The sequence below is a fragment of the Ascaphus truei genome, chromosome 15 (assembly GCF_040206685.1).
Source record: "Ascaphus truei isolate aAscTru1 chromosome 15, aAscTru1.hap1, whole genome shotgun sequence".
Lineage (NCBI taxonomy): Eukaryota > Metazoa > Chordata > Amphibia > Anura > Ascaphidae > Ascaphus > Ascaphus truei.
Genome location: NC_134497.1, coordinates 21,858,054 through 22,002,232, shown reverse-complemented (window position 1 = coordinate 22,002,232; position 144,179 = coordinate 21,858,054). Strand labels below are relative to the sequence as shown.

The 144,179-nt window shown below is 48.4% G+C and overlaps 1 protein-coding gene across 6 annotated transcripts; it reads right to left on the bottom strand.

Annotated features, from left to right (window-relative positions):
- Window positions 1-75,109: 75,109 nt before the first annotated feature.
- On the bottom strand, window positions 75,110-143,095 carry RALGAPB (Ral GTPase activating protein non-catalytic subunit beta). Of its 6 annotated transcripts, none has more exons than XM_075571923.1 (32): window positions 142,929-143,095; window positions 139,030-139,241; window positions 136,949-137,151; window positions 124,120-124,331; window positions 122,551-122,737; window positions 121,645-121,776; window positions 120,078-120,256; window positions 117,263-117,310; window positions 113,803-113,951; window positions 112,688-112,904; window positions 109,030-109,065; window positions 104,148-104,349; window positions 102,560-102,727; window positions 101,342-101,456; window positions 100,001-100,148; window positions 99,105-99,169; window positions 96,209-96,335; window positions 91,252-91,385; window positions 90,479-90,661; window positions 89,104-89,255; window positions 87,056-87,243; window positions 85,877-85,983; window positions 84,628-84,780; window positions 83,108-83,317; window positions 82,329-82,487; window positions 81,922-82,087; window positions 81,529-81,651; window positions 81,245-81,378; window positions 79,303-79,407; window positions 78,043-78,125; window positions 77,659-77,807; window positions 75,110-77,176 (listed from the first exon to the last, which is right to left on the bottom strand). In XM_075571923.1, the coding sequence occupies exons 2-32, from the start codon at window positions 139,213-139,215 to the stop codon at window positions 76,983-76,985; spliced, it is 4,614 nt and encodes a 1,537-aa protein (XP_075428038.1). In that variant the 5' UTR covers window positions 139,216-139,241; window positions 142,929-143,095; the 3' UTR covers window positions 75,110-76,982. The 6 variants fall into 6 exon arrangements, with proteins under 6 accessions (XP_075428038.1, XP_075428039.1, XP_075428040.1 ...); XM_075571924.1 differs by having other exon boundaries at window positions 91,252-91,373; XM_075571925.1 differs by lacking the exon at window positions 109,030-109,065.
- Window positions 143,096-144,179: the final 1,084 nt, after the last annotated feature.

The window sequence follows — 144,179 nt, the reverse complement described above, 5'->3', positions numbered from 1 at the left end:
GGGGGGCAGTTTGTTTCCAATTTTTGGCAATTGTACACCTTGTAGCGTTTAAAATTTGGGATATCACTTTAGCTTTTTTTTTGAGTGATTGGCCATTGGTTTTCCTGACAATATATATACTGGGTCGTGTGGAACAGTGATTTCCAAAATCTTGTGTATTAAGGCGAACACTTCCGACCATGTTTGTTGAATTTTGGGACATGACCAAAATATATGTAATACATTCCCCACTTCACCACAACCGCGCCAACACAGAGAAGAAACAACTGGGAGAAAAGAGTGTATCCTGGCAGGAGTCATGTACCATCTGAATATTAACTGATAAATGTTCTCCTTAATCACGACGCATGATGAGTTTTTGGAGGCGGCTTCCCAGATATCTTTCCAGATATCGAGATCTATACTGACTTTAAGATCCTTTTCCCAGGATACCATATAGTTATCGGGGGTTTGGTTGCTCTTGATAGAGGATAAACTCTGATATATTCTGGAGATAATGCCCTTTGTGTGGGGCTGGTGTAGACACCAGTCCTCATACAAAGTTTAAGCATGGGGTTGACTTGGTTTGTAGACTGATTGGATATAGTTCCTAACCTGGAGAGATCTGAAGAATTCAGAGGAGGGGATATCATGGTTTGTTTGTAACGAAGCGAATAGGGGGACTTTCCCGTGAGTGAGAATATCCTTAACTCTTGTGAGTCCTTTTTGAACCCAGGTATGGGAGTGCGGGTTTCCTGTGTAAAAAGGAAGGGAGGGGTCCGAGAATAGGGGTTGCATGAGGGAAGGGGTACCGGTTAGTTGGAACCTGGATTTGAGGGAATCCCAGAGATTACAGGCAAAGGATATCACCGGGTTCTGGTAAATCTCGGTTGGTCTAGACTTTTTATTGAGCCAGAGAAGATTCTTTATTTTACATGGGGAACAAATCAAATATTCTATCTCAACCCACCTCCTCTCGGTTGGGTTTGAATGCCAGCTAATGAGTTGCTCTAGCTGTGCGGATCTATAGTAGTTTTGTAAGGTCGGGAGAGCTAAGCCTCCTTCTGATTTGGATTTATAGAGAATATCTTTACGCACTCTGGGTCGCCTATTTTGCCAGACAAACTTCAACATTTTCTTCTGAATATTATTCAGATCTTTCTGACAGATTTTAACCGGGAGAGTTTGGAAGAGATAGAGGAGTCTAGGTAGAATATTCATTTTAATAGTGGCTATCCTCCCAAACCAGGATATTATATACGGATTCCAAGTGGTTAAATCCTTGGCTATTTGGTCGAAGAAGGGTTTAAAATTTGTGCTGTATAAAGTTGAATAATCTTTTGTTAATTGAACCCCTAGATATTTAATGTGGTTCGGATTCCATTTAAAATCGAAATTTAGCTGTAGCAATTTTACCATATCTTTGGGGAGGTTTTGACTGAGGGCCATAGATTTGAATTGATTAATTTTATAGCCTGAAAGGGAACCAAATTCCGATAGAACGTGAAAAATGTTAGGGGGGAGGTGAGAGGTTTTGAGAGCGTCAATCGTATATCATTCGCAAAAAGAGCTATTTTGAATTCTTCCTGGCCAACAGAAATACCCTCAATATTGGGATTCATCCTTATCCGGCATGCTAATGGTTTTATGGCCAAGGCAAACAACAAAGGTGACAGCTGACATCCTTGTCTAGTTCCATTTAATATTTAAAAGTGAACAGATTTTTGTTTGTTAAGTACATAGTTTTTTCTATTATAAACAGGGACCCGAGACCCTGGCAGATATATATTATTTACATATTTTTGCATTTCTTGGGTGGTGGAAACGTATAGATATGATTGCAATTGAGTAAGGGGTTAATATTAACTCATTGAAAGTACCTTGCAGAGGATAAAGGAAGAGTTGGCTAGAGTAGCCGTGTGTATTAACCCTGGTTACATATCTAAGTCACGTGCCCAGTTGTGTGCTGTTCATGACAGGTGGTATATTGGGATGGATATTCCATCTCATATATCTCAGATATTGTCCATTTGAGGGACCTTTCCAGAGTTGACAAATGGGGGCGCCTGCGAGCTGTGTATTAACCCTTGTCCCGTATGCAGGTCACATGCTCACAGGTGTGCCATACTTGACATAGGAGTTCAGCCGCAGTCCACGCTGCTCACCCCCTTTGTTTGGACACGGCCCTTTCCGACACTCGGGCACTAGGGGATCGACCTGTCACTGATAATAGAACGGGTGGAGTCCTTCTCTTCCGCTCCACGTCTTGTAAGCGCCTGCGGAGCGCAGAACACGACCTCCCCTACAAAAAAAGGAGCAAGTAGATAATGACGTAGGTGCCAGATTGTCCTTTCCTATTATATGATTCGGGATTTACGGTGTCTCTCTCTCTCTCGCCAGGGATTCTGGGTAATGACATGCAAATGAGCACTAAAACGAAATCGTTACATCCCATTTGTTGCACGGTGTCGACGTTGGAGGAATTTTTAATGAAGACAGCCAGATGTGTTTCCATTCTTCCATTCTTCCATCCAAACAACACTCTTGTAGTTTGTTGGTTGGGCCTCTGTATCAGCTCAAATTTTGCTGGGAGATTTATGGAAATGGGCCAGTGTATTTGTGTGAGATAACTTTTAGAGCTCAACAGGAATCCCCCTCTGCCGGGGAATCGCATGAGGCCTCTGCAGTGTCTCCTACCTTGTCTTCGGCGATGCGTCACCATGGCAACGTCGACGTCACGTGACCCTGCGCGAGCTGGATCTTAGCTAAGGGGGGGGGGGACGCGAGCACAGGGACTGGCAGGCAGGGGGGGGGGGGCGCAGCGCAGAAAGATTGTGCACTGCTGTGGTAGATCATATTCATTACTTCGGGTGATCGCTTGTTGTACGACTTGGATGTGATCCATTGTGTTGTATCCTCTGCGAAATCCCTCTTGTTCTCTAGGCTGGGCGAAGTCAGGGGTCTCATGCATCAGATTAGTGAGTATCTACGTAAAACTCTAGTAAGTGATTGGAAGTAGACTGGTTGGTCTGTAGTTCCTCTGGATGAGGGATAACTATGGCATTACGCCATTGCTCTGGAATTTTCCCTTTCTTCAAGCAGCCTGTGAATAGTTTTGCAAGGATTGTTTCTACTTCTCCCTTGGCTTCTTTCAAGATTTCAGTTCTAATTCCATCTTCCCTGGGAGCCTTCCCATTCTTCATGGATGTTATTGCTTTTGCCACTTCTTTTGGAAGGACGCTTGGTACACCATTGGTGGTTTCTTCTCGCTTGCCCTCTGCTGTGTTATCTGTGCTCTGGTAAGATTTAATGTAGAAGTCCTCGACTCTCTTTATGATAAGTGCACAGTCTTTTATTGTTGATCCATCGTCTTGTTTGAGTACAATGATTTGCTTCTTTCCAACCACACGTCTCTGCTTTGACTTCTTTAAGCTTTCGTTATCTCCGATGGTTTTCCCCCCCATATCACGGTTACATGTCCTCACATCTTCAGTTATACGTTTGCGGATCGCGTCGCACAGCTCTGCATATTCAGTTCATGTTCTTGCATCCTGAGATTGCTCACTTTCTTGTCGTGTCCTCACTAATTGTCTTGTCTCAGACACTTTCTTATCCTGTTTTTTGTTATGAAATACTCCAGGTTTTTTTTCTCGCCTTCAACTCCACACTTCAAAATTTCTTCATTATGGTTAGTTAACATGTCCCCACGCATTTTGAGTTCAAGCAATGTTTCAGCTCTAGTTGAAATTCTCTGCGGTTATTCTTGAGGTTCTTGATGTTGATTGCTTTTGGCTTTTTAATCAGTTTTCTTCTTTCCAACTTCGCTTTCAGGTGTAATCCGCAGAGAACCAATCGGTGATCAGTCCTTGTGTCAAATCGGTCAAAGACTGAGCCGTCTTCAATCACGTGTTACTTGTTAGTTGGGATATAGTCCACTTCATTGCTGACTCCATTGGATCCATTCTGTATATATATATATATATATATATATATATATATATATATATATATATATATATATCTTAAAAAAAACAGACAAAAAACAGGCGCATTCATAGCGTAATAAAGTTTAACAAAATTTATATGGAGTAGATGGTTTAAAAAACACACTCACAAACATAACGGGAATAAAAATTATATAAATTGTCTTAGTGCATATGTTATCTATCTCATAACCTGTCAGTGCGGTCTGCAATATGTGGGCCGTACGTCGAGAACCCTAAGAACTAGATTTCTCGAATATGGTCTTCAGTCACATTGCTTATCACGTCATTTTGACACTGTCCATAACAAAATCCTTGCTCCTTGTCCATCTTTGGAATCGAGTCCATCTCACCTTCCCTTTCGGAGGGTGACAGGTTCAAAAAATTATGTGTCAGAGAGACATACTGGCTATATGTACTTGGTACATTGTATCCGGATGGCCTCAATGACACTATCGATATTAGTTCAGTAGTTTAATGGTCTATTCTGTGCTTGCTGCTGGGTTGTGGGTCCTCACGGAGGTCTGGTTTGAACGATGTACTTCGTTCCCTTCGTGGTGACTTACGCTCACCATACTGGCTTGAATGGTCAATTTGATAGTTTTCCTCATACATTTATTTGATATAGTGTTATTGATTTATATACAATCATATTCAGTAATTGTATTAACATGTGGGTATATTTGCTTCGCTTGTGTGGCCACCACGGATCATGATACTTTCGTTCTTCTCTTTTCCAGTTATGGATTGGTTATATGTTCATGTTATATTTGCATGTACTTGTAATAACACCTACATTGGTCAATATTCATTCAATTCTGAATATACTTATGAATATATATATATATTCCCCCTCTCCCCCCCACCTCCCTTTCCCCTCTCCCTTCCCTCCCTCCTTTCCCTCTTTTTTCCCTTTCCCTCCCCCTTTATATATATAGTTATTATTACAATACTATGGATTGTCCATCCTCTGCTCCCTCTGAGTCCTTTGTTATAATTTTTGAGTACATTTTTTGAGTACATATATCATCTGTTCATATATGAATTTGTTTATTCATTAATATATCTGTTTTCATTTGTCTAGCCTATGTTTGTATTTGTTGTATTATGTACATATATTGTGTATTTTTATAATGTTTTGTATATATGTTTTTACGTTTGGTATTGTCATTCTTATTAGTATCTATCTAATGTTGATTCCTTATCATGATTAGATATATTTATATTTGATTGATGTTGTATATTAGGTCACTAAGTTGTTTTTTTTAATAATCTATGTATATTCCAGCTTGTATATTCCAGCAATTATAGGGGTTAATTTAACTCCCATTTATATATCTGGTATCCACTTTGTAATTAGTTCTTCTGTGTTCCGATTGGTTAAACTTATTATAAGAATATGCTTCACATCTATGTTGTTATCCCCTGACGAAGTCTTTAGAGATGAAACGCGTAGGGAGTGTTTTGCGGACGTGATATTGTCCATTTTTAGTACAGACTCACTATTTCATACACGGGACTCTATATATTGGGTAATTTATACCTATCTCAGCCAGTCATTTGTTATCCTTGCGGGGGCTGCTACTACCTATCTGGTGAATCCTGTGACGTCATTGAGTTCTCGCGGGATTTGGATCGGAGACTCACTGCAGTGACGAGGGATCTGGATTAGGGCGGCGCTCCTTACCTCCTCCGGTACACGGAGTACACTGTGGAAGTTGCTGTATTCCCTTCATACCGGACGATCTCACTGGAGTAACCTGGTTCCTGCTATCTGGCTGGCGATTGAGTATTACTCATAACTGCTTTTATTCCCGTTATGTTTGTGAGTGTGTTTTTTAAACCATCTACTCCATATAAATTTTGTTAAACTTTATTACGCTAGGAGTGCGCCTGTTTTTCGTCTGTTTTTTTTTAGATATCTTCAAGGAAGTGGTGTTCCCCACATTCAGGCTGCAAAGACTCTATTGGATTACATGTGGAGCTACATTTGGATTTGGATTTAATCTGGACATTATTTTTTCTATTTGTTTATTATTTTTACACACATATATTTTTTACACCTTTTTATTATATTGTTGTTTTTACACATTGTATATTTTTGTGTATCAGTCCTATACAACATAGTTGTCATCATTGTTTGCCTTTTACATGTTTAGTGGGTTTGGGTGGCGCCATATTCCTGATTGGTTGGCTCGTGTTGGCGCTGCTAGGATATTTTCTGGGGGCCCGCACCAAGATCTATCCGAGCTTGCAAAGCGCAGCCGCCTTTTCCTGCATGGAGCAAGTAAGGTAAGTACTGCTCCATGCCTCCCCTTTACCTCCCATGCCTCCATGCCCCGATTGCCCCCTCCTTGCTCCGTTGGCCCCCCGTGTGTGTGTGTCCGTGTGTGAGTGAGAGTGTCTGTGTGTGAGTGTTGTGTGAGAGTGTCTGTGTGTGTGAGAGTGTGTGAGTGTGTGTGTGTGTGTTTGTGAGAGTGTGTGTGAGAGTGAGTGTGTGTGAGAGTCTGTGTGTGAGAGTCTGTGTGTGTGTGTGTGTGTGTGTGTGTGTGTGAGTGAGAGTGTGTGAGTGAGAGTGTGTGTGAGTGTGTGATTGAGAGTGTCTGTGTGAGAGTGTCTTTGTGTCCGTGTGTGTGTGAGTGTGTGTGTGTGAGAGCGAGTGTGTGTAAGAGTGAGTGAGTGTGTGTGAGTGTGTCCTACCTTCCCAGCATTCCACCCTGTCCACTATGGGCTGTCTGGAGCAGGTTCCTCCTGTGCTGGCGCCCGGTACAGCAGGCTGCAGCCCCCCCACGTGCCTAATGAAGTAGATCATCCAACACCCCACCCCCCCTCTGTGCCCTGTTACCGGCAAACATGGGTACAGGCTGCAGGCCCCCCATCCCCCCCACTTGCAATGCCCGAGGCATCAGGCCCCGGCCCTACCTTCCCGGTTCCTCCTCTGCTGCCGCCCGGTACAGCAGGCTGCAGGCCCACACGTGCCTTCCCTCCCCCTCCAAATCCTCCCGTCCGGGCCCTAACAAAGTTGATTATCCAACTCCCCCCCGCCCCCCAGGCCCATACTGAATCCCCCCCCCCCCAGGCCTTTTGTCACATTGGATGTAGCATTGGGTATCTTTGTCTTTTGTTGAAAATATTCAAATAAACAGATTGCATTGTAATGTTTTTTTCCGTATGTAGCCCCGGTTCCCCTTGGGCTCCTATGGCCCCCATTACCTCCGTGGCGGTTGCGGGTGCCGCCGGAGGGTAGGACGTAGGTCCGGCGGGTGCCAGGAGGGTGCAGGGGCGGCTGGCGAGGCGAGCCGGTCGCCGGTAGGTTGCGGCGCACTCGGCTAGCGGGGGCCGTCATTTTGGAAATTGCGGCACGCAGGCGCGAAGCGGGAGCATGCGCAGTAGCCCTGGCAGTGCGGTGGCCATTACAGAAGATCGCGCAGGCGCAGAGTATGCGCGCGAACCCTGACCTATCACAGGAGGCTCTTGGCAGGGACTACGGGTCCCATGAGCCTCAGGAACACACCACCTGACACCAGGGAGCCAATAGGGGGATAGGATACTCTGGAGGAAGGAAGTAAGGGGGCTGACAGGGAAGCACATTGTTCAGTTTGAGCTGGGAGCTGGGTAAGGGAGGTTGTAGGTGCAGGGAGCAGTAGCCCCTGCACTAGGCCATTTCACCCCCAATAGGCCCCAGATATTTACTGCCATTACCCCAGCTTGTGGTTGCTTCAGGGACAGGCCCTAGGTAAGGAACCTGCCCCTTAGTTATTTGCCTCAGTTAAGGGACACTGCTCATCTGCTGCTCTGCCCTGATCATTGTGTCTGGGACCAGACTTCACTCAGGATAGAGACTATCTGCAAGGAGGATTACGCCACGCTGTGACTGCTGCCTGCGGACTGGGGATGGACCAGCCTCACGGTATAGACGGTACGGTGATATTATCCACGCCGGAATTCACCCCACGCGTAGGCGGACGACACGTTGGATCAGACGGATCCCCATCTGTTATTCTGCTGTGCCCGGGTGCAGGAGCCCCAGGCAGGTACCTTAGTCAGTGCAGTAACACTCCACGAGATAGCGCTATCTCCAACACTTTGGGTGGGCCCAGACATAAGGGAAAAGGACACCAGGGAATTGGTGCTCAGCTCCGGGAACACCCTGTTTCGAGGGATACTTGCCTCCGGACGGGGCGCCGTTATCTTTCTGCAGTTTAAAGCTCCCGCGTCATGTGGGCCAATAGGAAGCCGCGCCGGGTGATGTCGCGGTTCCTTGTAGGCCCGCAGAGCGCGGGAGGTCTGAAATGCCACCATAATGTCAACCCTGAGTGCGAACCGGAGCGACTACCGGCACCCTCCACAGAGGTAAGTATCTCTGGAAGCAGGGGGTCCCAGGAGCTGAATTTAATGGGTGTTTCAGCTCCGGAAACCACCTGCTTCAATCCGGTATAAAAAAATATGAAGAATAATATGACATGGATTGCTTCTTTAAGAGCCCCAAATTGGTTTTATATACACTGTACCATTATTGATTTGGTGTCACATTTATAATAAGCAATTTATTACTATGTATAATATGTAAGGACCCGCGCAACTGCTGATTACAGCCGAGCAGCGAAGCTTCCGCGTCCGAGCACACAGACGGAGTGAGCGGTTCCTGAGATTATCAGCCCCTTTGATGCAGCGATCTGAAAGCATTTTACTGATGTGCCTGTTATTTCTGCTACATTGTAAGTAGCCTCTGTTGCTTGCGCAATAATTTTATTCATAAACGTACTTCACCATATTGGTATCTTTTTCATTTATAGGTACATCTCGTTGTGGAATTCGAATATAGGACTTGTTCACGTATTTATCCTTCAGGTGTTGTATATGCATGCTTGGGGAGGTACCCGGGCGCTATCTCTGTGTGGCTTTAGTGGTAAATATAACACAATACTCACACGGGCCACTCTGATCTACAGAGCCTGAGGAAGTCCAGTACTTGGACGAAACGCGTTGCTCTTTACCTGGAACATTTTAAAGCACATTACAGAGGAGGCGGAGGTGTAGTTGCAGCTCTCCATCCGGACGCGGAAGAGAGAGACCCCCTACAACTATACACCACACTGTCTACCCCTTGCATTTACCTTCCACAGAATCGTTTGTATTCTGTGTTTGTTTTTTATTTTATTTTTCATGTTTTTTAATTAAAGTTAGTGTTTTTACCCTCTAGACATTAGTGTCTTTTATATGTTAACCCCATCTTCACCATCAGTTACAACTGGAACAGAAGAGCAAGATACCGCTAGGAGTGTGTACTCACACTGGCCCGTGTGAGTATTGTGTTATATTTACCACTAATACCCTTATACCCCACCCTTTCATCACCTGATATTGATTGGGCAACACCTATAAATGAACAAGATACCAAGATAGGATTACACTCACACTAGTCCGTGTGAGTGCTAGATTATAATATATAGCATACAATTTTTGGTGGTCCATAAAACACACCATCCCCCCCCTCATTGACGTGTATATAATTATATGTGTTAACCCTATCCTCCTTTCTATTTATACGAGAGGAAATCCCCCTGGAGTGGCACTGTGAACCAACGAAGTAAGTGGCCAATACATCAAGAAGAAGAACCCGCATCGCAAGAAGAAAAGCCTCATCAGAAGCACACGGGACTCCCAAAGAAACTCTGATGTGACTGGGCTTACACAAGGCCGTGTAAGTTTTATATACCTTATTTTATTTTATTTCACCTTCACACCAACACACTTAGGGCCTCATGCAGTAAGCCCCGATACAAAATTTTCGGCACGAATTGCGAAAATGTTTTTTTTGGGCGATTTGCCCTCGCAATATTCAGTAAGGGCCGAATCCTTCCGATCCCTGCTGAAGCACTGCGAAAGCAAAGCTGCCGATGAGCTGTGGCGATACAGCCTGGCTCCCGATAAGGCTCCCGATAAGCCTTTGGTGCCGATAGATGTTTGCAGCTGAGAGAGACAAGCCGCTCTCTCAGCGCAAACTTCGGCACCAAAAAAAGTATTTAAAAACAACTTTTATTCATAGTGTACATGTGCAGGGGGTCTTCGGAGCTGAACCGCGTTGGTTTGAGGTCCGGGGACCCCCTGCCCCCCGAGATACAGGCCCCTTTATGAGGTGCCGGTATCCCTCGGCGTTTCAAGGTCCCGATCACGTGACCGCGACCTGTAAACAAACCAGAGGGATACCGGCACCCCATAAAGGGGCCTGTATCTCGGGGGGCAGGGGGTCCCCGGACCTCAAACCAACGCTGTTCTGCTCCGGAGACCCTCTGCACATGTACAGTATAAATAAAACACACACACATCAATAAAGACTCGTTCCTTACCTTGGCGGCTATGTGCAACGGTAATGAAGCAGCATGAATGTCTTTTTAATTATACTGTACAGTGAGCAGGGGGTCCCCTGAGCTGAACCGCATTGCTTTGTGGAGCAGGGACCCCCTGTTTCCCGAGTTACAGGCCCCGGTATGTGTCATCGGGTGGCAGTGTCGCCGCCATGTTTATAGCGTCCCCGCAATAAACATGGCGTCCACACTGTAACCGATGGCCCAAACCGGGGCCTGTAACTCGGGAGGCAGGGGGTCTCTGAGACACAAATAAATGCGCTTCAGCTCAGGGGGCCTCCTGCTTCCACACAATATTATTAAAATACATTAATGCTGCTTCATTACCATAGTGGATAGCCGCTAAGGCAATGAAGGGGTTAACGCATAGTAGCATGTTTATTGGGGACAAATGCCCCCAATAAACATAGCAGCAATACACAACATACAGTATAGTAATGGGCAGAATGACTATTATCCACAAATGGATAATAGTGCAGTTGTCCATTTAAAATACATACACAACAATAAAGACTTTAAATACATATAGCACTCACCCATGTCCCACTGCCACGATGAAGGCCATCCTCATCTTCATCCTGGCCATGCCCCATCCGCTTCTGCAAAACAAACACAAGAATTACAACATCCAAATCAATGTCCCCTAACCCCTTAATCACCATAGCGGTTATTAACCGCTACAGTTATTAAGGGGTTAAGCCACCATCACCCACATACCCTCCCCCACAAAGCCCCCCAACCACCCTCACCCAATACCCACAGGGGAGTCCTACCAAATACCCTTGGGCCTAATACCCCCTCCCCCAGCACATACAGTACAATAATGTGCCAAATAACTATTATCCACATAGGGATAATACATTATTTGGCCATTATTAAACACATTCAATAACGTTAAAATGTAAAGAAAATTGTACTAACCTCATCAATAAGAAGTCTCCGTCGCCAGCATCATCCTTGGGGTCCGTTGCCAACATTAGAAATAGCCACAACATTTGAATATCATTAACATAACACTGAACCCCTTAATCACCTTATCGGGTACTAACCTGAAAGGTAATTAAGGGGTGAAGCCATCCTGCAATGCCTACAACAGTTATGCATAACATCCTCAGTGAAATAAAAACCAATTGCCTAACCAAATTCCATTTAATCATTCAATCTGTAGGCTCACATGCCTCATAAAACATTGCATTTACAGTGTATACATGTAGCATAACATGTAAACTGCATGTACACGCTGCAAATCAATGTTAACAATACAAAAATGCCACTCAAATCGCCATACATCACAAGAAGTATATTATTTAATCCAATAAACTCACCATCAATGAATTACCACACATCAATTACATCCCTAAACAATTAAAATACCATCCATACCAATTACACAATGAACTAAAGCTATCCTAACAGAGAACAACTTCAAAACATAGTCAAAAGTACACCAACAATTACAATATACTAAAGCAAGGCTTTCCATATCCTACTGTACGGCCTGGAAGCCCAAAACTTACATCTGTCTAAAAATAAAATACATTTAGCACACATCAATGCATAGCCACAATGATTAACAATACAGAATTAGAAGCTTTAACAACACTATCATTTCTTACCCTGTATATATATCTGTACACATACATACAGACATACATACAGTGGGAAGAAATGATATGCATTATAAAAAATGAAAACATGAAAAAGCAACACAAAAAACAGTTACATTAAGTACATTTCTTTATTTAACTTACCATTACTTGCCCCCACCGACTCCCGTTGATCAGCTTACTCACGAACCAATCCACGACACCATCCACGACACCATCCAGGAACAAATCCACGAACCAAACCAGGAACCAATCCAAGAACAAGTGCAGGAACCAATCCAAGAACAAGTGCAGGAACCAATCCAGGAAGCAAGCCACGAAGAAATCCACGAAACAATCCACGACACGATCCAGGAACAGGAACCCATAAAAGAAAAAAACATAACAAATTAAACATTAAAATAATAAAACATGACAATCAAGGGTTGTACTAGTTTTATTCTTAGTGAATCTGTATTAAAATACCTTGTTCCGGGGTCTTCTTGACGTCCGGTGCCACGCCCTGGTCTTCAATCTTCAGGAGGAGGTTCGTCCTCCTCGGCATCTGCCTTCAAAATGAGATGACATAGGCTTTTAAAGGCCTATGACGTCACATTTGTCGTCATATGGTTCCCACGGCCCTGATTGGGCCGTGAAAACCATGTGTTTTGGCCGATGTAAAAAAATTGATGACGTCACTTAAAGGCAATGCCAGCACAGCCAATCAGAATGGCTTTGCTGCTATTGCCTTTAAGAAAACGTCATGAAATGACACATGGCCGGACTCACATGGTAAGCCAGCCAATCAGAGCGTGGGAACTCCATCCCTACTCTGATTGGCTGGCTTACCATGTGAGTCCGGCCATGTGTCATTTCATGACGTTTTCTTAAAGGCAATAGCAGCAAAGCCATTCTGATTGGCTGTGCTGGCATTGCCTTTAAGTGACGTCATCAATTTTTTTACATCGGCCAAAACACATGGTTTTCACGGCCCAATCAGGGCCGTGGGAACCATATGACGACAAATGTGACGTCATAGGCCTTTAAAAGCCTATGTCGTCTCATTTTGAAGGCGGATGCCGAGGAGGACGGACCTCCTACTGAATATTGAAGACCAGGGCGTGGCACCGGACGTCAAGAAGACACCGGAACAAGGTATTTTAATACAGATTCACTAAGAATAAAACTAGTACAACCCTTGATTGTCATGTTTTATTATTTTAATGTTTAATTTGTTATGTTTTTTTCTTTTATGGGTTCCTGTTCCTGGATCGTGTCGTGGATTGTTTCGTGGATTTCTTCGTGGCTTGCTTCCTGGATTGGTTCCTGCACTTGTTCTTGGATTGGTTCCTGCACTTGTTCTTGGATTGGTTCCTGGTTTGGTTCGTGGATTTGTTCCTGGATGGTGTCGTGGATGGTGTCGTGGATTGGTTCGTGAGTAAGCTGATCAACGGGAGTCGGTGGGGGCAAGTAATGGTAAGTTAAATAAAGAAATGTACTTAATGTAACTGTTTTTTGTGTTGCTTTTTCATGTTTTCATTTTTTATAATGCATATCATTTCTTCCTACTGTATGTATGTCTGTATGTATGTGTACAGATATATATACAGGGTAAGAAATGATAGTGTTGTTAAAGCTTCTAATTCTGTATTGTTAATCATTGTGGCTATGCATTGATGTGTGCTAAATGTATTTTATTTTTAGACAGATGTAAGTTTTGGGCTTCCAGGCCGTACAGTAGGATATGGAAAGCCTTGCTTTAGTATATTGTAATTGTTGGTGTACTTTTGACTATGTTTTGAAGTTGTTCTCTGTTAGGATAGCTTTAGTTCATTGTGTAATTGGTATGGATGGTATTTTAATTGTTTAGGGATGTAATTGATGTGTAGTAATTCATTGATGGTGAGTTTATTGGATTAAATAATATACTTCTTGTGATGTATGGCGATTTGAGTGGCATTATTGTATTGTTAACATTGATTTGCAGCGTGTACATGCAGTTTACATGTTATGCTACATGTATACACTGTAAATGCAATGTTTTATGAGGCATGTGAGCCTACAGATTGAATGATTAAATGGAATTTGGTTAGGCAATTGGTTTTTATTTCACTGAGGATGTTATGCATAACTGTTGTAGGCATTGCAGGATGGCTTCACCCCTTAATTACCTTTCAGGTTAGTACCCGATAAGGTGATTAAGGGGTTCAGTGTTATGTTAATGATATTCAAATGTTGTGGCTATTTCTAATGTTGGCAACGGACCCCAAGGATGATGCTGGCGACGGAGACTTCTTATTGATGAGGTTAGTACAATTTTCTTTACATTTTAACGTTATTGAATGTGTTTAATAATGGCCAAATAATGTATTATCCCTATGTGGATAATAGTTATTTGGCACATTATTGTACTGTATGTGCTGGGGGAGGGGGTATTAGGCCCAAGGGTATTTGGTAGGACTCCCCTGTGGGTATTGGGTGAGGGTGGTTGGGGGGCTTTGTGGGGGAGGGTATGTGGGTGATGGTGGCTTAACCCCTTAATAACTGTAGCGGTTAATAACCGCTATGGTGATTAAGGGGTTAGGGGACATTAATTTGGATGTTGTAATTCTTGTGTTTGTTTTGCAGAAGCGGATGGGGCATGGCCAGGATGAAGATGAGGATGGCCTTCATCGTGGCAGTGGGACATGGGTGAGTGCTATATGTATTTAAAGTCTTTATTGTTGTGTATGTATTGTAAATGGACAACTGCACTATTATCCATTTGTGGACAATAGTCATTCTGCCCATTACTATACTGTATGTTAGGGGGGTATAGGTGTTGTTGGGTATATATATATATATATATATATATATATATATATATATATATATATATATATATATATATATATATATATATATATAATTATTTAATTATTTATTTAATTCGTTATTGTGGGGCTGGGGTGTGTTTTTTTATTATTGTGGGTAGTGGGGGTGTGTGAAGGGGGCATTAGCCCCAACGGTGGTTGTTTAGGGCTTGCGGGTGGGTAGCGGGAGGCCTTAACCCCTTCAGGACCGTAGCGGTATTAACCGCTACGGTCGTGAAGGGGTTAAGTGCCCCCGCATCCCCCCCGCAAGTCCTAAACTCACACCCAGGGCCAAATACCCCCCTCACCCATCCCCGCTACCCACAATAACGCTGGCACGGTGGGTTAACCCCTTCATTGCCTTAGCGGTTAGCCGCTAAGGTAATGAAGTGGCTTTTAAATGCCTTTTTCCTGCCTCGGATGCATGCCGGGGGCTCCGGTGCGGGTATCAGCTCCGGAGACCCCCGGCATCAATCACAGGCAGGAAAAAGGGCTGATTTTTCCTAAGTGTCGCCCTTGCCGATGCTTCTCCTTCAGCAAGTTGCCAACTTTAGTTGGCGGGCTGGATTGGCCATAAAATCTCCAATCTGGCCTGCCGATCAGCACCGAAAAGCTGATCGGGGCTTACTGAATTCAGGCGGGAAAAAAAAGTCCCGATAAGTGGCTTATCGGCAGCCGGGTGGCGAAAAATTTTTTTTCGGAAGAAAAGTTGCCGATAATTCCCACTTATCGGGGCTTACTGAATCAGGAGGGCAAAAAACGGCTATAAAATGCCGAAAAAGCCTTATCGGGGCTTACTGCATGAGGCCCATACACCCATGTGTGCCTATCCTTCCAATTAGATATTAGACACCTGAGCCACCACACCCGCTCAGGATATAACTGCTTCACCTTAAAGAGCAATTACCAGTTCTACAACACTGCCTGTTTCCAACCATTGTGCTCCCCCATCCTTGTTGTATATGCATGCACCTGTGTCTCTGATTTGTGCCTTTTGTGTTTTTTTGTAATATATATATATATATATATATAATGTACATACACACAGGATCCCCGTCACTTTAATTGCATGTTGCACAGTTACAGTATGTTATTTTGCTAATTATTCCTATTTGCACAAGGAGTGCCTGGTGTTTCTTTCTGTTCCTGCAGAAGGACAATTACCAGATAAGATCAGCAAATAAAACCCCCACGTTGTGAGCACATTCGCATGTCTCAGACAGGTCTGCAGCGCTGCCTCTCCCCATTATCGCTTAGCATACAGTGCCGCCACTGCAGCCAGGGATTCTGGGTAATGACATGCAAATGAGCACACAGTGTCACTTTTTTTTACTTCTTATCCATTTTAACATGGGACCCTTGTAAGGCGTATACCTGCCGCGTTACCCAGCTTCGCAGCACAGCCTGGGTTACAGAAGTGCAGAGCTAGTAACCCTACTCGCAGACAGCTATTTCGACCTTTTGCGTCTCATCAGTGTGCGGCGGGTTGTACTGGCTGTGCCACGTGAAGCTGGTGATTGGGTATAACAAGACACAAAATAAGTTACAATGAGTAAGAAAAAGTGACAAAAAAAACCCTCCCCCGTACAGTGCGGAGCAAAGACAACTGAGATCAGAATGACCCGGACCCAAAGGAAACAGAAACCGACTTTGTTTGTTGCTGGAAACGAACAAGTGAACATCTGACTTGAACCGTGATTGAATATTCCTAAGGCCTGGGATACGGTGCAGGGAGCGGCGCTGGGCAGCGCTGACATACTAAGGCCTGGGACATGGTGCAGGGAGCGGCGCTGGGCAGCGCTGACATACTAAGGCCTGGGACACGGTGCAGGGAGCGGCGCTGGGCAGCGCTGACATACTAAGGCCTGGGACACGGTGCAGGGAGCGGCGCTGGGCAGCGCTGACATACTAAGGCCTGGGACACGGTGCAGGGAGCGGCGCTGGGCAGCGCTGACATACTAAGGCCTGGGACACGGTGCAGGGAGCAGCGCTGGGCAGCGCTGACATACTAAGGCCCGGGACATGGTGCAGGGAGCGGCGCTGGGCTGCGCTGACATACTAAGGCCTGGGACGTGGTGCAGGGAGCGGCGCTGGGCAGCGCTGACATACTAAGGCCTGGGACGTGGTGCAGGGAGCGGCGCTGGGCAGCGCTGACATACTAAGGCCTGGGACGTGGTGCAGGGAGCGGCGCTGGGCAGCGCTGACATACTAAGGCCTGGGACGTGGTGCAGGGAGCGGCGCTGGGCAGCGCTGACATACTAAGGCCTGGGACGTGGTGCAGGGAGCGGCGCTGGGCAGCGCTGACATACTAAGGCCTGGGACATGGTGCAGGGAGCGGCGCTGGGCAGCGCTGACATACTAAGGCCTGGGACATGGTGCAGGGAGCGGCGCTGGGCAGCGCTGACATACTAAGGCCTGGGACATGGTGCAGGGAGCGGCGCTGGGCAGCGCTGACATGCTAAGGCCTGGGACATGGTGCAGGGAGCGGCGCTGGGCAGCGCTGACATACTAAGGCCTGGGACACGGTGCAGGGAGCGGCGCTGGGCAGCGCTGACATACTAAGGCCTGGGACACGGTGCAGGGAGAGGCGCTGGGCAGCGCTGACATACTAAGGCCTGGGACGTGGTGCAGTTAGCGGCGCTGGGCAGCGCTGACATACTAAGGCCTGGGACGTGGTGCAGGGAGCGGCGCTGGGCAGCGCTGACATACTAAGGCCTGGGACATGTGCAGGGAGCGGCGCTGGGCAGCGCTGACATACTAAGGCCTGGGACATGGTGCAGGGAGCGGCGCTGGGCAGCGCTGACATACTAAGGCCTGGGACACGGTGCAGGGAGCGGCGCTGGGCAGCGCTGACATACTAAGGCCTGGGACACGGTGCAGGGAGCGGCGCTGGGCAGCGCTGACATACTAAGGCCTGGGACACGGTGCAGGGAGCGGCGCTGGGCAGCGCTGACATACTAAGGCCTGGGACGTGGTGCAGGGAGCGGCGCTGGGCAGCGCTGACATGCTAAGGCCTGGGACATGGTGCAGGGAGCGGCGCTGGGCAGCGCTGACATGCTAAGGCCTGGGACACGGTGCAGGGAGCGGCGCTGGGCAGCGCTGACATGCTAAGGCCTGGGACACGGTGCAGGGAGCGGCGCTGGGCAGCGCTGACATACTAAGGCCTGGGACACGGTGCAGGGAGCGGTGCTGGGCAGCGCTGACATACTAAGGCCTGGGACATGGTGCAGGGAGCGGCGCTGGGCAGTGCTGACATACTAAGGCCTGGGACACGGTGCAGGGAGCGGCGCTGGGCAGCGCTGACATACTAAGGCCTGGGACACGGTGCAGGGAGCGGCGCTGACATACGAAGGCCTGGGACATGGTGCAGGGAGCGGCGCTGGGCAGCGCTGACATACTAAGGCCTGGGACACGGTGCAGGGAGCGGCGCTGGGCAGCGCTGACATGCTAAGGCCTGGGACACGGTGCAGGGAGCGGCGCTGGGCAGCGCTGACATGCTAAGGCCTGGGACATGGTGCAGGGAGCGGCGCTGGGCAGCGCTGACATACTAAGGCCTGGGACGTGGTGCAGGGAGCGGTGCTGGGCAGTGCTGACATACTAAGGCCTGGGATACGGTGCAGGGAGCGGCGCTGGGCAGCGCTGACATACTAAGGCCTGGGACATGGTGCAGGGAGCGGCGCTGGGCAGCGCTGACATACTAAGGCCTGGGACACGGTGCAGGGAGCGGCGCTGGGCAGCGCTGACATACTAAGGCCTGGGACACGGTGCAGGGAGCGGCGCTGGGCAGCGCTGACATACTAAGGCCTGGGACGTGGTGCAGGGAGCGGCGCTGGGCAGCACTGACATACTAAGGCCTGGGATACGGTGCAGGGAGCGGCGCTGGGCAGCGCTGACATACTAAGGCCTGGGACACGGTGCAGGGAGCGGCGCTGGGCAGCGCTGACATACTAAGGCCTGGGACACGGTGCAGGGAGCGGCGCTGGGCAGTGCTGACATACTAAGGCCTGGGACATGGTGCAGGGAGCGGTGCTGGGCAGCGCTGACATACTAAGGCCTGGGACATGGTGCAGGGAGCGGCGCTGGGCAGCGCTGACATACTAAGGCCTGGGACACGGTGCAGGGAGCGGCGCTGGGCAGCGCTGACATGCTAAGGCCTGGGACATGGTGCAGGGAGCGGCGCTGGGCAGCGCTGACATGCTAAGGCCTGGGACATGGTGCAGGGAGCGGCGCTGGGCAGCGCTGACATACTAAGGCCTGGGACACGGTGCAGGGAGCAGCGCTGGGCAGCGCTGACATACTAAGGCCTGGGACATGGTGCAGGGAGCGGTGCTGGGCAGCGCTGACATACTAAGGCCTGGGACGTGGTGCAGGGAGCGGTGCTGGGCAGCGCTGACATACTAAGGCCTGGGACGTGGTGCAGGGAGCGGCACTGGGCAGCGCTGACATACTAAGGCCTGGGACATGGTGCAGGGAGCGGCACTGGGCAGCGCTGACATACTAAGGCCTGGGACATGGTGCAGGGAGCGGCGCTGGGCAGCGCTGACATACTAAGGCCTGGGACATGGTGCAGGGAGCGGCGCTGGGCAGCGCTGACATACTAACGCCTGGGACATGGTGCAGGGAGAGGCGCGGGGCAGCGCTGAGATACTAAGGCCTGGGACATGGTGCAGGGAGCGGCGCTGGGCAGCGCTGACATACTAAGGCCTGGGACATGGTGCAGGGAGCGGCGCTGGGCAGCGCTGACATACTAGGGCCTGGGACATGGTGCAGGGAGCGGCGCTGGGCAGCGCTGACATACTAGGGCCTGGGACATGGTGCAGGGAGCGGCGCTGAGCAGCGCTGACATACTAGGGCCTGGGACATGGTGCAGGGAGCGGCGCTGGCCAGCGCTGACATACTAGGGCCTGGGACATGGTGCAGGGAGCGGCGCTGAGCAGCGCTGACATACTAAGGCCTGGGACGTGGTGCAGGGAGCGGCGCTGAGCAGCGCTGACATACTAGGGCCTGGGACATGGTGCAGGGAGCGGCGCTGGGCAGCGCTGACATACTAGGGCCTGGGACATGGTGCAGGGAGCGGCGCTGGGCAGCGCTGACTTACTAAGGCCTGGGACATGGTGCAGGGAGCGGCGCTGAGCAGCGCTGACATACTAAGGCCTGGGACACGGTGCAGGGAGAGGCGCTGGGCAGCGCTGACATACTAAGGCCTGGGACATGTGCAGGGAGCGGCGCTGGGCAGCGCTGACATACTAAGGCCTGGGACATGGTGCAGGGAGCGGCGCTGGGCAGCGCTGACATACTAAGGCCTGGGACACGGTGCAGGGAGCGGCGCTGGGCAGCGCTGACATACTAAGGCCTGGGACACGGTGCAGGGAGCGGCGCTGGGCAGCGCTGACATACTAAGGCCTGGGACACGGTGCAGGGAGCGGCGCTGGGCAGCGCTGACATACTAAGGCCTGGGACGTGGTGCAGGGAGCGGCGCTGGGCAGCGCTGACATGCTAAGGCCTGGGACATGGTGCAGGGAGCGGCGCTGGGCAGCGCTGACATACTAAGGCCTGGGACATGGTGCAGGGAGCGGCGCGGGCAGCGCTGACATACTAAGGCCTGGGACACGGTGCAGGGAGCGGCGCTGGGCAGCGCTGACATGCTAAGGCCTGGGACATGGTGCAGGGAGCGGCGCTGGGCAGCGCTGACATGCTAAGGCCTGGGACATGGTGCAGGGAGCGGCGCTGGGCAGCGCTGACATACTAAGGCCTGGGACATGGTGCAGAGAGCGGCGCTGGGCAGCGCTGACATACTAAGGCCTGGGACATGGTGCAGGGAGCGGCGCTGGGCAGCGCTGACATACTAAGGCCTGGGATATGGTGCAGGGACCGGCGCTGGGCAGCGCTGACATACTAAGGCCTGGGACACGGTGCAGGGAGCGGCGCTGGGCAGCGCTGACATACTAAGGCCTGGGACACGGTGCAGGGAGCGGCGCTGGGCAGCGCTGACATACTAAGGCCTGGGACATGGTGCAGGGAGCGGTGCTGGGCAGCGCTGACATACTAAGGCCTGGGAAATGGTGCAGGGAGCGGCGCTGGGCAGCGCTGACATACTAAGGCCTGGGACACGGTGCAGGGAGCGGCGCTGGGCAGCGCTGACATACTAAGGCCTGGGATATGGTGCAGGGAGCGGCGCTGGGCAGCGCTGACATACTAAGGCCTGGGACATGGTGCAGGGAGCGGCGCTGGGCAGCGCTGACATACTAAGGCCTGGGACATGGTGCAGGGAGCGGCGCTGGGCAGCGCTGACATACTAAGGCCTGGGACATGGTGCAGGGAGAGGCGCGGGGCAGCGCTGAGATACTAAGGCCTGGGACATGGTGCAGGGAGCGGCGCTGAGCAGCGCTGACATACTAAGGCCTGGGACACGGTGCAGGGAGAGGCGCTGGGCAGCGCTGACATACTAAGGCCTGGGACATGTGCAGGGAGCGGCGCTGGGCAGCGCTGACATACTAAGGCCTGGGACATGGTGCAGGGAGCGGCGCTGGGCAGCGCTGACATACTAAGGCCTGGGACATGGTGCAGGGAGCGGCGCTGGGCAGCGCTGACATACTAAGGCCTGGGACACGGTGCAGGGAGCGGCGCTGGGCAGCGCTGACATACTAAGGCCTGGGACACGGTGCAGGGAGCGGCGCTGGGCAGCGCTGACATACTAAGGCCTGGGACACGGTGCAGGGAGCGGCGCTGGGCAGCGCTGACATACTAAGGCCTGGGACGTGGTGCAGGGAGCGGCGCTGGGCAGCGCTGACATGCTAAGGCCTGGGACATGGTGCAGGGAGCGGCGCTGGGCAGCGCTGACATGCTAAGGCCTGGGACATGGTGCAGGGAGCGGCGCTGGGCAGCGCTGACATACTAAGGCCTGGGACATGGTGCAGGGAGCGGCGCTGGGCAGCGCTGACATACTAAGGCCTGGGACATGGTGCAGGGAGCGGCGCTGGGCAGCGCTGACATGCTAAGGCCTGGGACACGGTGCAGGGAGCGGCGCTGGGCAGCGCTGACATGCTAAGGCCTGGGACACGGTGCAGGGAGCGGCGCTGGGCAGCGCTGACATACTAAGGCCTGGGACACGGTGCAGGGAGCGGTGCTGGGCAGCGCTGACATACTAAGGCCTGGGACATGGTGCAGGGAGCGGCGCTGGGCAGTGCTGACATACTAAGGCCTGGGACACGGTGCAGGGAGCGGCGCTGGGCAGCGCTGACATACTAAGGCCTGGGACATGGTGCAGGGAGCGGTGCTGGGCAGCGCTGACATACTAAGGCCTGGGACACGGTGCAGGGAGCGGTGCTGGGCAGCGCTGACATACTAAGGCCTGGGACATGGTGCAGGGAGCGGCGCTGGGCAGCGCTGACATACTAAGGCCTGGGACACGGTGCAGGGAGCGGCGCTGGGCAGCGCTAACATACTAAGGCCTGGGACATGGTGCAGGGAGCGGCGCTGGGCAGCGCTGACATACTAAGGCCTGGGACATGGTGCAGGGAGCGGTGCTGGGCAGCGCTGACATACTAAGGCCTGGGACGTGGTGCAGGGAGCGGCGCTGGGCAGCGCTGACATACTAAGGCCTGGGACATGGTGCAGGGAGCGGCGCTGGGCAGCGCTGACATACTAAGGCCTGGGACACGGTGCAGGGAGCGGCGCTGGGCAGCGCTGACATACTAAGGCCTGGGACGTGGTGCAGGGAGCGGCGCTGGGCAGCACTGACATACTAAGGCCTGGGATACGGTGCAGGGAGCGGCGCTGGGCAGCGCTGACATACTAAGGCCTGGGACACGGTGCAGGGAGCGGCGCTGGGCAGCGCTGACATACTAAGGCCTGGGGCACGGTGTAGGGAGCGGCGCTGGGCAGCGCTGACATACTAAGGCCTGGGACACGGTGCAGGGAGCGGCGCTGGGCAGCGCTGACATACTAAGGCCTGGGACATGGTGCAGGGAGCGGTGCTGGGCAGCGCTGACATACTAAGGCCTGGGACATGGTGCAGGGAGCGGCGCTGGGCAGCGCTGACATACTAAGGCCTGGGACATGGTGCAGGGAGCGGCGCTGGGCAGCGCTGACATACTAAGGCCTGGGACATGGTGCAGGGAGCGGCGCTGGGCAGCGCTGACATACTAAGGCCTGGGACGTGGTGCAGGGAGCGGCCCTGGGCAGCGCTGACATACTAAGGCCTGGGACATGGTGCAGGGAGTGGCGCTGGGCAGCGCTGACATACTAAGGCCTGGGACATGGTGCAGGGAGCGGCGCTGGGCAGCGCTGACATACTAAGGCCTGGGACACGGTGCAGGGAGCTGCGCTGGGCAGCGCTGACATACTAAGGCCTGGGACACGGTGCAGGGAGCTGCGCTGGTTAGCGCTGACATACTAAGGCCTGGGACATGGTGCAGGGAGTGGCGCTGGGCAGCGTTGACATACTAAGGCCTGGGACACGGTGCAGGGAGCTGCGCTGGTTAGCGCTGACATACTAAGGCCTGGGACATGGTGCAGGGAGCAGCGCTGGGCAGCGCTGACATACTAAGGCCTGGGACATGGTGCAGGGAGTGGCGCTGGGCAGTGCTGACATACTAAGGCCTGGGACATGGTGCAGGGAGCGGCGCTGGGCAGCGCTGACATACTAAGGCCTGGGACACGGTGCAGGGAGCGGCGCTGGGCAGCGCTGACATACTAAGGCCTGGGACATGGTGCAGGGAGCGGCGCTGGGCAGCGCTGACATACTAAGGCCTGGGACACGGTGCAGGGAGCTGCGCTGGGCAGCGCTGACATACTAAGGCCTGGGACACGGTGCAGGGAGCTGCGCTGGTTAGCGCTGACATACTAAGGCCTGGGACATGGTGCAGGGAGTGGCGCTGGGCAGCGTTGACATACTAAGGCCTGGGACACGGTGCAGGGAGCTGCGCTGGTTAGCGCTGACATACTAAGGCCTGGGACATGGTGCAGGGAGCAGCGCTGGGCAGCGCTGACATACTAAGGCCTGGGACATGGTGCAGGGAGTGGCGCTGGGCAGTGCTGACATACTAAGGCCTGGGACATGGTGCAGGGAGCGGCGCTGGGCAGCGCTGACATACTAAGGCCTGGGACATGGTGCAGGGAGCTGCGCTGGGCAGCGCTAACATACTAAGGCCTGGGACGTGGTGCAGGGAGCGGCGCTGGCAGCGCTGACATACTAAGGCCTGGGACATGGTGCAGGGAGCGGCGCGGGGCAGCGCTGACATACTAAGGCCTGGGACACGGTGCAGGGAGCGGCGCTGGGCAGCGCTGACGCTCATGCTCTCCTGATCAAGCAGGAGATTTTTCTTGTCCCTGCATGAGCGTCAGCGAGCGCGCTTGTGTGCCGGGTGGGAGGCGGGCCTGGAGGCGGATTGGGAGGCGGGGCTAGCGCGCCACGTCACGGCGCCAACGTCACGGACTGCCATTGGCTTCTGGCAGTCACGTGACCGGCCCTGCGCTTGCATGAGAGGTAAAATTTTAACTTGCCTGTCTCCTGCATTTCCACACGCCTGCACACGCCTGCGGAAGCGCCGTCTAAAGCCGCGCTGATAGGGATAATGCTTCCCCTCAGTGCGGCTCAGGGCGGTCTCTTTGACCATGTCCGAGGCCTTAGGAAGCTGGTTAATCCTATATCCGCCAAAGCAGCCGGCCCGAACGGTCAAGCAAAATTCTCCCCCCCCCCCCTACCTTCCTCTCCCCCCCCTCCCCACCTTCCTCTCCCCGGTTGGCCGCTTGGTCTGGTATAGAATAAACCCTGAATTTGTTTAAAAAAACCCTATTATTTGCAGAATCGTATTATTTAAAGGCTGCTGCAAAGGTGAATGGCTATTTCGTGTTCGTCCTACATTGGAGGCTGTTTCCTGTGCCCTGTTCTGCTTTTCAGGCTGAATTTCAGAGTCTTGCCAACATTGCTCATATAGGAAGCATGCCAAACCCTGCATCTGTCTCTCTCACTCTCTCTCTCTCTCCTCTCTCTCTCTCCCTCTTCTCTCTCTCCTCTCTCTCTCTCTCTCTCTCTCTCTCTCTCTCTCTCTCTCTCTCTCTCTCTCTCTCTCTCTCTCTCTCTCTCTCTCTCTCTCTCTCTCTCTCTCTCTCTCTCTCTCTCTCTCTCTCTCTCTCTCTCTCTCTCTCTCTCTCTTCTCTTTCTCTCTCTTCTCTTTCTCTCTCTCCTCTCTCTCTCTCTCCCTCCCTCTGTCCTGGGATTTTAGGCACAGCTGAAGACCTGGTCATTAAAACCTCGCACTGCAGAGGAATCAATTGGCCTCGGCGGCCTGCCGGCAAATGCAGGAATCGGGAGCCCCCCCCCTCTCCCCCCCCGGAGCTAACCCCCGTGGCCTGGTTTTAGGACGTGGGTTGTGTTCTGTTGTATATAAGCAGCAAAGAGGTGGTGTAAAAAAAAAGAGGAATTGCAATGGTGGAAGGTTAAGATCATCGGACTTGTGTAGGACTAGAGGAGTTCAACGTGTACAGCCTGGTGGGAAGGAGAGAGAGGGGGATGTGAGAGAGGAAGGAGGGAGAGGGGGGTGAGAGGGGATGTGAGAGAGGAAGGTGGGAGAGGGGGGTGAGAGAGAAAGGAGGGAGGGGATGTGAGAGAGGAAGGTGGGAGAGGGGAGAGAGAGAGGAGGGAGAGGGGATGTGAGAGAGGAAGGTGGGAGAGGGGAGAGAGAGGAGGGAGAGGGATGTGAGGGAGGGGGAGGGGGATGCGAGAGAAAAGGAGGGAGAGGGGATGTGAGAGAGAAAGGAGTGAGAGGGGGATGTGAGAGAAAAGGATGGAGAGGAGCTGTGAGAGAAAAAGGAGGGAGAGGGGGATGTGAGAGAAAAGTAGGGAGAGGGTTTGTGAGTGAAAAAGGAGGGAGAGGGGTGGGTGAGAGGGAAAGGAGGGAGTAGGGGAGGTGAGAGAGAAAGGAGGGAGAGGGGGATGTGAGAGAGAAAGGAGGGATAGGGGAGGGTGAGAGGGAAAGGAGGGAGTAGGGGAGGTGAGAGTGAAAGGAGGGAGAGGGGGAAGAAAGGAGGGGGAGGGTGATGTGAGAGAAGGAGGGCAAAGTGAGGAGGAAGGAGGGATGGGGGGGGACAGAAGGTAGGGATAGGGAGATGTGAGCGAAAGGAGGGAGAAGGGGTGTGAGAGACAAAGGAGAGAGAGGGGGGTGTGAGAGAGTAAGGAGGGAGAGGGGGATGTGAGAGAAAAGGAGGGAGAGGAGGACACGAGAGAGAAAGAAGGGAGAGGGGGACGTGAGCGAGAGAGGAGGGAGAGGGTAATGTGAGAGAGAAATGAGGGAAAGGGGGAGTGAGGGAGAGGAGGGAGACTAGGGATGTGGGAGAGAAAGGAGTGAAGGGGATGGGACCAAAAAGTAGGAACCGAGGTACATGAGAGAGAAAGGAGGGAGAGGAGGATGTGAGAGGAAGGAAAGAGAGGAGGATGTGAGAGGAAGGAAAGAGAGAGGGTATGAGATAAAGGAGGTAGAGGGGGGTGAAAGTGAAAGGAGGGGGATGTGAGAGAGAAAGGAGTGAGAAGGGTGTGAGAGAGAAAGGAGGGAGAGGGGATGTGAGAGAGAAAGGAGGGAGAGGGGATGTGAGAGAGAAAGGAGGGAGAGGGGGATGTGAGAGAGAAAGGAGGGAGAGGTGGATGTGAGAGATAGGAGGGAGCAAGGAATATCAGACAGAAAGGAAGGAGAGGGGGTGTGAGAGAGAAAGGAGGGAGAGGGGGGATGTGATAGAAGAAGGATGGAGAGGGGCGTGGGAGAGAAAGGAGGGGGAGGGGGATGTGAGAGAGGAAGGAGGGAGAGGGGGATGTGAGAGATAAATGAGGGAGAGGGTGTGTGACAGAGAAAGGAGGGAGAGGGGGATTTGAGAGAGAAAGGAGGGAGAGGGGGATGTGAGAGAGAAAGGAGGGAGAGGGGGATGTGAGAGAGAAGGGAGGGAGAGGGGGATGTGAGAGAGAAAAGAGGGAGAGGGGGATGTGAGAGAGAAAGGATGGAGAGGGGGATGTGAGAGAGAAAGGAGGGAAAGGGGGATGTGGAAGAGAAAGGAGGGAGAGGGGGTGTAAAAGACAAAGGAGAAAGAGGGGATGTCAGAGAGAAGGGAGGAAGAGGGGAATGGGAGAGAGGGTGATGGAGATGTGAGAGAGAAAGGAGGGAGAGGGGTGTGAGAGATAATAAAATTACTAATGACCTCCATGCTGCCAAAGACAGAGGTCATTACACTCCGCTCATATTACTTGACCTCTCTGCAGCATTTGACACCCTGTGGACCACCCTCTTCTCCTTCACATTCTCCACACTCTTGGTATTCGGAACAAAGCTCTTTCCTGGATCTCATCCTACCTCTCCCATCGTACTTTCAGTGTCTCTTCTGCTAACACCTCCTTCTCCTCTATCGACCTCTCTGTGGGGGTACCCCGGGGCTCTGTCCTGGGACCTCTCCTCCTTTCTCTGTACACACTCTCTCTAGGTGACCTAATCACATTGCATGGATTAAAATATCTCCTCTATGCAGATGACACACATTTACTTTTCAACCCCCGTACTTACACCTGCTGTACAGACCAAAGTTTCTGAATGTCTCTCTGCGATATCATCATGGATGGTCCTAAACTTAAAATGTAAAAAACGGAGCTCTGCATACTTCCTCCCAAACCTGGCCCTACTACCTCCTTCCACATTACTGTTGGAAATACGATCATTCACCCAGTAGCACAAGCACGCTGCCTAGGGGTCACACTCGACTCCTCTCTCACATTCACCCCTCACATTCAACAAAACTATTCTGGAAGCCAGAGGGTCACGTGGTGATGACTTAGCTCAGATAGTGTCAACTCGCCCTCTTTTCCAAGCACGACAAGGTCTGTTTCTTTTCTTACTTTATTTTGGGGAAAGTAGGTAAATACAGTTGCTTGTGTAGAGGTGTAGGTCTAAATCTCTGTGTGTGCTCAGTAGTAAAGGGAGGTGAAAAGATAATTCTGCAGCACCTTACAGGGGTTACAGCCAGGTACTCACGAGTCCAGAGAAAATGGTGGAAAGGAAAAAGCAATGTCTGCTGGGTAGTAAGATAGTCTGGGGACAGACCATCTGTGGCCAGAGCAGAGGGGGAGAAAGCAGACTAGCCCATTAGAGAGAAAGGCTGGGGCTGCCATGGCAACTCACAGGAGTGTCTGGGGAAGCTACAATATGTAGCAATAATGTAGCATCTTTAATGCAGCAAGCTGCTGGAAGAGGGGAAATGGCACTGTGTTTGTGTGCAGAACCAAACACATACAGCTGGCACTAATAAGCTGACAAGCAGGGCTGCGAGGAAAAAGGGGGGGGGGTGAGACAGAAGTGTAGACAGGGGGTTACCTGTTCCATGACACTCCCCGTCTGGTATCTGTAGATACCACTATATAACATGCTATGTGGAACATATGTGCAATGCAAACATAACATAACAATGCAAAGGTCCATATTCTCGTAGCAAGGTGATACCGGCTGGTACCACTAGCGTCAAGGATCTTTGGCCAACCTTCCAGTAAGGGAAGCCCGGTGGTTGCACAGCTCTTGGTTAGCTTGATGCACCACAATGTCTCTCAAAAGTCTATGGCATTGGTAACCAGTTTTTCTCTATCACAGTCCGATTTGGGCATTAGGAGAACAGTCTCTGTAACAGGTCTCAAAAAGGTTTTAACGATCCCCTTCTGGGCCACTCGTACTTCCACTTTGCGAACCTTTTCGTCTTCGCTTGGGATAATTCTGATTATAAGTCCCATGGGCCATTCGTTTCTTGCCACCTGTTTATCTTTCAACAGAACCACATCTCCCACTTGGACATCCGGTCTTACCGCCTGCCATCCATGGCGCTCTTGGAGTGTCACCAGATACTCGCGTCTCCAGCGATCCCAAAATGTATTGGCCAAGCGCTGCACCCGTCTCCACTGCCGTCTGTACATATCCTTAGAGTGGAAGCCTTCGACTGGGGTGGGGACGTTCCCCACTTTCTGGGTCAGCAGCATTGCTGGTGTAAAAATGCTTGGCGATTCTGGATCTGTTGACACTGGGATTAAGGGCCTAGCATTGACTATTGCTGATATTTCGGCCAAGAATGTGGTTAACACTTCGTGAGTGAGTCGAGTCAGATCGGTTTTTAGCATTATAGAATCCAAGATACGCCGAACCACTCCGATCATGCTTTCCCATGCTCCGCCCATGTGAGAGGAGTGAGGAGGGTTGAATGTCCATGTGCACTCTTGGTCGCGCAGGTATCTTTGGATACTATTGTCTCTATTGTCCTTAGTGTTTATTTGTAATTCCTTACATGCTCCAACAAAATTGGTGCCACAATCGGAGCATATTTGTTTAACTGGTCCTCTGACTGCAAAGAACCTTCTGAGGGCATTTATGAAGCTTGAAGCATCCATAGATTCTATAACTTCGATGTGTATAGCTCGGGTACTCATGCAGGTGAAGAGTACCGCCCATCGTTTGCTGTTTGCTAGTCCGCCTCTAGTTCTACGTGAGATGACCATCCAGGGCCCAAATACATCGAGTCCTACATGGGTAAAGGGGGGTTCTGTATTAAGTCTGTCGATAGGTAGATCCGCCATCCTTTGGTCTTGGCTTTTGCCTCTCAACATTCGGCACCTAACACATTTGTGGAGATTACTGGCCACGCACCTTTTCATGCCAACGACCCAAATGCCCGCCGCCCTAATAGCGCCTTCGGTGAAGTGTCGTCCCTGATGCATGACTTGTTCGTGGTAGTAGCACACCAACAAAGTAGCGATGTGATGTCGGCCAGGGATGATAAGAGGATTGGTTTCCTCCCTGCTCAGTTGGGACTTGTTGAGGCGGCCTCCTACTCTCATGAGGCCGTCGTTGTCGATGAAGGGATTCAACTTCCAAAGTGGACTGTTTTTGTGAACACTCTTCTTTCCGCGAATGCAATTGATCTCTTCCGCATACGTTTCTCTCTGAACATGACTGAGAACACTTTCCTTAGCCCTTGTCATTTCCTCTACGGTGCGCAGCTCTTTGCAGATGTGCCAGCCGTGGCAACCGGTAGTTTTACCATCTGGTGTCTGGCGGAAGGAGGAGGCTATATGTCCGAGATGGGCTACTGCTCGCAGAAGGGCCGTCCACCTTGAGAAGCGTTGGAATCGATGTGATCCGATTGCGTTTTTGTGCGATACGTTGGTGAGTACCACGGATACTTGTGGGGGCCTTATCTCCGCATCCTTCTCGGGATCCACGAGTTCAAAGTCGCCAACTGGGGTTGGTGGCGTTTCCGCAGGCTGCGCAAGAAACGTTGGTCCTGTGAGCCACGACGTATTCTGCAGTTGAGATGCGGGTACTGATCTGGTGGCATGATCTGCGGGATTTTGATCTGTGGGCACGTGGTGCCATTGTTCTGGTTGGGTTGATTTCCTGATTCTTTCCACACGGTTAGCTACGTATACGTAGAATCTCCTCTTCTTGTTGTATATGTATCCCAGTACCACCTTGCTATCTGTATAGAGTTTGACGGCATCTGGTTTGCTGTCCATCTCGTTCTCAATAAGCTCCGCCAGTTCTACTGCTAACACGGCACCACACAGCTCGAGTCTGGGTATAGTATGGTCGGGTTGTGGCGCCAGCTTAGCTTTGCCGAGGATGAACCTGATGTGGTAACTTCCATCCACGTCCGTGGTTTTTAGGTAGGCCACCGCTGCTATAGCTTTGGTGGAGGCATCTGAGAACACGCAAAGCTCTTTGCTGTGTGCGGCGGTGAGAGATATAGGTGAATAGGGGCGTGGAATCTGAAGTTGCTCGAGGGCCTTCAAGGAGTGCTTCCACGTTTCCCACTCTTTCCGTTTTTCTGGAGGTAGTGGGGTGTCCCATTCCTGTTTTTCGAAGGACATTTCTCTGAGAAGCGACTTCCCTTGTATAGTAACAGGAGCCACGAATCCTAGCGGGTCGTAGAGACTGTTAACGGTGGACAGGACTCCGCGACGTGTGAAGGGTTTTTCTTCGATGGCTACCTGGAACGTGAAGGTGTCTGTTTTAAGATTCCAGCTTATCCCCAGGCTCCGCTGTATGGGAGGCGTATTGGTCCCCAGATCCAAATTCTTAAGATCGTTTGCTTGATCATCTGCGTGGAACGCCTTCATCACTGTGGCACTGTTGGAAGCTATTTTGTGCAACCTTAGGTTGGCCTTTGCTAACATCTTTTGGGTCCTCTTGAGTAGATCTATGGCTTCTTCTTCGGTGGGAACTGATTTTAACCTGTCGTCCACGTAGAAGTCTCTTTCGACGAAGCTCCTGGCGTCTCTCCCGAACTCTGCTTCTCCGTCTTCGGCCGTTCTTCTGAGGCCGTAGGCAGCCACCGCGGGTGATGGGCTGTTCCCGAAGACATGTACTTTCATGCGGTACTCTGATTTCATTATCTATGTCGTCATCTTGGAACCACAGGAATCTTAGGTAATTATGGTTGTCTTCTCGCACAAGGAAGCAGTGGAACATCTGTTGAATGTCTGCGGTTACGGTGATAGGTTCCTTGCGGAAACGGATCAGCACTCCCAGAAGACTGTTCGTCAGATCCGGCCCGGTGAGGAGAACATCGTTTAGGGAGACTCCCTGATGCTGAGCACTGGAGTCGAATACCACTCGAATTTGGCCAGGTTTCTGGGGGTGGTAGACGCCAAACGACGGGAGGTACCAGCATTCTTCGCCTTCTTTCAGCGGGGGCGCCGACTCTGCATGGCCACTGTGGAAGATTTTTTGTATGAAGGCCACGAAGTGTTCCTTGGTCTCCGGTTTCCTTTGTAGGTTACGGCGGAGTGAAGCGAGCCTAGACATGGCGTGGTCTCTGTTGTTTGGGAGGCGTCTTCTTGGCGAGCGGAAAGGTAGTGGGGCCACCCAACTGCCTAATTCGTCCTTGAAGAGCTCCTTATCCATCAACCTCAAGAATTCTTTGTCTTCCATTGATGGCGCCTGTTTGTCATCGTCTTTTGTGGTCTGGAACACTGTATCTCCTAGGCCATTGGGGTGTTTTCCTGCCACGGGCGCGTCTCCATAGTTCCTTTTGGTCTCGAGCTTCTCGTGGACCTGGAAGTGGTTCGGACAGGGTTTGAAGTGGGATGCGCGTCCGTTCTCCAACAAGTTTGTTCGTAGGGCGCCTACGTTGTCGGGTCCTCGTATTCTGTCTATGCATACTTCTCCCACTACCACCCATCCTAGATCGAGCCTTTGAGCGGTTGGGCCGTTGTGGTCCCCGTTTCACTGTTCGCGGATCTTGTGTGCTCTCATTATGTCCCTGCCAAGTAGCAGCATGATCTGGGCACCTTCGTCTAGTGGTGGGATACGATCGGCAATAGCTTTCAGATGGGGTTGGTGTCGCACCACGTCTGGTGTGGGGATCTCACTCCTATCTTCTGTCATGTGATTGCATCGATGAGTGTGGGAAGGGGCATGCTCACTTTGCCGTCTATCGAGCATATGATGTAGCCATTTACTCTTCTCCCTGTAGTCTCCATTCGCCCTGCGCACGTTCTGAGAGTGTAAGGAGAAGCACTGTCTTGAATATTGAACATGTCGAAGAATTCTGACCTGACCAGTGAACGGTTGCTCTGGTCGTCGATGATCGCGTACATCCTTCTAGCTCTTTGGGGTTGTCCCTCTGGGTGCACGGCTACAAGACATATTTTTGAGCAAGATCTGACGTCGTTCCCTTCTCCACATACTTCTGTGCATTTGGACGCTACTGATGTAGTGGGGGGGGTGTCGCCCACCTCTTCCTCCCCGCCCTGCATCGTTGGGGGGTTAGGGGCCTTGTCTGCTTTGGGCTTCATAGCTTCTGGGTGTAGAGCGGCTATGTGCCTGTCGCTATCGCACTCTGTGCATTTCATAGCTTCTTTGCAGTCCTTGAATAAATGAGTTGTGGAGGCACAACATTTGAAACAAGCGCCCCATTCCCTGAGTAAGTTCTTTCGCTCCTCTATGGGCTTCATTCTGAATCCGACACACTTGTTGAGCGGGTGCGGCCTTTTGTGAATAGGACATTCTTTGTTGAGGTCCCTTGCTCTCTTGCTCCTGTCGGCCGCCTGGCCGGGACTCGCGTGGGTCGTGGGGGGCATGTCCGTCCTGTGGACCGAGATGGGTGTTCTGGAGTCCTTGTACCTCGCTGTTGACCTTTCGTTCCTCGGGTGGCTGGCGCTGGATGTGGTTTGCGCCCCTAAGATGAAGCTGGGGTCGTTCCTTGTCTTTGCTGCTTCGCGAATGAAGCTCAAGAAAACTGAGAATGGGGGGTAGACGACCTGCTTCTCCCTTTTGTATTTGGAACCTTGTGAGATCCACCTTTCTTGGAGGTTGAAGGGTAGCTTCTCCAGGATGGGTCTCACTCCACGAGCTGAGTCTAGGACGTTGAGACCTATTAAGGAATGGTCTTTCCTTGCGAACTCCAGTTCTTGCAGCAGGTCTCCAAGATCTCGTAACTTCGAGTAGTCTTTAGTTGTGATCTTGGGGAAGCTTTCGACTCTTTTGAAGAGCGAATCCTCGACTGCTTCGGGGCTGCCGTAGGATTCTTCCAGCCTTTCCCACACTAGGTCCAGACCTACTTGGGGTTGATGCGCGTTCGCTGCCCGCAGTCTTTTTGCGTACTCTCTGGAATTGTTCTCCAGGAACTTGACTAACAGGTTGAGCTCTTCCCTTGCTGAGAAGTCCAAGCTGTTGATTGCGTCTTTGAACGTGAACTTCCACGTCCGGTAGTTCTCAGGGCGGTCGTCGAAGCAGATGAGCCCTGCTTGTACCAGGTCGCGCCGGATCATGTACTTGGCTATGTCTGTCAGACCTGAGGCATCGGCGTGTTTGTCCCGTTCTGAGGTAGTTGCTGGGACGGTCTGTGCGGTCGCCTCTTCCTTGGCGTGGACGTGTGATGGCTGCTGGCTAGTGTGAGGGGCTGTTTTCTCCCGCGTGGGTGTACCTGGATTGCGAGCCTGTTGTGGTGCATCCGTGTGTGCTCTGGCGTGTGGATCACTGTTGCGGCTGTGGCTATCTCAGGCAGCGTGGGCCATTGACGGAGCAGCGTCTTCTCCTCGTGGTCCTAGCGAGTCTTCGGTGTCTGTGGTGTCACTCCCTCCGTGTTGAGATGGTGCGCTGGTGTTTACACTGAAGAGGCTCCTTACGTAGTCTTCAGAGCGTTGGGCTGGATCCTCTGAGGCTATCCGTCTGTTCGGTAGCTCCCCGCCGTCCTGTCTCGCAGCTGCTTCTAGGACTTCGGCTTGGGCTATGCGGCGTCCTCTTCTTTGCTTAGAGCCTCTAGATCCGCGTCTAATTCGGCCTTTCTACGCGCATTGGCAGCGGCGGTGGTAGCAGCGGCGGCGGCAGTGGTAGCAGCGGCGGTAGCAGCGGCGGCGGCATTGGCAGCGGAGGCGGCGGCGGCGACCTGCTCCTCCTATTATATGCGCGCCTTTTCTGCCCTTACGGCTGCCTCTCTCCGACCATATTCGGCCCTGGCACGTGGGGCCTCTGCGGTGGCTCGCGCCTTGGTAGCGTTTGCGCTTGCGCTGGACGCGTTGGATTGTGCTGATCTTGCTGACCTTGATGAGTGCCTGGATGTGCTTGAGCGCTGTGATGCAGTTTCCAGCAAAAGGTCTTTCCTCTTATTCTCGGCTTCCGTGATAGAGGTTCGCACGCGGCTGTCACGTGTCAAGTCAATATTGAGCTGTAAGTCCCTTTCTTGCAGGCTTTCACCGGTGTTAGCCCTGGCCAGGTAAGTGACGTATACCTCTGACAGTCTATGGTAGCGTGCGTGATCTATCTTTAATTGAGTTATTGCCTGCTCGAGCTGTTGTACAGAATTGCCAGCGCCGGCGACATTGCATACCCCAAGTGCGGTTGTTTCCCAGGCCAACTCTAATTTGGCGCGGTGCGCTTCAATGTCGGTCTCATATTTTTCGCGGGCCTTTTGTGTCAGTGTGACTGTCCGTTTGGGCCTCGCGCCTGCCTGCGCCTGTTGCGGTTGTGCGGCGTTCTCTGTGTCTGAGTGATCGCTTTCCTGCGTGATGTCTGGTGAGGCTCTGAGTTCTGCCATGCTGTAGGTGTGTGTAGGCCTTTTGCCAGTGCGTGTGGCGTGCGGTCTTTTTACCTTGTCAGCGGTGGGCGTCTGTCTCAGATGATGCCGAGCGGTGTCCTGCAGCGTGGGGGTAGCTGTGCTCACAGGTGTCCGGTGGCGTGGCCCTTGTCCTGGCGGGTATCCGGTGGCGTGGCCCTTGATGGCGCTGGCCGTGGGGACGTGCGCAGGGGTAGGTGGGAAGGTGGCTCCTCACTATAGGGCTGTGCAGAGGGTGAACTCAGACAGAGAAAAAGGCAGTTAGGTTTTGTGTAAGAAGCACTGTTTGTTGCAAGGCTCCTGTGCAGTTTGAGCTGCTGCTTGTCTGTTAAGGCTGCAGGCTGCTGTGCAGTTTGAGCTACTAGGTGCTTCCTTTGTCTGCAGTAGAGGCTGCTCTGTATAGCTGTGTATGCTGCTTGCATGTACTGCTGTAGAGGTTGCTCTATATTGTCATGGAGTCTGGAGTAGCAGCTCCTGTAAGTGTCTGTAAGGCACACGGTATCTTTTCACTATTCTGGAAGCCAGAGGGTCACGTGGTGATGACTTAGCTCAGATAGTGTCAACTCGCCCTCTTTTCCAAGCACGACAAGGTCTGTTTCTTTTCTTACTTTATTTTGGGGAAAGTAAGTGAATACAGTTGCTTGTGTAGAGGTGTAGGTCTAAATATCTGTGTGTGCTCAGTAGTAAAGGGAGGTGAAAAGATAATTCTGCAGCACCTTACAGGGGTTACAGCCAGGTACAGTACTCACGAGTCCAGAGAAAATGGTGGAAAGGAAAAAGCAATGTCTGCTGGGTAGTAAGATAGTCTGGGGACAGACCATCTGTGGCCAGAGCAGAGGGGGAGAAAGCAGACTAGCCCATTAGAGAGAAAGGCTGGGGCTGCCATGGCAACTCACAGGAGTGTCTGGGGAAGCTACAATATGTAGCAATAATGTAGCATCTTTAATGCAGCAAGCTGCTGGAAGAGGGGAAATGGCACTGTGTTTGTGTGCAGAACCAAACACATACAGCTGGCACTAATAAGCTGACAAGCAGGGCTGCGAGGAAAAAGGGGGGGGGGTGAGACAGAAGTGTAGACAGGGGTATACCTGTTCCATGACAAAAACGTTTCTAAAACCTGTCGTTTTTCCCTCTTAATATTACAAGGATACGCCCTTTCCACTCTTGCTCGACTGATAAAACTCTGACTCAGGCCCTCATTCTCTCCCGTCTTGATTACTGTAACCTCCTGCTGACCGGTCTTCCTGCCTCTCACCTGTCTCCCCTACAATCTATCCTAAACGCTGCTGCCAGAATCACTCTACTCTTTCCTAAATCTGTCTCAGCGTCTCCCCTGCTGAAATCCCTCTCCTGACTTCCTATCAAATCCCGTATCTCACACTCAATTCTCCTCCTCACTTTTAAAACTCTACACTCTTCTGCCTCTCCTTACATCTCAGCCCTAATTTCTCGCTATGCACCATCCCGACTCTTGAGTTCTGCTCAAGGATGTCTTCTCTCTACCCCTTTTGTATCTAAAGCCCTCTCCCGCCTTAAACCTTTCTCACTGACTGCCCCACACCTCTGGAATGCCCTTCCCCTCAATACCCGACTAGCACCCTCTCTATCCACCTTTAAGACCCACCTTCTTAATGAAGCATATGAGTAGCACCGTGACTCATACTTTACACCTCATACATAAACCTTGGCCCCTTGCAGACGCACTTACCAGAATGCTCTCCTACTGTCCCTGTACGTTCTTTCTACCTACCGATTAGATTGTAAGCTCTTCAGAGCGGGGATTCATTTGCCTAAATGTTACTTTTATGTCTGAAGCACTTCTTAGCATTGTTTATTTGTATTATTTGTTATTTATATAATTGTCACGTGTGTTACTGCTGTGAAGCTCTATGTACATTAATGGCGCTATATAAATAAAGACATACAAACATACATACATAGAGGAAGGAGAGAGTAATATTAGAGAGAAAGGAGGGCGATGGGGATATTAGGGAGGGAAAGGAGACAGGGGGAAGGGGTAGGTGAGAGAGAAAGGAGAGAGAGGGTGTGTGAGAGAAAGGAGGGAGAGGGGAGGTTAGAGAGCAAGGAGGAAGAGGGGGATGTGCGAGAAAGGAAGGAGAGGTGGACGTGAGGGAGAAAGGAGGGAGAGGGAAACGTGAGAGAGAAAGGAGGGAAAGGGGGAGTGAGGGAGAGGAGGGAGACTAGGGATGTGGGTGGGAAAGGAGTGAGGAGGATGGGACAAAAATGGAAGGAGAGGGGGATGTTAGGGAGAATGGAGGGAGGGGGGTGTGAGAGATAAAGGAGGGAGAGGGGGATGTTAGGGAGAATGGAGGGAGAAGGGGTGTAAGAGAGAAAGGAGGGAGAGGGGGATGTCAGAGAGAAAGGAGGGAGGGGGGTGTAAGAGAGAAAGGAGGGAGAGGGGGTGTAAGAGGGAAAGGAGGGAGAGGGGGTGTAAGAGGGAAAGGAGGGAGAGGGGGTGTAAGAGGGAAAGGAGGGAGAGGGGGGTGTCAGAGAGAAAGGAGGGAGAGGGGGTGTAAGAGAGAATGGAGGGAGAGGGGTGTGTAAGAGAGAAAGGAGGGAGAGGGGGATGTCAGAGAGAAAGGAGGGAGAGGGGGATGTCAGAGATAAAGGAGGGAGAGGGGGCTGTTAGGGAGAATGGAGGGAGAGGGGGTGTAAGAGAGAAAGGAGGGAGAGGGGGGTGTAAGAGGGAAAGGAGGGAGAGGGGGATGTCAGAGAGAAAGGAGAGAGGGGGGTGTAAGAGGGAAAGGAGGGAGGGGGGTGTAAGAGAGAAAGGAGGGAGAGGGGGGTGTAAGAGGGAAAGGAGGGAGGGGGGTGTAAGAGGGAAAGGAGGGAGAGGGGGGTGTAAGAGGGAAAGGAGGGAGAGGGGGGTGTAAGAGGGAAAGGAGGGAGAGGGGGGTGTAAGAGGGAAAGGAGGGAGAGGGGGTGTAAGAGGGAAAGGAGGGAGAGGGGGGTGTAAGAGGGAAAGGAGGGAGGGGGGTGTAAGAGAGAAAGGAGGGAGAGGGGTGTGTAAGAGGGAAAGGAGGGAGAGGGGGGTGTAAGAGGGAAAGGAGGGGGATATGAGAGACTTTCAAATACGCTCAGGGTATTAATGAGCTGCAGGGTGGAAGGTTTTTTCTCCCACAGAAAGAGAAATTATAGAACAAAAGACCCTTCCCTGAAGCTGCAGAGTGGCAGGCTCAGGGAAAACGGGGCCAAGTCATTCTGCACTAAAAGGGTAGTGGGTCCATGGAACAGCCTCCCAGCAAAGGGGGAGTAGGTCAACACAGGAAAGGAACTCACAGAGAAGTGGGGATCCTACACAGCATATGGAGAGACGCCACCGGGGGTCTGAGATGTTACAGCTGGTATTAAAACAGACCGTGTGAGAGGGCCATGTGGTGACAATATCAACGTTTCAAAGTGCTGTAGTATCGTAGGGTTATACGCGTGGGCACTGAAAGGGTTAATTAAACCCTCACGGGCTTACAGACCGGGTGTATACAATATATTTATCCCGCTCCAAACCCGCATTTCTGTCCTATACACTCAGTGTTTTCCCCATGAAAACGGTCAGGGATCTGTTGGGGGGCAATAGGAGTTATAGGGAGCGGGTATATGGAGCGTGTATATGGAGCGTGTATATGGAGCAGGTATATGGAGCGGGTATATGGAGCAAGAGGAGGAGTTATAGGGAGGCGTCATGATAATATCATGAGATATTAAGTATTTTAATCAAATCTGGCACACAAGGGGTTAACGTTGATTACCCACACCAGGCCTGTGTTTTATAGGACTGATTACTAGAGATATGGACATCTGTTGTTTTTTTATGGGAATATTGAAATATGGCTTCCCTGGCACCAGAATAAACAAGACCATTTTAAATACACCTTGAAAGACTGCAAAGTATCAGGGGTCGTGGCTAAGAAGGCATTCCAAAAAGAGTGCATTTTTTAAATATGGATATATCCTGGCCTGAGGGCAATTTGCAAGAAAAACAAATTGATAATTATAACCATTGCTATTAGATGAATCAAATGATACAAAACGTTTCATGGATATGAGGTGCCAAAGACGGAAATTCGTTTCCCACGCAAAAATAGAGGTTATATGTAGGGTGACCAGATTTGTAACGGCAAACACCCGGACAGATGTCACGCATGCGTGATCGGCACGCGCATTCGGAGCTTGCCCGTCGCGCAAGCACATGAGTGACCGGCAAACGCCGATCGCGCATACGCGGCCAACTGGTTAAAAAAAAACGAGACAGCACCCCAAAAAGTCAATACAGGGCCCTAAAAACCGGGACTGTCCCAGCTAAACTGGGACATCTGGTCACCCTAGTTATATGGTTATATTTCCTATGCAAACATGAATATTAAGTACACAGACGCAACAGTCAAGATGGCGTGTGCCCAGGTATTATAGAAACAAAGATATGACGCCTGTTAGATATTGAGGTAAACTTTAAAGATTCAACAGCAAGGATTTTTTTTTTAAGTCTTAAATGTCAGCCAGAGCTGATTGACAACAGGGGTGGGCTTATGTTGTTCTCAATTGAGGGAATTTAATATATAATGCTCTACTTTTTAATTATGAGTTAGAATTCAACAGAGGTGTGTTTTGGGATCAGACACGTGAAGTGTCATCTTTCCTACGCTAGTGATCTCTCTGGGAAGAACCTATGACATATGGTAACGTACTGTATAGAGATGTCTCTTTTCTGTTTATCTATCTATCTATCTGTGTATCTGTCTATCTATCTACATACATACATAGTTATATGGGGTAATAGGAGGAGTTATAGGGAGAGGTTATATGGGGTAATAGGAGGAACTCTTTTTATTGAAAAAATTTCCAACATTACTGCTCATTATGTACAAACTTATATTATATCGATATTAACTCAGCATTTGTGCCAACCTTTCTCCTCAACAGCAACTTCACATTCCTTTTATAAACATTTTAATTGAAACTAAATAAAAGCCTTAACTATAACATTAATAGCTGCTACCTTTAAAGGATTAATTAATGAACAAACATTTTAAGCCACACCCCCCCCCCCCAAAAAAAATAAAATAAAGAAAAAACATACGGTATTACTTTTTCTTTTTCCCCACATTATCCCCCAATGACCCAAACCTCTTGACGGTCACTGAAGGTGGGATCATGTCTGAGTCAGTCTCTCTGGAAACATCCATATTATGTTCCTCTTCGGATAAGGGAAGTTCCTCTACATCGTTGGAGTCCTCAGCTCTTGACCCCCAATCCTTTCTGAGAGCAGAAAAACGGTTTTTCATAGCTACCTGAGGAACTTTACCAGCGGGACCTGCAGGACGTCAAAGAGTCCCTCCAAGTTTTTTTTACCATGCTCTTCTTCCTTTTCTTTTTTCCCTGTGCCCAAATCTGCTCACTTTCTTTTTCTTTATTATTATTTTCCCTCACTTGGGTTTCCATCAAAGTAGGATCATCTGATTCCCCAGATTGTTCCCCTGCTGGGAGTAGATTTGAGGAGATTCCTTCTAAGGGGTCTTCTGACATTTCCTGGGCCTTGTTTACACTCACAATAATTGTTTTTTCTGTAAGAGTATCTGGGCAAACTGCATCCACAGGTGGTCCAGGACAAGCTCCGTCCCCAGGAGGATCTAAGCAAGCACCATCCCTAGGCTGAACCAGACCAACCCCATCTGCAGGCGGATCCAGACATATTCTGTCTGCAACTTTCAGGGCTCGGTCGTAAAGTGCTTCATTGTCTTCGAAGTCCACTTCCTGCTCCCATACTTTTGAAATATTATGCCAGGCTTCTGCGCAATTCGTGTATGAATGTCCAAATTTATCGCATAAATTACATCTGATGTTTGTACAACTTGCCCTCTCGTGGCCCAAGGAGTGGCACAAGTTGCATTTTAGAACATCACAAGACATGCTTAAATGTCTGGCTGAACCACATCTATGGCACAAGGTTGGCTGCCCATAGTTAAAACAATTTCCTTTTTCTCTTCCTATGAAGAAGGAGTTGGGCAAATGCTTTGTAACATTGCCATGTCGCCAAAGTCTGACTTGCACCTTCCAACCTCCAACCCAAATTTCTTCAGAGTCCATAATTCTTGTAGGTGGAGCCAGTACTTCGCATTGTCTGCCAAGCCATATCAGAATATCTGATATTGGGACTGATTCGTGTCTGAAGAGAATTGTCACCGACTTTGTTTCCGGTTTGGACAGAGGAATAGCAGCAAAGGACTTCCATAATTCTGAATTTTTAAGACTCTCATATTTTGTCCAGAAATAGTCCAGAGCCTGAGGTCTCTTAAAGCTGACATCGTATTCGCATGAACCTGGAACATGGATAAGGGCATAAATGTCATCTGCACTGAAGCCCAAAGATTCTTTCAATAGATGTTTTTCTACAAAAATCCTATCAGGCTTCATTTCCTCTGCACCCTTATATCTCAACTTTACCATGTTCCTCCTTTTTAAAGGTTGTGCATTTCTGGTCACAGCGCTCACAAAGGATCTCCCACTCCAGGCTAAAGGGGGTGCTGTGTGAACTGGGGTTACCTTGATGCCATTACTTTGCTTTACCCCATCTTCTGATTGGGCCACTCTATCAGGAACTGTTTGGATAGGAGCAGCACTTTCAGTCTCTACAACCTTAACTTCACTCCCAGGCATTACAGGGTTAATGCTGTCTCCATTGCTGCTAATTACCACCTGCTGTTCTCCTCTCTCAGAGTTCTGAATCCCAGGACCAGCTAATAAGCATGGGTGTGGTTCTGTAAGTCCAGGTGAGCATGGGTTCTCTGGCTTACTGCTCTCAGGCACAAACTCTATTTGCAGCTGATCTCCTCTCAGAGTTTTTAGGTTCTTGCTTTGCTGCTCTCCAGATTTCTTTGTAATTTCTTTAACTTCTCCCAGCGTGGGAGTCTGAGATAACCCAACATCACAGGTGTCTGCTGCTTTCTTTGCATGCAATGGTCTTTTACTCAGATCTTCTGCTATTAACCCCTGGGATGCTGGAAGCTCTGGAACAGATCCTTGCTCACAGTCTGATACACCCTGAGGTGAGCCCCATTCCCTGAAGTCTTTGGACCCTATTACAGGGCTGTTACCTTCTCCTGTGGAAACCTTTAGCTTCCGGTCCTTTGCTTTCTTTTTTTTTGCAGCTTTACCCTTTGGGTTTTTTTTGGCAGTTGGTGGAATTAAACTGTCAGGATCTGAATCAGAATTTTCCTGGGATAAGTTCTCTGTTTTATCTTTAGACTTTGCAGACTTGTTCTGGGATCTAGTTTCTCTCCCACTTCTTGTAGGCGTCACCAAACTTATCTTTTCTTGAGAGCATTTAATGGGGTTTTGGCTACCGTTTCCACAATATGAATCTGCACCTTGTTCTGCACTTTGCTCTGCACCCTGCTCTGCACTTTGCTCTGCACCCTGGTCAGCATTTTGCTCTGCGCCCCGCTCTGCACCCTGCTTGGCACTTTGCTCTGCACCCTGTTCAGCACTGTGGGTTAGCATTTCAATAGTTTTTAAAAGGGAACGTTTCTGTCTGACTGGAACCCCTGTTATTTTAGCAATCTCAACCTCCAACCGGGTTAATTCAACATGCAGATGATTTATTTGCTTCTTGCGCATGTCTACCTCTCGACCACGACATCTCTTTAACTTAATATTTTCTATTTCCAATTCTTCTACCTTCCTGTTATACTTCTTCAATAAAGCTCGTTTCTCTTCTTTTTTAAGCAGATTCTGTTCTGCCCCTTCCTTTCTCTCCAAACTCTCCTGTAACTCGCATTCAGCCTCACCAAGGCCTACACCACTGCTGCAGCCTGCGGCCTCTCCTACTTCCATCTCCAACTCACAGCCACCAACCCCTGGGTCTAAGGCCATCCTGGCTCCCCTGCAGGAGCTCACCTGCAGCCCATCTTGGAGGAGTTATAGGGAGCGGTTATATGGGGTAATAGAAGGAGTTTTAGGGACAGGTTATATGGGGTAATAGGAGTTATAGGGAGGGGTTATATGGGGTAATAGGAGGAGTTATAGGGAGCAGTTATGAGGTAATAGGAGTAGTTATAGGGAGCGGTTATATGGGGTAATAGGAGTTATAGTGAGGAGTTATATGGGGTAATAGGATGAGTTATAGGGAGCGGTTATATGGGGTAATTGGAGGAGTTATAGGGAGCGGTTATATGGGGTAATAGGAGGAGTTATATGGAGCAGTTATATGGGGTAATTGGAGGAGTTATAGGGAGCGGTTATATGGGATAATTGGAGGAGTTATAGAGAGCGGCTATATGGGTTAATAGGAGGAGTTATAGGCAGAGGTTATATGGGGTAATAGGAAGGGTTATAAGGAGCAGTTATATGGGATAATAGGAGTTATAGGGAGGGGTTATATGGGGTAATAGGAGTTATAGGGAGCGGTTATATGGGGTAATAGGAGTTATAGGGAGCAGTTATGAGGTAATAGGAGTAGTTATAGGGAGCGGTTATATGGGGTAATAGGAGTTATAGTGAGGAGTTATATGGGGTAATAGGATGAGTTATAGGGAGCGGTTATATGGGGTAATTGGAGGAGTTATAGGGAGCGGTTATATGGGTAATAGGAGGAGTTATATGGGGTAATTGGAGGAGTTATAGGGAGCGGTTATATGGGATAATTGGAGGAGTTATAGAGAGCGGCTATATGGGTTAATAGGAGGAGTTATAGGCAGAGGTTATATGGGGTAATAGGAGGGATTATAAGGAGAAGTTATATGGGATAATAGGAGTTATAGAGAGTGGTTACATGGGGTAATAGGAGGAGTTATAGGGAGGGGTTATATGGGGTAATAGGAGGAGTTATAGAGACATGTTACATGGGGTAATATGAGGAGTTATAGGGAGGGATTATATGGGGTAATAGGAGGAGTTATAGAGACATGATACATGGGGTAATATGAGGAGTTATAGGGAGCAGTTATATGGGATTATAGGAGTTATAGGGAGCAATTTTATATGGGGCAATAAAATAAGTTTAACATTAGATTTTGCATGCTTTAGGGAGCACTAGATACATATTTCTTTTCATCCCTGGTATAAAAACAATCTCATAATAACCACAGCCACAAATTAATCAGCGAACCCTAATTGGGAGCAGCTTTTATATCATTCCGAGAACATGCATCACAGAGAAACAAAATCTGAATCAGCTTCCTAAATAAGCACATTAATTAATACAATCAGTGTCATAATATTTCTTTATTTGCATATTAACTTCATATAATAACAACTAGGCAAAGTTGCAGATCAGTTACACTATTTAATGCTCCCTGCGAAATCAATTATCTCCAAGTCTCGTTATGTCTTTGTAAATTAATTCACTTTATTTTGAAATCTAACAGCTTTGCAGTTGAGCGGGATAGCGGGAGCACGGGCATCGTGAGCGGAAAAAGACATGAAAACCTAATCAGATCATCTCTCATTAGCTAATAATGAATTAAATGGCCTCAAATATGAAGTACTTAGGAGCAGGAAATGTATTTAATCATTTAATTATGTCGCTGAAACAAGAGCTGATATTACAATTCTTTGATATTATAGACATTAAAGGCACAATGTAAAAAAATATCCTATGTGTGTGTGTTCAAACAACTCTGTTCTGTAGTATTAGATAATATTTACTAAAAAAATGTTTTTTATATTCAACTCAAAGCCATTTTTAATGAGTTTTAATGTATATACTGAGCATCCTTTGATTCCTATAGCAGGTTTAGCCCACCTCCTCAGATCTTTGTCACACTTTCCTGTGTGTGATCATTTGTTGCCAATGTTCCCAGCAGCTTGAGCTGCAAACTGTAACAATAAATAATGTGACCTTGGTAATATAATAATACATTGTAGCTGTTGAGTTACACGGACGGCAGGATTGATGGAAACGGAGAGGCGGTCATTTAGAGCAGGGGTGAGCAAACTTTTTATGCCGAGCCCCCCTTTTTATCCATGAAATTTCTCGGGCCCCCCTGCCTGATGTAATCAAAATCCCATGAAAAAAAAACCTTTATTAAACGGTATACAATGTAAATACAAATATGTCTAAGGCTGCGCATATAGTGCCCGCGACGTCACCCGTCGCCGCTAGCGAAAGTTGTATTTCGCTTTGCGGCGGCGGCGTGGGCGACCAGGCCATTGATTGGTTCAGGGGCTGTCACATGAGGCGACAGCCCCTTAAAAATCAAATATTGCCGGCTTCAAAAAATCACGTTGCCACGTCACGCTTACTATAAGCGCACGCGGCGGCGACAATGCATGTTTTCGGGCGACGTTGCGTCGCCGGCACTATAAGCGCAGCCTAAATACTTACATACTTCAACAGCTCGCTCTTGCAAAATTAGGCTGCGTCCACGCTGCCGCTGAGAGCGGTGACATCACCAACTCTCCAAGCATGAGCACAGGGTGTCCTGCATAATTTTGCAAGCACGAGCGGGGAAGTGTTTACACTTTTTTTTATTATTTCTGTACATTCATAGTATGATTGATATAGTGGCAGCCGACCCTCTCACATGCCAGCGGAGGAGAGCAGGACCACAGCGCTATTGTAGGCAGACACCAGAGGGAGGGGCGTTTGACATCACAGCGCTGGGGCGTGCTCCTCCGCGTACCTCCCAATCACGTGGCCCCACCTGCACTATTCTATTTGGCCGCCCGCGCGCGCACATCTTTTTCGCCTGCACAACCAGGTTTTGCTGCACGCGCCCCGCCTAAATAATCTTGCGCCTGGGGCGTCCCCCCCTCAGTTTGTGCAACGCTGCATTCAATCACAACACCCACAACCAACACACACACTCAATCACAACACACACACACACAACACACACTCAAATCACAACCAACACAGCACACACTCAATCACTACACACACACAGTCACAACCAACACTCACATAATCACCACCAACACACACAACACTCAATCACAACACACACACAGACAACCAACAGGCACAGCACACACACACAACAGTCCATATATATACACACAAAACACACACACACATACATACATATACACACACACAACACCCACTCAAATCACAACCAACACAGCACACACTCAATCACAACACACACACAGACAACCAACAGGCACACACACACGCAAACACACACACAACAGTCTATATATACACACAAACACACATATATATACACACACATACATACATATACACACACATACATACATATACACATACATATACACACAAACACATACACAACACCCACTCAAATCACAACCAACACAGCACACACTCAAACACTACACACACACAGTCACAACCAACACTCACATAATCACCACCAACACACACAACACTCAATCCCAACACCCACACACACAGACAACCAACAGGCACAGCGCACACACACACACACACACACACACACACACACACACACACACACACACACACACACACACACACACACACACACACACACACCAATCCATATATATATACACACAAACACACACACACACACACACACATATATATAGATAGATATACACACACACACACACACACACACACACATTCACATACTTTATATATACACACACACATACACATACATATATAGATACACACACACACACATATATACACACACACATACATATACACACACACACATATACATACAAAACACATACACACACATTTCTACATATACACACACATTTCTACATACACACACACACACACACACACACACACACACACACACACACACACACACACACACATATACACACACATACATATACACACACATTTCTACATATATACACACACACACACACACACACATACATACATACAAAACACACACACACACATATACACACACACACATATATACACACACATTTCTACATATACACACACACACACACACACACACACACACACACACACACACACACGGTGGGTGGAGGGAGTAACTAAACCTGCTCCGGTCCCCCCATGTGCTGCTGAAAACGGGCGGGTAAAAGACAGGAGGAGGAGAAGGGCTTGTCTGTGTGCAGGGAAGGCCCCGCAGTAAGGCCCCGCCCCCTCTGCAAGGCTCCGCCCCCTCTGCAAAACACAGCAGAGAACTGGAAGCAGCCTCTGCACGGAGCTTCTGCCCGCCCCCCAGGTTTCCCCGCACGCAGCCTGCGCCCCCCCTACATAATCTTGCGCCCCCCCAAGGGGGCGCGCCCCCCAGTTTGCGCACCACTGACATATGGCACACTACATATAAAGAGTCACTGATTGAGCTACCCGTGCTGAAGCAGGGATATCCTTAAAACCTGACCTGTTGGGGGGGGTCTTGAGCCCCACTAATCTACACTATTGTGTCTCTTAATTCCACCTTCCCTGTATCAGACCACACACCAGGAAGGTGCCACCGCTTGCACGCACCTTTTCTGTGTATTGAAGAACATGTGAGCAGACACAGCCTGATCCCATCCCCTATATGTTCCGTTATTGTGCTGTGGGGTTTTTTTAGTTTTTTTTCCCCCCTATTCCTACTGCTGTTCTACGCTCTCTGTATTTTTGGAGGACACTACACGTGCAAAGAACTCGGGAGACGGTTCTTTGCACTAGGGTTTGAGTGGAGTATTTTTTTTATTGCACTATTTTTAACACTATCGCCTACATGTGTGTTATTTAATTGTCATTTTTGGAGAAATTCACTAGTGATATAAGTGCACGGAATAGGTAAATATCTATACACATTGTATTGATATAATTGACAGTTTAGTTGTGTATAACGTTGCCACAGTATAAATAATTCACTATTATTTCACAGATATATACTGGGATCGCCGGCCAAGACTGTCTGGTTACAAATTCCGGGTGACAAACTAATGGGCGCCAATCACCCGGCTATAGATGTTCAAGAAATCGAGCAGGATAGCGCTCCAAACTGTTTTCTTTTCACCAATGTTTCGTTCCTTTCAAGATCACCTTAAGAAGGTCCTAGGGCCGAAACGTTGGCTTAGATAAGACACATCAGGCCTTCTCATCCCAGTTTGGAGCGTTACTTCTTGCAGTGTTAATACAGATACACGGGGACAATGAAAATAAAACTGTCTATGTCTATTGGCAAATGGAGTTGGAAGGTGGACTGGTGTCCATCATTGTGGTCATGACTGGGAAGGACTAGTATGGAGTGGGACTTCAGAGAAAACTGTGACTAGTGAGTAATCAATATCATCGTAGTCGTCGTCAATGCCAGTCTAAGCAGCTGTGTCAACATTACTAGCATCCCCCCTCTCTCCTCCGGGACGTATAGTGTTGTGGGGGACAAGCAGGTCATAAGGGTGGGACAGGTAGTCCAGAAAGAACTACCTGTGTCTGGTACATCTCACAGGGCCTTGGAGAGGTTAGCCATCCTTACTGAAGTAAGCAAACGGGTTGCTAGAGTGAGTGAGAGGGAAGATCCTGTACTGGCACAGCAGGAAACACACGTGTTAATTACTGTCAGGTTGATAAATAGTTTCCTGAGCACAGAGGAGAAGGAGGAGGACACTGAGGAGGAATATGTATCTGAGTCTGGCCAGGCCTCAACCTCTGGCCAACAGCAGAAGTGCTCAGACTCAGAGACATATTCTGCAGCAGAGTATTCAGGGACGGTGCTAAACTGTCTCTAGCTCGTATACTGCAAGACAATTACGATGTGGAGAGAGTGATATGGCTGAGGGAGGGATTGAGGCAGAGATGGGGGTAGATGTTAATGAGTGTGCTGTTGCTAGTGTATGTGTTGCACAAATTCCACAAGCAGGAGAGGGAAGCAATTCTTGTGGGAGTGGAGGAGGTGAGGAAGCAGCAGTGAAGAAGGTAGTGATGGCTTTACACTCTCCTGCCCCTCCTTACATCTCAGCCCTAATTTCTCACTATATACCTGCCCAACTCGTACAGTCTGCACAAGGATGTCTTCCATCTCCTCCTTTTGTATCTAAAGCCCTCTCCCACCTAAAACCTCTCACTCACTGCCCCACACCCGAAATATCCTTCCCCTCAATATCCGACTGGCACCCTCTCTCTCCAACTTTAACACCTATCTAAAAAAAAACACCTCTTTAACGAAGCATATGGGCGGCTCTGTAGCAGATACTATACATCTCATACATCGACCTTGGCCCCTTGCAGACGCACTTACCAGCATACCGTCCTCCTGTCTCTGTAAGTTCTCCCTACTTACCTCTTTGTTACTTTTATGTCTGAAGCGCTTATTCCCATTATGTGAATTTATACCTGTTACATTGTTAAGATGTCTTTTAAATGTCTTCAATGTGATTCAATTCAGTTGTAAAATACAAACGTATTTGTATCACACATAGTCAGCCGTCGCTGCCGCACACAGTGTTACACAACATGACACATGGAGTGACATGGAGTAACATTCAAAAAGATCAAGGACCTTTCACTGACTGCATCCAGCAGCCAACACCTAGATTCCACCCCCAACACCAGTGTCCAATGTCCACCCCCAACACCAGTGTCCAATGTCCACTCCCAACACCAGTGTCCAATGTCCACCCCCAACACCAGTGTCCAATGTCCACCCCCAACACCAGTGTCCAATGTCCACCCCCAACACCAGTGTCCAATGTCCACCCCCAACACCATCACCACCATCGTCATTGTTAATTAAGGGAGACAACGTTGTTATCAGAACGGCCAGCACTTAACCCGCCTCCACACCACAACCGCCAGCAGCACCACCCGAGAGTTGTACGAGTAAATGTATATGAACGTAGCCTACATCAGGGTTCTTCAGCTGGCGGCCAGCACAGACTTCTTTGGACTTCCTGCTAATCTCATACTTGTTACTTAGGCAGCTAAGTGCAGTTTTTAACACTGAAACTCACTGGTAAGTTAAGGTGATGTAAATAAGTAAGTAAGGCACTGGTGTTATAAATGCTTGAAATATAATCATTTTTTAAGTCTTCAATGTATCTAAAATGACAACAAGCTTGTGGCCCTTCTACTGTTTTCTCAGCTGGTCCCTTTGGAGAACTAGTTGACGATCCCCGAGTCTGACTTACATCTACACGCAGCATGTCAGAACCAGACTGACAGGCAAAGCTGAGCTAACCAGTGCCACCTGCACTAGTATCCACCCCAACCCTAAACACCACCACACCACCACACCACCACACCACCACCCGTAGTACCACCGGAGACTTGCGCGCAAACATATACTAAATGTGGCCAGCCACTAATATCATGGATCTCGCGCATGTCCAACATAAGGCGTATAATGTCACAATATGGCACCATGTGTCATTCACCCCACCAGTAACAAGCATGATAGAATACACTGCAGTGGTTCTCAGCTCCAGCCCTGAAGACCCCCCAACAGGTCAGGGTTTGACGATATCCCAGTGTAACAGGGACGCATCCCTGTTTAAGTAAAGATGCTTCTAGTGGTCTGAGAAATCCAGCAGAGAGCTGGTTAGTTGCAGCTAGTCAATTCACCAGCTCCTGGGTAATCAGAGGAGGGTAAAAAAAACCCTGCTGGGGACAACCCAGGAGAGACTCCTCATAGACACACCGTGCTGACAGAGGAGAGGAAGTCTTGAGCACAATCTGTGCTGATAACAAGACACCAGACCTGTTTTCCTGGACACAGAGGACCCAGGAACCTGCCAGAGGCTGACCCCTCAATAGACACCCACCTAGACTCCGAGACTGCCACAAAGAGCCTTGAGACTTTGGGGTGATAGTTGGGTAAGGGGCTTCCGCCCCAGCCCTGCAGATAGGGACTGGGGAAGTAGGTTAGCCCTTACACAGGGGTAGGTGTTTGCTTCTTTTGTATATAAGTTTTGCCTTAAACTGCTGTTTAAAGTGACAGGCTAAATAAAAGCCATGTTTAAGTTCCCCCAAATGGGTCTCCCTGAGTATACCTCTGCACAGGTCTCTTACACCCAGCTTCAGCACAGGTGGCCCAATCAGTGCTTTGATTGAGCAACGTGTGCTGAAGCTGGGATATCCTTAAAACCTGTTGGGGGGTCTTGAGGACTGGCATTGAGGACCCCGGATACACTGTATGTACATGACATGACGGGGACTAAGTGACAGTACAAACCTTAGAGCTGCAGCCGCGTGTTGTACCACTCACGAGAACCAGCAGGTTGCCCATTTCTATCACCTAAAGCAGGGGGGCGCAAACGTTTTTCCCTGCGCCCCCCTGCCAGCGATCCCTTCTCTCCCGCGCCACCCCCCTAACCCCCACTTACCCGCGCTCTGGCGTCATGACGTCACGTTGCCATAGCAACTAGCAACGTGACGTCACATGACCTCGCTGCATCATTTTGACGCCGCGTTGCCATGGCGACACAGGAAGGAAGCCGCCGGAGCCAAGGTAAGTAAGGTTTGCAGAGGCCCTGCAGCTCCCCCGGCACTTAATTTAAGTGCCTTCGGGAAGCGCGTAAGGCCTCTAAACCCGAGCCCCCCCGTCGGCAGTCTTGTGCCCCCCAGTTTGCGCACAGCTGACTTAAAGAATAGTGTCAGCTCAGCACACTGGCAGCACAAGCCATGCACCGGAGCAGCACAGGAGCACACTGATAGCACAAGCCATGCACAGGAGCACACTGGCAGCACAAGCCATGCTCAGGAGCACACGCCATGCACAAGGGTACACTGGCAGAGCAAGCCATGCACAGGAGCACACGCCATGCACAAGGGCACACTGGCAGCACAAACCATGCACAGGAGCACACGTCATGAACAAGGGTACACTGGCAGCACAAACCATGCACAGGAGCAGCACAGGAGCACACTGGCAGCACAAGCCAAGCACAGGAGTACACGCCATGCACAGGAGCACACTGGCAGCACAAGCCAAGCACAGGAGCTCACTGGCAGCACAAGCCATGCACATGAGCAGCACAGGAGCACACTGGCAGCACAAGCCAAGCACAGGAGTACACGCCATGCACAGGAGCACACTGGCAGCACAAGCCAAGCACAGGAGCACACTGGCAGCACAAGCCATGCACAGGAGCACACTGGCAGCACAAGCCATGCACAAGAGCACACTGGCAGCACAAGCCAAGCACAGGAGCACACTGGCAGCACAAGCCATGCACAGGAGCACACTGGCAGCACAAGCCATGCACAAGAGCACACTGGCAGCACAAGCCAAGCACAGGAGCACACTGGCAGCACAAGCCATGCACAGGAGCAGCACAGGAGGAGCACATTGGCAGCACAAGACTAATAATTATATTCTTATATGTCTTTCACTATTACAATCCTCATATGTTTCCTTTGTGGTATTGCATTTTATTGCATTTATGTTATATGTATTGTGTGTTAGATATGTAATTTGTTTCAGCCCTTCCATTTTATTTTTTCAGTCAGTCATTCATTCGTTATATCTTTAGCTATTCTATTGTATTGTATGTCTTTATTTATATAGCGCCATTAGTGTACATAGCGTTTCACAGTAGTAATACATGTGGTAATCAAATAAATAACAGATAATATGAATAACAGATCATGGGAATAAGTGCTTTAGACATAAAAGTAACATTTCGGAAGAGGAGTCCCTGCCCCGAGGAGCTTACAGTCTAATCGGTAGGTAGTGAGAACGTACAGAGACAGTAGGAGGGAGTTCTGGTAAGTGCGTCTGCAGGGGGCCAAGCTTTATGTATCATGTGTTCAGAATATCCACAGTGCTATTCGTATGCTTCTTTAAGCAAGTGTGTCTTAAGGTGGGTCTTAAAGGTGGATAGAGAGGGTGCTAGTCGGGTACTGAGGGGAAGGGCATTCCAGAGGTGTGGGGCAGTCAGTGAGAAAGGTTTAAGGCGGGAGAGGGCTTTATTTAATTAATTCAGTTTCCAGGTATTTATGTTCACTGCCAGATTTTTCAATTTTTTATAATTGTTATTGATTAGCCTTGCTTAGAATTCATTGGGCGAACACTCACGATTTTAAACCTATTATATGACAGAAACGGGTTGCCAGGCAACCCTGAGGACTTAAATACACAGCTAAATCCCATCCAATGAGCATCCCTTTGAGAAAGTCACTTGTATGTGGCGAAACGCGTCAGGGAGCGTCACTGCGTCACTACGTTATCAAGCATGCGCACGACGAGGCCGCATCGAGCGCAGAATACAACTGCGGCCAGCTACTTTAGGAGACAGTCTCTGGGACTCCAAATTGACTGTTTTTGATTGTTTTAAGGTGCCTCTGGATCCCTGCATCAGCCGCCTCCCTTCTACAGCACTGAGGGTGTATCGAATTGTGGATTTGGGACGCAGAGTGACCAGATTGGCGGTGATATTATTCACAAATTGCCTGATTTTAAATCTACCCTTGTGAGTGATATTCCTCCCCCTCCCCTTTTCCACAATCCAATCGGAAGGCAGGATTCAAAGACGCAGCGAGGGATTGGTTGAACAGCGAGCCCAGAAAAAAGCACTTAACAACTCACCGGGTAAGTACAAAAATAAAAAAAGTTTATTAAAAAAACAAAGAACATACTGTGGCCTAAAAAAGGGGATTGTTAGCGTGAAACGCGTGGGAGGAGAATCCCCTTTTTTTGCCCACAGTATGTTCTTTGTTTTTCCGTATGTAGTTTAATAAACTTTTTTTTTATTTTTGTACTTACCTGGTGAGTTGTTAAGTGCTTTTTTCAGGACTCGCTGTTCAACCAATCCCTCGCTGCCTCTGCGAATCCTGCCCCCCGATTGGCGTGACGCGCAGCAGCTGTGCCGGCTCTGTTACACGGGACTCGCATTGCCAGGTTACAGGGAGACGGCGCTCTGCGCGGAGCAGCCACGCTCTACACCGTGACTTCCGGAGAGACGCAGGAGGAACTTCTATATGGAACGGGGCTCCAGAGGTAATTCATTTCTCCTCTGCAGTGCATATCCCCACCAGTTGTTCTCCGAGAGCCTTTGGGCTCATTCCGGTTCATATCTCTGACAGTCTCAATCTCCATCACTAACCGCTGGGCTTATTCCCAGCATTTGCACACCTACATTCTCAGCGCTGCTGATTATACTGTACCAGGACTATATAACTATATACTACACTACTATACTTTTGAAAGTTCAAGTATTTTGTGTGCTATTCTTTGAGCTATGAGTGGCTGTGTTTTTTTTTTATAACTCTCTAGGTGACCTAATCACATCTCTTGGGTTCAAATATCACCTCTATGCTGACGACACAAAAATTTACTTTTCAACACCTGACCTTACACCTGCTGTACAAACCAAAGTTTCTGAATGTCTCTCTGCTATATCATCCTGGATGGCCCTCTGCCGACTTAAACTTAACATGGCAAAAACAGAGCTCCTCATTCCTCCTCCCAAACCTGGCCCTACTACTGTACCTCCTTCCACATTACTGTTGGAACTATGATCATACACCCAGTAGCACAAGTGAGAGGGTCACACTCTACTCTCTCACATTCTCCTCTCACATTCTCATCTCACATTCAAAGGGTAGCTAAAACCTAATGCTTTTACCACCGCAATATTGCAAAGATACGCCCTTTCCACTGTTGCTCGACTGCTAAAACTCTGACTCAGGCCCTCATTCTCTCCCGTCTCAATTACTGTAACCTCCTGCTGTCCGGCCTTCCTGCCTCTCACCTGTCTCCCCTACAATCTATCCTAAACGCTGCTGCCAGAATCACTCTACTCTTTCCTAAATCTGTCTCAGCGTCTCGCCTCATGAAATCCCTCTCCTGGTTTCCTATCAAATCCCGCATCCCGCACTCCATTCTCTTCCTCACTTTTAAAGTGTTAAACTCTTCTGCCCCTCCTTACATCTCAGCCTTAATTTCTCGCAATAAACCATCCCGACTCTTCAGTTCTGCTCAAGGATGTCTTCTCACTCCCCCCTTTGTATCTAAAGCCCTCTCCCACATTAAACCTTTCTCACTGACTGCCCCGCACCTCTGGAATGCCCTCCCCCCTCAATACCCGGCTAGCACCCTCTCTATCCACCTTTAAGACCCACCTCCTTAACAAAGCATATGAGTAGCACTGTGGCTCGTACTATACACCTCATACATAAAGCTTGGCCCCCTGCAGATGCACTTACCAGAAAACCCTCCTACTGTCTTTGTACGTTCCCCCTACCTACCAATTAGATTGTAAGCTCTTCGGGGCAGGGACTCCTTCTCCTAAATGTCACTTTTATGTTTGAAGCACTTCTTACCATTATGTGTTATCTGTATTATTTGTTATTTATATGATTGCCACATGTATTACTGCTGTGACGCACTATGTACTGTACTGTCCATGAATGTCGCTATATAAATAAAGATATACATACATCTGCCATCACAGTCTCCACGGGTAATGAATCCCACACTGTAACTGCCCTTACTGTAAAGAACCCTTTCCTTTGTTGCTGGTGAAATCTCCTTTCCTCCAACCTTAAGGGATGGCCCCGAGTCCTTGTACTGCCCGCGGGATGAATAGTTATTTTGAAAGCTTCTTATATTGTCCCCGAATATATTTGTATATTGTTAACTCTTTTCTAATGTAAACAAATCTAATTGAGCGAACCTCATAAATCAGATTATCCATCCCGTAGACACAAATATAAACAACCTAACTTATCATGAGTGAAGGCTCAGTTCTCACATAATGGCAGCCACCAGATGTGGACTGGAAAGTTCGAGTCCCGAACATGGCCAAAATAATAAACAGAATATGGCAGGTCCTACACTGTGAGAAGATTACAGCCCATATATTAATACAATATGCACTTGTTTAAAAGTGTCCTGGAACCATGGCTAGACAAAATGGCGGATCTTGTGGTTGACTCACGGATGCTGGGACTCTGAACATTGTGATTTATAGATAGCTAGACATAGAATCTAGGTCTGGGACTGTATGTTCTAGGTCTGGGACTGTATGTTCTAGGTCTATAATCTAGGTCTGGGACTGTATGTTCTAGGTCTAGAATATAGACTGGAACTGTATGTTCTAGGTCTATAATCTAGGACAGGGACTGAATGTTCTAGGTCTAGAATCTAGGTTTGGGACTGTATGTTCTAGGTCTAGAATCTAGGTTTGGGACTGTATGTTCTAGGTCTAGAATCTAGGTCTGGGACTGTATGTTCTAGGTCTAGAATCTAGGTCTGGGACTGTGTGTTCTAGGTCTATAATCTAGGACAGGGACTGAATGTTCTAGGTCTAGAATCTAGGTTTGGGACTGTATGTTCTAGGTCTAGAATCTAGGTCTGGGACTGTATGTTCTAGGTCTAGAATCTAGGTCTGGGACTGTATGTTCTAGGTCTAGGATCTAGGTCTGGGTCTGTACGTGATGTAATAAATTTGAATAAAATTACTGTAATAAGATTACCCAACATAGATTTTTGAAGAATCGATATTCTGTACCAATGGATCATAAAGATATTGATGTGATGTACCCGCCACAATCACCCACCCCATGTCCCCATCACCACTATAATTTAATTTTGTTGTCTGTAACCCCCAATACGTGACTGTTTAAAGTCATTCTGACACAAAATAAAAATATAAAGTAAAAAAAAAAATCTTTGCTATTAGCACGGCCAAAGAAGTAAATTAAACTGCTGAATTCTTCACAAATGTATTTTGTTTATGTCCGGCTACTTGGAACTGCACCGTTAAAGGGCCAGTCCCTCCGTGGACAAAAGTGGACAAAGGACATTGTCATGTTTAATAGGGTAAGTGGGGCTGATTGACAACGTAAAAACTAAATGACACCAGTATTAGTCTTTCCAAAATACTTATAAACGTGTAACTTTTCCTTGGTAAACATAACATTTTAACGCCTTTGAGTGATAAGACTGTTTGTCAGTTCTCACAGTAACAAGTGCTGCTCTATGTTTTGTTTGCAAAGCCATTATGGAATGAAACCTCTGTAAATCAGTGTGGCGGACCTGAGGAAGAGAGAGAACTCTCGAAAATGTGACTTATCATATCGATTGTTAGTCCAAATAAAAAAAGGTACCACTTAATACTGAAGTACTCCCTTACTCTGCATTATCGCAACTGGACGAACACAGCTATTTCTACCCAATTCAAAGTAATTATCAGACCATCGTTAGTCAGACAGAGAAACAGGAGGAGCGGATCTGCTGGGATTCTGTGTTCACGGAGAAAGGAAACACACGAGGTTAACAATGCCGGGTTCTGATAGGGTAAGGATCCATGCAGTGTTTTTACACAGCGTGGAGTCCAGAATATGTATGATATACCGAGAGCACGCCAGGGTTCTCTTTGTTGTATCAGTATTGTCCTTGGGTTGATATAAATCGTCTGAAAGATAGATAAGGTTTTCTGGGACAGGCAGAACCTGTCCCATGTAACACTGGTTTGCCTGCTGCAGAACTGGATTCCACTAGGGAGCAAAGGGACCTAATGACAGGGACGTGTTTAATGGGTTAAAGGGTCAGTCCCACGTAGGGGCAAAGTGACCTAATGACAGGGACGTGTTTAATGGGTTAAAGGGTCAGTCCCACGTAGGGGCAAAGTGACCTAATGGCCGTGATATGTTTAATGGGTTAAAGGGTCAATCCCACGTAGGAGCAAAGTGACCTAATGACAGGGACGTGTTTAACGCTTTCACTGCCAGAGAGAAGCCTGAAACCACATTTTTCAATGTATTTCTTCAAAACAAAAATGATTGACTGATGAGGTTTGAGATGCATGTAAATATGTATACATAACTATATAGAGGCAGAAATATATTGGCGAATATGTGTGTGTGGTGTTATATATATATATATATATATATATATATATATATATATATATATATATATATATATATATTTACAAATTACACAAAAGTATGTATGTTACTTAGTTACTCTTAGGTACTTATTTACTTTTAGCTACTTCGTTACTTCGTTACAGCTTCACATCGTTATTTCGTAGATGAGGTTGAAGAAAGACATACACCTATCAAGTTCAACCTATGCTAAATTTAGGTGACTGATCCTTTATTCTATATCCGTACTGTAAATATAGGAAGTATCTGTACGAATATAGGAAGTATCTGTACACACACACACACACACACACACACACACACACACACACACACACACACACACACACACACACACACACACACACACACACACACACACACACACACACACACACACACACACACACACACAATAAACAGAACAAAATATTCTGCTGGATTCCTTATCATGAAAGGTAAATTGAGGAATGTAAAACAAGATATTCTATTTGAATAAACTTAACACATAGCATCACACCCTACATTGTATAATGGTATCGAGAATATGGTACATATACATATATATCTCCCAGCGTGGCTCTGATTATAGCAATTCCGCGGATTGCCTAAGGTGCATTGGTGAAGTATTTGTCTGCGATCGGGTTTTTAATGCCAGGATTTTGTCAGCCCAGGAATATCCCCGTTACTGCTCTGCGTCGTTAGGAAATAACCAGAATTACAGAATAAAATGAAGGAGTTGTCCATGCAGGGAGAGCCCGGCGTAGATGTACGTGCTTGGGTTGCTAGGATACCACTCTTTTTGACGGGCTCTGTGTGTTCTTGCCTCGTGGTACCCGTTGCCGTAGAAACGCCTCCCCTGGTATCCGTGTGCTCAGCATGTATATAGCGCTTTGCCTCTGGCTTCTGGAGTCAGTGCGTGGTGTTGCAGTGCCCGCGAAGGAGGGGGAGAGGAGGAGGGCAGGGAGGGGGAGGGAGGGAGAGGTGGAGGGCAGGGAGGGGGAGAGGAGGAGGGCAGGGAGGGGGAGAGGAGGAAGGCAGAGAGATGGAGAGGGCAGGATGGCAGGGAGGCGGAGAGGGGAAGAGGACTGAGGGGAGGAGGAGGGCAGGGAGAGGGAGAGGAGGAGGTGAGGGATGGGGGAAAAAGGAGGGCATGAAGTGGGAGAGGGGGATGGGGAGAGTGGGATCAGGGGAGGGCAGGGAGGAGAGATAGATAATGAGACAAATCCATGTCGGTGAAATAAAAGATACAATTAAAAATACATTTTTTTTAAAAGTCCCTTTCTTGTATTATTTCTTTTAATTGCTATAGCCTCATTTTTGAAGCAGCAGAAATGTTAAAGGAGCAATCACTCTTAGCAAACAAAAAATATATACATATTTTGCAACCATCTTGACGGTGCCTTTGGATATAGTCAAACTTTGCATGGAAATCACACGCTTTCGATGTGGTCTAGGGCACTTGGTCGCCATGACAGTTGGCCACCGGAACAATTCGGATTCCGAGGGAAAAAATCCGGAGCTTCATCCTAGTTCTATATACCACCCCCTCGGCCAGGGTACTGTGTGCGGGAACAGCCAGAGACATTTTTTTCCCGATTAAAGCAGGCACGAGACAGGGTTGCCCCCTCTCCCCCCTGCTGTTTGCCCTATCCCTATAGCCATTGTCTTCCCACTTCTCGGGCCAACCCCAATATTAATGGGATACCAGTACACAACAAACTATACAACATTTCACACAGATGACGCTCTCCTAATAATATCCAACCCCTTTACTACATACCTATCAAATATATTACAAGAACACGGAGCATTTAGCGGACTATCAGGATTCAAAAAGAAATAATAATCATAATAAGGTGGGATCCCTGAAAATCAATTTACCCAAAGAAAACATTAAATGAATCTCCATAAACTTTGATTTCAAATGGTGCGGGGATGCTTTGGAGTACTTGGGTACATTTGATGATTACAACACGCTGTCCCAGACACACACCTGGACAGGAAGTACGGGGTCCCCGGAACGAAACCGTGTTATTTCAAGATCCGGGGACCCCCTGCTTCCTGAGATACTTACTTGTAAAAAGTAGCGTGCTGCAGCCCTCTCTAGGGGATACAAAATGGAGGTTTAACTCTCCCGCGTCGCCTGGGCCAACCGCCATCTGTTGCGGCTTCCTATTGGCTCATGTGACCCAGGGGGTTTTAAAAACAGGGAAGTACCGTGGCTACTGTTAGAGTTGGGAGGGGGCACGGGGGGGGGGGGGGGGAGCTGCTTTAAGTACTGGCGGCGGTACAAGCGAGGCCCGATTCCCTCTCCCAGAATCCCCTGCGTGTCTCGTCCTCACGGTTTATCGCCGTCTCCCTTCCGGGTGAGGGCCCAGACCTCATCAGCCTGGCATGAAAAGCTTCATCTGTTTAACCCCGCCATGTTGTTCTATCCCGGGCAAAAGGGAGTCCCCCCACCCCACCCACCTACAAAGGCTAGTATGGGTCAATTTCACCAAAGACCAAAGTGACCAAAGAGCAGGGACATCCTGCACTTAGCAGGTCATTGACACCTATGAAGAATCCCCCAGAAGAATATGCTTCTTCAATCATCGTGAACATTTCAACCCATTGCAGTGGCACGGTACAACCCATTCACTTCAATGGGCCGCACGGTGACATGCCATAGCACCACTTAGTAAACATGGGCCCTAATGTTTTCACGGTAACTAAATGCATGGGAGGGATTTAAGACGTCCGTCTACTCCGCGCTTCTTGACTCCTGTAGGTGTGGCAAGTCGTTATTTATTCTTTCATTACCCAACGAGCTAAAAGGGGAGGACTTCAAGTTCCGAAATCACCCGGGCTCAATGAAAATAGAAACATATTCAGTTATTGTAGGTCGTGGAGAAAATTCTCCCGTGGACGTCAAACGGGCGTTTCAGTGAGAATCTGCCCGATCGGCACTATCGCAGACTAATGTATAACCCCCAAAGGGATCGAAGGTTTCTCTTTAACGGTGACACAATCTTTCCAGGGGAGCCAGTTACACGGATACATTGTATACATCGCACTGTTTCCGCTATATGGGACTCGCCCTCTCTAATGCAAACAGAAGACACAATGTCACAGCCGGAGATTACAGGAAAGAAACGCTACACAATGTATACATCCCATTCATTCATCTATGTCATATAACTCCTCCTATTGCCCCATATAACCTCTCCCTATAACTCCTCCTATTACCCCATATAACCGCTCCCTATAACTCCTCCTATTACCCCATATAACCGCTCCCTATAACTCCTCCTATTGCCCCATATAACCGCTCCCTATAACTCCTCCTATTACCCCATATAACCGCTCCCTATAACTCCTCCTATTGCCCCATATTACCGCTCCCTATACCTCCTCCTATTGCTCCATATTACCGCTTCTTATAACTCCTCCTATTACCCCATATAACCGCTCCCTGTAACTCCTCCTATTACCCCATATAACCGCTCCCTATAACTCCTCCTATTACCCGCATATAACCGCTCCCTATAACTCCTCCTATTACCCCATATAACCGCTCCCTATAACTCCTCCTATTGCCCCATATAACCTCTCCCTATAACTCCTCCCATTACCCCATATAACCGCTCCCTATAACTCCTCCTATTACCCCATATAACTGCTCCCTATAACTCCTCCTATTACCCCATATAACCGCTCCCTATAACTCCTCCTATTGCCCCATATAACCGCACCCTATAACTCCTCCTATTACCCCATATAACTGCAACCTATAACTCCTTCTATTGCCCCATATAACCTCTCCCTATAACTCCTTCTATTACCCCATATAACCGCTCTCTATAACTCCTCCCATTACCCCATATAACCTCTCCCTATAACTCCTCCTATTGCCCCATATAACCTCTCCCTATAACTCCTCCTATTGCCCCATATAACCTCTCCCTATAACTCCTCCTATTACCCCATATATCCGCTCCTTATACCTCCTCCTATTGCCCCATATAACCGCTCCCTATAACTCCTTCTATTACCCCATATAACCGCTCCCTATAACTCCTCCTATTGCCCCATATAACCGCTCCCTATAACTCCTCCTATTACCCCATATAACCGCTCCCTATAACTCCTCCTATTGCCCCATATTACCGCTCCCTATACCTCCTCCTATTGCTCCATATTACCGCTCCTTATAACTCCTCCTATTACCCCATATAACCGCTCCCTGTAACTCCTCCTATTACCCCATATAACCGCTCCCTATAACTCCTCCTATTACCCGCATATAACCGCTCCCTATAACTCCTCCTATTACCCCATATAACCGCTCCCTATAACTCCTCCTATTGCCCCATATAACCTCTCCCTATAACTCCTCCCATTACCCCATATAACCGCTCCCTATAACTCCTCCTATTACCCAATATAACTGCTCCCTATAACTCCTATTGCCCCATATAACCGCTCCCTATAACTCCTCCTATTGCCCCATATAACCTCTCCCTATAACTCCTCCCATTACCCCATATAACCGCTCCCTATAACTCCTCCTATTACCCCATATAACTGCTCCCTATAACTCCTCCTATTACCCCATATAACCGCTCCCTATAACTCCTCCTATTGCCCCATATAACCGCACCCTATAACTCCTCCTATTACCCCATATAACCTCTCCCTATAACTCCTCCTATTACCCCATATAACCGCTCCCTATGCCTCCTCCTATTGCCCCATATTACCGCACCCTATAACTCCTCCTATTACCCCATATAACTGCAACCTATAACTCCTTCTATTGCCCCATATAACCTCTCCCTATAACTCCTTCTATTACCCCATATAACCGCTCTCTATAACTCCTCCCATTACCCCATATAACCTCTCCCTATAACTCCTCCTATTACCCCATATAACCGCTCCCTATACCTCCTCCTATTGCCCCATATTACCGCTCCTTATACCTCCTCCTATTGCCCCATATAACCTCTCCCTATAACTCCTCCCATTACCCATATAACCTCTCCCTATAACTCCTCCTATTACCCCATATAACCGCTCCCTATAAATCCTCCTATTACCCCATATAACCGCTCCCTATAACTCCTCCTATTGCCCCATATAACCGCTCCCTATAACTCCTCCTATTGCCCCATATTACCCCTCCCTATAACTCCTCCTATTACCCCATATAACCTCTCCCTATAACTCCTCCTATTACCCCATATAACCGCTCCCTATAACTCCTCCTATTGCCCCATATAACCGCTCCCTATAACTCCTCCTATTACCCCATATAACCCCTCCCTATAACTCCTCCTATTACCCCATATAACCGCTCCCTATACCTCCTCCTATTGCCCCATATTACCGCTCCTTATACCTCCTCCTATTGCCCCATATAACCTCTCCCTATAACTCCTCCCATTACCCCATATAACCTCTCCCTATAACTCCTCCTATTACCCCATATAACCGCTCCCTATAAATCCTCCTATTACCCCATATAACCGCTCCCTATAACTCCTCCTATTGCCCCATATAACCGCTCCCTATAACTCCTCCTATTGCCCCATATAACTGCTCCCTATAACTCCTCCTATTACCCCATATAACCGCTCCCTGTAACTCCTCCTATTGCCCCATATAACCGCTCCCTATAACTCCTCCTATTACCCCATATAACCGCTCCCTGTAACTCCTCCTATTACCCCATATAACCTCTCCCTATAACTCCTCCTATTACCCCATATAACCGCTCCCTATAAATCCTCCTATTACCCCATATAACCGCTCCCTATAACTCCTCCTATTGCCCCATATAACCGCTCCCTATACCTCCTCCTATTGCCCCATATAACTGCTCCCTATAACTCCTCCTATTGCCCCATATAACTGCTCCCTATAACTCCTCCTATTACCCGCATAAAACCTCTCCCTATAACTCCTCCTATTACCCCATATAACCGCTCCCTATAACTCCTCCTATTGCCCCATATAACCTCTCCCTATAACTCCTCCCATTACCCCATATAACCGCTCCCTATAACTCCTCCTATTACCCCATATAACTGCTCCCTATAACTCCTCCTATTACCCCATATAACCGCTCCCTATAACTCCTCCTATTACCCCATATAACCGCTCCCTATACCTCCTCCTATTGCCCCATATTACCGCTCCTTATACCTCCTCCTATTGCCCCATATAACCGCTCCCTATAACTCCTCCTATTACCCCATATAACTGCTCCCTATAACTCCTCCTATTGCCCCATATAACCGCTCCCTATAACTCCTCCCATTACCCCATATAACCGCTCCCTATAACTTCTCCTATTGCCCCATATAACCGCTCCCTATAACTCCTCCTATTACCCCATATAACCGCTCCCTATAACTCCTCCCATTACCCCATATAACCGCTCCCTATAACTCCTCCTATTGCCCCATATTACCGCTCCCTATAACTCCTCCTATTGCCCCATATAACCGCTCCCTATAACTCCTCCTATTACCCCATATAACCGCTCCCTATAACTCCAACCCATTACCCCATATAACCGCTCCCTATAACTCCTCCTATTACCCCATATAACCCCTCCCTATAACTCCTCCTATTGCCCCATATTACCGCTCCCTATAACTCCCCGTAGTTACTGACAGTGGTGCAGATATGAGAGGAGCGAGTGGCTAAACAGGCTTAAAATGGTTCCGTGCGCAGCTTATTAAACACATCAGCTGACGTACACCTGCGTTCAGTTAGATCCTAGCTCCCTGCCATCTGCTCGCTGCATTGACTCACCGCTCTGAGTCCTGCTCTTCTCCGCAGCCCAGCCTGCCTCCAACACATCGCTACAGCACAAGGGGGACGTGATGTAAAGGTTAACCCATTACTTGCCAGAGCATTGCGGGCAGCAAAGGAGTTAAAACTTTGTAAATATTTAATATTATATGTTCTATAAAATATATATGAAAGAGCTGTTATAAGGAACTATCGAAGAACGCAGCGACCCTCAGTAAAGTATCAGAACAGTGTGAGTGTGTGTGTATGTACGAGTGTGAGAGTGAGATAGTGGGGTGTGAAAGTGTATGTACGAGTGTGAGTGAGGTGTGTGTGTGTGTGAGTGTGTGAGTGTGTGAGTGTGTGTGTGTGTGAGAGAGTGAGGTGTGAAAGTTTAAGTACGAGTGTGAGAGTGAGGTGTGTGTGTGTGTGAGTGTTTGTGAGTGTGTGAGTGTGTGTGTATGTGAGAGAGTGAGGTGTGAAAGTTTATGTACGAGTGTGTCTGTGTACGAGTGAGAGTGCGTGTGAGAGAGTGTGTGTGTGTGTTAGAATGTGTGAGTGTATGTGTGTGTGACAGAGAGTGTGTGAGAGTGTATGTGTGTGTGTTTGAGAGTGTGTGTATGTGAGTGTGTATGTATGAGTGTGTGAGTATGTGTATGTATGAGTGTGTGAGCGTATGTGTATGTGTGTGTGAGAGGAGAGAGTGTGTGAGGGTATGTGTGTGTGAGAGAGAGTGAGGTGTGAAAGTGTATGTACAAGTGAGAGTGTGTGTGTACTGTATATATCTATATATCTCTAGAAGGGGTTCACGAGCACTATGGTCTTCTGGCCTGGGTGCAAAAAGGAGATGGATATAAAAGAGTGAAAGGATTAGCCCTAACAGGACTGTCTGGAGAAAGCAAGCATGGAGCCTTAGGCAAAGTGTGGCATGATGCAAGGCCCAGGCTTACCCCACCTTTTCCTCCTGCCTTCTCCCTTCCCCCTTGGTCACCGGCGGCACCCGGAGGGGCGAGGGGGCCGGCTGGAGGAGTTGCAGGCAGTGACGGGCGGGGAGATCATGCCGCGCCCCACACTGTGTTTTCCCGCCCTCCCCTTTTTGGTTAAATTCGGTTTTGTGTGAGTTATACTTGCATTGAATATATTTATATTTAAGGTGTCTATTGGGGTTACGTTGCCTCTGTTGTGGAGGCTGGTTGGGGGGTAAGTGCAGGGTAACCTTGCCAGACGGGGCACAGTTATGGTAATGCCTGGTGGTGGCATGGTGGGCGAGTGGGCAGGGGCTCGTTGTGCTTTGAGTACCTGGAGCCCATCTCATGACCGATGTGGGATCAGCTGAGTGGCTGGGACATGGGGTGGTACTAGCAGGTGGGCCATGATTTAAGTCTCATTGGCCTTACCTGGCGAGCCATGATTTAAGTCTCATTGGCCTTTCCTGTGGGTGGAGCGCTCTGGCAGGGTTAGCACCTCCCCTTTTGCTGTATATAAATAAATGTTGTGGCCATTGTACCTCCAGACCTTTTGTGTGTGCGCTTTATTTGTGGGATGTTGTGGGGCTGGGGTGGAGGAAGCAACATCGCAGGCTCTGAGGTCAAGATCCCATGGGTGGTATAGCGCATAGGAGCAGGGATCGGTCTGTGTATGCGCCATACAAGACATTGAGATATACAGGCTATGTTATGTATCTGGCACGTGACTTCATAATGCACATAGCCTGGTGGCAGATAAGGAAAGTCGGCTCGCTGTAAAGTTTACCCAGAAAGCAGACTAAGAAAGAAAGAGAGGAAGTGAGTTGGGACGTGAGGAGAAAGTAAGGTTGCTGGAGAAGGAAAGAGAGGGAGAGGTGGGGAAGAATTGGGGACATCATAAGGTATTAAAGGAAAGTGATAGGAGGTAGAGATGAGGGAGGATAGATAGAAGAAGGGGGTAGTAGGGTGGTGAGAGGAGCGGGAGAAGGGGTGAGAGGAGAGGGGGATGGATGAGGTTGGTTTCTTAGAATTCTCGAGCAACGCCACAGACACTTTCAGCCAGTATATGATAAATATATAAAAATATATGTGTATACACAACAAATCAGAGAACTAGCTGAAGCAAGTAAGAATGTGGTCTCCATATGAATCTCAACAAGACCAAAGTGATATTCAACAAACATGTCAACACTACAAAGATTGAAAATAAATTGTATACAACCAGAGGAAGTAGATGACTATGTCTACTGTATATTGGCTGGCAAATAACAATGGATGGGAACCTTTCAAATTAAATCAATAGGAGACTGAAGATGCGATGGAGCACATATGGAAGAGAAAAGATACACAAAAGTAAGTGGGACGGATGTATCGCATGAAGAAATGACCATCATTGGACAAAGATGGAACTCAACTGGATTCCAAGGAAAATTAAAAGACCAAGATGCCGACCAAAAGTAAGATGTTAGAATGATCTCAGAAAATATGTTGGAGCGACGTGGAGAAGAGAGGCTGTAACCGCAGCACCTGGGAGATCATTGGGGAGGCTTCATCCAGCAGTGGGGAGACGAGGGCTTAAGATGATATGTATACGAATTCTTTGGGTGCCAAAACAGGGAAGTAAAAGAGAAAAATATGCAGTGTATTTCTATGTAAACCATTGGTATTTTGTAAGGATTTAACAAACATTAACATTTTTAATCATTACAAGTCCTTTTAAAATTGAAACATTACACTATTTATTTTTCTTCTCTCTTTTACATCCCCATTTGTACGCCCAAATAATTGGTCAACATTTGGGAATTTGAATAGGACTAGTGATTGTCCTGGGTTGGGTTGTTTGGAGATTTGAGCCTGGAATCTGGAAAGATTCAGGATATACTGTATGTGAGAGTGTGAGAGAGTGTGAGAGAGTGTGAGAGAGTGTGAGAGGGTGTGAGAGGGTGTGAGAGGGTGTGAGAGAGTGTGAGAGAGTGTGAGAGTGTGAGAGAGTGTGTGAGAGTGTGAGAGTGTGTGAGAGAGTGTGAGTGAGTGTGAGAGAGTGTGAGAGAGTGTGAGAGTGTGAGAGAGTGTGAGAGAATGTGAGAGAGTGAGAGAGTGTGAGAGTGTGAGAGAGTGTGAGAGAGTGTGAGAGAGTGTGAGAGTGTGTGAGAGTGTGTGAGTGTGTGAGAGAGTGTGAGAGTGTGTGAGTGTGTGTGAGTGTGTGAGAGAGTGTGAGAGAGTGTGAGAGAGTGTGAGAGAGTGTGAGAGAGTGTGAGAGAGTGAGAGTGTGTGAGAGTGTGTGAGAGTGTGTGAGAGTGTGAGAGAGTGTGAGAGTGTGTGAGAGTGTGAGAGAGTGTGAGAGAGTGTGAGAGAGTGTGAGAGTGTGAGAGAGTGTGAGAGAGTGTGAGAGAGTGTGAGAGGGTGTGAGAGAGTATATGTGTATATCTATCTATCGAATCGATCAAATCTAATCTATATATATATATATCTAATCTAAGATAGCAATCTGTCTAATCTAAAATAATCTAATCTATCCAGCTAATCTAATTTATCTAAATTAATCGGTCTGATCTAATCTAATGGATCTAATCTATCTATCACACACTATATAGGCTGGACTCATGGTTATTATCCCACACCCTGTGTCACCCCTACCAACCATTGTGGCCAAGCACTGCCATCTACTGCACTTATTCCCTCACTTGCAAAGTTAAAAATGTACATAGATTTTAGCAGACAAGTCCCTGCCCCACAGAGCTTACAATCTATGTTTTGTTGTTTGAGGCACAGGGAGATAGTGACTCAGAGGTAGAGATGGGTGAAATTTTGGGGCGGAGTTCGAGCCGCCTCGGATTGGCCGGTTCCTTTAGTCCATGAATTTCCGCGGATCAGTATCAAAAAGGCCAATTCGCCATTGCGGATTGTTTTTTTTTTCCAGAGACAGAAATTCGAAATCTGTTGCTGGATTTTATTACTTTGTGCTTGAAGTCCTTTCAAGGTTACAATCAACGAAATAGAGATTCCTTGGAGGTTTGTTAGTAGTAGACAGTGTGCACTGCTAGCCATCAGCTGGTATAGCTCACACTGTTAGAGCTGCTGCCGAGAAAAATAGTGGGTTCTAGTGCTGTTGTGTCTGACACTATTCCAGTCATTAGGTTGGTGTCTTAGGCTTATTAACTATCTAGTTAGTATAAAACTCCTTTTAGGACGTGTGGGATGGGGCGCATTTAAATATACTTTGCATAGTCATTAGCATATGTCCCAGTCAGGTACCTCAGGTGGGCTCCTTTTACAGTACGTCTCCCTAATTTATTTAGAGGGACGGTTGAGGGGGGAAAACCACTCACCTCGGAATTAATCCGATCACCTTTTTTTTCTACCCAATCCAGATGGATTTTGGTGGGGGAGAGTGAAGAGGACGGCTTTGGTTAAAATAATCTGCAGAATTCTGAAGAACGGATTTGGACTCCTTCGCCCATCTCTACGCAGAAGTATCTGATGCTGGCATCCAAACCAGGTAAATTCACTTCAAAGGCAGTGTTCTTAACACTATGTATGTAGCTCTTTATTTATATAGCACCCGCAGTGTACGCAGTGCTTTACAAAGAAAATGCAGTACAGGGAACTAGAATACAATAAGCCTAATAAAGTCAGACAATAGGAAAGGAGATCCCTGCCTCCAGAGAGCTTGGCGTAGGGAGAGAAGGTGCTTGGGGTATACTGAATGTGAGGGAGTCCTACAGGTAAGGGGCAGTGAGTGGAAAAAAGGTTTAAGGTGAGAGATGTAGAGGTGAAAGGGGTGGGAAGGAGACGGTTACGGGTAGAGTACAGGAGACGAGCATGGGCATAGCGAGAGATCAAAGCTGATACGTAGGGGATTCAAAATTTGATGGGAAGCAGGGAGAGGGATTTAAGGAGGAGATTAATAGATACTGTTTTGGGAGAAATGGAAATTATTCTAGTAGCAGAATTTTGAATAGATTGCAGGAGAGAAAGTTGTGAGGCAGGGAGGCCTGTAAGCATGTTACAATAACCCAGATGGGAGAGAATACGGGCATGCATTGGAGTTTTAGCAGTAAATTGACAAAGGAAAGGGCAGATCTTGCCAACATTACAGAGGAAGAAGCGATAAATGTTGGCCATGCAGTGAATGTGAAAGGCAAGAGTCATATGTCACTCCTAGGCAGAGTGCTTTGGCAACAGGATAGATGGTAGTACCGGTTACTGTGATGGAAAAGGGGTGTATTAGGTCAGATTTAGGGGGAAATATGAGCTCAGTTTTAGACATTAATTATAAGGCAGCGAAGCACCATCCATGAGGATATAGCCAGGAGCCAATTAGAGACCAGCGAGGGAAGGGCTGGATACATATATCTGCAAAGAGATGATACCCAAGGCCAAGAAAGTTGATGGTCACAAAGTGACCGTGTGGAGAGAGAACAGGAGAGGTCCCAGAACAGGGCCAAGGAGGTAAAACCAAACACACAACAACAGAAGACATGTTAGCAACAGAGGCAGAAAATATGAGATGGGAGAGGTCAGATGAGAACCAGGATAGAGCGGTGTTGCGGACACCAAGAGTTTAGAATATGCTGAAGAGAGTGATCGACGGTATCAAAAGCATCATAGAGATCGAGTAGGATTAGTAGGGAAAAGTGACCTTGGGATTTAGCTCCATGTAGATCATTGGCTACTTTAGTGACCTTTAAAGTGGGGAATGCTTGAGAAGTGAAGGATGGGAAGCGGGAGGTTCCCAACCACCTGGCAAAGTAAAGGTTAAAACAATCGGGGGAAGTTGTCAATGTTTTATTTCTGATGACTGAACTGCAAACGCATCAACATGTGATGGGAATATGATATTTGACATGACCGCTTAAAAAAAAAACCCAAACAAAAAAAAAGCCACGTGCCCTTTTAGTTCATGTTTTAAATGTAACAGTGGGTGTTCCCTTTAGTGGTAACGGAGCCGTTGTTGCTCAATTATTTTAGTTTTGTGCAATAAGGTCCTAAAAAAATAGCAGTCATTTTTTTTTTTAAATGTACCTGATGATCTTTGGGGGCCCGTCCGTCCCCAAATCCAAAGTCTGTCTGACACAAAAAATACCCCAACAAATATGGATGCGGGGTCATTGATCGAATGTAGCAATGGCGTTTCCCGATGTTGCCGTTTTCTCTTGGCCGTCTGGGGGAGTCCGATCTCGTGCTTATTGTGTCCACGAGAACCTGTTCTTGCCTGGAGAACCGCACTAGATGCAGGAACCTTGTCGCCCACGGAAGGTTGGGGAGCTGCAGATCAGCTCAGGCGAACCCCCTGGCTCGCGGGGAATCGGAAGATTGTTCGGGAAGTTTAGGACCGTTCATTTGTTTTTCAGAACGAGGGACAGCGAGAAACGTGAAAAACAGGGCCAATTTTTATACGTTTTATTTATTTATAACATTTTACCAGGAAAAAAAAAAAAACGCATAGAATGATCCCTCTTGTTTGCAAGTATTCTCAGTTTGAAGTCCTGGGAAACGAGAAATTCCGATACTCGGGATCGAACCAGAGACCTTTGGAGATAGAGATATATAGCAGAGTTAGTTCTACAACCGAGGTGACCAACTCCAGTCCTGAAGGTCCACCAACAGGTCAGGTTTTAAGGATATCCCAGCATCAGTACAGATTGAGCCACCTGTGCTGAAGCAGGGATAGCCTGAAAAGGGCCACCACCAGGTCAGATTGAGGACTGAAGTTGGCGACCCCTGTTCTAGACTGTTAAAACTGAGGGATAAAACACTTTTGTATCATGTGTACCAAAAGTCAGAATATTACCTAGAAGATGTAAGTACTCCAAGTTATTTATAACAAATTAAAAAAAGATATTCTATGTATGTATATATGCAGTGCTCGACAAATCCAGTTGCCCAGTCGCCTTGGGCGACAGGATTTTGACCGCTGGCGATGAGCCAAGCAGATCACACGGTTTTTAATCAATTCCCCTGCTCGCGCCGAAAAAAACAAAAAACCCTACCCGATTGGACTGATACGACTTGGCCAGCTGCCAGGATTTTTTTTGGCGCGCAGCCAGGTTCTATTTGAGCCCGCTCTGTGAAGTTGGCCCCTCCCTTTTGATTCTACTGCAATGAGCAAGTAAAGGTGAGCCCCATGCCTCCCTTCCCATGCTTCCTTTCCCTTCCGTGCAGACGCCCCCCTGCCGTGCAGACCCCCCCTGCCATGCAGGTATGAGTGTGTGTGTGAGTGTATGTGTGTGAATACAGACACCCACCCAGTCCGTCACCTACCCACTAAGTCAGTCAGTCTTAGTCACCCACCCAAGTGTCAGTCAGTCAGTCAGTCACCCACCCGAGTATCAGTCAGTCACCTAGTCACCCAGCCACCACCTCACCATCTCTCACATTCTCGCTGTCACACCCTCTGTCAATCTCTCTCTCTCTCTGTGTGTGTGTGTGTGTGTGTGTCAAACTCTCCCTCTCTCTCTGTCACACACTCTGGATCTGGATATCTTTTTAACCCTATATATATCTTAACTGCCCTATACCTACACCGAAATAATCTATACTGCTTTCTTCCAGATTGGACTCTCAAGCTTCACACGGGAGACATCGGAATCCCCCCTAACTCAGAAGACAGGTAGGGAACACCTTCCCTCTCACATATAACATTGCGGGAATGGGGGCACCTGAACATTGAGGGACTGCGGATCAGGTAAGATCCCAGGCGGGATTGCTGCTTTAGATATTGTGAAGCGGGGGCGCGGGCACGCGCACACACACACACAAAACTTATGTCAAAAATGAATGTTATTCATTCTTACTTATGAGTTCAAATTTTTTTTTAAAGTGGAGCTAGGGGGCGAGTAGATTTTTGGGTGATTTGTCAAGCACTGTATATATGTATGATGAAGATCTCAAATACCTACCTGAAGCCAGACATTTTAAACAACATAGACACTCTGGCCACGATAAAGTGTATGCCAATCCTACAGGTACAAAATTCATCTCGTGGAGGTGATAGAAGCAAGCTCCTCTTACAACATTAAGCTAGGCTAATTTTTGATCTGAAGACCATGTCACCTTTTGGACTCAATGAAGACCTCAAACTCTGTTGTTTTTTGTAAACTGTTTATTCAATCATTTATTCCCATGATGTAATTTCTGCACGTTCATCCTGCATGGTTACCTTTTCCATGCACTCTTTGCTCCCCTTTTCCCCTGATCACTTATGCTGTTACTTTGGGTTATTCCCAGTGTCTCCCCTGCTGTTTTGGTTCTATGTTTTCCCTCATACACGCCTGCGCTATCCCACACTGTGCTTAGTTGTTTGTGCGGTCTTCACTGCTACACGGTTACCATGCTTACCATCGGACGCGGTCTGGGGTGCATGCGCAGTTCATCGTGGACACCGGCACTATTTACGCATATTTACAAGGTCACACGTCTATTCTACTGGTACTTGGATAGGGCACACTGTCCAGCCTCAGCTTCCTTCCGTACCGCTCCTATTGTACTGCAGGCTGTTGGTTGTTTTACTTGACAGCTGTGCGCATGCGCAAACCTCCGCTTTTTGCATTATGACTTGGACTTCTTGACTACGAGGGACACCACACATGCATATTACACCAAGGACGCCGGCGCTTGGTTACCTTGTCTACCGGAGGAGCTGGCTACGCTGATTTACTCACGTCGGGTCTCGCTGCCCAAAGAGGGCTGTCCAGGCAGCCTCGGCACAGCGATTCACGTGACTCACCTAGATGCCCATTTGTGTGTTCCTACTCCATTGCAGCTGGGTGTTTTCGCGGGTCTTTTAGTGATTTTTATTGGTTGTTTGGGTAATGGTATGCACATTGGTGAGGGTATAAGTATCTGTCACGGTCATTTGACCACTGCACAACCCTGAGGAAGGACCCTCTACGTGGACCGGAACGTTGGTTGCGGTGCCTTGTATGTCTAATACACTTCTTGGACTTTAAACATGTGGGCGGTCTCATTTACTGGACCTCCATCTGGTAATTACACTTATTGTATTTACAGATGCAGTGACCGTTATTTGAACATTTCACGCATTGTATACCTCGGAATACCCATGTCATGGCGCGCGGTTTCTTTCAACCATACCGCCTTAAGACGCGTGTTGACTCATTTTTATCTAGTGCAGAAAATGGCATTTTAATGTTCTGGTTTAAAAACACCTGCAAATTGACACAGTAGCACAGTACTGTACACATTACAATTCATTCATTTCTGCCACGGATTCGTGAAGAATTGCACCCAAAGAAATGTGTCTCTCTCGCTCTGTGTGTGTCTATCTCTGTGTGAGTGTGTGTCTGTGCCTCGGTGCGAGTGTGTGTCTGTGCCTCGGTGCGAGTGTGTGTCTGTGCCTCGGTGCGAGTGTGTGTCTGTGCCTCGGTGCGAGTGTGTGTCTGTGCCTCGGTGCGAGTGTGTGTCTGTGCCTCGGTGCGAGTGTGTGTCTGTGCCTCGGTGCGAGTGTGTGTCTGTGCCTCGGTGCGAGTGTGTGTCTGTGCCTCGGTGCGAGTGTGTCTGTGCCTCGGTGCGAGTGTGTGTCTGTGCCTCGGTGCGAGTGTGTGTCTGTGCGAGTGTGTGTCTGTGCCTCGATGCGAGTGTGTCTGTGCCTCGGTGCGAGTGTGTGTCTGTGCCTCGGTGCGAGTGTGTGTCTGTACCTCGGTGCGAGTGTGTTCCTGTGCCTCTGTGCGCGTCTCTCTCCCCCCTCTGTGTCTCTCCCCCTCTGTGTGTGTCTCTCCCCCTGTGTGTGTGTCTCTCCCCCTGTGTGTGTGTCTCTCCCCCTGTGTGTGTGTCTCTCCCCCTGTGTGTGTGTCTCTCCCCCTGTGTGTGTGTCTCTCCCCCTGTGTGTGTGTCTCTCCCCCTGTGTGTGTCTCTCCCCCCTCTGTGTGTCTCTCCCCCCTCTGTGTGTCTCCCCCCCCTCTGTGTGTCTCTCCCCCCTCTGTGTGTGTCTCTCCCCCCTCTGTGTGTGTCTCTCCCCCCTCTGTGTGTCTCTCCCCGTGTGTGTCTCTCCCCCTGTGTGTGTCTCTCCCCGTGTGTCTCTCCCCGTGTGTGTCTCTCCCCGTGTGTGTCTCTCCCCGTGTGTGTGTGTCTCCCCCTCCCCCTCTGTGTGTGTGTCTCCCTCTCAAAGATGCAGAACAGGGAGTTATCACTTCGCTGGTCATTACAGTACGGGAAGCTCTAGCCTTACAACGTAACTTTCAACTTTCCGTTAACGCAAGTAGTTGATCCGTGTGACCAACGTTAAACACAGTTTTCCATCACGTTTTTAACTTTATTCAACTTTGCTTTATTGTTTTTTGGTACTTTTTTGTGTGAATGTGGGGACATTTGCTCTTTTGAGCTGCCCAGCCTCCGTATCGATGAGCGACGTCCTCACTCTGCCGCTCCTCAGCGCACATGCGCAGGAACGAGGGTTCAGTGGGTAAGTTGCACCGAGTCTCATTGCTATGGTCTGCAGCTAGGTCCTTGACGAAGGCTGCATTCTGCAACTGAAACGTTGGCTCTGATGGAAAAATAAACCGATGTGCCAATTCCTCTTCTCCCGGAGAATAGCCAAACATTTTTTTTTAACAGGATACCAGTAAAACAGTTACTTTAACAGCAATTGAATCCCACTAAGGAAGACCCTTACACTGCTATGTTGTTTAACAAAAGGCTTGGACCCGCAATGCGAGACTGCCCCCACTAGTTACCAATTTCCCACAGTCGGCAAAAGGGTTCTGAAAATAAAAGTATTCATAGAAAACATCACGACTGCATTTCAATAAGAATTTCTTTAAAATTTATTTTGACTAAATGTGTTACATTCAATATCTGATGTGATTCCTTTTGGATAAAGGAAAAAAAAAAAAAAATCCGGCATAAATACAAATAAGCCTTCTGTGGCTTAACTGGAGAGAGATTACTGGAGACCAGGGAACAGCCACATCTTTATATGTACAGTGTCTTTACAACTCTGCCCCGAGATCCTATGTACAGAAAAATACAGTCAGTGGGAATGAAGGGAAAAAAATAACAAGGGGTGTCTGGGTAGGACACAGAAATTCATCCAGTGTACACAAAGGCTTGAAAATGAAAGACCAGAATAACCCTCTCCCACTGTCACGTTCTGATAGTTGTACACGGTAGGTGATTAAAGTTGCAGTTCTACCAAGAAGTAATAATACGATTAAATAGGTGTTTTATGCCTTCGAAGATACCAAGTTGGACTGTTTTTAAATCATTGTGGAAAGGACTGAAAACGTTGCTGGGTTTTGTTTCCTTTTGCCTGGGGACAAAAAAAGGGGGCGATTGTCAATCTCGCTTTCTCTGCCACGGTCACAAGGAAGGTCGGATTTATGGAGTGATTTGGAAGTGAGAGAAGGAGAAGGGAATAGCGAAGATTGATAGGACAGTAAATCCAGCTTAAACTTCAAGGTATTTACAAAAACATGAAAAAAAGGTATTCAAAGAAAAAATAAAAATAAATTGGTATCGGTCACCTATTAAACCTATTGCTGCCAAGGGGTCCAGCCCCGCGACAGTGAAAGGCTTCAACATATCCCCGCCATATATGTCATTTGGCCTCTATGGGGATTTCCGTTCTCATAGATCTCATTTCCAAGTTCTAACGTTGTGCAGAATTTGAAAAAAGGTACAATTTAGGATTTGACAGGACGAAGGGGTGGCTTTAACCTATAGACCGCCAAGAAACAAAAAACAGAAAATAAATACAAAAAAACAAAATGTCATTGCTGCAATACGGCCAAGTAACATAGCAGTTTGCCGCAGGCCGGGGTTAAGATGGCGACCTCCCGTAGGCGCTGCCTAAAGATATGGACGGAGGCGCCTGGACCAGGAGACAAAATGCTTAGAACGCGGGATTATAAAAAAAAAAAAAGGTAGAGACGTTTCGGTCGAGAGATCGGGATCTCTTGGAGAGACCCGTCTTTAACCCCTTCCCTGCCAGAGAGGCTAGTCACGCGGTGCAGAATAGAAAAGCTGCCGTCGGCAGATTGCATCCTTTTATTTGTAATGAATGGCCGCCTAATGTAAAGTGCCCCATACGAAGAAGTCGGGTAGTTTAACAAAGAAAACTCCGCCCCCTACGCTTCGAAAAACAAGATTGTATACAAGTCGTGATGCTCGTCAGGCAACCTTCTTCAGTAACCCAGGGGTTAAATCCCTTCGATCAAACACCGGGTGCCATCTGCATGTCGGACTATTAAAGCCTCTCTCAACCTGAGTAATAATCGCATACGGCCAATGCTTTGCTGGCCCCCCTCTAGTAAGGAAGGGGTGTCAGACTGGGGAAAGCCTGTGCCGGAGCCTGTTGGGGCGCAGTGTGTCCTCGGCTACGTGAGAGGACGATGTTCTACATTGCAGGTCACACTGTGCTAAGGATCCACATGCAGCATAACAGACGAGTCTAAGTGGGTGGTGGGGTGGCTTCCCCCCCGACATCCACCACCGGTGCAAATGTTCTGCGAGGAGACACGGTCGGTTGGATTACCAGCGGCCTGGGAAGGATGGCGGCTCCAACAGACGTCCCAGTGCATCATCTCCTCTTTGTTTTTTGGTTTCCAAACTCTGCCGTAGATACCCAGGTCAGGGCGGTGGTCCTGAACCTCGCGGGCCCTGGAACGGTCCGGATTAAGGGCTGCAGCTCCTCGGGCCGACCTCGTGGAAAAGTGAGGTATAAAACTCGGGCTCCAGCTGCTTGTTCCTGTATTTGTTGACGAGCTCGGTGATTTTCTGCTTCCGGCGGACGTGCGGGGGGTTGTACGAGTCGCTCTCCAGTCTCTTCCTCCGACAGATGTTGATGACCGTCTGCCTCACTAAGAAGCCTGGAAACCCAAGGGACGGAAAGATTAGATATTCAGATCTGCCACCCTCAAGGAGAAGATGCAGACACTACACAAGCACAGAGTGAATGCACACAAAGGACCGTACACCGTGTCCCTTTCCCTTATTTGAAAACCCTTGGGCAAATAGGCCACCATTTTTTTAATTTTCTCTGCATCTCATGGGGCGGGACGAGCGGACACAACGAGAAAAGTGAGATCACATGGATAGAGACAGCGCTAGAGAGATTAAAGGACATAAGGTGACTGAAGGGAAGGACATCTAGAGGAGAGGGTGTGAAAATAGTAGTGTGAGAGATTTGGTCGTACAGAGATATATAGGGCGAGTAGAAAGGATAAAAAGAAAGGGGGTGTAAAGAAAGCATATGAGTTAGTGAGGGGGGGGGGAGAAGAGGAGAGGGAGCGGTATATACAGAGTGCGAGTGACAGATAGATTAACTTTAAATGGTTGCTCTTAATCTCACCCAGGGCTCTCCTACTGACCACCATCCCATCCACCAGTGGAATCACCATGTTGAACTTCCCGGCAGCTCCGTGTACTTTGACCCGGAACTGGCCAGTGTACAAGGGGTGGATAAATATCACAGGGACCTCTTTTTCAGGTGCGTTGTTCCTAAATAACAAGGACATGTTTTACGCCCGGTTAGGACACGGCTGCAGCCTGCATACATGCTATATTCTAAGAGCCACCGGTGGGCTTTCCCCTTCGGTCTGGGACCGCTGATCCATTCGGGAGACCGGAGTTTGTTTTTGGCGAGATGGGAATGAGCTCAGGACATGGGCCACCTATGCAGCGATTATGGTTAGTGGCAGTTACAGGGCGACGTGGATTAGCTAGGTGTGATTACCTGAGAGAAGTGCTGCTGTTTGCCGTGGCCTCTATCCCAGTGCTGGTTTCTGTAGTCAGGTCCGACAGGGGGAAGTTTTCTAGGTGGGATAGACATTATGAAGTCGGTTTAAGTGTCACTGTGTAAGCAATGCATTGCAGGTCCCATGGAGTTACGTAGTCCTCTACCTGTTGCTATGCCTTAGTACCGGCTTGTACTGGTTTTTGGGAGCATTTAAAATGACTGCGGTTCTCTGCAACTGTGAGTGATGCCCGTCCTAGGACCAAAGTGAACTAATGGCAGCGACATGTTGGAACGAGCATCAGACGCCTAAAAGTATTTTAAATATATATATTTGTTGAAGTCGGCTAGTAAACACGATGAGCCGAGACTTGGGAGGGGGTTTGATTCCCTCCGAGTGATATCACTATGTGCCGTGTAGAAGTTTACGCAGGCAAAGCCCCCTCTCTCCTTATCTTTATTGGCTCTAACAGGGACAGGGTGGGCGAGAGGCGGAGCAAACACTTGATTAACAAGCGCCCCCTGTTCAGAGACCCAGATAAAAGGAAAACTATTTTTAATTTGCAAAGAAACCCAAACAGACACATTTTTGGTAGATATTTGATTACATTTGTTTATAGAAGATAATTATTTTTTGATAAGAAGAATTGCACTGTTTCAAGTTCCATTCACATAATAAAAAATGATAATAAAAACTTAGCAATATGAGAAAGAAAAGTAAATTCTTAGAGTGGAATGTTTACTTTTTGAGAAATGAATAGCTTTTCCTTTTCAGAACTTTAAGTTCTGCCGGGTCAATCCATTCTTTCCTGCACTTCCCTTGTAACCAAATATTTACCAGCGTGGGGAATTTTACGCGGTGGCTGCTGCTCAATCCCATGCCAGTTTCCTACTAATAACGCAGACTTCACACACAAGCGGGATTTCAGTGGCAATGTGTCCCTGGCTTCTAAATCGATTGGAAATGATGTTCCTGATGCCTTGTAAGTGCCCTCCTAATGTTTCCTGATCATAACCTACAGATCTAAGAGACTTCCAGTCTCAGGAACCGCAGTCGAAAGAGCAAAAAGCCGCGGCTTCGGAGACGGTGTATGCCGCGGTCACGCCGCTAGGCGGCAGGGGAGATGGGGGTGGAGGGTGTCCATGCTTCTGGATCAGAAGCCCCGCAATGTTAATCCCCTGGAGACAGCCATCCATGCTACATAGGAATGTGACAATTCGGTGTTATCAGAATCAGAGAGAGTACAAACCAATACCTAGATCGTCGTATTGCTCCAGCCACACAACAGCCACCTTGGTCTCGGGGCCCATGGGTGGGACAGTCCGTCCATGCGGTAGCTTCTTCGTGCGAGACGTGGGACTCAGCTGAAACAGGATAAAGCATGTGGTGAAACGGCGGCATGCTCAGGGTACCGATCGCAAGAGAACATTGACGCATTAGTCCGGGTTCTCCGACTGGCAACCCGCAGGACACATCTGACCCGCCATGCGGACCTTGGGAGTCTCTGCTTCTGCTGATTTCATTGTAGCTGCTCAGGCAGCCAAGTGCAATTTTGTAAAGTCAACTCCTGTGTAAGATCAGGTACACACACACACACACACACACACACACACACACACACACACACTTTTATACTTGTAAGGAATATGTATTCTGTATGTAATACAGAATTGAATCTATGAGACACATTTCTGCTATCGCATCTTTTGCCAACTTAGTATTCCTGACATGTTCTGCTGATTCTCTGGAAAGACACGGAGAAGTCATGCTACAGGAAGATAAGCGGCAGAGGCCCAAGCAGCCAAGGTGCCGTTCAAAGAAGAGCACAAGGAGATACGTTCATAGGCCAGGGATTAAAGTCACAGTTCAAGCTGCCGTTTAAAAAAATAAATATATATATATATTTTTTCGCCATTCAATATGTGCATGAATACAATCCCCACACCTGACAAGTGATTCGCTAAACTGCAGATCGATCCGTTCACCTATAATCAATCGCTTGCTCTGGGCTATTTAATTCAGTTTTTGCACAGCATTGTGGGCAATGTAGTTCCTGGAATATGATTGACTGGGCAGTTACTAGATACAATTGGTTCACTGCTAGAGAGGGGGCGGATCTCAAGAGCCAGAGCCGATCAGAAGGGGAAGGGGCTGTCACTTTGGAAATTCTTCCTACATTAGAAACATTAAAAATGTCTTTAAAACATTTTTGTTTTAACTTTTAAATGCTACAAGTATTTTCTCACAGTACAGAACCGCACATGTAGGATATTGCTCGAACTGCAGCTTTAACCCCTACTCATCTGTGTTGATCTGTTAATGGAACAGATTCATAATGGAGGTTAATACTATGGTCAACAGCGACATCTACAGGACGTTGTGTGTATGCTGATCTTGCAAGACATATAGCCGATATCGCATAGTGGACATAGCCCTGATTGGCTGGGACTGTTCTCATGGAACGGTGTTTTTAGGGACAGTACAAGTACTATATTGTAGTTCAGTCTCTGCAGAGTTGTTTCCTCGGGGAAAAAGCGCTTTTAGATGATCTTGTCCAGTGTCCATGTATTATATACTGAGCCTACTAAAGTGAAGTTACTTCAAGGAACGTCTCAGTGTCAGAATTATCCTTCTTTCAATACTCGTAATAACGTTCTGCGAGCATATCCAAGCATTCAAACGTATCTAAACTAAGCTGCGATTCTCTCGTGGACCTTCTACTCCCAATTTTGTTTTCCGATGCCTTTTGGGGAACTGGCTGAAGGGCGCGCGTCTAGATCCATTTATAGCATAGACTATTGTTGGAAATATATTTTTGGTTAAAGGTAAAGTCCTTCATACAGTAGGACAAACACAAAGCAACAGTTGTGGTATGTTTAATAGGTTAAACCGGTGTAATAGAAACACCTGTAAGTGTTTTTGAATCATTTCTTAAACTCGGTTTGTAAACACGATGAGCCGAGACTTGGGAGGGGGTTTGATTTCCTGTGTGTGATATCACTGTGTGCTGAGCAGGAGTTTGCGCAGGCAAAGCCCCTTCCCTCCTTCCTCTTTATTGGCTCTAACAGGGACAGGGGGGGGGGGCTAATGATCAAGTAAACACTTGATTGACACACGCCAAAACTTGACATGATCCTATTCATGAATCTACATATCCTTAGCACCCCAATAATCATTACGTAGGTGAAAATAAATGCGTACCCTCTGTGCGGAGTTGAGGCCGTCTGTGTGGTTAGGGAAAAGTTCAAGTGTTAGAGGTTGCTTCAATATCCCCGGCAAAAGATCCATATTGGAGTCTCCATCCAACTCGGACACATTACTTTCCAAGGAGTCCGCTGGTGGAAAGAGACATCAGACACGTGAATGTATCTATACCGCCGCAGTCAACTACAATTAACCGTAAACCCCGCCTGAAGAACGAGTCTTCTACCAGCAACAGAGCCGTCACTATGCGGCAAACGTCATGTGAAACACTTTGCGCTTACTCAAAGAATCAACAGCCGACGGAACAACAAACGCGATCTCCGTCAGTGCGTCCGCGTAATACAGGACTTTCTTCTCCCCGTTAAACATGCTTCCACCCGTGTCTTCCGAGGAAACCACTTCATCTACAAAGAAGTTCAACAACATTTCACCCAACACGTAGAGTGGGACAAGCCACTGTTATTATAGTAGGGGCATGAATTTCAGGTTCCCCTTTAAGAACTGATGCGCTTATCCTTCTGCACTATACATCATTCTTTCTTTTAAAACAAACTTCTTCCCTTTGGTGTAAAGCACTTGACAGCCACCTGTGCTGAAGCAGGGATATCCTTAAAACCGGACATGTTGGTGGCCCTTGAGGACTGGAGTCGGCCACCCCTGCTTTACAGTCTTACCTTTCTCTTGCTGCTCAGTCTCGCCGCCGCAGTTGATTGACCAGCTGGTGGACACATGGCCAGTCCAACCTGGGTGCCTCCCAACATCCACCGGCCAACCCAGAGAAACCAAGAACTCCAAGAAGTGAGGCTGCACGTTACTGGAAGACTCGACGTTCTTCAGGATCTGCAGAAGTGCCAACGTTGGCGTTAAAACCCACAAAACCGGCTTTCACCCAACAACCTGTTACGGGATCTTCCCATTACGTCATTTGAGGGGCAGGACTGGCTCCATTCAATGAGGTTAACGAAAGTGTGATATAAAGTAGACCATACTTGTACCAAATGGAACCAATGGAAGGCACATGTTTGTAGATGCCTTGGTCATTCGCTCACTTTGGTTTGCCAGCGCATGGTCTTGCTCTTACCTCTTGGCTTGTTTTCTGCCCGGCCTTCATGTAGAAGATGAAAACCGTATCGAAGGGACGGCAAGGCAGCAAGTCCAGGTACCCGATATCGTCGAAGAAACCAGGGATGTGCGAGTCCAGTGCAATGAGGTGAGGAGGTAGGTGGCTGTTTGTAGGTTCCTACCCAAAAGCAAGAGGCAAGTATTATAAAGGAAGCTCTCACTGGGGGGTTCATTTCTGAATCATGGTGGTTAGGGGATCATTATAGAACATATTAATGTTACCTCAACTGGTACAGTTAAAATTAACCATTTGCAGCTACAGTCAGTCTGATCTTGGGCCGTATAATCTCACCCTGTATCTCCCCGTACTGACCAGCTCTGGCTTAACAAGGCATTAATAAGACCATGGGTTCAATGCCAGCCTCATACAACCATTGTGTTTTATCTGTGAGAAAGTGGTATGGGCACCTTTAGTAAGGTGGGGAGTTTGTCTTCAATACAGCAAATAAAATGTCACTAGTCTGACAGGTCTGCAACCCTGCCTCTCCCTATTATCTCTTGGCATACAATGTTTCCACTGCAGCCAGGGATTCTGGGTAATGATATGCAAATTAGCACTCACAGGCCTCAATACAATAACTTATGGGTTCAATTACAGCCGCAAACAGGCAAGGTCACAATGTGCGTCTGTGCACATCTCCCGGTCTCAGAATAACCCCTTGAAACCTGTCTTCCAGCAAAGTACCACAATGATTCCACCCTGGAGGTGGCTGTACGAGTGATGTGCGCGCCACTTACTTTCAGTGCCTCTAGGGAAAGGAAACCAAAGTGCGAGAGGAGCAGGCGAGCGGTCTGGAACTCCTGGGCCGCGGCGGGGGGCTTGCACTCTGTGACGGGGTCTGGGTAACATTTCTTCCTCCACTCCTCTTCTTTCAGATGATCAAGTCCCGTCTCGTACGCGATCTGTTTGGCCATTCCAAGCTTCAGCTTCTCATGCCTCACTTCCAACTTATAATAAACACAAAGCAAACACCAATTCCTCAGTGACAGCAAAAATAACTTCACTTCATCAACCATTCTATAACAATTGCACGAAGCATAGTACACACACTTGACTATGTCATCTACTACTATATATACACACACACACACAGAGAGACAGACACACACACAGAGAGACAGACACACACACAGAGAGACAGACACACACACAGAGACAGACACACACACAGAGACAGACACACACACAGAGACAGACACACACACAGAGACAGATACACACCACACACACAGACACACACAGAAAGACAGACACACACACAAACACACAGAGACAGACAGACACACACACACAGAAAGACAGACACACACACAAACACAAACACACACAGACAGACAGACACACAAACACACAGAGACAGACAGACAGACAGACACACACAGAAAGACAGACAGACAGACAGACAGACAGACACAGACACACAGACAGACAGACAGACAGACACACAGACAGACACACAGACAGACAGACAGACAGACAGAGACAGACACGCACACACACACACACACACACAGAGACAGACGCACACACACACACACACACACACACACACACACACACACACACACACACACACACACTATATGTATATAGAAGCATACAATGTGATGACAGATGAGAACCCCGTGCCCCCCACTCTCCTACGTGCTATAACTCCTCACAACCTATTAGATCCTCGGCTCTCTCTGATGTTTAGGATTTCCGTATGTCTACCCCAAGCGTGTTCATTTAAATTAAAATATATATTTAATATCAAAGAGCCATATTATCCGGTACAAATGTATTGTGTACATTTAGGACACAGACAGACACACAGAAAGTAACATGTTTTTTATTTTTTACATTTTATCACTTAATTAGCCATCATAGAAAGGTCCCATCATTCCACAAAGTAGATCTTCTAAAACTGAGTAACTTTATTTTCTTTGGGTCTGCGTAATTCTTATCTGGTCCTTCTAGTTCTTCCCTTTTATCTCTTTGGTTAATGATGGCAGCAGACTTACACCGCTGACTTGGTTGTGCAAACTATTTGCCTGAAAAAAAAGCTCATCACCAAAGATATTGGGTCAAGTTCGTAAAAACACCCTGAAGCTTTTTAAACCTATGGAGGCATTAAAAGTTTAAAAACACATCCACATTTTGTATTTAAATGGTGCCAGTCACCTCTATCCCAGGACCCCTCCCACTGCTTCCAGCCGAGCCGGGTCCTAGCAGGGACTGCCGTGTCAGCGAGCCGGAGAAATCCAGACTCCCTTACCTCTTCCGTGACTATCTCATGCAGATCGGGGATGCTCAGGTCGGCCTTGACGAAGGGAATCTTATCCACCTCTTCTGGGAACGGGCGGTGCTTCACGCTGTGCTTGATCCCCACGTCATTTTTAGGCCCCGGTCTTGGCTCTGGGAGAAACATCTGTTAAAAGTAGAGGGATGTGAATCGCAATACAGGCGACGGTAATAGGCCTGCCGGGCCAGAGATCTATAACCCAAGTCCTACAATGCCCGATTGAAATCAGCCGTACATTAACCACTCTACCATTCATACCATGTGTATCTTCTACAGTGCAGCCTGGCGCCTACGCAGGAAGATAATACTGGAGACGTGTTTGTCCGTCAAATATATAGGAGGCAACAAATCAAACATTGCAGACCTGTATTACACGTTGGTTCTATTTACAGGAAAACCAAATTATTTATTAAGATTTATTATTAGAATAGAACATTTAGAAAACCTCATTCGCCGAAATAAGGCGACCGACTTCTTTAACCGGCCATTGAGCTTCCAGGTTGACTGCGGTGTGGATAGAGATATAACTTAATGAATCGAACAGATTAACATCAACTGCTTCTTCCTACCTGGTAATGTGTGGGAACTAAACAAGTTTGAGATGGATATATACTGTACTATATAAACGTTGGATAATTGCGCAGATGTTCTCGCTCATTGCTATAACAAATATATAAATGCCCAAAGAAATTAGTAATATAGTCAAATAGATGAATGAGACACTAACAAGGATGACACCCTAGGGAATGAGTGGACATCTCATTCACTATAGGACAGGGGAGGCCAACTCTAGTCCAAGGGCCACCAACAGGCCAGGAATTCGAGCTCTCCCGGCTTCAGCCCAGGTGGCTCTGTTGGTGGCCCTTGGGGACTGGAGTTGGCCACCCCTTCCCTATAGTGAATGAGACGACACCAGGCTAAGGACTGCCCTTTATCAAGTGCTTAGCCCGGGACGTTGCGTCTCATTCACTAGGATGTCTGCCGGCTATACTTGTAACATATTATCCTTCATTATAATCTCAGATATGTATATTTCTCTGTCCGTCCGTCCCGTCCCTCCGTATGTATGGCATAATCCGTTCAGTACTGTTGACTGCGATCTTTTTACAATGTGACATTTACACTGAATATATATGTATATTTCTGAGCATCCTTGTTGGAGTCTTATTGATCTTTCTGACTATGATGCTCATGTCTTTGACCATTTAGAAGTAAAACTTACCCGTTGATTGGCTCGGGCTGCCCTGGGCAGGTGGCAGAGTTGCATAGCCCACGCGTGACGGCCAGACGTGCCACGGATCAGAACCGTGATGGATGGACTGGGGCTACCTGAAAAATAACAGGCAAGGCCAAAAATGTGCTCAACCCCCAATACTACGACAGAAGCCACGCGCTGGGGGCGGAGAGAATGTGCGTGGAACAGATTGCCTCCGCTTCCCCATCTCAACGCTAAAATCGCAGATCATTACCAGGAAACCCAACGGGGAACGTTAAAAGGATGCCGAGATTATAGGACATCTTTCATTTTGTCAACACATACGTTACAGCAAACGCAGTACCAAACTATGTTCATCCTCTACTCTTCGTTCGTTCTTTTCCCTTCATGGTTTCTTTGTATAAAGGAAGCATATGCAGCGACTAATCATTTAATCTTTAAACCTTCGGAAAAAAATCAGTGCTCTGCTGGTAAATACTTCTGCGGACTGTTGCGTTAACGACGCAGTAACCTCTACGCCAGGGAAAGGAACGCGACATATTATTCTCCGCCCGTTTCACAACTGCATAATGTTTCCAACCCATGGCGCCCGGAGCTGGGATTCCACCGGAATAGGAATGACATATCACGCTTTAACCCCCAAAATTCGTTTGTGGTCATATTTTAAAAATAAATAAACGAGTGATTTCACGGCGTTAATAAATGACAGTCTGTGCTAGAAATATCATATAGATCACTATAAATTCATTAAAAATAACTCCTACCTTAGCAACAGTATTTTCTGTACATACGATAAGTAACCAGGAGCTTAGTGAAGTCACTGTAAATTTTAAGGGGTCCCATCAAGTCAACACATTTTTACATGATTCTGCAATACGTGCCAATGTCCCAACATAGATCTGAACTGTACGCGATCTGCGTTATGTCATGACAGTGCAGCAAAACACAGTAGAGATGTAGCCATTGCCCGTCTGTGCATATTATATGATATTCTTTCACCACAATGCCAGTAAATGCTATAGAAGCGCACTGATATTCGGCGTTATAACTGGGCGGAGGGGACAATGTGCCGCTGTATAACTGCACTGCTGAATCCCGTGGGAAACCCGTGCTGTGACATATGTATGTGACAGTGCTAGCGTCACGATACAAGGCAGACTCTCTCTCGCTCTCCCCCCGACTTACTCTGCTCGTTCCCCAGGGGCTGCTCCAGCATGGCCAGGACCACGCTGTTATCCAGGACGAAGTATCGGAAGCTGGACTGGCTGACACTGGGCAGGCGGGAGTAGGTGATCAGGGTCATCTCGTTCACCAGGCTGCAGGGGGAGGCCGGGCCGCTGGGAGGGGGGAACGCTCCGAGCACCTGCATGATACTGGGAGGGGGGGTGGGGGGGGAAAGAGTGAGAGAGAGAGGGGACAGGTTAACCCAGTCATTGCTGCAGCCTGACTCTCTGCAAATTGGGAGGGCTTTATGAAGGTCATGTCCTTTAACACTACAGTCTCACTTGTCCCGTAACAGAAGTGAACGTAAAGGAAAGTTTTGCAATGACTTGTTTAATCCCTAGTTTTCTACATGTGCTCATTCAATGCAGGATTGCGCAGCGGGACCCTGTGGCAGTGAAGGGGTTAAATATTGGTGGGAAGCTTTTTTTGATTTTCTGTTGCTGTGATTTCCTAAACACGGCCTGATCCCATGCTGGAATCCGTCGGGAATTACTCCCTCTGTACGAGAAAAAGGAACGCCCGGCGCGCACGCTGGAACGCCCGGCGCGCACGCTGGAACGCCCGGCGCGCACGCTGGAACGCCCGGCGCGCACGCTGGAACGCCCGGCGCGCACGCTGGAACGCCCGGCGCGCACGCTGGAACGCCCGGCGCGCACGCTGGAACGCCCGGCGCGCACGAAGGAACGCCCGGCGCGCACGCTGGAACGCCCGGCGCGCACGCTGGAACGCCCGGCGCGCACGTTGGAACGGCCGGAGCGCACGAAGGAACGCCCGGCGCGCACGCTGGAACGCCCGGCGCGCACGCTGGAACGTTCGGCGCGCACGCTGGAACGCACGGCATTCTGCTTTATGACGTTATGTTTTCAGGCCTTAACTTGCAGAGTTATTTAACTCCTCTTAAAATGATGAAACGGACATTCCAAATATGCATTGCATGGCAGTTTTGTTACTGCTCTGAAACTTCTGTAAATGTTGCTTACATAAGACCACTTTTAGGGAAACATGTATTATGTACTAAGCAGTGTCTTAAGGCAGGGGTGCGCAAACTTTTCTTGCTGCGCCCCCCTGCCTGCTCTCCTCCATTCTCCCGCCCCCCCCCCCCCTTACTTCAGTTAGGCGTCAAATGACGTTGCGGGGTCCTGTATCACGTCACTCGCGGCGTCAATTGACATCACGTTCCCATGGCAATGTGGCATCAAATGACGCCGCGGGTACATGTGGAGTGATGTCACATGACGCTGCGTCGCCATGGTCACGCGTCCTGAGCCGGCTGAATCTCGGTAAGTTGAGGTTGCAGAGGCCTTGTGCGGTCCCCCGGCATTTAATTTAAATGCCTTGGGGAAGAGCGTGGGACCTCTGCACTGCCCACGCCACCCCCCCCCCCCCCAATAAAAATCTCGCAAAGTGGCAGTGACATGTTTAAAGGGTCAGTCCCCCCTAGAAGGACAGTGTACTAATGGCAGTGACATGGTTAATGGGTCACATCTTGGTGAGTGATGCCTTTGCGCCCCCCCCCCAAAAAAAAAAATCTGACAAGTATTTTTAAACCATTTTTTAAGTTAGTTTGTAAGCGTGGTGAGGGGAGACTTGGGGGGGGGGGGTTTGATTTCCCTCTGGCTGCTCCCTTCTGTGTGTGATCAACAAGAGTTTGCACAGGCAGAGTCCCCACTCCTCCACCCCTTATCTTCACTCACTGACTCTGATAAGGACAAGGTGGGCTAAGGGTAAAGAAAATCTCTTCTGGACAAACACTTGCGCATCAGGGGCTCCTGTGAAATGTAAGGTGGAAATGATATCCAACAAATCAAAGCAGCCAAATCTTTGCTATTAGTATGGTCGGATTAGTTTAGAGAAGCCAATTCGACTTCAATTCTTTAGGTTTTTTTCTTCTTGGCGGGCTCCGTGGGGCTGACCCTTTAGGGGAATTTCTGGCCCGGGGAGATGAATGGCTGACAAAGTGCCGTACGGAGCTTAGTAAATGAGACTCCGGATGCCCCTTCCTGGCGTACCATGTTAACGTGGCTTCCGCGGCGTCCTTCGCCCTCTTGGAGGCGGGATTGGGTTCCTTGTCCCCTTTGTATCTCACGTCCTGCTCGGGGTTTTTAGACTTGCTTCCAGATATCCCCAGCTCTACAATCTCCAGCACCTCCTTCAGGCAGTCCTAAGGGATGGAAGGGCTCGGTGTGAGGGGGGACCTTACAGGCTCTCAGCGGGTAAACCCCCATATGATGTATTCCCCCGCACAGGGGCATTTCCATCCGGCGGCTCCTCGTCACAATCCATCAAGGAACGCTCTCTTGCCGTGTGTTATAGGGAGCAGTTATATGGGGTAATAGGAGTTATATGGGGTAATAGGAGTTATATGGGGTAATAGGAGTTATAGGGAGCGCTTATATGGGGCAATAGGAGTTATAGGGTGCAGTTATATGGGGTAATAGGAGTTATATGGGGTAATAGGAGTTATATGGGGTAATAGGAGTTATATGGGGTAATAGGAGTTATATGGGGTAATAGGAATTATATGGGGTAATAGGAGTTATAGGGAGCGCTTATATGGGGCAATAGGAGTTATAGGGTGCAGTTATATGGGGTAATAGGAAGAGTTATAGGGAGCTGTTATATGGAGTAAAGGAATTATAGGGAGGGGTTATATGGGGTAATAGGAGGAGTTATAGGGAGGGGTTATACGGGATAATAGGAGGGGTTCTAGGGAGCGGTTATATGGGGTAATAGGAGTAGTTATAGGGAGCGTTTATATGGGGTAATAGGAGGAGTTATAGGGAGCGGTTATATGGGGTAATAGGAGGAGTTATAGGGAGCGGTTATACGGGATAATAGGAGGAGTTATAGGGAGCGGTTATATGGGGTAATAGGAGGAGTTATAGGGAGCAGTTATATGGGGTAATATGAGTTATACGGAGCGGTTATACGGGATAATAGGAGGAGTTATACGGAGTGGTTATATGGGGTAATAGGAGGAGTTATAGGGAGCGGTTATATGGGGTAATAGGAGTTATACGTAGCGGTTATACGGGATAATAGGAGGAGTTATAGGGAGCGGTTATATGGGGTAATAGGAGGAGTTATAGGGAGCGGTTATACGGGATAATAGGAGGGGTTCTAGGGAGCGGTTATATGGGGTAATAGGGAGCAGTTATTGGCAGTATACAAGGAATTAGAGAGGATTTATAGTGAGCACTATATAGAGCAACAGGAAACGTTATAGGGAGCGGTTACATAGCGCATTTTATAATGGATACATCAAATTGTGCAATACCAACAATTCTTGAATTTTTGAAAGTTCATATACATATTCTTATACAGTGTGTACGCACGTGCACATAATATATATATTTTTTATACATTAGACACATGCACGGTCACCTTTTCATTCAGCATGTCCGGGTGCTCAGTGAGCCAGACGCACAGGCACTGGAACGCGGCCACGATCATGGAGTGCAAGTCCCGCAAGTGGTGCGGAGCTGGCCGCGAGCATTGGTACACAATGTACGTGCACACGGAGCTCACCGCCCGCTTCCTGTCCGAGGAGTCAATGCCCACCCTGACCTGGGGAAAAGGCAAGGCGGGAGGTCAGTGAACCAAGGAACGCGCGGAGGTTTCCCCGCACGGCGGTGGGATCCCAGCTCCCCTGTCCTGCAGGGAAAACGTGAGCTCACGTTTCTACGCTGGGTCTAGAACGGGGTCGAAGGTTTGTTTAAATTGCCAGCAGATTACCCACATCTGTGCATGAGATACAAAACGTAGACGCTGAACTAGAGGGGTCTTTGGGGCTGACCCTCTGCTCCGGGAACCCTCCTGAATCCCCAAGATACTTACCGGAGGAGTTGCCAGCACATCATGGAGGTATAACCCCCCCCCCCCCCCCTCATCCCCAATAAAATACAGGCCACTGAGAAGCCCCGACTGATGACCTCCATTTTGTTTGGGACTGTAGCAGCAGCACGTCCCCCGGCAAGTATCTCAGGGAAGCAGGGGGTCCCCAGTGCAGGGTTTAACGAGATTCCGGAGACCCCCTGCTTCCTATTAACTAACAAAATGTAAGAAAGAAAAACACAGGCGGAACAGAGCCTTTAAATAGGACCAAAACGCCGCTACCCCTGTATGCACAATCTCAATGTAAAACAGCAGGTCCTGACCTTGGCCAGTCCGGACAGCAGTTCCAGGGCAGCCAGCGAGATGCTCATGTCCGGCCGCCACTGCGAGTTGAGCCTCTGGGTGACCAGGTGGATGCTGCGCATGAGAAGACCGGCGGCTGTATCTGTATGAAGAGCTAGGATGTAACCGCAGCACCGGCGCAAAGCGAGGGAGGGAAAACAACCAGGCATTAGTAACCGGAAGCCGACAGCCCAGGCGCCTGGTGCAGCCAACGTTAGCGCAGAGGCACAGAGACAAGCCAGGCGCCGTCACCCTGTCCCACGCGCAGCCGGTAAGGGGCGCAGTGTTAATCAGCCGACAAGTCACCACGCTGCCAGGAAAGCTCATTCACAGCACGTTTACCACACGGAGCTGCAGCGGCTCCGGCATGGAACGGGTTAACAGAGTCACAATGTGATGGAGATTTGCTCCGATGTTAGACCACACATTTTTTCATAGTAGAGTGCATGTCATTATTTTTAGGATACATTAAAAAACAAGTAATTTTTTTATAAGGAATTAAACGCGTAGTTTTAATCTACTGAACTTGTGTCATTAGTTCAATTTGGTTCTGCATTTGACCAGACATTTTTTTACTTAGGGGTGTGTGTACTGGGCACCGCGTGTGTGTGCGTGCGTGTAGGGTTGCCAGGTGTCCGGTATTGAACTGGACAGCCCAGTATTTGGTTACTCTGTCCGGTAAAAAATTAGAGATAATACCGGACATGTATGTGTGCGGGGGGAGGGGGGTGGGGCGGGAGGGACGACGACAACAACATGTATGTGTGCAGGGGGAGGGGAGAGGGGAGAGGGGGGGACATGTATGTGTGCGGGGGGAGGGGGGTGGGGCGGGAGGGACGACGACAACAACATGTATGTGTGCAGGGGGAGGGGAGAGGGGGGGACATGTATGTGTGCGGGCGGAGGGGAGGAGGCGAGGGACGACGACAACATGATGTATGTATGCAGGGGGAGGGGAGAGGGGGGGACATGTATGTGTGCGGGGGGAGGGACGACAACAACAACATGTATGTGTGCAGGGGGAGGACAGGACATGTATGTGTGCGGGCGGAGGGGAGGGACGACGACAACATGTATGTGTGCAGGGGGAGGGGAGGACATGTATGTGTGCGGGCGGAGGGGAGGGACGACGACAACATGTATGTGTGCAGGGGGAGGGGAGAGGGGGGGACATGTATGTGTATGCCGGTATTATGTTTCTGGTATTTCCCCTAAAGAGATAGAGCAGGGCTGCTGCTGCTAGGGGGCTGGGCAGCTTCCTCCATCCTGATTGGCTGCATTACACATGGAGGTGGGGCCAAAAAGCAGAGGAAAAGCATGGCGCAGAGAGGGGTGAGGCTGTGTCCTGTGTCTACTGCCTATGTTTGTTCTTATGTGTGTGTGTATATATTTGTACTGTTGTGTGTGTGTGTGTATATTTGTACTGGTGTGTGTGTGTATATTTGAACTGGTGTGTGTGTATATTTGAACTGGTGTGTGTGTATATTTGAACTGGTGTGTGTGTATATTTGAACTGGTGTGTGTGTATATTTGAACTGGTGTGTGTGTATATTTGAACTGGTGTGTGTGTATATTTGAACTGGTGTGTGTGTATATTTGAACTGGTGTGTGTGTATATTTGAACTGGTGTGTGTGTATATTTGAACTGGTGTGTGTGTATATTTGAACTGGTGTGTGTGTATATTTGAACTGGTGTGTGTGTATATTTGAACTGGTGTGTGTGTGTATATATTTGTACTGGTGTGTGTGTGTGTGTATATATATTTGTACTGGTGTGTGTATATGTGTACTGGTGTGTGTGTGTGTGTGTGTATATTTGTACTGGGGTGTGTGTATATATATTTGTACTGGTGTGTGTGTATATGTGTACTGGTGTGTGTGTGTGTGTGTGTGTGTGTGTGTGTGTGTGTGTGTGTGTGTGTGTGTGTGTGTATGTATGTGTGTATGTGTGTTTTCCCTGGCTGTTCTGTGGGGTTGAAAATGACAGGGAGGTAGGAGGGGGGTGGGTGAGAGGAGATGAAGGAAGGGGGCGAGAGAGGATGAGGGGGACGGGGTGAGAGGAGGAGGGGACGGAGTGAGATGATGAGGTTGGTGGTGAGAGGGTGAGGGAAGTGGGATGAGGGTGAGGATGAGGAGGGGTGCAACAATCTTGGAATTTGTGGGGGAGCAGTAAGATTAGTATTGCTCGCCGTGTACAATATGACTGCAGGTCAGTAATTTATAAATGATCTGACCTTCACATCATTTGTCCAAATTTCACTCCAAGCATGCACCAATTTGCACTATTTCATAGTCTATTTCCTAAAAAAATCCTCAGAAGTGCACTCCCTCCCAAGACTCTTTACGAAACAGAGTATAAAATTGGTGCAAATTGGTGAATACCTGGAGTGAAATTTAGAAACAATGACATAACAGTCAGGTCATTTATGAATAACATTCTTCCCCACCAACGATTCTCGCGCGTCGCACCTTTCACCATCGTGCCCAGTATTTTTGGACACACCACCTGGCAACCCTACGTGTGCGCGCACGCGCTGTATAGTATATATAACAGACTTTAGCCAAGCGCTTTTCAAATAAAGACAAGTGATAATATTTAGTAATTGGTGGTTTAGTCCCGGGGGGGGCCCGGGCCGCTGAAACCTGCTGTGAATGAGGAACGGCCCTGTGAGCGCCCACGCTATGCAGACCCATGCAACACAAATCTTGCTCAATGACATCACGTGATTTAGCAGCGGTGTGAAACATTCCACAAACCCATCCCTGTGATTGTTAGCAGTTCATTTATTGAAGAAACACTGGGGGTGGCGTGTGGGTGTAATGCGCGGGGGAAATTAAACGGGCTACAATAAAAAGGGGGTGCCGGGATCAGTACCTGAGAATCCTACGGGAGACACAACAGCAAAGAAGATCGTTAAGAGTTATTGCTTTCTTAGCAAAATCATAGCATTGGGGGGCATCCTATCTATTACAGACTATGGGACACCACTCCAACCACGCTACACCCTTCTGTACGGGTGCCCGGTAATATACTGTAACCCCTTCGTGTGGAGCGACAGAAAGGAGATGACCGGGTCGTTTGCAGGCAAAAATACCCATGGAAGTCAATGCAGAGTTTCTGCCAAAAACTCCCAGCACAGAGCTTAAAGAATGATCCCTATAGGGTCCGATTCTATATGTGCCGAAAAGGACGATTTGGCTGTTTACGGCCAAAATTCCCCCATCGACTACTATGGCTGCTTTGGCACATATAGAACGAGCCCCTTAGCCTGAAAGCCGCCGCTGCAGAAGATATTAGTGTTCAAGGTTTGCTGGTCAGACAGCGAGAGGCTCATGGGCCATTTTCTTTGTGGTGAACAGGGGGTGTATTACCAGACGTCAAAAATGTGATCCCCCTGATAGAGATTATTCGCTTACATATTATTGGCCCCAGAATTATATTAATTGCCCTTGACTAATTTAAATTTTGCGACAACTTTGTGACTACCACCAAGAGTACTTCCCGACAGGTCTGCGGTTGTGCCGTTACGGATAGGACGTCACACAAAACGCACACGGCTCAGGAAATCCACATGCTCATAGACACATGCGGTGTTAAAGTAAAACAAAAGCAACATAGCTACGGACGTTGTGGGTACAACACGGGCACGAGATTTTATAGCAGGCTCATCATTGCCCCTTCCCGCCCGCTGCCGTTTGTGACACATGTACCCTCCTGTGGAGGTGCCCAAATCGCATTAGACTTCCTCTGCGAGCTGCGGTTTTGCCAGGATACACGGGAGACAGCGCAAAAGGCTTCTGTTCCATTCAATGTGCACTTTCCACAGCCCTGTGCAGAGCGGGACTGCCCCGGGTACACCTGGAAACCGCCCAGTAACTGCCCCGGGTACATCTGGAAAGCGCTCAGTAACTGCCCCAGGTACACCTGGAAACCCGCCCAGTAACTGCCCCAGGTACACCTGGAAACCCGGTCAGTAACTGCCCCAGGTACACCTGGAAACCGCCCAGTAGCTGCCCCAGGTACACCTGGAAAGCGCACAGTAACTGCCCCAGGTACACCTGGAAAGCGCACAGTAACTGCCCCAGGTACACCTGGAAACCGCCCAGTAACTGCCCCAGGTACACCTGAAAACCGCCCAGTAACTGCCCCAGGTACACCTGGAAACCGCCCAGTAGCTGCCCCAGGTACACCTGGAAACCGCCCCAGGTACACCTGGAAACCGCCCAGTAACTGCCCCAGGTACACCTGGAAAGCGCTCAGTAACTTCCCCAGGTACACCTGGAAAGCGCTCAGTAACTTCCCCAGGTACACCTGGAAAGCGCTCAGTAACTTCCCCAGGTACACCTGGAAAGCGCTCAGTAACTTCCCCATGTACACCTGGAAAGCGCTCTAACTGCCCCAGGTACACCTGGAAACCCGCTCAGTAACTGGAGTAAATATCAGGATAGATTGGGCTCTGGTTTCCACTCTAAGTCAGGGGCGGCCAACTCCAGTCCTCAAGGGCCACTAACAGGTTTTCAGGATATCCCTGCTTCAGCACAGGTGGCCCAATCAGTGGCTCAGACTCCGACTGCACCACCTGTGCCGAAACAGGCTATTCAACTGAGCCACTGATTGAGCCACCTGTGGTGAAGCAGGGATAGCCTGAAAACCAGACCTGTTGGTGGCCCTTAAGAACTGGAGTTGGCCGCCCGTGCTTTTAGTCCCCGTTCACATTGGTTCTGCATGTAGAAGGGAGGCTCAAAAACCAGGACAGGGCTTCAATCTGACTGTTTTACTAGCCCGTCTCGGGTAAGAGGTACACAACATCGATGCGGTGAGGTGCAAATTCTGGCAGCAAATGGATTAACGGTTTCCTTGCATGGCACCCTCCCGACCCCCCCCCCCCCCCAATCTCTCTCGCAGCGAGGGGTTGGAGACCCTGCTGCCCCACTTACCGTAATCCCGAAGCAGTGCCTGTGCCGGCCTCTCGCTGTCAGGTGTGGTGGGCTCAGTACTGCCCCCGCTGGTTGTGCTGATACCACTGTTTGTGCGGCTGTGGCTTTTCAGCAGATTATTTTCTATCTGAAAAAAAAAAAACACATACATATATATTTTATTTTTTATTTCTTGTGCAGGGAAAAATGTAGAAGATAAATGGGCAGTCTTTAAAACATTGTTAGAAAAGCACACTCGTCAGTGTATATACCCTTGGGTAATAAGTATAAAAGAATCAGTCAAAACCAATGTGGCTAAATAAACAGGTAGGGGAGGAAATGGACAAGAAGAGGAAGGCGTTTAGATTCTTTAAGTCAGAAGGGACAGAGACATCGTATCAGAATTATAAGGAATGTAACAAATTGCAAAAGGGCAATCAAATTAGCAACAATGGATAATGAAAAAAGGATTGCAATAGAAAGTAAGGTCAACCCTAAAATGTTCTTTAAGTACCTTAATAACAAAAAAACATGAGAAAATAAAATATAGGACCCTTTCTGTATGAGATGGACAGACAGATTATTGGAGATAAGGAAAAAGCTGAGGTATTAAACAAATTCTTTGCCTCTGTGTTTACCAGGGAAGAATCTATTGCAATAGCAGTGCCGCAGAAGGGAGCCACAACCTCCATATTAATGAATAATTGGTTAACTGAGGAAGAAGTTCATAGCAGCTTGAAAAAATGAAAGTAAATAAGGCACCTGGCCCCAATGGCATACATCCAAGAGTTCTCAAGGAGTTAAGTTCAGTAATAGCCAAACCATTACATTTAATATTCAAGGACTCCATTTCCACAGGCTCAGTTCCACAAGATTGGCGTAAAGCAGATGTGGTGCCTATATTTAAAAAGGGAGCTAGATCACAACCGGGAAATTACAGACCTGTAAGCCTGACTTCAATAGTAGGGAAACTACTTGAAGGTTTAATACAGGATAATATTTAGGAATACCTAAAGGAAAACAAAATTATTAGTAATAGTCAGCACGGATTTATGAAGGATAGATCTTGCCAAACTAACCTTATTTGTTTCTTTGAAGAGGCAAGTAGGAATTTAGATCAGGGTAATGCAGTTGATGTGGTCTACTTAGATTTTGCAAAGGGTTTTGATACGGTTTCACACAAAAGAGGTTGGTGTACAAAATAAAGCAAATTGGACTTAGTAAAAATATATGCACCTGGATTGAAAACTGGTTGAAGAATAGATGGAGGGTTGTCATAATTTATGACACCCCTCTGTCTATTCTTCAACAATTTTTCAATCCAGGTGCATATATTTTTATTACTAAGTCCAATATGACATAAATGGAACTTTTTTATTTTGGGCTAAAGTTGTGAGTGGAGTACCTCAGGGATCGGTACTGGGATCCCTGCTTTTTAACTTGTTTGTTAATGACCTTGAGGTTGGCATCGAGAGCAAAGTCTCCATCTTTGCTGATGACACTAAAGTGTGTAAGGTAGTAGAATCAGACCAGGATGGAATTTCTCACCAGAAGGACTTGGAGAGACTGGAAACTTGGGCAGGTAAATGGCAGATGAGGTTTAACATAGATAAATGTAAGGTTACGTATTTTGGAAGCAAGAATAAACATGCAACTTACAAATTATTTGGGGATAAATTGGGGGCATCCTTGGAGAAGGCTTTAGGAGTGCTGGTAGACAGCAGGCTTAGCAATAGTGCCCAAAGTAATGCAGTAGCTGCAAAGGCAAACAAGATCTTATCTTGCATCAAAACGGGCAATGGATGGAAGGGAAGTAAACATAATTATTCCCCTTTACAAAGCATTAGTAAGACTATATCTTGAACATGGAGTACAATTTTGGGCACCACTCCTTAGAAAATAAATTATGGAACTAGAGAGTGCAGAGAAGAGCCACCAAATTAATAAAGGGGATGGACAATCTAATTTATGAGGAGAGGCAAGCTAAATTAGATTTATTTACATTAGCAAAGAGGTGTCTAAGACGGGATATGATTACTATATACAAATATATCCGGGGACAGTACAAGGAGCTTTTAACAGAACTATTCATCCCACGGGCAGTACTAAGGAGTCGGGGGCCATCCCTTAAGGTTGGAGGAAAGGAGATTTCACCAGCAACAAAGGAAAGGGTTCTTTACAGTAAGGGCAGTTACAGTGTGGGATTCATTACCCATGGAGACTGTGATGGCAGATACAATAGATTTGTTCAAAAAAAGGTTGGACATCTTTTTAGAAAGGAAAGGTATACAGGGATATACCAAATAAGTAAACATGGGAAGGGTGTTGATACAGGGAGTAATCTGATTGATAATTCTTGAGTCAGGAAGGAATTTATTTTCCCGTCATGAGATATCATTGGATGATATGACACTGGGATTTGTTTGCCTTTCTCCTGATTAATAAGCAAGTATAGATATAGGATAAAGTATTTGTTGTCTAAATTTAGCACAGGTTGAACTTGGACGCATGCCATCAAAAAGCTATATTGTCAAAAATATCACATTGAACCGACGTTTCGAACCCACAGTCCGATACACCCATCACACAGCCCCGCACACCTGTGTGCCGCACTCACATTTATCTATCAGACTCCAATTGGAGTCACCTAACAGGCAGATAGAGAGGCCCCATGCGCTCTCCCGGCAATCTGTGTCATTGTTGAGGGGAAGAGTGCGGGGGCCACTAACCGAGGGGATCGGCGCAGTGGCTCTGCGCCATCACGCCGGCCCCTCAATGCCAAAGAAAGTTGCAGGCACATCTGGCAAACGTGACACACAGTGCATTAAAATCACATGCACGGAACAGGACGGCGACATTCCCCAGGAGCGCAGATCGTATCAAGCCAGCGGCCTCCCCCGGCTGAAATATTCCTTACCATTTCCACCTGACTACCGGTCGCTTCAAGAAACGCAGAGTCCTGAACGATGTTTAACATCGCGCCTGGAAAACACAGAACACAAGACGCAGAAATTAGACCGCACGATCCAGTGTTTTCGCATGACGACCGCTCCAGCCTCGCCGCTCCGGATAATAAGTACAGAATTTAATAAGAAACCGGCACAGATCTCTACACTCCTGTCGTCCTGCTTATATCCAGGTCCGACCCCCACCCTCGCGCCAACGCTAACCCCGCTAAAACTTCCCCTAGAGCAGGGATAGCCAACTCCAGTCCTCAAGGGCTAGCAACAGGTCAGTTTTTCAGGATATTCCTGCTTCAGCACAGGTGGCGCAATCAGCGGATCAGTCGAAGACTGAGCCACTTGTTCTGAAGCAGGGACTGATTGAGCCACTCATGCGGAGGCTGGGACTGATTGAGCTACCTGTGCTGAAGCAGGGATATCCTGAAAACTTGACCTGTTAGTAGCCCTTGAGGACTGGAGTTGGCCACCTGTCCTAGAGCAAGACTACACATCCTTAAATCGCGCTATCCTGTTCACATACAGCTTTCAGCTCTGAACTGTTGGTAGTTTAAGTAATAAAAACTAATAATTAAAATGGTGGGGGGAGGGGGGGGGGGAAACGTGCCATTTTAAAATCTCCAAAAATGCCAAACCGCCCCCCCACCCCTGGTTTAGAAAAAGGATTAGTGGAGATTGCTGTATTTAAGGTAAAGAAATGGACAGGAATGTGTGGTTTCAGGGCAATTATTTCGACCCCGCTGGTCTCTACGGTTCCCCTGCGCCCAGAGCTTCCCACCGCCTCCGAGACGCGTACTTTGCTGGCACGCGCGCGCGCGGCCACCACAAGGCGGAAACACGAGCTCATTCACACCTAGTATCATCTGCGTGTTGTTGGGATCGGTCTCTGTCTGGAGCGCCCCTATCAGGATATTCACCAGTCTCAGCTTCAGCGAGAGGAAGGTGACTGGCTTGTCGCCGGCGGTGCTCTCGTCGTTGCTAAACTTCCCTTCCAGGAGAACCTAAAAACAGACCGCGACACGTTCATGGAGGTGGCCATTTTCTTTTAAGTCACTTTTTTTTTGTTTATTATTTTTTTAAATACAGGATTGAAGCGGGGGGGGAGGGGGGGTCTCCGGAGGTGAACCCCATTACGTTCAGCTCTGGGGACCCCCCGCTTCTAGAGATAAAGACCTCCGAAGGGGAGCGCTGATATCTCAGCACAGCTCTCGGGTCACGTGGGCCAATAGGAAGCCGCACTGGATGATGTGTCAGCTTCCTATTGGCTAGCAGGGCGCAGGAGCTTTGAAACTCCGCCATTAAGTGATCCCAGCTCGCCGAGGGAAGAGGCTACAGACACCCCCTATGGAGGTCTGTATTTCCAGAAGCAGGGGGTCCGCGAAGCTGAAATGAATGGAGTTCAGCTCTGGAGACCCCCTGCTTCAATCCCGTATATAAAAAAAACAAACCAAAATCAGCAAAAAAACACTCGTGCTTGAATTGCCTCTAAGAAACCTCTTCTTATTTTCTGTAAGCGGCAAGTTAAAATGGAGCCCCCCAGAGCCCCTTGCAGCCCACACCCTTGGTTGTGGATGGACGTAGCTACTATGTCACTCAAGGGGGCCCATGACTTAGTAGCTATGTCAACCTTGCTGCTGGCGTTTGTAGGGGAGACCGCGTTCTGCGCAGACGCGTTCTGTCAGGAAGTGGTTTCCCCTAGTGACGAAGCAGTCGTGATCGGGAGTGTCGGAAGGGGCCGCCACCCTCCAGCACTCACAGGGTTAAAGAGCAGGCCGCACTCAGGGGGCAAAACACTAACATAGGAGTTAACCTCTTAAAGGCTTCTGGGGTGGGTGAGGGGGGGGGGGAGAAACTGCACATTATTAATGCTGGGAACTGGATTCTCTGCAAGTAAAATGGGCAGAAAGTAGGAATTAGTCTGGCAAAAAGAAAGACTACAATATAAAATGGGGCAAAAAAAGCCACACAAACCCCCCCACCCCCAAATATTCAGGCAAACGATCATTTAAAAATATGGCAGACGTCTGGTTACAAGCACAGTGTGTATACCCAGGAGTTGCAGCGCCGTCTAGCGGTGAAAAAGTGAATTTACATCATTCCAACAAACAGCCCCAAAACCAGGTGGAGGTACGAGCCGTTACAGGAGCGAAAGCACCAGGCACCGAGTGGAGAAAGAAGCTGGACGTGCGGTTACCTCGGACTTAACCGTGCCGAAATGGTGCGGCAGGGGCAGTAATGACAGCAAGATGTGGATGGACGATCGCCTGAGCTCGGTGGGGTTTACGTAGCTTTTAAACTTCGAGAGCTCTCTAGAAAACATGGGGGAGAAAAAGGACAGGTTTTTAGGTGGCTATGGAGGCAACCACTTGTAGCCAGCAACCTCGCCCCTGCCCCACAAAACACACAACTTAGAGAAGCTCCTCTACTCTTACACCAACCCCCCCCCCCAATTATTTTTTCTGGATCCGCCAGAGCCAAACCCCACCATTGTCAGCTCCAGGAACTCCCCTGTTCACTACATACATACTAGTGAATTTAAGTTTAAATCTCCATCCAGGGGAAACAAAATGGCTGCCAAATCCAAGGCCAACCAGAAGCTGCAACGTCATAGGTTGTACAGCTACTGTACAACCTATGACGTTGCAGCTGCCTTCTGGGGGATTCAGCAAAAAGAAATGAAATGGCCTTTTAAAATCGCTTTAAATACCAGTAAGTAATACCGGAAACTTCCCCAGTATCGGAGCTGAAAATAGTACGGTTCAACGCTGGACCCATGGGGTTAGTGAGGGTGGAAAGGTCCTCTAACCACCATAGTGCCCATATGATGTGCCAGATAGGCCACGTGATTTAGCCCGGGTTTCAGGGGCGATTAACTCACTTGAAAACAGAAGTGGGGCCCCCTTCTGTCGCCCGAGTCCTGGTCGCGTGATCTCTCCTGGAGCGATCACGACGCGGAAGTGCCGGGGTCACCACGCCAAAAAAACGTTTATAAAGGTCATCGGACTTAAAGGTACAATCTCACAGAGCCACCCAGAAAGCAAGCTTCTGTAGAGAACTTAACAGTCTTCCTGCCTTTCCTAAACAAATCTAACCATGCTACTAGCAAAGATTGGTCTGCTTTCCGCTATTCGAACATTAAGTACCAATGGCTCTTCTTAGGGGCCACTGAATGAAGGAAGTGTTTTTTCCCCTAATCCCCTCCCCTTCATCAGAGAGCCAATAAATAGAATGAGGGGGGGGGGGTTCCTGTGCAAACTCTTGTTGAACAGTGTGACATCACCCAGAGGGGAGCAGCAAGAGGAAATCGCACCTCTCCAAGTCTCCGTGTTTATAAACCGACACAGAAAGGCCCCAGTCACCCGGGTGTGACCCAGTAGTACACTTTGTGGAATTGCCCAGGGAAGGGTTTTACCTGTCTGGCAAAATGGTTTCGAGTGCCGAGATGAAGTAAGGGGCCACCACGTTAATGCCCTTCAGGTCGCAGCAGAAGAGAGGAGGGGAGTTCAGGATGATACTGGCCAGCACGGGGTGGCAGATACAGTCTCCGATCTGCAAACCTTGGACTAGCACCATGTAAAACCTGTGGGGGGAGAGGCAGGCAAATAAGCTGGGGAGGGGGGATAGGGAACGGACGGGCCACACAGAGAGAGAACTGGAGGAGAGGTGCAGCTTTATTAATAGAAAGCGGTGAGGAAGAAAGTACAAGGTGTGAGGGGTAGAGATAAGAGGGGGGAGGGGGTGGGGGGGAACCACGTGCCACGGTGCTGCATGGGGCCACCGCATTCTGTATTCACTGCGTAAAACCAAATTATTGGTTTCCCAAAAATCTTAAAGGCGCAATCCAGCCAATATTCAGGGGGGGGGGGGGGGGGGGAGTATATCATATACCCCCTGACGAAGTCTTAAGGACGAAACGCGTAGGGTGTGTTTCGGATCATTGGAACCAACAAAATTGTATTTTATGTACATTTGTGCACTTTCACAAGCTTGCTATTATCGGACTTTATGCAGAGCAATTTGCATGTATACATTGTATCCTGCGGATGCAGGGAGAGGAGACAAGAGACTATCCAAGAGCTCCCGTTACCTAAGTACTCCCGCCGACGTCAAAACTCTCGCGAGATTGGAGCGAGGAAATATTCGGTACACAGAGGCTACGCAGCTACCGACACCTGCAGTACACGGTGGAGCCCCAGGACGGTACCCTGCTTTTCCTGTCACCGCTGGCGATTGAGTTATACTCATACATGCTTATGTTCCTGTCACGTTTGTGAGTGCGCAATTTTTACCTTTCCAGTCCCACATAAGTTTTCTGATATACTACACCATGAGTGCGCCCGTTTTCTTGTTTTTTTACATACATACATACATACAGGTAAAAAAGCAGCAAGCACTCAAATGTAGATATCCAGAGAGGCCTGGTGCTAGTCCCATAAATAATGTAAAGAGTACGTTACCATCCAGCAGGGCAGCAGAACAGCAAAGAGACAGCACTCAGAGGTAAGTCAGCAAAATAATGTATTGAAACTGTTTCAATACATTATTTTGCTGACTTACCTCTGAGTGCTGTCTCACTTTGCTGTTCTGCTGCTCTGCTGGATGGTAACGTGTGTGTGTGTGTGTGTGTGTGTGTGTGTGTGTGTGTGTGTGTGTGTGTATATATATATATATATATATATTTTTTTTTTAAAGATGCTTGGATTGCCTCTTTAAAACAAGATACGTTTTCCCTAGCTTTCATGTAACATACCAATTGGTTAATGGCACCTGTCACTCTTACCTCGGCTGTGTTTTTGTACCTATGCCCTCCTTTTTTTGGAACTTCCCAGTATCCATACATCCCTCCCATCCCTCAACCCAGCAAGCCCCCCAGGTAGGGAAACCCTACTCTAGGAGGTGGCATGTTGAAGAACAGTCAAGGTGGATCGGGAGTTCCTGGGATGGGGGATCCATGGTAGGTACGTAGCAGGTAGGAGAAAGCTTTGGCCACACACGGATACCTGGAGAGGTATGCAGACAGTATCTCCTCCCCAGTCTTCTTGCTGCAGAATATCCTACACAAGGTCCCGCAGGCCTCTGCCCGTCCCGCCTCATAATTCTCTGGCAATTCGTTGGCGTCAAACATGGAGCTGGAAACCATGGTATCGGTGGACATCTGGGAGCCCTTCCGGCGAAACTCCACGGCGGATTGCGTTGCCAACGCTGCGGAGAGGGAGAAGATAGCAGTTGATCGGACGTTACTCCTGCAAAGTAACGGGCTCCGGCTCATGGGAAGCATGGACACACAGATTTGGCGTTGCCAGTTGGACGATGTTAGGGGGCTTGGGTGAGGAGGGGGCGATTGGCCAAGTCACTTTAGGGCAGGGGTAGCCAACTACAGTCCTACAGGGCCACCAACAGCTCAGGATTTAAGGATATCCCCGCCTCCTGCACAGGTGGCCAAGTCGTTCACTGACCCACTTATGCTGGAGCAGAGATATCCTTAAAGCCTGACTTGTTGGTGGCCCCTGAGGACTGGAGTTGGCCACTCCTGCTGTAGGATCACTAACTGTTTCCATCACTCATTAACCATCCAGACCAGTGATCCCCAACCTTATTGCCATGAAATCACAACATGGCCGATATTTTAAAAGCTGCAGCCCCACCTAGGACCAAAATGGCAGAGACGTTTGACAACTTAAATCCATTTCATACAGTATATATATATAAAAATAAATCGGATAACCAAAGTATTTTATAATAATATAATTTCCATATAATCATTTTTAAAGATGGTTAAGCTGAAACTTGGGAGATCTTTGAAGGACTTCTGGTGATGTGTGTGTGAAGTCACAGTGTGTTGAGCAGAGAAAATGGACCTCTTCTCTCTTACTTCTCACCCATTAGGTATGCGATGGGTTAAGGGGGGGAGGGGACTGAGTGTGTCAATTTCAGGACCCCTGCTGAATGAAAGGCTTCATCTTTACAGTTCCAGGGGTTCCCCGGCACATTCGATATTAGAGCCATCACGACGTGCCTGACATTCGGATGCCGGAGACACAAGTGAACGTAGCTCCACTTCAGGTGGGATTGGAAGGGCCGCCCGATCTAACCCTACAAAATGAGCCATCATTTGCCAGCCTACTCATAAGACCACGGTAAAGTTTCATTGCCAAATAAATCACTAAAGTCAAATGTTTGTGATACATTAAAGTAATAATAATAATAACAATAATAATAGCGTGTTCTTGTATAGCGCTGCTAGTTTTACATAGCGCTTTAGAGACATTTTGCAGTCCCTGCCCCGTAGAGTTTACAATCTATGTTTTGATGCCTGAGGCACAGGGAGATAAAGTGACTTGCCCAAGGTCACAAGGAGCCGACACTGGGAATTGAACCAGACTCCGCTGCTTCATACTCGGTGCCAGTCAGTGTCTTTACTCACTGAGCCGCTCCTTCTCCTGCTTCATACTCGGTGCCAGTCAGTGTCTTTACTCACTGAGCCGCTCCTTCGCCCATTAAGGAAAACCTTATTATTGAAATGGGTTTGGTGTTTAATTTTAGCCAATTGACTTAAAGGGGAAATCCGTACAAGGACTAAATAGTAGCTAATGCCAGCGACGTGTTTAAGGGGTCACGTCTGGGTAGTTGATGACTTCCTTGCCCAAATCAGTCACCTAGAAGTATTTTTTACACTAGTTTGTAATCCGTGGTGAGCAGGGATTTGGGAGGGGCTTGACGCTTTCTTCTGTCCGATGTCCCCCAGCAAGTCCAGACACCACCCCCCTCACTCCCTCCCCTCGTCTTTGTGGGCTCTCTCATAAGAGCCGGGAGATTTAGGGGCCCCAAAGAAATTGAGCTTGTAATTCATTTCCCCCTCAACATAGGAAAATCAGTCAAATCTCTGCTATTGGCATGGTTAGATTTGTTTCGGCAAGCCATAACACAGCGTTAAACCCTTTAAGAACGGTTATCATCTGGGCGGCTATGTGGGATTGCACTTTCAATGAGATAAATGACTTCTCTACCAGTGGTGTTTATATGGTGATGGGCGCTCTGTAAATGCAGCATTGCACGACTATAGATGTTACAGAGCGTGGCGTGACATTCTCCCACGTAAGCCGACTTTACAGAACTTTGTGTGCGTACAGCGCGGGAAAAGAAAGGGCTTTTAGAATAATAATAATAACAATAAGGAGGTGCTATTCCGCAAGACCCGTTGTTTTTGGCGCTGGAAGGCGCCGTGCGGTCTGTTCAGGTGGACAGGACAGTCTTGCATGGTTTGCTCATGTGATACACACTTAATGAGTGCTGCGAAATATGACATTCTCACACAGTTTAACGAATTGCAATTAAAGCAACAAGGTGGGCTAACGAGAAGAATTATTACAGCCAATGTTTACGTTTTGAAGATGATGCATTTATAGTGTGCACCCACAAATACACCTCTTTACGTCGCCCTGATTTCAAGCTTTCGAGAAGACTGAGGTGAGTTAAGGGACCAAGAACGTGCAGTATACATGTGTGACATGGGCTAAACACGCTATAGGTGCAGTCCTTCCCCAAATGGCGAACAGGGGAGACTCATGGAAGTCTAGAGAAAGGCGTCTACTTTTAGCAGCCCATAAAGAACTTGAATAAAGGGCTAATAGAGAAGCATGCAGTTAGTGGACCCGTGCCTGGTTAGAGAGCTCTACCTATAGCATGTCCATGTTCCACTTCCCAATCATGCAGGGAGGTGTATCCACTGGTGCTACACAAATGGCATACAACCCCTGGCTTCTAAGGCCTCGGTCCCGCTGCGCTCGTTGGCGCGGGCGGCAATGTCGCGAGTTCCCCACCAGCAGGGGAATCCTCGCGAGCCGGTCCCGGTCCCCACTGGCGGCACAGCTGACTACACGCTGTCGCGCGTCAGCCGCTGGAGACACCAGAGAATGGTGTTTTCTAGCTTTGACGCGTGACGTGTGTGGCTGTGAGCCAATGGGGAGGGGAGGCTTCGGGAGCAGGAGAGGCTTCGGGGAGCGGTGAGTGAAAGCAGGTGAGTGCCTTTCTCTGTGTGTGTGTCTGAGTGCGTGCCTGTCTGTGTGTGTATGTGTCTGAGTGCGTGAGTGCCTGTCTGTGTGTGTGTGTGCCCGAGTGCCTGCCTCTGTCTGTGTGTGTGTGTGTGTATGAGTGCGTGAGTGCCTGCCTGTGTGTGCGCGCGCGCGTGTGTGTGTGTCTGAGTGCGTGAGTGCCTGCCTGTGTGTGCGCGCGTGTGTGTGTATGAGTGCGTGAGTGCCTGCCTGTGTGTGTGTGCGCGTGTATGAATGAGTGCCTGCGTGTGTGTGTTTAAACTTACCTTCCAGCTCCAGCCCGAGTCCGTGGAGGGAGGGGGGGGAGAGTAGCGGGTCCCTCCGCTCAAGCCACGCCCCCCCTCCCTGTCAAACCGCCCACCTCCCGATCAAACCTCCCACCTCCCGCCCACCTCCCGCTCCGGCTCCCGCTTCCTACAGACCGCAGATCGCGGTCTGTGTATCTCAGCGCACCGCCTGTCAGCAGCGCAGGTGCGCTGACTCTGGGAGCGGGGCCTTAGCCTAAGCCTCCAGCTGCTATGTGGGAGAGACCAAGAAAACCAGCATGCGTGGCCATTGAGAAGATTTTGAAGGGTTGGGTTCCAGTAATTCTCAAACCGGAATGAAAAGAAAAGGGAAAAGGTGTCAGGAAGGGGGGTACACTACCCGATAAATAGACACACACACACACACACACACAACCTGCTATAAAGCTTTAGACCCCATTGCACCCCTAGCTTCCCTCATAGGTACCCCATGCACGGTTGAAATCCCACAGAACGTCAATCAAATGGAGCTATTTCAGTGTGAGGCTTCTCTGTAAAGAATAAAACACAGTTTAACGGTGTCGTGTTTTTTCTTTTACGTGGATGGGAAGCAGGGGGTCCCCAGAGATGGACACTTCTCATTGGCCCACGTGACTCTGGCTATTTCAAATAACCAGAAAGTGCCGGCAGGCAGCCAGAACCAGGGGGTCCCCGGAACTGAAATGGACACGATTCCGCACCGCGGCTTCCCATCCAAAGACAAATATGAGAAGGGAAAACCTAAACAAAAAACGGTGTGTGGAAGTACGCTGCCCAAACCTTTCCGAAAACAAACATGGATGTCTTTATGATGCCAATAAGAGTGGTCCTTACACTAACACACACACACACACACACACACACACACACACACACACACACACACACACACACACACACACACACACACACACACACACACACACACACACACACACACACACACACACACACACACACACACACGGAAAAGCGTTCTTTTTACTAGGTCGCCACATGAAACGTTGGGAACCCCTGGTCGCACGGCTAAGCCGGTTAGCGCCGACACCTCTATAAAAGGCCAGGATCGAAAACGAGTGCAAAATCTGTGTGCATTTTTCCCATGAGCCTTTGCCGCTTCTGATGCAGCCACCAGCAATAAGGAACAACTAATAAAATATCAATGTAAAAAAATTAAATAATTAAAAACCATGCACAAATATCAAACAGTACATCCAGATACAACAGAAAGAAATCAATGAGTGACAAATGAAAACAAACATGTTAGTGCAAAAGTCCTTGATATGAAATAAAATGGGGAAGATTGAACCAGATTAGTTTGATAATGTACCTACAATCGTTCCCATTCGGACACAGAAACGCCCAGAAGAAATGAACGGTTTCTTCCCCATAAAATGCAACATAAAACAAAAATAAAAAGCAACAAGACCATAAAGGATGTTAGGAAGGAACGGAAAACACAAATGCACGTGGTTACGGGGAAATGGGCGATATAAAAAGGAACAGGACGGCAAAAATCGAGGCGAAAGCTACAGGTTCCTACTTACAAGATTTATAAGAAAGAAGAATTTGGATAAAAGATGCTGCAAGATAACAGAAATAAAATGGAAAGAAATCAAAGGACAGAAGTTGTTACAAAAAGTACTTTAAATATGGTGAGAATTTCACATAAAGAGAAGAAGCCTTTCTTTTTAGTGTTTTTTTTTATAAAGAAAATAATTAGATGGAGATGTGTGTAACGTAAGTGTGAGTTTGAGAGGCAGCCGCGCACAACAATGACTAAATCATTACACACAGGGCGAGGAGCGGTCTCAGTTATGGGGTTTATTTGGTCCAATGAAGTGTATTTAACCATTCCCAGCTCGTTTACACGTGGAGTGCGGTGGAACAATACCCAGCACGTTTGTGCACTAGGACAGGGCCCTTCCATTTCTGGGCACTGGGGAGAGCTCCATTTAAACCTCCCCGACACGTAATGTTTCAAACGCTTCTATCTCCTTCATGGAGTATTAGATGGAAAAACACTTCTGGCTCTTTTGCTTGCAAGGGGTTTGCAATCCAGGCCATTTGGGAAATGAGTGAGAGCGCTGCACTAGAATGAACTTATTTATCTGGAGACCTATAGAGAAAGAAAGACAGACAGAGCTGGATTCTAGCAGGCCAGAGAAGCAGCAGCCTCGCTGCTATTTTCCCAGTGCTGCCAATGAGACGATTATATCCCGTGCGGTGTTGAAAATAATAGTGTCCTGGGTGTGGCTAATAGGGGCAACTAAAGCAGGGGTGCTCACCTCCAGCCCCCAGGACCACCCCAAACGGGTCAGGTTTTGAGGACATCCCTGCTTCAGCAGATGGCTCAACCTGTGCTGAAGCAGGGATGTCCTCAAAACCTGACCTGTTGGGGCTTTTTGAGGACCGGAGTTGAGCATCTCTGACCTAAATATGATCGAAGGGATTGTATGGTTATGAAAGAAAGAGGGCGTGTGGTGAGGTGTGACAGGAGAACGGAGTGTGTGTGCGTGCGCGCGCGCGCGCACGCACACACACACACACACACACACACACACACACACACACACACACACACACTAGCGTTTAACCCTCCGATTGCAGAGGGCCTTGCACTGCTCTGGCAGTGAAAGGGTTATACCCTTGCGATATTCTTGGCTTCTCCTGTCCATCTGCACGCAGCTGGGCCCCTCAACATGTCGCGCTTCGAGGTCACAAATATACTTTGGGCCCGGAAAGATAAATGAAGTTTGTGCATCGCTACCACACAGGAAGGACACAACATTCTGGTGCCGGGACCCAGCTGCTAAACACATGGACAGAAAACGTGCTTCACAGGTTTGTTTGCTGCCAGTGGATTGATTTCCTAAAGCAGAGAAGGGGCCAACTCTAGTCCTCAAGGGCCATCAACAGGACAGGTGTTAAGGATCTCTCTGCTTTAGCACAGGTGGTGCAGTCGTTGAGGGAGCCACTGAATAAGACTCCCGTGCTGAAGCTGGGATATCCTAAAAACCTGACCTGTTGGTAGCTCTTGAGGACTGGAGTTGGCCAGCCCTGAATAAAGGCTTCTCACACTGCATCGCTGCAGACCGCTTATTGCTCCGGAGTACACTTCTCCATATCATGGTAAGCAAGACCAACACACTAAAGTTGCATTGTGCGTTTCTGACAGTGAGCGAAAAGCAGCAAATTAAAGGGGAGATCTTACATCTACGACTCCCCCAACCCCAGAGAATGCGAGGAATACCATATAATGGGAGAAATCCGCATCGCCATGGTTACCCTGTTCAATCTGAGGAATAGATTGCAGACACACAGTCTGGTACCATCTAAACTTGCCTGTACTAGTCGCGCTTCTCTACTTCTCCCCCACTTCCTGCTCCTATTCTACGGATTTGCAGTCACACGGAGGCCTGGGCTGCCAGAGTTATACGTCTCATCTTCCTGCTCTCTCATTTACAGCTTCCTCCTCTTCAAACTGCCAGCAGCTTTGCACTACGGTCTCTTTCATATGGTCCTTAGGACAACACTTGCACACCAGGGGTAGCCACCAACAGGTCAGGTTTTCAGGATATCCCTGCTTCAGCACAGGTGGCTCAGTCGAAGACACTATCTCAAATGTGCCTTGATGTGACTCTTGGGACACCCTGCTAATTTTAAATACTAGTGCAGCTTTTCCCACTGAAGCTCACTTGTAAGTGAAGGTAGTGGCCATGAATATAGGACAGGTGCTATACATCCTTGCAGAATGCTGAACGTATTTCCCCTGCATCAACATTATCTCCAGAAGCAGGGGGTCCTCGGCGAGGAGACCGCCTGCGTCACACCTGGGTAAAACGTTGGATTACCGCTTTAAAAACGGCTCTCACAGCTCAGCCTAGGGCCGGGGAAGATGTTGAATTAGTGGATCTGCTCCACATTTCACTATTGCGACAAACATTTCCCATGCAGGTAAAAAAAAAAAACCTTTGCGTATTTGAGCTAGTGAACGCGCAACGCCCCTCGCTGCAAATCTCGTCTCCTCAAGGCAACGTCTTGCCATGTTACAGCCCCAAACTGCACCCATGACCAATATTAACCAGTGGCAGCGGTGTTTAAGGAGTTAAATCTAGGCGTAAGTAGGGTATCCACGTTTTGTATCCAATGTCTTACGGATGTGCGCAAAGTTTTACCCCTCTCCCAGCGCTCCACACCTTCCCTCTGCCACCGTCAGCCAAACAGCTGAAGAGTGGACGACAACTTTATAATAACAGCACACTAAATAAATAAACAGTATACATGTAAAGTAAAATGTTCCCCGTAAGGGTGACTGAATCTACAATAGTAACAAGTTGTTTAACATTTGAAATAACTACCCCATATCCCACAAGGATCGACAAACTGCAATGCTAGTACCAAAAGGCCTAATAGTTCCCTTGCTAGTAACTATTCATGAGCATCTTAGGAAAAAAAGAGCACTAGAAGATTTTTGGGGCCCGTTATCACTGTGCATTGGTGACTGTGCGCGTACGCTTGTGTTAGAAAGTGTGGTGGATGTGCGGGGTGACGTGATCCAGGCATTCGCACGCTCTTCTAAATCTAGAAGCTGTTTAATAACGAGATCAACATTTCGGTGCCCACCTAGGACCTGTATCAAGACAAATACTTTGATAAAGGATGAGGCGGGGACTGAAACATTGATCTTTACTCTGCTGAATAAACCTATTATTGTATTGTATGTCTTTATTTATATAGCGCCAAAAATGTACATAGCGCTTCACATTAGTAATACATACCATATAAATAACAAATAATATAAATAACAGGTCATGGGAATAAGTGCTTCAGACATAAAATTAACATTAAGGAAGAGGAGTCCCTGCTCCGAGAAGCTTTTAGAGGTTTTAGCCCTGCGAATACCCGTTTCCCCAAAAGTGCCCCCTCGCATAGCTTTCTCGTCTTTAGGAGGAGCTCACCTATCCGTACATATGAACAAGCCGGGAATAACGAAAAACGTCTGGTATGTCATTGGCGTAAATATAGCTGGGATTGGTTAAACATTATTTCATGACCGCAAGTAAAATGATTAAATGGCTATATATATATATATATATATGTATATATCCCCACCACCTCCCCGTTCATTCGCAATAATAATCTTGCAGGTAGGAAATATGGGAATGATGGACGGCTCTCCTGGACTCGGCGACTGGCACTTACCCGTCATGCTGCTGTCCCGGCTCACGCCGTTCTGCAGCTTGCAATGGACCAACGCCGCGTCAAACAGCCACGAGCCGAACAGGTTCAAGATGCTGTTGACTTTGGGCCGTGTGGGGGCCGGCAGGGGGCGCGGCTCGGAGCAGGTTTGGTTTGGGCTGGAGAGCGGGGAGGTGGAAGGCGCCTGCTGCTGAACCTTTGTGCTGTGGGTTGTGCTAACCTATAGAACAATTAACATGGGAGATAGTCAATGGGTGCATATGGATCTTGATGCATACCAACATCTCCACACAAGTCGAGAAGCTGAGAAAAACGGAAACGCCCGGGCATATAAACAGTGGTTTTCCATTGTCAATCTTCGCTCGCGTCATGCTATTATTGGATAAAAAGTTCTAGTACCCATATTGGTTCACGAGAAGCGTAGACCCATTGTAGGATGTGATACGTTTCAGGGAACCAAGACGTTCTGTACACAATAATTCCATCTCTGCAAATGACTCATAACAAAAAGCATCACAATATACACTGGACTTATTGGCTAAAAATATACATTACACTAAAAGAATTGGATTACTACAACTAAGCTACTGTAGATGGATGTTTTCATACACTCACACATGATACAGGTGGTTATGCTCAGGATTGTTGGAGGAGAACCTTGGGAATGTCGCCCAGCGCGGGAGCGGGAGCCATGCGCGGTTTGTACAGCAATAGATCTTGTCGCAAACCCGAAATTATTTCCAGGTATTGCTTTCATTTATTCTTCACTGGTACTAAAATTGGCTTTTAGTGGTTGTCTTATGCTGGGCCTTTCTTTCTTTTTTTTTTTTTTAATTCAATTCTTCATTGATCACATTTGCATTCAGACTCGTACACAAACACACAAGCTGGATTCCCCCTTTGTGGATTGTTTCAGTCCATTTTCACTCAGCCGGTTGTCAGAGCTCATGGTTCTGTTCCTCTTTGGTAACAGCCAAATACCCGATTGATACACCAGTTGCTTTTGTAGAGAGTATAGAAAAGCCACACGCTATCGTGAAGTGCTCGCCAAAAGGCTTCCGGGTATACTATGATCAGATAATCAGTAAAGCAATAAGGGGCGAGGCATTCGGACTTACCACACTGGGTTTCATGGTGGTCTTGTTCACGGTGACTGCGCGGTGCCTGCGGCTGTGTGGAGGGGTGGTGTTGGTGGCTGTATTCTGGGGCATGTTTAGCCTGTTGACCGGAGTGGGAGGAGCGCTGTCGGACCTGGGACGCGAGATACCTGGTGGGAGACAGAGAAGTCACCTGGGGCCCCCTTCTCTATATCCTACAGGACCAGACATTGGTCTAGAGAAGTTCTGGTTAGTGTAAGATTGGAACGCTCCCAGATTCCCTTTGCTGACTGATTTTTTTAGATACCCCTGATCGCCCATTTATTCTGCTTTGTGTACACCAATTGTGAGCATCACTGTGTTTCCATCAGCAAGCTCAGTGCAGGTTTCCGTGGCACCGTGCGACGCTCCACATGCAGAGATGAAGTGCATTTCCAACCACATTTTACAAGGGCGAGATGCTTACTGCTACCGCTTTCCAACAGCATCTAACCCAGGGGCGGCCAACTCCAGTCCGCAAGGGCCACCAACAGGTCAGGGTTTCAGGATATGCCGGCTTCAGCACTCAGATTGAGCCACCTGTGCTGAAGCAGGGACGAATTGAGCCACCTCTGCCGAGGCTGGGTCTGATTGAGCCGATATCCTGAAAACCTGACCTGTTAGCCCTTGGACTGGAGTTGGCCGCCCCCTGATTTAGGGTCTCAATCTGTACAGTGCGAAGCTGCCGTTCAGGCCGTCGTCGGACGAAACATTCCTATTCAAGTCAATGGTGAATTTCGACCAAAAAGGTGCCGGCCAATGACACCACACGGTGTATAATTACTGGCTGTGTGTCACTGTCCTCACCCATTGTATTCCTATTAGTTACATCCGTCAGTGAAACATCATTCAGCAACAACAAAATAATATGTGAAGTGTTTTTGGGGGCCTTTCAAATATGGCTTCCACTGGAAATTTTGTACATAAACACCTTGTGTCTCAGCCAAGACAACTTGCGGAACACATGTTCTTCCATTTAGAGATGATCCCCTAATCTGTAATTTATCCTCTGGGATTGGCTGTAGTGCTTTATTTAAGTGCAATGCATTTAGTACTAAATTTGAAAAGTTAAGACAGGAGGCAAACTATAAATACGATATGACAGGCAAGCTGATAAATGCCGGAGTCATCTCACTTTACTGCAACCTCTATAGAGGTTACCAATGAGGACTGAGGGTTTTTAACGGAGATTGCTCAAGCAGAATTCATTTTTACGGTCACATAAGTTATGGTGCGCAAAATAGTCACAAAAAGCCTCCACCACACAGCAAATAAAAACATCACTTGAGCACATTCACGTCTCAGACAAGTCTGCAGCCCGGTCTTTCCCCATTATCTCTTAGCGCAGGGGAGCGCAAACTTTTGGAGCAGCGCCTCACTGCCTGCTCCCCCTCACGCCACCTACCTTGGTTGGCGGCGTCAAATGACGCCACGGGGGTCATGTGACCCCATTGCCATGGAGACAGCCGTGACGTCACTCCGCATGACACCGCAGCGTCATTTGACGTTGCATTGCCATGGCGACGCGTCACAGCAACGCGTCGGAACCCCGGTAAGTTAAGTTGCCGAGGCCTAACGCGATCCCCCGGCATTTAATTTAAATGCCGCAGGGAAGAGCACGGGGCCTCTGCAACTGCCCATCCCACTTTGCGCACCGCTGTCTTGGCATACAATACTTCCACTGCAGCCTGGGAAATCCCAGAATCCCTAGCTGCTGTGGAAGCATTGCATGCTAAGGCCAGGTCTCCAGTGGCCGCTGCGGCGCGTGCACCACACACCACAGCCCTCTATGGGGCAGGCCCCCAGAGGCTGTGTGTGTGTGTGTGTGTGTGTGTGTGTGTGTGTGTGTGTGTGTGTGTGTAAAGCGCTGTGACATGTACGCTGGCAGGGAAGACAAGAATGTTGTCACGTGCTCGGCGGGCAGCCAATGGAAGGGCAGATATTCCCTGCCATGGCCGCACCCCCCGTCATGGCCACACACCCTCACATCCCATGTGAATGTGCTCAAGTGCTATTTTTATTTTTTACCTTCAACAATAAATGTACCAGTTACGCGACATGTACGTGGATAATCACCCCGTCATCGTTAAATCTGAGACACGTGTGTGTACATTGATTACAAATTTCACCATCACCAACCCCTCTGCAAGACAACCTACCCCTGAAGGACGATTCGAGTTTGTGTAATCTTTACGGGAACATGCTTCCAAATGACAGCTTTGGGAAATCATCTCCACACCGTTACAGCAAGAAGCAGGATTCTGTTTTCAGCAAATCGGTATAAATGCAAAGATTTGTGTCGGCAACAACCAACCAGGAGTTGGACTCCGGGTATTTAAGTCCCTGGAGGAAGCGCTCGAGGGGTTGAGAGGCTGGGGAATGCGGACGGGGCGGCTGTCGGTCTGTGTGGTATAACCATTTTATTCACAGAACCTTTACCCCTCTCTACAGGTCTGATCCTAAACTTGGAAACATTAAGGCCGGACAAGAACAGGGACGTGTTCAAGTGGACAACACCGTAGTGTGTGTGTGTGTGTGTGTGTGTGTCTCCCTAACTAGCCTCGAAAAGAGTAGTATATAATGGCTATTTCATGATATATTTGGGGCAGATTAAGCTTTCATGCATACAGCCATTAACAGCAATAAGAAATCTGCAATGCTAGACACTTTTTTAAATACTTTACATCGGAACCAGAAGGAGAATGAGAATCCAGGTCTCACCTCCAGGAGAGCCTCCGTTCCACTGCAATGTGACCCTTCTCTACTAGGACAGGGGCGCCAACTCCTGTCCTCAAGGGCAACCAGCAGGTCAGGTATTTGGGATATCCCTGCTTCAGCACAGGTGGCTCAGTCAAAGACGGAGCCACTGATTGACCCACCTGTTGCTGGCCCTTGAGCACTGGAGTTGGCCAATAACTGAGCCACCTGCGCTAAAGCAGGGATATCCCAAATACCTGACCTGCTGGTTGCCCTTGAGGACTGGAGTTGGCCACCCCTGTCCCAGGATGACCGGGGGGAGGGAGGGCGTGGGGGAGAGAATACCAATGAAGGCCCAGATCCAGAAAACGGTGTAAAGCCTCAGCTTTATTCCCCGTAAAACCGTGCGAAACCGTAGCACCGTGTTGTACACCTGGGCCTAAGAATGCAGATCTAGTTTTACTCTGGTTACTAACTGGCTTGCACAGTAATTGCAGTTTAGCCTATGTTTTGCGACTTCGGCCGCCTACGAAAGCCACGATGTTTAAGGTGCTGTGTATATGAAGTGTTTTGATTTATTTTACCTGCACAACACAATCTGACTTGAACACAAACAGAATACTGCAGCTTGGTGCATGTAATATCCCACACCGATGGTAAAGTAAGGAATCAGCGGATATTAATGCCCATTTGACCAGATTCTTTGTACCAAACAAAGTGCACGATAAGTAACAGTTTTGGATACCATATATGAGTAATCTTTCACCCCCAATGTTCTTATAGACTGCAACGCCTGGGGAAGAAAGATATTAGTTGGCTGCTGTATGTTTCACGCTGGCTAATCCCCCTTCATTGCCAGAGCGCTCTGCAATGGGCTGATCGCCTGACAGCGAAGGGGTTAACAGAGGTACAAAAAGCAGAATGCAGGTCTATTAAAAGACAACATACCTTAAAAGCAGGCTACACACTTTTATAAAGCATAGCCATACCAGGTCACAAATGTATGTGGTGTGTGCGTGTGTAGGGGGTGGGGATGGTGTAGGGCAGGCCTGCACAACTCCAGTCCTCGAGGGCCTGGTTTTCAGGATATCCCTACTTCAGCAAAACACACAGAACCCCTACAAGCTCATATTGAACCCCCAAAATAACCACAACATATATATGCGTATAAGTGTCAAAGAGGAGTGCTACTGAGCATGGCAATATATATTTAAAACCAGAGACAGAACAAGAAACACAGACAAGCTCAGTGCTACATCCTATGACACAAATACACGGTACAGCGATAGAGATATAGAACAGATATATAGCTATATATCTCTTTTGAATAAAATGGTCTTTTAGTTTAACTCTTTGGCCAAAGTGTTGTAAGCCCTTGAGCCCCTCCAAGGCAGACCACGTCTCAAGGGTCCCAACACTAATATAAATTCTTAATAACCTGTGCATTACCAGGAAGAATGATTTATAATAAATCTGTCAAAATTAGTTGCATAGTTAAAAGCTCACTCCATCTCACCTTCCACTCTCATGGGAACTTGAAGGCAGTTTGATTGCGACAAATCTAATACAGAGTGCTTTTCCTGGTATTATACAGGTTAATAAGAGCTTCAATCAGACTTAGAACTATGCAACTAATTTTGACAGATTTATTATAAATCATTCTTCCTGGTAATGCACAGGTTATTAAGAATTTATATGAGTTTTAGGACCCTTGAGACGTGGTCTGCCTTGGAGGGGCTCAAGGGCTTACAACACGTTGGCCAAAGAGTTAAACTAAAAGACCATTTTATTAAAAAGATATATAGATATATAGCACTGATCTCTGTCTGTGTTTCATGTTCTGTCTCTGGTTTTAAATATCCCTACTTCAGCACAGCTGGCTCAATTAGTGGCTGTGTCATACTTAGCCACTAATTGAGCCAGCTTGTGTTTGCGGCCCTCAAGGACTGGAGTTGTGCAGGCCTGGTGTAGGGGGTGGGGATGGTGTGTGGGGAGGGTGTGGTAGTGTGTGGGGAGGGGGTGGTGGTGTGTGGGGAGGGGGTGGCGGTGTGTGGGGATGGTGTGGTGGTGTGTGGGGAGGGGGTGGTGGTGTGTGGGGAGGGGGTGGCGGTGTGTGGGGAGGGGGTGGCGGTGTGTGGGGAGGGGGTGGTGGTGTGTGGGGAGGGGGTGGCGGTGTGTGGGGACGGGGTGGCGGTGTGTGGGGAGGGGGTGGTGGTGTGTGGGGAGGGGGGTTGGTGTGCGAGTGTGATGTGGGTATACACACACACACACACACACAATTCCTTCTCAGTAGCACGGATCAGCTCCCAGGGCCCCCTGGTTCACGACATGAAAGAGAAGGGTGCTTATCTGTGTGGATTGCTTCCTAAAGCAGTATTCTAGTTACATTGTCATATCACCCCCCTCACCCGTCATCCTGTGCAGAGGAATACTATGCTGCCTTGCCGATAATCAGACATTTGATAGAGGAGACCAGCCTGAACCACAAGTTAATTATCTCAAATCGTACAAACAATACGGAGATAGGTCCTGGACCACTTCCACATTTCAACCGAGTCCGAACAGGTAGAACTGCAAGAAAATCCCAAGAGTGTCCAAGTATTGACCTGCAGATATGCCAGTGGTTGGTGATCAATACAGGGTTCCCCAAGCCCCCCCCCCTCCCCCCAAGTCACTGTCAATCACAAAAGGAAAAAACAAAGAACAAAGAACAATTCCTGCGCTCCTACCAATTGGGCTAAAATACACTAGTGACGTGTTTACATTGAGAACCCAAGTCGGTGTGACAAAGGAGTCATTTGGTTGCATCTTTTGATGAACACATGATGATTCAAGCTGCCAACCTCGTCACGGTGACCTCCGTTTAGCAGGTACCTACACTGAATATGTAATTTCTTATTGTCCTATGGACTAAACTGTGTGAAATATGGGAAAAGGCCCAGAAGGGTTAAATAAACGAAGTATATGCTTATTTGTGATTTAGTGCCATTAAGGCCGAGGGGAGAGGGAAGACTGTGGTTTTTCAGATGAGGAAATATCTGCAGAACATCACAGCGCAGATTTGATACACAGACTCCGCATACTCACATTACAGCAGCAGTCCAGCCCCCGCTTCATACATTTTACTTGCTGTAACAGATCTCTTCTGGCCCTTTCCAGAGCTGTTTTTATTGTTAAAAGCGGATGTTTCGTTCGGGAGATAGAAGTGTTTGAAATATGAAGTGCCCGGGAGGTTAAAATGGAGGCTTCCCCAGAGCCCATAGCAGTCTAAAGGTTAACAGCGCAGAAGCTAGAGGTGAAGAAAACCCCCTTTTAACACTAGAAAACCTTACACCCCAACAATAAAAAGGGGGCGGGGGAAACAGGACCTGCTCAGGGGTCAAGACACCAACATGGAGAGGCAAACTCTTACAGAGCCCGGGTCTCTGTTCTCTAAACCAAATACACTCTACACTACTGTTACTTTATAGTAATGTACGGTTTTAGGGGCGTCACCCAACAAGAACTACTGCCGTTTCTAGGAGGCCGAGAGACAAACCGACTTCGGATCCCAGAATTACCTAGGAACGCGTCCACCAAGCAGCTGACCCCACGCATGGCCCGGAAGAAGATCTGAGGCAGTTGTTTGAGGCACAAGTACTGGTTCAGTTCTTGGGTCATCCCGCTCACGTTCAGAAACTGCTCTTGAAACTTGGGGGTCGTGCCGATGATGCTTGGGTTACTCAAGTCCACCGGGTTACTGCAACGGAGGGGACAGGCGTAAATGGAAGACACAAAGCAGGTATATACGGCAATACTCCCACAGGCCGACACACAACAACGATTACCCTCTTTGCTGTTATAAGGAGACGCTAAGCTGACACGGGTCACACACACACCATAGCAATCCTGCAACCCTTGGCATTTGACCCAATGGGCAGCCCTACTGATGCCCGCTGGACGTCATACTGGTGGCCCTAGAGATGTCACTGAATGGAAGAGGAGAACCTCGAGTCCTTGCATGGTCAGAACGCTCGGCAGCACTGAAAGGGTTAAATAACCGCATCGTGCTCAACGTATAGAAACTTTTACTATTAGGGTATTTAACTGGCATTCAATTGGCAAAAACTTGTCTGGGCCAGGTACGTCATTATAACCCGTTCTGAAGGTGTTTCAATGTTTCAACATGCATAACCATTAGAGAACATGGGACAAGGTGAGGGGGGAATGACCCGTGTCCCCGACACATTTCACAGCTTTCATCAAGGACTCTAAAAACCATCTGATTAAGCATTGAGCCATTATTTATAAATGCCTATTTGTGCACTAAATAAAGTGGATAAAAAAAAAGGCAAATCCTGAAGGTTAAAAGCAGTAAGTACATCCAAGATTGAAAACGATTTTGTAACCATTTGAATCTGAGTGTTGGAGGGGGAGGAGAGCGGGTTGTCTGGTGCTGAATCTCTATTCTCTTCTCCAGGAGGCACACTTCCTGGGTCTTCTAAAGATGGCTCCAGCAGTCACCCAATAGGCAGCCAATCTTCCATTGTGGCTTCCTATTGGCTCGCGGTTTAGCGTCCATTTTGTTTTCACCGGGAAGGTGGGGGGGAGGGGAGGGTTAACACAGGCACCTAAAACTAAGTATATGGGGATCCAGAGCTGAAAATGTAGCTGTCACTATCACCATAAATACCCACTGCCCATGTCATTGTATTACAGTCCCTAACATCCCTATACCCCTGAAGTTTAGAGCCCTAGTTATTGCTGTGGAAAACCGAATATTACATTTGTCTCGTTATCATGGGTGAAATCCACTAAAAACAAGGACAACCAACAGTTCAGGTACTACGGATATCCCTGCTTCAGCACAGGGTGCTCAATCAGTGGCTCAGTCAAAGACTGCACCGCCTGTGCTGAAGCAGGGATAGACTGAAAAACGTGACCTGTGGGGGGTTTTGAGGACTGGATTCGAGCCCCCCCATATCTAAGGCACAATGCTACCAAGTGACCCGGAGGGGGCTACTCATTAAACTGCGATGGTGCCGACTGGGCCGATGTCGCATGCAAGCTACCGTCGACTTTATTGGGATTGGCACCATTGGGGGGGGGGGGGGGGGAGGGGAGGCGCGGTAGTGTTGGGTTCAGTACCTCAGCATGTGAAGGAAGCGGAACCAGGTCTGGGTCACGCATTCATTATCCATTTCGGCAGGAATCAGACTGGCATCCTCCTCGGGGACTTTAAATGGAGGGAACGACGGGCCGTAGGTGAAGCGCAGCAACCTGAGGGAAAGTCGGCAAGAAACTCACGTTACCGAAGCACAGTATACTTTAACCCCCTTTACTGCCTGAAATGCTTCAAACACACCCCAGCTGGCAGCACAGAGCCGGTTCCCATGCACAAATCACAGAGACTTCCCGCAGGAACTCTTCTCCTGAGCTTCTCTGACGTGGTTTTTTATTTAAAGTCCAGTGATGTCACACACGTCAGTTTTGGGCTCACAACTTATAAAATCGGTGAGCAGGGAAAGCACTAAAACTAGGGGAACAGACCCTGCCGTAAAGCGCGGAAATAAACTCGCCAGGGGAACTGCATCTTTAGCGTCATTAGCGCGAATGTGACTGTGTGACGCAAGCCTTGGTTAGTTGTACATACCGCGGTCTGGCTGGGATTCCCCACGGCTCTAAGGGAGGGTTGGCCAACTCCTCTCCTCCAGGGCCACCAACCGGCCAGGTATTGGGGATATCCCCGCTTAAGCACAGGCGGCTCAATCAGTGGCTCAATCAGTGGCTCAGTCAAAGACTCCGTCACTGATTGAACCACCTCTGCTAAAGCTGGGATATCCTTATAACCTGACCTGTTGGTGGTTCTCGAGGGCTGTAGTCGTTGACTGGACCACCTGTGCTGAAGCAGGGATATCCTTACAAGCTGGCTTGTTGGTGGCCACTCCTACTCTAAGGGCCCTGTCCAACCAGCTTTCGGAGGCACCCTTCCAGCACAGCAAACCCCTTCTTTAAGGACCATTGGGACCCATCACCTTATAGCACTTCCCATACCTTGATGTCAGTGCACAGATGGCTTTGCTCCATTGCTCCACCACGGCTGGGTGGTGTCTCCAGTTGGCCACCATTTCTTTGGCCGTCTTCCAGTAGGGCGGTGTCGGGAAGCACCGGGTACAGGCCAGGAACCAGACCTCGAACAGGACACCAATCAACTTGTCGGCCAGGCTCTCGGCGATGCCGCCTGCGACAGATGTCGGCAGAGTTGTGTTAACCCTTTCATGTGCAGAGCGCGCTGCCATGCATTGTAACTTTAACCCCGTCACTGCCAGAGAGACAAGCACAGCACTGTGCTACGTACGACACAGAACGCGTATTGGCCTGATCCCTTCTAGGTCAGGGAAGTGACCAACTTGAAACCTCAAAAAAAAAAAACGGCCTCAAATTCCTGGGCGTCTGCCAAGGTGATCTGTGCAGAATATTAAACGTGAAAGATACAAGAATCGAATACGTGGGGCGCTCTGGGGAGGGGCTTTCTGCGAGCGCCAAGTAGAAGTATCAAAGCATTGAAAAAGTCCAAGGCACTTTATTGAATTGTGCTAAAAAATGAATTAAAAAAAATAAATCAAAAACTTTTATTGTGCCACATCCAGTCCACGTCGGGCGTACGAACGTTTCGGCTCAAAAAGCAGAATATAAAGTGTTGCTTTTTGGAGTGAAGCTTCGGTAATCCTGATGGACACGTAGCCAGATGATAGATAGACAGATATATTTTTGCACAATTCAGCAATGCCTTGAAATGCTTATTTTTTTTGTTTGTTTAACAAATATACAAAATCACCATTACTTCTAATCGTGTTCAACGCTTGAAACTTCGTTGCAAAGTGATGGATTTAGTTACATATGTGGGCCCAAAGATGGGAACCCAAGCTGGGCTCAAAGATGGGAACCCAAGCTGGGCCCAAAGATGGGAACCCAAGCTGGGCTCAAAGATGGGAACCCAAGCTGGGCCCAAAGATGGGAACCCAATCTGAGCCCCGGCACCCCGGGGGTCCCACGGTTAGCCCCGGCCCCACGGTGAGCACCAGGGTAACAAATATTGTTGGCGCTTTGTATGGAGCGAGTTCTAAAAGCTTCAGATACTTTCCCAAGCCTGAATGACACATAAAATGTAAGATTTACCCAGTAAATCCGAGTACAAATTAATAAAAATGTTGGTAACAAACAAAATGAAATTGCTAGGAAAACAGTTATGTCAATAACAGCAACAAATATCCCCCCTCAGCCATGCATTGCTGGCCCATCTGGTACTCAATGGGTTAATGTAAAGTACTTTCCCATGCTCCGAGAGTAACCTAGAGCAGGAGGCGGCCAACTCCAGTCCAAGGCCGCCAACAGTTCGGGTTTTCAGGATCTCTCAGCTTCAGCACAGATGGCTCAGTCAAAGACTGGGCCAACTGTGCTGAAGCAGGGGCTGATTGAGCCACCTGTGCTGAAGCAAGGATACCCTGAAAACTCAACCTGTTGGTGGCTTGAGGACTGGAGATGGCCCCCCTCGACTAAACCACCAGCCATGGCCCCCGTTCTCTGCGTAACAAACAAGCCGTGCGGCTGCATACAACCAACCTGTCACGGTCGGAGCGGCCAAAAGGGCATCGTTAATCTGCAGCAGAAACAGGAGCAGGACCTCCCAGGTCTCGCGGGCCATGCTGGGAGAGTCGCGGGCCGTGCTGGGGGAGTCCCGGGCCGTGCTGGGGGAGTCCCGGGCCAGCTTCTGGACGGAGCGCAGGACCTGCAAGCAGAGCCGGATTTGGATGTGGCTGCTGATCTGCTCCTGCCTGCAAAAGACCCAACAAGGAAAGCCGTCTTTACTACGAGGTTAGGATAACTGCGGCCTTTATATCACCAACCCAGGCTGCAGGATGATATACCTCACATACATTATACATACACAGAGAGCTCACACACCAACCCAGGCTGCAGGATGATATACCTCACATACATTATACATACACAGAGAGCTCACACACCAACCCAGGCTGCAGGATGATACTGTATACCTCACATACATTATACATACACAGAGAGCTCACACACCAACCCAGGCTGCAGGATGATATACCTCACATACATTATACATACACAGAGAGCTCACACACCAACCCAGGCTGCAGGATGATATACCTCACATACATTATACATACACAGAGAGCTCACACACCAACCCAGGCTGCAGGATGATATACATCACATACATTATACATACACAGAGAGCTCACACACCAACCCAGGCTGCAGGATGATATACCTCACATACATTATACATACACAGAGAGCTCACACACCAACCCAGGCTGCAGGATGATATACATCACATACATTATACATACACAGAGAGCTCACACACCAACCCAGGCTGCAGGATGATATACCTCACATACATTATACATACACAGAGAGCTCACACACCAACCCAGGCTGCAGGATGATATACCTCACATACATTATACATACACAGAGAGCTCACACACCAACCCAGGCTGCAGGATGATATACATCACATACATTATACATACACAGAGAGCTCACACACCAACCCAGGCTGCAGGATGATATACCTCACATACATTATACATACACAGAGAGCTCACACACCAACCCAGGCTGCAGGATGATATACATCACATACATTATACATACACAGAGAGCTCACACACCAACCCAGGCTGCAGGATGATATACCTCACATACATTATACATACACAGAGAGCTCACACACCAACTCTGTCCCGTGTAAGGTCTCACGTGGCTGGTCTGAGCACCACATACACGTGCTGCACAATAAGATCAGAGTATTTCTGACCCCTAATGCAGAATGAATGGGTAATTATATGAAATAGAGAGTATGATTACACAACATTTAGAAGACCACAAAACACACTAGCACCTACTGACATGCTAATGATACAAACACACAGAGATATATATTAAACAGACACCCAGGAACTCAATATAACGAAGAAACCCCCCCCCCCCCCCCCCGAAAAGATTGATCTTTGAATAAAACTTTCATTATATTGAGTTCCTGAGAGTGCCTGCTAACACCTGTGTGTAATTTTACTACAGTGCACCAGGCAAGTGTGATCATTGTTATGCGAGTATATCCTAGAGAAAGGATGTTAGATATCTCTCACACACACACACAATGGGTGCAAAGCAGAATCTCCCACCATAACGCCCCAGCGGGGGCACAAAACTCTGCTAGATGTGCAGACGCTGTTGCTCCCGTTAACGCAGCCCGCTGTGTAAAGCCTGGCGCGGTATTTAACAGTAGTGCTATTGAACACAATGGTTAAGGAGATAATGTGCATTAGTTACTGCGTTATTTTGTGCATTAATGGGTATAATATGGTCTGACACACACACACGCACAGTATTACTACGAGGTTAGGGCAGCCATAAACAAAATGTAGAATTAGTGACCGTAAAACAAACCTTTTCCGTGAGGACCTTTGGTGGTGTGAAGTGTTTAAATATGTCAACGAGCTAATAAAACAAATGTATAAACTAATTGCCCTGCATCCGAATGACACAGCCGCAGTATAATTCCACCCAGCGGGGACACAGACCCTACTAACTGTAGGGTGGTGGAAAGCTTTTCAGATTCAGAAAGATCTCAGATTCAAGGGGGGGGGGGGGAGGATTTTAAACCCATCAGTGGCAATGGGGGGCTGGAAAAGCAGTGCCATTCCAGCACCGTGAGGCACCAGATCCTACTGCTCAGACACACCGTGTGTTTATAACATGTCCTCAGCGGGGACACGGATATAATGCAGGTAACGCAGTGCCGCTCCAGCACCAGATCCTGCTGCTCAGACACACCGTGTGTTTATAACATGTCCTCAGCGAGGGGACACGGATATAATGCAGGTAACGCAGTGCCGCTCCAGCACCAGATCCTACTGCTCAGACACACCGTGTGTTTATAACATGTCCTCAGCGGGGGACACGGATATAATGCAGGTAACGCAGTGCCGCTCCAGCACCAGATCCTACTGCTCAGACACACCGTGTGTTTATAACATGTCCTCAGAAGGGACACACGGATATAATGCAGGTAACGCAGTGCCGCTCCAGCACCAGATCCTACTGCTCAGACACACCGTGTGTTTATAACATGTCCTCAGAAGGGACACACGGATATAATGCAGGTAACGCAGTGCCGCTCCAGCACCAGATCCTACTGCTCAGACACACCGTGTGTTTATAACATGTCCTCAGCGGGGGACACGGATATAATGCAGGTAACACAGTGCCGCTCCAGCACCAGATCCTGCTGCTCAGACACACCGTGTGTTTATAACATGTCCTCAGCGCGGGGACACGGATATAATGCAGGTAACACAGTGCCGCTCCAGCACCAGATCCTGCTGCTCAGACACACCGTGTGTTTATAACATGTCCTCAGCGGGGGACACGGATATAATGCAGGTAACGCAGTGCCGCTCCAGCACCAGATCCTACTGCTCAGACACACCGTGTGTTTATAACATGTCCTCAGAAGGGACACACGGATATAATGCAGGTAACGCAGTGCCGCTCCAGCACCAGATCCTACTGCTCAGACACACCGTGTGTTTATAACATGTCCTCAGCGGGGGACACGGATATAATGCAGGTAACGCAGTGCCGCTCCAGCACCAGATCCTGCTGCTCAGACACACCGTGTGTTTATAACATGTCCTCAGCGGGGGGACACGGATATAATGCAGGTAACGCAGTGCCGCTCCAGCACCAGATCCTACTGCTCAGACACACCGTGTGTTTATAACATGTCCTCAGCGAGGGGACACGGATATAATGCAGGTAACGCAGTGCCGCTCCAGCACCAGATCCTGCTGCTCAGACACACCGTGTGTTTATAACATGTCCTCAGCGCGGGGACACGGATATAATGCAGGTAACACAGTGCCGCTCCAGCACCAGATCCTGCTGCTCAGACACACCGTGTGTTTATAACATGTCCTCAGCGAGGGGACACGGATATAATGCAGGTAACGCAGTGCCGCTCCAGCACCAGATCCTGCTGCTCAGACACACCGTGTGTTTATAACATGTCCTCAGCGGGGGACACGGATATAATGCAGGTAACGCAGTGCCGCTCCAGCACCAGATCCTACTGCTCAGACACACCGTGTGTTTATAACATGTCCTCAGCGAGGGGACACGGATATAATGCAGGTAACGCAGTGCCGCTCCAGCACCAGATCCTGCTGCTCAGACACACTGTGTGTTTATAACATGTCCTCAGCGGGGGACACGGATATAATGCAGGTAACGCAGTGCCGCTCCAGCACCAGATCCTACTGCTCAGACACACCGTGTGTTTATAACATGTCCTCAGAAGGGACACACGGATATAATGCAGGTAACGCAGTGCCGCTCCAGCACCAGATCCTGCTGCTCAGACACACCGTGTGTTTATAACATGTCCTCAGCGAGGGGACACGGATATAATGCAGGTAACGCAGTGCCGCTCCAGCACCAGATCCTGCTGCTCAGACACACCGTGTGTTTATAACATGTCCTCAGCGAGGGGACACGGATATAATGCAGGTAACGCAGTGCCGCTCCAGCACCAGATCCTGCTGCTCAGACACACCGTGTGTTTATAACATGTCCTCAGCGGGGGACACGGATATAATGCAGGTAACGCAGTGCCGCTCCAGCACCAGATCCTACTGCTCAGACACACCGTGTGTTTATAACATGTCCTCAGCGAGGGGACACGGATATAATGCAGGTAACGCAGTGCCGCTCCAGCACCAGATCCTGCTGCTCAGACACACTGTGTGTTTATAACATGTCCTCAGCGGGGGACACGGATATAATGCAGGTAACGCAGTGCCGCTCCAGCACCAGATCCTACTGCTCAGACACACCGTGTGTTTATAACATGTCCTCAGCGAGGGGACACGGATATAATGCAGGTAACGCAGTGCCGCTCCAGCACCAGATCCTGCTGCTCAGACACACCGTGTGTTTATAACATGTCCTCAGCGAGGGGACACGGATATAATGCAGGTAACGCAGTGCCGCTCCAGCACCAGATCCTACTGCTCAGACACACCGTGTGTTTATAACATGTCCTCAGCGGGGGGACACGGATATAATGCAGGTAACGCAGTGCCGCTCCAGCACCAGATCCTGCTGCTCAGACACACCGTGTGTTTATAACATGTCCTCAGCGAGGGGACACGGATATAATGCAGGTAACGCAGTGCCGCTCCAGCACCAGATCCTACTGCTCAGACACACCGTGTGTTTATAACATGTCCTCAGCGGGGGACACGGATATAATGCAGGTAACGCAGTGCCGCTCCAGCACCAGATCCTACTGCTCAGACACACCGTGTGTTTATAACATGTCCTCAGCGGGGGACACGGATATAATGCAGGTAACGCAGTGCCGCTCCAGCACCAGATCCTACTGCTCAGACACACCGTGTGTTTATAACATGTCCTCAGAAGGGACACACGGATATAATGCAGGTAACGCAGTGCCGCTCCAGCACCAGATCCTACTGCTCAGAGACACTGTGTGTTTATAACATGTCCTCAGCGGGGGACACGGATATAATGCAGGTAACGCAGTGCCGCTCCAGCACCAGGTCCTACTGCTCAGACACACCGTGTGTTTATAACATGTCCTCAGAAGGGACACACGGATATAATGCAGGTAACACAGTGCCGCTCCAGCACCAGATCCTGCTGCTCAGACACACCGTGTATTTATAACATGTCCTCAGCGGGGGGACACGGATATAATGCAGGTAACGCAGTGCCGCTCCAGCACCAGATCCTACTGCTCAGAGACACTGTGTGTTTATAACATGTCCTCAGCGGGGGACACGGATATAATGCAGGTAACGCAGTGCCGCTCCAGCACCAGGTCCTACTGCTCAGACACACCGTGTGTTTATAACATGTCCTCAGAAGGGACACACGGATATAATGCAGGTAACGCAGTGCCGCTCCAGCACCAGATCCTGCTGCTCAGACACACCGTGTGTTTATAACATGTCCTCAGCGGGGGGACACGGATATAATGCAGGTAACGCAGTGCCGCTCCAGCACCAGATCCTACTGCTCAGAGACACTGTGTGTTTATAACATGTCCTCAGCGGGGGGACACGGATATAATGCATGTAACGCAGTGCCGCTCCAGCACCAGATCCTACTGCTCAGAGACAGTGTGTGTTTATAACATGTCCTCAGCGGGGGGACACGGATATAATGCATGTAACGCAGTGCCGCTCCAGCACCAGATCCTACTGCTCAGACACACTGTGTGTTTATAACATGTCCTCAGCGGGGGACACGGATATAATGCAGGTAACGCAGTGCCGCTCCAGCACCAGATCCTACTGCACCGACACACCGTGTGTTTATAACATGTCCTCAGCGGGGGGACACGGATATAATGCAGGTAACGCAGTGCCGCTCCAGCACCAGATCCTACTGCTCAGACACACCGTGTGTTTATAACATGTCCTCAGCGGGGGGACACGGATATCTAAATGTAGGATTGTAGTGGAAAGATTTGTATGCACTGCTATATACCGTATAAGATGAGATCTACCAATCGTTCCCCTCATCTCTCTTCACATACAGTTGCACGGACGGAACAAATGCAAAAAGAAATCAGTCATCCGCTTCCTTAGACCTGGGGTGCCCAACTCCAGTCCTCAAGTCCCCCGGAACAGGCCAGGTTTTGCAGATATCCCTGCTTGAGCACAGGTGGTGCAGTTGAAGACAGGGGAAATCAATGGCTCGGTCTTAGACTGCACCACCTGTGCTGAAGCAGGGATATCCAGAAAACCTGACCCTGTAAACCCTTGTGCACTGGAGTTGCCACCCCCCCCCCCGACCCCCTCCGAATCTCTGATTCCTGCGGAAATGCAGAGGACCAGGAAACGAACAGCAATCTGATAACGATTGCCAAACAATGACGGTGGTTCAAAACCAAGAACAAGGAAGAAGTCATAAGCGCCGAGAGATCCGATACAGATCGTATGAAAACATTTCATAGCATACGACGCTTTATTTTAAAAGATGTAATTCACCAACACGTAACCTACTAAACATGCCACTGCCATTAGTGCACAGTAGCCTCAATAGGACTGCACGTTTAATCCAAATAAACATTCAAAGCCAATCCCACGCCTGACTCGCAAACGACACTGTTTATTTCCGGCAAGTAAATGTATATGGTCTGCAATCAAAATAGCTCAGCGTAGGAAGCAGCAGGAGCCTGGCGTCTCATTGTAGTTCCGGCACTGTATAAAGTCCTAATCCTTCTCTAAATTGTTTTTAATTTAACAGACCGTCCCAGTTCCTGTGGCGTCTCGATCTGCGAGGTATGGACGGGCGCCAGAGACCCGCCACATTCTCCTGAAGTTACAAAGTATGACTGCAGGGTGATGAACCCTTCTGCACTGTCAGTGAACCCTGTTACCAGCTCCTCCTCTGCCGTCATGCGGACGGATTCTACCGTCTCTGAAGCTTTAACTGATGATGATTAGTATATATATCTATAGTATATGAGCACATGTATGCATACAGGTCAAAATATCCCATAGAGCAGGGGTGCGCAAAGTTTCTGCGCTGCACCCCACTGCCTGCCAGCCCCAGCTCTCCCCCTTTCCTGTGAACCATCGTCAAATGAGGCCGCAGGTCATGTGACGTCACGTGACCCCGCATCATTTGACGCGCGTCACATCACATGATGCCACCTTGCCATGGCGACGCTTACGGAAGCCGGCTGAATCCCAGTAAGTTGAGGTTGCAGAGGCCTTGCGCGGTCCCCCAACATTTAAATGCCTCGAGAAGCACACGGTGCCTCTGCAACAGCCGCGCCCCCCCAGAAAAATCCCCCGCACCCCCCAGTTTGTGCACCCCTGCCATAGAGGATCCATACCCCTCCATAGTATCCCTTAACACAGGGTCAGGTTTTCAGGATATCCCAGCTTCAGCACAGGTGGCACAATCAGTCCCAGCTTCAGCACAGGTGGCACAATCAGTCCCAGCTTCAGCACAGGTGGCACAATCAGACCCAGCTTCAGCACAGGTGGCACAATCAGTCCCAGCTTCAGCACAGGTGGCACAATCAGACCCAGCTTCAGCACAGGTGGCACAATCAGACCCAGCTTCAGCACAGGTGGCACAATCAGACCCAGCTTCAGCACAGGTGGATCAGTCCCAGCTTCAGCACAGGTGGATCAGTCCCAGCTTCAGCACAGGTGGCACAATCAGTCCCAGCTTCAGCACAGGTGGCACAATCAGTCCCAGCTTCAGCACAGGTGGATCAGTTCCAGCTTCAGCACAGGTGGATCAGTCCCAGCTTCAGCACAGGTGGATCAGTCCCAGCTTCAGCACAGGTGGATCAGTCCCAGCTTCAGCACAGGTGGCACAATCAGTCCCAGCTTCAGCACAGGTGGCACAATCAGTTCCAGCTTCAGCACAGGTGGCACAATCAGTCCCAGCTTCAGCACAGGTGGCACAATCAGTCCCAGCTTCAGCACAGGTGGCACAATCAGTCCCAGCTTCAGCACAGGTGGATCAGTTCCAGCTTCAGCACAGGTGGATCAGTTCCAGCTTCAGCACAGGTGGATCAGTTCCAGCTTCAGCACAGGTGGATCAGTCCCAGCTTCAGCACAGGTGGATCAGTCCCAGCTTCAGCACAGGTGGATCAGTTCCAGCTTCAGCACAGGTGGATCAGTTCCAGCTTCAGCACAGGTGGATCAGTCCCAGCTTCAGCACAGGTGGATCCTCTGATTGAGCCCCCTGTGCTGAAGCTGGGATATCCTGAACACTTGACCTGTTGGGGGGGAGGGGTGGGTTACTTGAGGACTGTAGTGGAGCCCCTGGGATATGGGTTGAAGCAGGGACGAGGGCCGTTGTACAGCTGCTTATGCAAACGAGTCACTAACAGCTATTTGCTTATTCGCTAAAACTCCAGTTACTTGCAGATATCGGGCCAATGTCACACAATACGGACAATTAGATCACCTGCTCCAGGCTGGCGCTGGGCCTGTCTTCCCGTGTATATATTGGCCGCTATACAGAGAAGATAACACTAGCTGACAAAGAATAGGTGACAAAGATACATCAACAACAAACAATCTATTAACCAGCTCAGTCCATGATTAGCCGGCCACTTAGGCCAGGTCCCCGCTGGCTACTGCAGCGCCCGCTGTGGCGGTCGCTGCAGGGACAAGAGCCGCCCCACAATGGGGCCACCGTGCCGCGCCAACAAACTCCTGCTCTCAAGAAAATTGATATCAGGAGTCGTGACGGAGCTCTAGGACACGCCCCTCGGCGGTTCAGCCAATGAGGGCAAACCTGCAGGGTGATGTCAAGGCCACGTCCACCTAAAGCGACACATTACCCAATGATGTCTCATAAGGGGAAATTAAATTCCCCCGACTCCAATATTTGCAATGAGATTACTCCCTGGATCAACATCCTTCCCATGTTTACTTATTAGGTATATCCCTGTATAACTTTCCTTTCTAAAAAACGTCCAACCTTTTTTTCCCAGACATCTACTGTATCCGCCATCACTGTCTCCATTTATTTAGTTCCAACTTTTTCTAACGCGCTACTCACCAAGAAACGCAGTACAGGCATACCCCGCTTTAAGTACACTCACTTTAAGTACACTCGCGAGTAAACACATCGCCCAAAAGGCAAACGGCAGCTCACGCATGCGCCTGTCAGCATGTCCTGAGCAGCAATACTGGCTCCCTACCTGTACCGAAGCTGTGCGCAAGCGGGGAGACTATAGAGCCTGTTACACATGCGTTATTTACATCAGTTATGCACGTATATGATGTTTGCAGTACTGTACATGCATCGATAAGTGGGAAAAAAAAGGTAGTGCTTCACTTTAAGTACATTTTTGCTTTACATACATGCTCCGGTCCCATTGCGTACGTTAATGCCTGTACTAGAGCGGGTGTAGGAACTTAGGGAGGATCCCCATCACAGACTTACAACCAGGAACTAGCGAAAACATATAGGGGAACGGTGAGAAGGACCAACAAAGGGCGGGAAACACGAACGGGAGCAGGAAGTGAACCCCACATTTTGCACAGCCTCACGCTTGAGGTTACACACGAAAGCTACATTACTGTTGTGGGCATTTTTCTGCAATAGTTCCTTTCTTGCACAGATCTGATTTATATTTCATGTGATTGCTGAACCACCGTTTTAGTGAAGCTTGGAAAACATTTATTATGCAGCTTTCTTCAAAAACACACTTTGCCCGTCTTGGTCTTCCATTCAAAGCAAATGCACTTACCCTCTTTTATTAAAGTCTCCGAGCATAGCACTTAGGCTGGAATTCCTGCCCGAGGGACATCACATTCCCCTCATACTCAGTGTTATCCCCCTGTATATTATTATCACTGCCTGCAAATAAAGGGCTTCTAACCCTGTAACGTTGCATATACGAATGGTGTTATAAATACGTAGGTGGCACTTATATGTAGATGGAGAGTTGTATGTATGCATGTATACTGTACATATACACAATATTTGGAGACCATTGCATTTTTACTATTCTAGAAAAGTATATACACACACTTAATAAAATCTATTCCCCTTTCCCTCCAACACGCCTATTCCTTTGTTATTATAGATCTCTCATTAATCAGTTCGGAAACATCCACTTTCCAGAAAAATTATAAATTAAACATTTATTATTTCCTAATCCGTTTGGTATGGTCTTATAAAAATCGAATCGAATCATTGTTATATTCTATCTTCTTACACAATGTTACCTGTTATGCATGTTGTATAGTACGGCAATCTTGCCAACTTATTGCATATTACACAATAATAAAAATGAAAGGTCCCGCAGCGTGTAGACCAATAGGAAGCCGCGACAGATGAGGGGGCAGCTTCCTATTGGCCCACATGACGCAGGACCTTTAAACCGGTATATTGTGTGGCCAGCCCCGGCTGTTACTGGCATGACCTACGGAGGCGAGAGTCTCGGGGTACAGGGGGTCCCCGGAGCTGAAACTAACTAGATTCAGCACTGAAGACGCCCTGCTTCCCACCTAGTACCAAAAAAAAAAAGCACCCCTAGAAACGCAACAAACAAACCTTAAGCGCAAACTCTCCTCTTGTATAGCTAAAAAAGTGTAAGTGAATGCAATCAATGTAACTCACTCCAAGATGTTGATGGGAGGGGTAAGATCAGAGATACTGATCTAAGGAGGATGGGATAATCAGGAACTCCCCAGGTATATGAAATAAAGAGGAAATATATAGTACCGTTTATAATACAGCACAAAGTGAGCAGTGAGCCCAAGTACAAAATCGCATGCGCCCAAGGATAAAAAAAGCGTGGTGACCACTCTGGGTGTACGGCGTCGGCACTCTGTTCACAAGCAGCGGGTGATGGGCAGCAGCAGGCGCTCTCCTTTCCCTGGTCTCACAGTTCACGCAGGCGAATCACACTTCCGGGTTCCCCCGGCGGATGATGTCACCGCGATAGCCAATGGGAGCCTTCAATCCAGCCGAGCTTCAATAAATGCAGGGAGCAACAGGAACAGCACACAACGCTTCAGAAGTAATACAGGACCCTTGGACGTCCCTTGCAGGGAGCAACAGGCACGCAACGCTTCAAAAGTTGAAGCGTTGTGTGCTGTGCCTGTTGCTCCCTGCATTATTGAAGCTCCGGCTGGATTGAAGGCTCCCATTGGCTGGCTATCGCGGTGACGTCATCCGCTGGGGGAACCCGGAAGTGCGATTCGCCTGCGTGAACTGTGAGACCAGGGAAAGGAGAGCGCCTGCTGCTGCCCATCACCCGCTGCTTGTGAGCAGAGCGCCGACGCCGTACACCCAGCGTGGTCACCATGCGAGTTTGTATTTGGGCTCACTGCTCACTTTGTGCTGTATTATAAACGGTACTATAGATTTCCTCTTTATTTTATATACCTGGGGAGTTCCCGATTATCCTATCCTCCTTAGATCAGTATCTCTGATCTTACCCCTCCCATCAACATCTTGGAGTGAGTTACATTGATTGCATTCCCTGTTTATTCACTTACACTTTTTTAAAGCTATACATGAGGAGAGTTTGCGTTAAGGTTTGTTTGTGGTGTTCTAAAAGGTGTTGAGAAACACCCTTCTGTTAGCTGCACCTCTCCACATGTATTAATCATCACTTATTGATCGCTTAGATTCACTAATCACTTAATTTTAGGTGCGCGCATTGTATTTTGTTACATACTCCTAGAAACGCACCTTTAAATCAAAGCACAAAATCCCATCCTTTCCTATGGAACCATATTATGTGATGAGCTTGGTAAAGCCGGGAGACATGTATGTATTTATATTGCTCCGACAGTGTACTCAGCGCGTTACAAAAGACAATACAGGGAATTATAATACAATAAGCACGGTAAAGTCAGGCAATAGGAAAGGAAATACCTGCCCCGGAGAGCTTGGTATGTTGGGAGAGTTACAGAGACAGCAGGTAAGGGAATAAGTGCAGTAGATGGCAGTGTTTGGTCTTGATGGTGGTTATGTGTAGTAGATGACAGTGCTTGGCCATAGTGGTTGGCAAGAGTGACAGAGTGGTGCAGTAGCCACGAGTCCAGGCTATTGGGACACTTCTTTTGCGAGATGAGTTTTAAGGGTGACCGATAGTAAATTAGATGGGTTAACACCATTAGCAGGGGAAGAGGTGGCAGGGAGGTGTGGGCGAGGCGAGGTATGTGACAGGATTAGGAGAGATATCTACAGCAGCGAGGCGGAAGAGGGGGGAGAGGAGGTGAATAGAGGATATGTGGGGTGCTTTTTATTGGAGGGGTGTAGAAGTTGTTAGGTGTGTAAATAGTAGTGCAGTGTGTGGGCATATGCATAGGTGAAGGGGAGGAGCGATGACATGTGGAAAGAAGGAGGGGGGTGGGGAAGGTGGAGACTGATAACCCCAAATGTCACCTGAAAAAAGGTGCACGCGTCACATTTGTATAGGATATCGGTTGGTACATTAAACCTTAGAGCAGGGGTTCTCAAATCCAGTCATGACCCCCAACAGGTCAGGTTTCAAGGATATCTCAGCTTCAGCACAGGTGGCTCAATCAGTGGCTCAGTCAAAGACCAAGCCACCTGTGCTGAAGCAGGGATATCCGGAAAACCTGACCTGTTAGTGGCGGCCCTTGAAGACTGGAGTTGAGAACCCCTGCCTTTGAGTGCACCCCGTTGACGCTGCTGGATGCGGGAAAGTGTAGCAGAGCAGTCAGACCGGTCTACCCCTCCAAAAACGAGCAAGGGCGCAGGATGTACCAGGTACGGGACGCCGGCACGGTAAAGGTTACACCCCTGGTGTGGCCGGGAGCACGGAGGTTTGAGCAGCGTTCGGTCAGCCGCAGCTCACCTTGGTATAAAGAGGTTCTGCAGGTGCTTGAGGATGATCTGGATGTACATGTTGGGCTCTTTGATGACTGGCTGAGGGATGGAATCCTTGGGACACACGAGAGCCATGATCCAATCTGTGTAAACATCCACGCAGAACTTAACCGTGTCCCCTTCCAGCGGCAAGGTGAGCCCGTAACATATCACCTCCATGGTCCACTTCACCTGGAATGTGAATACAACACATGTTATTGCCTGATTTACATACACACAGACTTCATTTAGGCTTTTCACTCTTTATAGGAGCAATGAACAACATACTCTGCACTGTACCAAATGAGAAATGCATTGACAGATTAAGGTCAATACAAGGTTAAAGGAGCAATTCGTGCCATTTTTACATAGGTTTGAAGCAGGTAGTCTCTGGGGCTGAACCCCGTTAATTTCAGTTCCAGAGACCCCATGCTTCCCAAGATACAAACCTCTGAGACGGGTGTTGGTGTCTCGGCAAAAGTTTAACGCTCCCGCGTCACGTGGGACAATAGGAAACCGAACCTGATGACGTCACGACATCCTACTGGCGTGGGAGCTTTGAAAAGCGGCCATTACGTGAACCCCAGCTAGCCGAGTGGCTACCGGCACCCCGTAAGGAGGTCTGTATCTGCGGAAGCAGGAGGTCCCCGGAAACCCCCTGCTTCAATGCTGTATAAACAAAATGTCTTGGATTGCTATTTAAATACCAGCAGGAAAGAGACCGCAGTAAAAAGGACATTGCGTTATTTGATGGCGAGTAGAGGGCATTGCTCCACTGGGTTTATGTAACGGGAATAGCAGATTTGTTGGAGGTTGGGATAACTTTTAGCAGCCCAAACATGTTCTCCATGGATGAAATTAAAAGTAGACCATTTTAGGAAGAAACCCAAGAGGTTTGGAAAGCTCTACCATGCTAGAATTTCACCTATGAATAACTCCAAGGCCGGTCCGCTGGAAAAAGGTGTCACAACCGGGAATCAGCATTTCTCAGGACCAACGCGGCTACTGCAGCTTGGAGCGATCCAAGGCTACGGCCGCAGAGTTGGCTGCTGCACGCGCGCCTGGCGTCCTGGCAGCACGTGCACAGCTTAAAGCGGCAATCTGCAGGGAGCGATGGCCAAAATGGGGGGAGATGGGGGGCACCCCTCTATTTTCAGAGCTTCAGCTTGGAATGGATAAACAAGCAACTCTCCTCATACAAGGCTCCCTGCAGGGGCTGCACTAAGAAGGTCCCTCCATTCTCACTCTGTTACCGGACCTCTCAGCTTGGGAGGCAAATCTCGCTTTGCAAAACATGGAAATGCTGCCCCTTCCCCCTCCCCGCCACTAGCTCCACACACACCACGTGACCACGTCGCCGCACGGGAAGACGGCTTCCCCGCTAGCTGACGCGTCATCGAGCTTCTTGTGTCAAGACAAGATCTGTAAGCAGACGAAAAACTGGCCGCACTCGCAAGATAAAACTGACCTTAAAGGCCGACTGTCGTGCCAAGTAAACTGCTAATGCAAAGATAGGTGTAAGTGCAGAGCAGAGTACACACCAAGTACCAGCACTGACAAATGTGACAAGCAAGAAAATGGTGTTTTACAGATTGAATGAGCACAAAGTATCCTGACTTTTCGGTCACCAAAGGCAGGGGTGCCCAACTCCAGTCCTCAAGCTCCCCCCCCCCCCCCCTCTTTGCAACAGGTCAGGATTCCAGGATATCAGTGCTTCAGCACAGGTGACTCCATCAGAGGCACCTTGATAACATTTTTTATTTCATTTTTCTTTGGCAACAGGTTTTCCATTTTACTTTTGTATCCCTTCCTGGGAGACTATAAAAGCAAAAAGTATGAACGAGTCTTTGTATTAAATAGTCGTGACATCAGAGAAAAGTTATTGTGGGGGGCGGGGCGGGGGGGGGAGGGGAAGAGCAGGCAAGGGGCACAGACACAAGTTTTTGCACCCCTGAAATAGATTACTCTGCAGATTATACTGTTGCTAAAAATATAATAATCATGGCGTTAATGCACTTTTGTACATACAGTAAGAAGAACATTGTTATTAATAGAACGAGGGGCGCTCACCTCTTTGTCCGTTTTTAATATGCTCTCGCTTCCAGCCGTGGACGGCGCGTTGAGGGCCTGTCCCAGGGGTCGGACCACGGCATTTGCCACGTCACGGCCCACGCTCTCGGGGTAGCTGTGCAGCACGCTGGTGTGGCCCTGGTCATTCTTTATGACGAGGTGCAGGGTCCTCCACTCGGAGTACATGGCGACGGCTTCTCTGACCTCAATGCCTGCAACGGTAACCATTGGGAACGGAGTCACAAAATGAAATAAGTGTAAGAACACCCAGGCCGGTTAGGTGCGGCCCCTCCAGAGAACAAAACCAACCAGTGACACGTTAAAGGAATTCAATCTGTGTGACCAACGCCTTCTCTTTCTTTTTTTTACAAGAGAAAAACAATAAGACTATAAATACATTACATTTTTGTAATGTTTTTTTTACTCTGGCAGCTCCCTTCTGTGATAAGAGTGTGCTGGGCAGGAGTTTGCACAGGCAAAGCTCTAAATATAGTCAAAAAAGGGAAGGGGGGGGGGAGAGAGACGATTCTTTTAGTCTGTGCTAACTATTGTTGAACACACAGTGACGTCAGACAGAAGGGAGCAGCCGGAGGAAATAAAATCCTCCCAAGTCACAGCTCACTCTACCGTGTTTAAACTTTTAAAAGAATGATTAAAGAATATTTACCGGTGTCAGATTTTGTTCATAGAAAGAAAAGGGCAAGACTTAACCCATTTAACATGTTCCTGCAGGAAGGACTGCCGGTTTAATCACTGTATTAAGCACCCTCACGTTCCACATTCAATGCCCAGCTGAAAATCCACCTCTTACAGGACGTATCCCATCAAACGTTTTGCGCCTCTGCTCACGACTCCAGATGCCCTTGACCGCCCATATCTGCACTTCTACTCCTCCTGTAAAACTCCTAACATAAAACTTAGATTGTAAGCTCTTTAGGCAGGGTCTCCTTTAGCCTTATGTTGTGCTCATCTCCATTGTTTGTAATGTACATTATTTACCTCCTATCGTAATATTGTAAAGCGTTGCGTATATGGCTGGTGCTATAGAAATAAAATGATATGTACATAGTGGTATATGCCATGTGTACAAAACAGACAGACCCCTAATCTAGCCGTCCCCACAGCACGGAGCAGTGCCATAAAGATTTGCCAGTTCCATTTCCCAGTGGCAGAGGTAAACATATTCAGATAAACTCTCAGTGTAATGTTTGCCTATGTCTTGACCTTGAACACATTTTCCCTTTCACCCCAAGCACAGGGAACTGCTGAGGGAGAATGAAGCGGTTTGAACACAGGGCCATGTTAGGAGTTGATGTCTGGAGACATTCTTGAAATTATTTTCACTTGTCTTCACAGTGGTATGCAAAGATTACGTATGTGTGTAGACAACACACACAAGGAATTCATAACATGTAACCTCCTTATTCAATGTGTGTGCATAAATATTGAGATGGATGTATACTATGTACACACGTGTGTGTGTGTGTGTGTGTGTCATATATAATACACACACACACTTATTTGCATCCTGTTAAAAATTAATGTTTCCCTTTTCTCCAGGGCAGCTGCTTATGTTTATCTGTTTGACTAATGATAGCCTCATACTTACTATACAAGCAATGCAAAAAATAGACTAGAATTAATTTCTAGTTGTGGATGGATAAACCGTCATCACCTAATGAGTGACTAGATAAAGATTGTAAAAACTACCTTTGACACAAATGTAACTTTAAAAATACATATACTTTACCAATTGAAAAAAAGTGTGCCATTTTGCTCCATTTATCCTATTAAAGGTGCATTTTCATCTAGAGGTGTTTTGGTACTAGGTGGGAAGCAGGGGGTTTCCATAACAACCACGTTATTTTCAGCCCTGTGGACCCCCTGCTGCCCGAGATACTTACCTCCGTAGGTCATTCTAGTAGCAGCCCCGGCTGGGTAACCAATATGGCGGCTTAAAGGTCATGCGTGATGCCGGCCACCATCCATCGTGGCTTCCTACTGGGCCACGTCACGCGGGACCTTTACGCATGCAGGAGATACCAGCACGACCTACGGAGGTATCTCGGGAAGCTGGGGGTCCCCGGAGTCAAAATGAACACACTTCGACTATGGAGACTCCCTGCTTCCCAGTCTAGGGGGGGGGGGGGGATTTAAAAAAAAATATATTTTTTAAAGAAATGTTCCTTTCAACAAGTCACTGTCCTTAGTTCCCTTTTGTCGTAGGAGGGTCTGACACAAACTGGGTGGTTCTTAACCTTCTTTGAACAAGGGCAGCACTGGAGGATTTTTAAAGTCTTGGGGCATCGCTGTTCATCAACTCTTACTCGAACCCCAACACACTAGCGGCCTTCTAACACACGCCACATTCACCCCCTCTCTCACCTCATAATTACCCTTTACCCTCTACACACTCACCCTTTTCACAGAACACGCTCACCTTTTCCCTGTCCGGAGACAAGGAAGTTGCCTCTGTCTCCAGGCAGCAAAAGCCTGCGGAGCAGCTGAAAATAAGTTTCCCTGGGGTCGCGGCATCCCGGTTGGGAAACTCGGCTTTAACTCACCCTATTGACACTCCCAAAATCTCAAGCGGACACACGTGACAAAAACAGATGCAGACTGGCGAGGCTCACTCACTTATTAAGCAGCCTCATTCATCAGGCTATAGCCTCAGTCATTACGCTGTGGACGTACTCATCTGGGTAAAGCCTCACTCGCTCTTTCTGATCAGGCGTCAAAAACATACTCTTTAGCAGCCCGACTCAATCATTAATCTCACTCATCAGGCTGCAGATTAGTTCACTCACTCATTGAGTTCAGCCAAATTCATTAGGCTGGAGTTTCAGTTATTGGCCTCACTCACTAGACGCATTCACTTATCAGGCTGCATACACAATTACTCATATTATAATCACACCAACTGGGCAACAGCCTCACTCACTCTCCCGAGTCTCAATTATTAGCCTAAGCCTCACTCACCAGTCTCACTCATTAGGCTTAGGCTCACTCACACCAAGCCATATGCAGAATGTTACCTCCGTCCCCGGGCTGCACTCTCACTCAGCAGCGCGTAACCTCCGTCCCCGGGCTGCACTCTCACTCAGCAGCGCGTAACCTCCGTCCCCGGGCTGCACTCTCACTCAGCAGCGCGTAACCTCCGTCCCCGGGCTGCACTGTCACTCAGCAGCGCGTAACCTCCGTCCCCGGGCTGCACTGTCACTCAGCAGCGCGTAACCTCCGTCCCCGGGCTGCACTGTCACTCAGCAGCGCGTAACCTCCGTCCCCGGGCTGCACTCTCACTCAGCAGCGCGTAACCTCCGTCCCCGGGCTGCACTCACTCAGCAGCGCGTAACCTCGCTCCGAGGGCTGCACTCTCACTCAGCAGAGCGTAACCTCGCTCCGAGGGCTGCACTCTCACTCAGCAGCGCGTAACCTCGCTCCCAGGGCTGCACTCACTCAGCAGAGCGTAACCTCCCTCCCAGGGCTGCACTCTCACTCAGCAGCGCGTAACCTCGCTCCCAGGGCTGCACTCTCACTCAGCAGCGCGTAACCTCCCTCCCCGGGCTGCACTCTCACTCAGCAGCGCGTAACCTCTCTCCCCGGGCTGCACTCTCACTCAGTAGCGCGTAACCTCCCTCCCAGGGCTGCACTCTCACTCAGCAGCGCGTAACCTCGCTCCCAGGGCTGCACTCTCACTCAGCAGCGCGTAACCTCGCTCCCAGGGCTGCACTCTCACTCAGCAGCGCGTAACCTCGCTCCCAGGGCTGCATTCTCACTCAGCAGAGCGTAACCTCCCTCCCCGGGCTGCACTCTCACTCAGCAGAGCGTAACCTCCCTCCCCGGGCTGCACTCTCACTCGCGGTGAGTCCCCGTTATAACGCCCACAGAAGCGTCCTCACCTCACCCGGTACCCGGGGACAGCGCTCATCAGCGAGGCTCCCTCCCTGAGCCGCAGGCCCCGCCGGATCCTTCGCTTCCGCGAGCCGCAGGGCGGATCTATACACAAGACAGGGAGCAACCGCGGCAAGATGGCCGGCCTCCCCCCTCTCCGGTCACGTGACAGCGCTTGTCCCGCGATCCTATTGGTCAACGACTGACGGCTGAGCCGCTCGCGCTGGGAACAGCCAATGGGACTCCGGCTTGGCTATGACGTGACGCACAAATAAGGCGGGCTTTGTCACGCCATAGCGAGGCTTGGAACGCTTCTTGTTGACAGTTCCGAGGAGGACTGTGAGGAGCTGCGCGTGCGCAATTAGAGTGACAGTTGCTGAGTGTCTTTGCGCATGCGCACTTAGTGACTGGCTGTGTGTCTTAATATCAATTAAGTTACATAATACTGTATAACACTTTTATGCTACTCAACCTTTAATCATGGCAGCTACAAACAATGCTAGACTAGAAAATTACAAATGTTACCTCAGAATGTGCTTAAAACAACAATTCCCTCTACTCACCATTATAAAAACATGTTTCTTTCCTTTAAAAAAAAAAAACTATTAGAGTCCTTTTGCGCTTGGTTTTAACAATCCCTACAATTTCCTAAATTCTGCAGTTGAATGCTGGAGATAGTAGTTGCTGAAAATTGCCTCCCTGGGAGGTTAAAATGGCCGCCGCCATTCACGCGCATGAAGAGAACAGAGGTTGCCACGGTAACTGCGGACGCCAGGAAAATAATAAACAAGTGAAAAGTCAGCAAAAAAATAAATATAGCGTTTGTAAAAATTAAAAATTAGAAATAGATCCACACAACATGACTTATAACTACTATACTGTAGCTATAAGGTTATGTTATAACGTCATTTTTGTTGTTGTAAGTTGTACTCATTTTCCATTAGAAAGCTATTTTGTGATCCAAACTGATTTCAGTTCTCAGAGATTGACAGGTCTGCAATATGGTGGCAGGTGGTGACGATCGCTGACCTAATGAGTGAGGCAGGTTTTTAAGACATTGACACACTAAATTATCCTTACTTTTTCAAGGAACCGCAGGCCGTGTTATGTTAGAAATGTTTACATTTGACCCAAGAATGTCCTCAAGTTGTGAAATTTGACATTTTCGGAATTAAAGGGACATTTTCAACCAGTGAAACACATTAAGGACAAAATGGTGGCACAGAGTGACATTCAGACTATTTTCATGGACACTCCAA

Bases quoted from the DNA above. Each gene is read 5' to 3' on its own strand.
- RALGAPB (XM_075571923.1), bottom strand. From the start codon at position 139,215: ATGTACTCCGAGTGGAGGACCCTGCACCTCGTCATAAAGAATGACCAG. The intron at 85,984-87,055 runs GTAAGTCGGGGG...GTTATTTTTCAG, and splicing joins GCCCCTGGGGAACGAGCAGA to GTAGCCCCAGTCCATCCATC. The intron at 82,488-83,107 runs GTAAGTGGCGCG...GCTTTTGGGTAG, and splicing joins TTTCCCTAGAGGCACTGAAA to GAACCTACAAACAGCCACCT.